Below are 139,288 nucleotides of genomic sequence, written 5' to 3'. Positions count from 1 at the left end.
GAAGAGGGCTTCCAGGATGGGGCCCGGCGCCGCCCGCCCTCCTCCCCCGGAGCCACGGGGCCCAGCCGCCTCGATCCCGAGCGGCGTCAGAACCTGCAGGCGGCACGTGGCCCGGGTCACTGCGCCCCTGCCCGCCTCTCGCCCGCCCCCGTTACCAGCAGGGCCCTGAGGAGGGGGCCTGCTTGCTGGGTGTGAGCACTGGCTGGCGTGGGGGAGGGAGGGGGGTCACCCGACGTGGCCCTGGGGGAGGGTTGAGCTGCCCTGGGTGCGTTCGCACGGCCGTCCCCGGCCCCTCTCCGACCCCCGCTTCCCGTCCACGGCCGCGCTCTGATCTCGCCTCACCTGACGCGCCTTGTCAAACCCAGCTCTTCACTCGCCACTGTCGGAAAATTCATCTAAGGCAGAGCCCTGACCCTTGAAGTCAAAAGTTGGCATCTACCTCCTGTTCCTAACACCAGCGACCTGGGACGAGCAGACTTCACTGGGATGAAAGATGAGAGCCTCGTATTTCTGTGAAGTGGAGGAGAGCAACGGACCATAAAGTTACTTTTGGTGAAAACATCTCCATCCTTCACACCAGAACTATCAATTACAAAATGAGTGTTTAGGCAAGTTTCAACAGCGGGAACTTATGAATCTTGTGCCTCTTCCATAACTTTAACGTATTATAGATGGTAGAGAAGTAAAAAGAATTCCAACATAAAAGCAGAAGTTGGGTGAATTCACATCCAAGTATCTACTCAATGGTGAGTACGTAGATAGGAAAACTGTTAAAAATTCGTGTTTTTGCATCAAAAGAAACATTCACCAAAAAAATAGCCATGGCACATAAGAAGTGGTTGTTTTCAAATTATAATATCTTGGTTACTTTGTTTTGAGAATAGATGTTTGCTTTCCTGTGTGAACGCGAATTAGCGCTCTTGCACGGAGCAATGTTGGCTTATTCTCGGGCGTCTCCCTGGGCCCGCAGCTCCTTCTCCCAGCACGTGTGCACAGAGCACAAAGCACAAAGCAGAAGCTACAGCTGGGATACCAGCAGCAGGGCTGTCCGGGGCCCCCGTGTGAAGCAGGCACAGGCAGGGTGTCTCGTGGAGCTTTCTCGTGTTGTTGACGCTACCACGTCCTTCAAGACTGCAGAAACTAAGCAGAACGCCGTCACTCCAGAGGCTCGACTGACAAGAGCCCCGCCTCTCCTCTTCGTGGCGTTTGCTGTGGGCTCCTCCCACCTGGCAACAGCGTGGACGGCCCTGGGCCCCGTCGGGGTTCTGCGGCTCATCGGAGGGGATGGTGCTGGGCGTCCTGCGTCCGCCAATGAGCACCCGTGTCCGTCAGGCGACCGTGCGTCGTCGTCCCCGCAACATTTTGCCATTAATTTTTAGTGATTGGACCCCTGGAAAACACTTCCCGGGTTTTTTACAATGTGCTTAAACACAGACCCGGGTGCACGCAGACCCGGGGTTTCCCTGCACTTTCCTGGGCCTCGGTGTCCATGGGCCTACCAGGCTACTTCGTCCCACTTCCGACCACAGTCTCCAGGGATGGCTGTCCTAGGATCGACCACCTGTCGGGTTCTCACACGGCTCTTCGCCCGCAAGGATTAGAACAGCCATTAACCCTGGGAACAGAGGTCGGCCTGGGGGCACGTCCCCTGTGGTGGCAGGACCGAGGGGCACGGGAGGTGGGCTCACGGGTACAGCTCTGCCAGCGGCCTCGAGGCCCCGACGCCCAGGGTCGCCTGTCCTCAGGACGACGAAGAGGAGCCCGGACGGTCTGAGCCGGCCCCAGGCTGCGTTGCGAGGTTGTGCCTCAGGACTGAGCCCGTGGGCCGTGCAGCGCCTGCCCTGCACAGCTGGGGCTTCGTGTCTCCTGTTAGAGGAGCCCCTGCCCCTGGTGTGCAGGGAAGGCAGGGCTGTAACCCAGACCCTGAGGCTCCACCAGGCCCACCTCTGCGGTGCCCTGGGCGCCTCTGACACCTGTTCCTGGGTTTCTCTCCCACAGATGTTGCCTTTATCACGACTGTGACCTTCGTGTGGAAAGTGTCAGCCATCACGGTGGTCAGCTGTCTTCCTCTCTACGTCCTGAAGTACTTGAAGCGGAAGCTGTCCCCTCCCAGCTACTCCAAGCTCTCCTCCTAGGGCCACGCACCTGCCACGGAAGGTTCCAGTGCCTTCGGGCCCGTTTCCGTGATGCAGGGTGCGCGGCGGCGGCTGCCGAGAGAGGGCGTGAGGCAGGAAGGGCCTGGGAGGTGGCCAGGGTGGGGCTCTGCAGACAGTCGCGCTGTATCCGTGCCGGGGCCGGATTTCCTTTCCTTCCCTTTTTATTGTTTCTCCAAGTTTAATTTCCATGTCGAACCAGCTTGACTTTCTATTGAAAATGAGCCCTAATGATTTCACTGCTACTGTAAAGCATCCATCTTTGCTGTTCTGAGAATTGAAATGAAAGGCCATTTAATGTTCTGCAGTTTCCTAACATTCAAATTCTTTCTTTGATGTTACAATATGGAAAGTCGTCCCCACTTAACCAGAATAAAGTCTCAATGCTGTAAAGGCCCGTGTCTGTGCCGCTCCCTCCCCGCCCGCCCCTCCTGCGGTCCACGCTGGTCCCGGCGGCGCCCACGCGCCCACGGCAGCCACGTGGCGCAGGGCGGGGCATTTACCCCTTAAGTCCACGGCAGCAACTCAGGTACGTCCCGAGGCTCTGCTGTTAGTCAAGCCCGTTTCTGAGTTCCCATCCTTTCCACGTTTGAGAAATCACACAACTGCACGCCTCGTTGGCGCCTGGCTCCGGCCGCCTGGGCCCCCCGGCTGTGGGCGCAGCGCCTCGCCGATGCTGGGCTGGAAAACCCCTTCCCTGAGCAGCCGAGTCCTTTAGTTCAAGGGGCCCTTCTGGGCGGGGAGCGGCTCCAGCGCTGGGAGCTGCTCGGGGTCTGAGCGCTGTGCCGGGACCCTCGGTGTGCCCGAGGCCCCCAGGGCTGGGTCCCACAGGAGGAAGGGTGATGCCCAGAGCTGCTCAGACTGTTCCCACCAGCACCTCCCAGGTGGCCGGGGTCCTCCCCTGCCCACCGGGCGTCGCTGTTTCAGCTGCTCGCAGAGCAGAGCTGCGGGTTTGCAGGGATCTGGGGCCAAGGGAGGAACTTGTGCTCAGGACCCAGGGGGGACCTGGGGGAGGCCGGTGGGCCTGAGAGGGGACAGGCGAGGCGGGCTCACGGCTGTGCCGGCCACGTGCCCTGAGAAATCCCGGACGTCTCACCAGGGGTTGGGCGCTCACCCACGAGGCCTGACGGGGGCAGGTGGACGGGCTCCCCGCCTTGGAGGGGCCAGGAGGAGGCGCCTGGGGGTGGAAGGGGCTGGAAGGCCTGTGTGCAGAGTGAACACGGCCGCGGCGGGGAGGGAAGGGGTGACAGGACGCAGGCCACCAGGAGGGGGGCTGTTTGCAGGCCTGTAGGTGCGCCCTCTAGAGGATGTGAAGCAGACGCAGCGGCTGGGGCGGGCGGGCAGGCGTTCCCCCTGAGAGCCCAGGTCCGTAGTTTGACTGTAGCTGGGCGTGAAGAGCGCTGGTGACGGAGGGAGGGGGACGGTGGGTGTGAGGGGGGCCCAGTCTCCACCACCGTGTCCCCGAGAGCCTGGACATCACTGGCCCCCATTACCGTGTGAAGTAGACGGATGGGCGGGGGGTCAGATGGGCGAGTGGAGGGAGGGGGGGCAGGTGGATGACGAGTGGAGGGGCGGACAGGCGGGTGGATGGACAGGCGGGTGGATGGATGACAGGCGGGTGGAGAGATGAGGGGGTGGGTGAACGGCTCTTCCGCAACCCCTGGAGGTGGCCCCGTCCTATTCCAGACTCGTGACCGTCATCAGTGTCTCTGAGTCAGGGCTGCACTGTGTCCGCCGAGCCTGTGAACTCGCCCGGCGGCGCCCCGGGGGACGGGGGTGCGGGCTGCGGAAGTGGCCTCTGCTCCTTCCAGCTGGGACGGCCTGCGTCGCCTGCCCGGGCCCCTGCTGGGCCTCCTGCTGTGGGAGGGCTCAGGGACCCCGCCAGGGAGTGCCCACCCCCCGCCCCGTGGTAGGGTGGCCGGAGCTCCCTGCACCTCAAGCCCGTCCCCTGAGCCACGTGGGTGCGGGCGTGTCCCCACGTCCTGTCCGGGGGCCCCTGGGAGCCCTCCGACTGGGCCCCCTCCCTCGCTCCACTGAGAGGCCCTGGAAAGGCCCCTGTGCTCTGCAGACCAGGGACTTGGGTCAGGGCCTGCTGCCCTGTCACCCCGTCCCACCGGAACCCCAGATGGTCCAAGGGCGGGACCCCGAACAGAGCTGGGGCCCCTCCACCCCCTCAGGCTCCGAGTACACCGGAACACGCGAGAGGCCCAGCCCGGGCCCTGGGACGGGGTCACCCGCTCGAACCCAGCGTCGTCCCCCCTGATGCGGCCTCGGTCTGTCCACTCGGCCTACCAGGCCACGCCTTGGGGGGGGTCACTGCCCCGGTGACTCGGTGCCCTGGCGCCCCCGGCCTTGGCCCCATCCCAGGACAGCGCCGGACAGACAATGAGGGATGGGGAGACTGAGGCTTGGGGAGGTTTAAGGGATTCCCCACCTGGCCCATGGCAGCATCCCCAGCCCGTGCAGGTAAGGGCTGGGCGGGGACCCCGGGGCCCTCGGGCACAGGGTCAGGCTCTGTTCCCCTGGAGCCACAGCGACCACACCCCCCCCCCTTCCTGCACGCGGGCCGCCTGGGGACACCGTGGCCAGAGGACGGGCCTGGCATGTCCTCGATCCCAGACACGCCTCGGCCTCGGGTGGGGAGGGTCCTTCACTGACACCACCTGGTCCCCACAGTCAAGGCCGGCAGCCCCAAGCCCCTCAACACAGCCCAGCCCCTCGCTCAGGAAACATCCTGTGTCCTCCGAACAGGCGGGACCCTGGGGCGCTGCTGGGCAGGTCCACACCTGGGCGGGACCTTCCTGCATGTTCTCTCCTGAAAGCTCTTTATCTTGGAATGATTTAGACTTGGGAAGCTGGCTGTCCACGCGAGGAGGACCGTGCTGGGCTCCCCGACTTCCCACTAAATCCTGGTCTGAGCCCTCCAGTTGGGGAGGTTCCTCGTGTCCCTCTGTCCCGGCCACGGGGAGCTGGGCGGGGAGCCCGTGCCCCGAGCTTCTGGGCAGGGCTGGGACGGGCCCGGGGCACGGCGGGCAGGTCGTATCAGTTTGTGTCCTCAGGAAGGTGGTACGGTGGCTGCTCCCCTGCGATCCCGCAGTCGCCGGGCACTTTGGGGCCCGCCTGGCTGGGCTCCGATAAACAGGAAACGCCTCGGCCACCGCGCCCCCGGGAGCGGCTGTAATTCCGGGAGATTCCCGCAGGTGGCGCTGGAAGCTAAGAAATGCCGCCCACGGCCCGCAGGGTCCAGGCTGATGTCTGGGCTCTTAGGATGAGGGCGTCTCCTTGGGCTGCAACAGACGAGCCCAGAAAGTGTGATTCCCTGAGGGGCTGGGGTTCGTCGCCTTGAAGAACCTGCCTTCACCCGGGCGTTTGTGTCCAGGCGGCGTCCACTCTGCCTGCATGGCCCGGGGTACTTCCTCATAATAAAGCCCAGGCGGCACCTCCCCCTGTCCTCCCGGGGAGACCCCGCCAGCGGCCCCGCGGCTCCTGCCCCCGTCCCAGTGGAGGGGGGCTCCTGGTGGGCCCGGAAGGCTCTCGGGCCTTGGGCCTTGGAGACGACGGCTGAGCGGAACCACAGGGCCCAGAAGGACCGAGGTCTGGAAACAGTCCTCCCTGAGCTGCAGGATTTTCCGAATTTTTAAAACCAGAGAACAGCCCCTCTCCACCCCACCCCCGGTGCTCTTTTCCAAGGCTGTTCCCGGAACTGGCCGCCTGGGCTCCGCAGCTGCAGCCGCAGCCCTTCCCCGCGCTGCTTTCGGGGTCCCGGGGCCCTCATGGCTCAGGGAGGCCAGGAGGCCGCAGACGCCAGGCCTAGCGCGTGGCAGGGGCACCTTGAGGGCACTTGTGGATGTGGACGGCCCCCGCCTGCCTCTCCCGTCCCCTCTGCCGGCCACGGGGGGGGGGGGGGGCGGGAGGGACACCGTGGACGGCTCTGAGCCCCGGGGGACAGGCGTCACGTGGCTGCTGCCCGGCCCCCAGGGTCGCAGGAGGCTCTGCCCACCGCGGGCCGCCCCGGGACATGTGGCGGCCGGCGCCCTCATCGGTCATCCATCTGGCCCCCTCCTCGGGCCGCCTGGAGCTCCACGTCTGTCCACCTGGCGGGGTGGCCAGTCAGTTCCGGAGGCAGAGGCGGGTTCGCGGCCAGAAGGGGCCGGACTGAGGCCTGGGCAGAACTTTGGACCTTCTGGGCCGACGAGCAGACACGACCTGAGCAAAGGATGAAGAAAAGGCCAGAACCGGCAGGGGAGCGGCGCCGGGGACGCCAGGCCACCACTACACAGGGCCCTGCGGGAGGGGCTCCCGGTTCCCGGGCGCGGACGGGCCCCCTCGCCCCCCGCGGCCCAGCTGAGCCCCTTCCGTGTTCACTCAACACGATGCCCTCAGCAGAACCCGAGGGGCCGTCGTCCCAGCCGCGACCCCCAACGTCCTGGGAAGGGGCCCCCAGGCCCTGGATCCGAGCTGGGCCCCCAAAGCACCGCCAACCAGGTGGAAGGACAGAGGTTCACCCCCTCGGGTCTGGAGGCCGGGAGTCGGAGTGAGGCGGTGTCCAGGGCCGCCCTCCCTCCCAGGCTCAGGCGCCCCACCTGCCTCTTCCCGCCTGGCCTGCCGCGCTCCTGGCTGTGGCCACAGTGCTCCGACCTCTGCCCGCGCCCTCACCCCCGCCACTCCCTGCGCGTCTGTGTCCAAAGCCCCGGGTTCTCTGAGGACGCCGGCCAGTGGGTGGGGCCTCGCTCCGGGACAGCCTCACCGTGACCGAGCCCATCTGCAAAGATTCCTCCCAAGTCCTGCGATCCCGGGCGACCTGCAGGGGGTGCAGGACACCTCAGCACTGTTGATTCGGAGTGACTTGATATCACTTCAAGGGTTCCAGTCTCTTCCTGACCCGAAGGTGCAGAGAAATCGCCAGCCAAGCACTGAGACGGTTTTAAGTCTGTGATGGAATCAGGTGCCAGGGTATGGGCTGCGCCCTCGCGGCCACACTGTGCCGGGGACCCTGTCCCCTGCCTGGCACCCGGCCCTGCCACCCGACCCCGAGGAGCTGGATCTTGAGAAAAGTCAGACGCCTGGGTGGCTGAGTGGAGCCTCGGCGTTTAACCTGTTGGCTCCCAGGAGCCGCCGGGGGTTTCTGTAAAGCTGGAGGCTTCTGGGCACAACTGCAGGGGTACCGTCCACACACAGGTGAGCTGCACTGTGGGATGTCCCCTCAGCCCCGACGTCCTCCCGTCCTGAGTGGCCCTGACTGTCGCTCCGAGGGGAGTGGGCTTATCTGAAGACACCGGGGAGCGGGGGTCCTCTGGGCGTCTGGAGGCTGTTGCCGTGACGACGACTTTGGGTCTTGCCCCAGGACAAGGGGTGCCATCCTTCTTACTGTTTTCCTCGAATGGGAGAGGAAGGCAGCTGCATCCCTAGACCCACAGCCCTAACTGGGGCGACATCTCACAGCCCGGCGTGCAGCCTCCTGGCCCATGAGCCTGGGTGAGGCCCCCGCGCCAGCTGGTGAGTTCCACCCTCATCCAAAACCACGGAGCAGAGTAACCAGCAAATGTCGAGTTTACCTGCCCCCCCCCGGCCCCCCCGGCCTGAGCACCTGCTCTGCGGCAGGTCCTGAGGAAGTCCTGGAGGTGGGAGGAGGTCTGGAGGAGGTCCTAGAGAAGGTCCTGGAGGAGGTCCTGGAGAAGGGAGGAGGTCTGGAGGAGATTCTGGAGAAGGTTCTAGAGAAGGTCCTGGAGGAGGTCCTGGAGGAGGGAGGAGATTCTGGAGAAGGTTCTAGAGAAGGTTCTAGAGAAGGTCCTGGAGGAGGGAGGAGGTCTGGAGGAGGTCCTAGAGAAGGGGAGGTCTTGGAGGAGGTCCTGGAGGAGGGAGGAGTTCTGGAGGAGGTCCTAGAGAAGGGGAGGTCTTGGAGGAGGTCCTGGAGGAGGGAGGAGGTCTGGAGGAGGTCCTAGAGAAGGTTCTAGAGAAGGTCCTGGAGGAGGGAGGAGGTCTGGAGGAGATTCTGGAGAAGGTTCTAGAGAAGGTCCTGGAGGAGGTCCTGGAGGAGGGAGGAGGTCTGGAGGAGGTCCTAGAGAAGGTTCTAGAGAAGGTCCTGGAGGAGGGAGGAGGTCTGGAGAAGGTTCTAGAGAAGGGGAGGTCTTGGAGGAGGTCCTGGAGGAGGGAAGAGGTCTGGAGAAGGTTCTAGAGAAGGGGAGGTCCTGGAGGAGGTCCTGGAGGAGGGAGGAGGTCTGGAGAAGGTTCTAGAGAAGGTCCTGGAGGAGGTCCTGGAGGAGGGAGGAGGTCTGGAGGAGGTCCTAGAGAAGGTCCTGGAGGAGGTCCTGGAGAAGGGAGGAGGTCTGGAGGAGATTCTGGAGAAGGTTCTAGAGAAGGTCCTGGAGGAGGTCCTGGAGGAGGGAGGAGATTCTGGAGAAGGTTCTAGAGAAGGTTCTAGAGAAGGTCCTGGAGGAGGGAGGAGGTCTGGAGGAGGTCCTAGAGAAGGGGAGGTCTTGGAGGAGGTCCTGGAGGAGGGAGGAGTTCTGGAGGAGGTCCTAGAGAAGGGGAGGTCTTGGAGGAGGTCCTGGAGGAGGGAGGAGGTCTGGAGGAGGTCCTAGAGAAGGTTCTAGAGAAGGTCCTGGAGGAGGGAGGAGGTCTGGAGGAGATTCTGGAGAAGGTTCTAGAGAAGGTCCTGGAGGAGGTCCTGGAGGAGGGAGGAGGTCTGGAGGAGGTCCTAGAGAAGGTTCTAGAGAAGGTCCTGGAGGAGGGAGGAGGTCTGGAGAAGGTTCTAGAGAAGGGGAGGTCTTGGAGGAGGTCCTGGAGGAGGGAAGAGGTCTGGAGAAGGTTCTAGAGAAGGGGAGGTCCTGGAGGAGGTCCTGGAGGAGGGAGGAGGTCTGGAGAAGGTTCTAGAGAAGGTCCTGGAGGAGTTTCTGGAGGAGGTCAGCCCAGGACACCGTCATCGCCCTCCAGCCACACGTCTCACTGATGTCCTTGGAGTGGCTCCTGTTTTTCTCTAAGGATCCGTGGTTTTCAGTCCCCGAAGGTCGTGAGGCTGCGTCACTGTCACGGTGCCGAGGCCACTCGGGAAGAGCCACCAGCTTCCTGAGGGAGGTGACGGCCCACAGGTTGTGGGTGCGTCCCGCGCGGCCACCAGCTCGAGCTCAGCGCGCCCACTTCCAGGCCCCACTTGGCGGGATGTGAGGCGCTCGTGCCCAGCAGACTGGATGGGCCCCTTGGTTCAGGCGCCACCACCCCAATGCCGAGGACCCTGGGAGCCTGGCGGGGGCTCTGGGGGCGACCCTCCCACTCCTCCCCGGCCAACCTGTGTCCTTGGCCCGGCCCTGAGATCCCACTGCCCGGCCACCTGGAGCCCGTGACGATGGCGGGGCTGTGAGGTCCCCAGCTGGCTGTCCCACACCCCGCCGCCTCTGGGCGTGAAGCCTGTAGCAGGAGCCTCTCGGCAGGGGTGAGGGGCTCCCCCCGCGACCTCAGGGCGGCCACCTCCGGCCAACAGGGCGTCCCGGGGGTGCTGGGGATGCCTCCTGCCCACCGCCTGGCACCCCACGTGGGCACACATGCCAGGCTGTGGATTCCACACCCCCTGAAATCGCTGGAACATTCTGACTGATGCCACCCCTGCCCCTCGGGAGTTCTCACTGCCCCCTGACCATCCCCCCCAATTTGTGACAAAATGAAAAGCTGAAATGGCAGCAAGAAGGAGGCAGGTGACCCGGGCAAGCTGAGCTCCGTCTGCCATGCGGGTCAGGGTTCGGGGAGATGGCGGCCGAGCCGGGTCTCTGGGTGCAGGCTGGAGGGGTGGGCCCAGGGGTGGGGCCCACGGGGGGCGGGGCAGGTGACGGGGTGGGGGGGCAGCTGCCGGGTGCTGGGACCTGGGGCCGGGCTCAGGCTGGTTGGATCTGGACACAGCGCTCGCAGGGTGACAGGCCTCCACAATGCGTTGCTAACCCTCCCTGGGGGCCACTTGCCTGGACAACCCCCCCCCAGCTCCCCACCCTCCCACCCCAGCACGTGGCCCTAGCGGTCTGCAGGACGTGCTGCCCTCGGCCCAGGGACCCTGTTCCCAGAGCCTCCAGCTCGGGGCACCCACATGGGTCCTCAGGAGGAAACCGGGGAAGGTGGACAGCAGGTGGACACCCAGCTGGTGAGCTTGGTGGGAACCTGCAGCCATTTCAGTAACCACATCCCCCAGGCTGGTGGGTGAGCCACTCAGCTGCAGACCCCCCACCCCAGGACACCGGGGCCATCGAGGGCCCCTGTCACACTGCCCAGTAGGGGCAACCAAGGCCCAGTCCACCTGGCAGCTCGGTGCCCAGTGTGACCAGATCAGCAGGACAGCCCATGAGGACCACAGTTGAGAGCATGGCTACATTCATCATTAAAGAGCGGTGATGGGGCTTCCCTGGTGGCGCAGTGGGTACGAATCTGCCTGCCAATGCAGGGGACACGGGTTCGAGCCCTGATCCGGGAAGATCCCACATGCCACGGAGCAACTAGGCCCGTGAGCCACAACTACTGAGCCCGCATGCCACAACTACTGAAGCCCACACGCCTAGAGCCTGTGCTGCCAACAAGAGAAGCCACCGCAACGAGAAGCCCACACACCACAACAAAGAGTAGCCCCCGCTCGCCGCAACTAGAGAAAGCCCGCGTGCAGCAACAAAGACCCAACACAGCCAAAAATAAAAATAATATAAATAAAAAATAAATTAAAAAAAAACAAAAAACAACGATGACGAGGGAGGGACAAAGGAGAGACAGAGCGGGGCCCAGCCACAGAGTCACTCCTGACGGGGACGAGAGAACCCCCGGGTTATTTCTTCGCTCCCCCAGGCCCAGAGCCCACGAGGCTGTGGCCGTGCCCTTTGTCCTTGGGCCCCAGAGGCCTTGGTTCTCCGCCTGCGCTGGGACGGGCGCCGTGTCTTCTCTGGAGCGCCTCCAGCCTGGAGCTGACTGCACCCCAGGTGCCGGGCCTGAAGGCCCCACGCCGCCCCTCTCCGCTGCCCCGGGCCCTGCCGAGGTCCAGCCACCAGCCTGGAGGTCTCACCAGAGCGCGGATCCCCGGAGGGGAAGTTGTTGAGAACCTGTCCAGAGCGGCCACCGCGACGCCACCTACAAACCAAGCACAAGCCGCTGGTCCCTCGAAGAGCCCAACTCAGAAGCACCGTGGGGTCCAGAAACCCCACGTCTGGGTGTGTCGCCCAGAGACTGAAGGCCGGGTCTCAGGGGGGAGTCCGCACCCACGGTCAGGGCAGCACCGCTCCCACAGCTGAAAGGTGGACATGACCCAAACACCCGTCCACGGACGAGTATGGAGGACAACGTGGTCCTTGCGCACGACAGAATCTGATTCAGCCTCGAAGGGGAGGAAACTCTGACCCGGGTACAACCCGCTTGGACCTTGAGGACATGATGCTGAGTGAAATAAGCCATCCCGAAAGGACAAATCCTGTGTGATTCCACTTACACGAGGGGCCTGGGCTAAGCAGGCGAATTCACAGACAGAGTGACGGTGGGGAAGGGGAGGGGAGCTGGCGTCGCTCGGGGACCGAGTGTCAGTTTGGGAAGATGAGGAAGCTCTGGAGACGGATGCTGGTGACAATGTGAAGGTACTTAACGCCAGTGAACTATACACTTAAAAATGGTTAAGATGGTAAATTTTTGTTATGTGTATTGACACAAGTTTTAAAGAGACAAGCACAGTACAGGCTCTCTTGCTGTCTGGGTACCTGAGGCCCAAATGAGGGAGAGCCAGAGGGCTGTGCTGGGGTGTCGGTCCCATTCCCCCACCCGCCTGGGGACCCAGCAGCCCAGGGCCCAGCGACAGCCCCAGGCTCTAGGGTGTGGGTTTGAAACAGCATCGTCACTGAGGGATCACGTCCATTTACACTCTGGCAAGATGCCACTTCCTGTTTCCAAGAAGGAAAAAAGGCCAAGCAGGCTTGTAGAAAGCTGCCTTCTGCTTCAACATCAAACAGTTCAACACGGCATCTCAATGAGTTAAGTGTAAATGCATCAGAAGCACACGGATTAAATTTCCCTTGAAATTCACTCCGGTTTAAAAGTTAATGGAAAAAGTGCCTGGCAAAACTTGTTTAGAGCTTTATTGAACCAAAAACACTTTAAAAATAGTTTGGGAAGCCCGGCAGCCCCAAGCCATGGGCAGATTCCACCTCCCCGCGGGGTCGGAGCCCTGGGCCCGGGAGGGGCGGCTGGCCTGTGCCCCCCTCCCGAAAACTGCCACATGTAAAACGAAAGCCAGTCAGAACAGAGACAGGGACTCAGCAGCCTCCCCGTCTAAGGCCGGGGGTGAAAGCGGCACGCCTTGGGTTGCTGCTTAATTTAACAAATTTGCCGCCAGAAAACTGTTACTATTATTCCCCTTACTCTCTCACAAAAGGAAAGCGTTGTGAGCTCACGGGTGCAAACCCCGACACTCGCCAGAAACAAGAGGTGGAACCTAGTGCCCTCCGGCCGGGTCGGTGGCCAGAGCAGACGCCGCGACGGCCAAACGGGGGAGCTGAGTGCCCTTCTCTTCCGCACCCCTCTGACTTCTCAGAAATAAAGGACAGGGCTCACCAAGCCCGCAGCTGGCCTGAGGCGGGCAGGGAGGGCGCGAGGCAGCCGCCCCGGGCTCAGGGCAGGGGGAGCTCGAGCAGGATTCCCCAGGAGAAGCGAGGTGAAGCTCGAGGCCTCTGCTCAGCGCGGGGCTCGCAGCCTCCGCCTTCACCCGTCCTTCCGCCTCCGCCTCCTCTCGGGCCTTGCGGAGCAGGGGCAGCGCCCGGGTGCCAGCGGCGGCTCCTGTGTGACCTGGGGTTCTAGCTGAGGCCGAATCCCACAGCAAAATAGACGGAGGCAGCGAGACAGGGAAGGGGTCTCCTCCCCGCGTGAGGAACTCAGAGTTGGGCTTTCAGGTGCCTCTGGATCCAGATGATCAAACCGCCCAGGAATCCGCCTCTGGCCGCGCCTTCCTCGTGGGCCCAGTGGGCACGGCTTCCCGGGGGGGCCTCAGAGCCGCGGGCTCACGCCCCCACGGCCCCCAGGAGCTGCAGGAGCACCAGGCCTGAGTCCCAAGGGGAGCAGGGCAGCCCACGACCCACATGGAGGGGTCCCTGGGCGAAGTTGCTTGACGGGGGTACCGTGGGGAGAAGAGGGGCCTGGGGTGGCACCATGGCCACCGGCCCGGCAGTGGTGGCCTCAGTGGGTCAGGAGTGCCCCCAGCGGGCTGTCAGCCAGGCTCCACGGCGGGTCCTTTGGAGGGAGCGCTGGGTGGGCGCTTCCCGGGCACCCGAGGGAGGGAGACAGCAGGACATGACGTGGCCTGGGCTCCCGGAAGGAAATACACACCACTCGGCCTTTGACTTGGTTCCCTGGAGCCACCGAGCAAAGTACCACAAACTGGGGCCTTAAACGGACAGAACGATACTCTCTCACAGCCCCAGAAGTGCAGGGTCAGGGCACCGGCCGGGCTGGGCTCCCTCCAAGGCTCCAGGGGAGGATCCTCCTGCCTCTCCCAGGGACCGGTGGTGCTGCTGTCCTCAGGGTCACTCCCGTGTCGCTGCCCCGTCACCTTGTCTTCTCATGAGGACGACGGCCACGTTGGGTCAGGCCACCTAATGACCTCCTCTTCACCGATCCCATCCGCAAGGACCCTATTTCCACGTACGGTCCACTCACGGGTACCAGGGGTCAGGGCTCCAGCGCCTCCTTGGACGACACAATCCAGCCCAGGACAGTTTGACTCTGAGATGATCATCACATTCATTGAGCGGCCGGGGGGTGGTCACCGAGGTAAGCGGTCAGGGCCTCTTTTAACCCTCACAACAGCCCACGAGGTGAAGACCCTGGTGAGGGCTCCCATGGGTGCCGCGCGGAACTGGAACGCAGACGCCACATCAGCTTCTGCGCTGTGAGCACGGGAGCCCAGCTGACCTGCTTCACAGTGAAAACGGAGGAAATCGTGTAGAAGAAAACAACCATGTAAAGCCTCTGCAAATGCTCCTAAGGACGATGGTGAATGAAACATCTATTCAAGAAAATCTATGGAAACTGGTTTAAAAAGGAGAGTCTTTGGTATTTGAACCAAGACTCCCGCAGCGTCCCAGCTCAGTGAGGAGGGGGCTCTGCTCCAGAGGCTGCAGCCACCAACGTGGGGCTCCCTGTCCCTGTGGGCTGAGTCCCCGGGGAGTGCGGCTGGGAAGAGGGGCACCTGCTCCCACGCAGCCCCTACTCCTGCAGTGGAATGGAGGATGTACCCTGAGAACGCCGGGACCCCCAGAGCCCTCGCCCCAGCTTGTGAGGGTGGTTCCATGCCAGGAGAGGCCTGCATCACAGTGAAGGTGCTGAGAATCAAAGGCAAGGAGAACATCCTGAAAGCAGCAAGAGGAGAATGATGTCCCTTTCAAGGGGCCCCCAGTAGGACTGACCCCAAATGAGACTGGCCTTCCGCACAGACACCACAGGCCAGAAGGCAGTGAGTGGGTAACACATCCGAAGTGCTCAAAGGAAAAAAACTGTCAACCAAGAATCCCATACTCAGCAAACCTATCTTTCAAAAATGAGGGTGAAATGAAGATCTTCCCAGATACACAAAAACTGAGAAGTGGCTGCTGGCAGATCCACCTTACGAGAAGTAAAGGAAGTTCTTCAGGCTGAAAGCACATGACCCCAGACAGAAACTGAATCCACACGAAGAAAACAGAGTGCTGTTAAAGGTAAGGAGGTAATTTTATAAAGCAGTACAAATGTATATTTTCCTCCTTTGTTCTAATAACTGATTTAAAAAGCAATTGTATAAAAGAATATAGATATAATGTAATGTCAGGCCTATAATTAGTGGAAATGTAATACATGTGTAATATTTTCATCAATAACAGTACCAAGGAAGTGGGTGGAGCAGAGCCAGGATGGAGGGATTGACTACAGGTGGTAAAGGAAGCACGATTCCAGAGTACCGCTGAGTTTGCAGCATTACTATTTGTCATTTAAGTAACATAATGCCATAAAAGGGGGAAAAAGGAATAAACCCACATAAGATTAATGTTTATATATATCACTGGAATTAAGCTAGTATAAATCTGAACCTGATCGTGATGTTAAAATGTAAGTGGTAAACCCTAGAACAACCACTAAGGAAATAACTTTAAAAAGGGTAAAAATCATTAAAGAATTCATAATGCTACATTAGACAACATTCACTTAACATAAAGAAAGCAATAAAGGAAGAATAGAGGAACAAAACAGACGTGAGAAAAATAGGAAACAGGAAAAATGAAATGGCAGATATAAATCCAATGATATCAATGATAACATTAAGTGTGGATGAATTTAACAAGCTGATAAAAAGGCAGAGATTGTCAAACTGGACAAAAAAAAGGTGATCCAACTTGCAGCTGGCTATAAGAGGCACACTTTAGATTCAAAGGCACGAATGGACCAAAGGGGTGGAAAAATATACTATGCAAAGAACAAGTACGGGAAAGCTGGAATGGCTGCACCGATGTCAGACAAAATAGGTTTTAACACAACAAGTGTTATTACAAATAAAGAGGGATGTTTTGTAATGATAACAGGGCCAATCCATCAGGAAGACATAACAATTAGAAACATATGTGCATCTAACAACCGAGCTCCAAAATATATGAAGCAAAAGCTGATGGAAGGAAGGGAGAAATAGTTGTTCCTACAGCAATAGGGGGAGACGTCAATACCCCACTTTCGATAATGGATGTAACAACCAGACAGAAGACCAACCAGGAAACAGAAGGCTTGAGCCACACCGTAAACCAACACGGCCTACCAAACGTGCTTAGGACGTGCCACCCCGCCACAGCGGAACACACGTTCCTCTCAAGGTCACCTGGAACATCCTCCAGGTAGGATGTTCCAGGCTATAAAGCAGACTCGGGCTGTCCAAGGCCACCACACTGGACGGCAGTGCGAGGGGCTACGGCGGTGGGCAAAGACGTATCAGACGGGTGATAAGGACCCGGGGGGGGGGGCAGGTGGACTGGAGGAGGGCTCTGGGCGTTGGTGGGGGTGATGCTGAGACTCAGGGTGGGGGGCAGTGAGGTGGGGGAGGGACTGCTCCGGTGGGGGGAGGGTGCAGGACATCAGGGGCCACGCTGAGAGCTGTGCTTAGGGGAGCTGACTGACGGACGACTGAGGCTTTAGCCCTGGCGGTGGTGCTTGGGGTGCGTGCTCGGGAGACGAAGAAGGCCCCTGCCCTGTTCCAGGAGGAGGGGTGGATTAAAGAGCGATTTCACAAGTGAAAGCACAGTGTACACCTCCAAACCCTAAATCCATGGACCTCTAAGGACACCTCAGACCGAAGAGGGACGTCTGGAGGGGCTGACACAGGTGTGCAGCCCCATCTTTCTCAACTTCAGCCACGACCTGGAGATGTACTGCCATTGGCTTTTTAAAAACAACCTCAGCTAAGTTTACTTAGAAGTAAATACCCTCTTCATAATTCTGATTTTCAACTTCATGCCAGTCTCCACCCTCTGGCTAACTGCCCCTGTACCCAAGCATACCTGCCAGCACCTCTGTTCAGTCCACGTGCTTCTTGCTGGCTGCCCAGAAGCTGCTGCAGGGAGAACGCACACCTGCCCCTTATAGAGGATTCAGACGCCCAAAGTGTTTCCAAATGGGAGAACGTTAAGCTGGCCACTGCCGGGCTCACCATGTGGACCTGGCCAGCACAAAGCATTCACGCTCAACCCGCAGACGTTTGAGGTGATTTTCACCAGCAAGAAGTGGCACCTGGGTGTGCGACTGAGGAACAGGAAAAAAGGGTGGGCCGTGGCCCAGCACCTGCCCCAGAGCCCCTGCCAGTGAAGTGTGTGCACGGAAGCTGCCGCCCTGGAGGCTGGAAAGCCCCAGGCCAGGTGGGCCAGACGGTCCCCAGCGGGGCTCCCAGGGCGGGGGACAGAGCCTCCCCTTCAGGGCAGCTCCAGCCAGGCCAGGGCTTCCCAGGTCCTCCTGACCAGGTCCCGGACCGCCCACGTCCCTGAGGGTGGTGTCTCCATAGCAGTTGTGCTTAAACACAAAAACCCGAGCAACGGCGACTGCAGAGTCTATAGAAAATATTGGGCAGGGTGGATGAATTACCCAAGTTTGCTCCAAGAGAGAGGATTTGGCATCCAAAGGGACTTTGAAAATGGTAAGCTTCTTTGGGTGTATTTGCCCCAATAATCCACAGAAACAACAGTAATCTAAAAATAGTCTTGTTTTCTGTCCTAAGCTCCTTTTAACTTCGTTAGTCATCACCCATCCTTAAAATAAAATCCGTGTAACGTCTCTCCTAGTAGCAGCTATAAACACACTTCGAGAGGAGGCCGGAGGACCCGGAGAGGCGGAAGGGGAGCGCGGGGGGCCGCGGCCGCGGGGACGGAGGCCCGTGGTCCCGCGGTGGCCGCAGGACCGGCCTGAGGCGGACACGGGGGCGCGCTGGCCACAGAGCTGCGCCGCCGCCCCCGGAACTCCCTGCGCCCTGGCGCGCGGCCACCGTGGTCCCGGCAACGGAATTAAACAGAGGGAAACAGACGGGGATTCCGTCACCCGGGCGGGGGAATAAGGGGCGCGTTGAGAGCAGACAGGAAAAGAGCTTTTCTGGATGGAGTGAAAATTATTTATTGGAGGAAGAGGAGGAGGAGGAGGAGCAGTGGCGGCCCACGGCCCCTAGCTCGGCCCCTCTGCAGCCCAGGGGCGCCCCCGGCCCCAGGGGGTCCCGCGGGCTCCAGGATCGGGAGACGGTCCCGCGCGCCTGTGAAAGCGCGAGAGGGGCGGACGGGAAAGGGTGAGAGTCAGTCTTTATTTTAATACAACTTCCACACCCCCCTTCGCCCCCCGCAAGGACTCGGCCCCCCTCCTCCTGGCCCGTCCCGGTAGTGGGGCGGGACCTCTCCACGCCAACTCTCCTGGCAGAACCCTGGCACCCAGGTCTGGGGACACCAGAACGTACCGCGGCCAGATCATTTTAAAGGGCGGGGCGAGGGAGGGGCGTGGGCGGCCCGACCCTAGCGCCCCCTGGCGGCTTCCGGCTCTGTTGCACGCCCCGGCCCCCCCCCGCCCCGCCCCCGCCCCGCGTCCAGCATCCTTGCGGGGTCCCCCCCAGCCTCGTCGTCCTCGCGGGGTCCCCCCAGCCTCGGTGTCCTGGCGACTACCCCGAGCCTCAGCATCCTCGCGAGGTCCCCCTCTTAGGCCTCCAGCCTCCTCGTGGGGTCTCCCACCCCCAGCCCCGGTGTCCACGCGGGGTCCCCGCTCCCTTTGCCTGGGGCACAAGGCGCGTGCCAGGCCCTGCTCTCGCGGTGGGAGCAGATCCACAGGTAGTGGCACCCGAAAAGTGTCCTGACACCCACCAGACACCCGAGGGGAGACCTGCGCCGGAAGAAGGGATTTCAGTCCTGTCCGGTCGACGCCGCTGGGATGAACCGATAATCGGCGGCGGTGACGCGGGTATCGCCCCCGCCGGGCACCTTCTTACTGTTTAATATCGCGCCCGAGGGGCAGCGAAACACACAGATGGGGTCAAATGTCGCACCCCACTTTCCCCAGGTCCCGGGCGTGGAGTCGTTTAGGGTGCCCACCCGCGCGACCTGCAGGCCTCCTGGTCCCCGCGGCAGACAAGTCTTTTGCTCTGGGTTTATTTTAAACCACATAGGGTGTCGTGCAATAGATTTATGATTTTTATACACCAGACATTTTAACCGCCCGAACACACACTCCAGGCCCTTCCATCCAAGGCCAACACGAAACTACGGTCCCGTTTTGGCCGCTGAGCCGCGCCGAGGAGAAGCAACAGGGTCTGAAAGAGGAAAGTGTAAAGTGAAACGGGCCGGTTGAAGAGGTTTCCCCGAGCGCCGGCTCTCGGTTCTCAGACCAGCCCCCGTCGGTTAGAAACCCCGAAGTCGCGCCCGTAAACCGCCCCTAGCCTTCTGCGGCGGGCCGGGGGCCGGCGGCTGGGAGCCCGGGGAGGGGCTCGCGGTTCTCCAAGACCCCCCTCCCCCCCGCCAGCCGTGCAACAGGCAATCTGGGTCGCTCAGATATTTACAGAAGAAAAATGACAATAACTCCACGTCCCGGGACTGCCGTGCAATCTGTTAGTAATTTAGCGGGATGGGAATTTCCTTTCTCGGGCCTGCCAGTGGAAGCGCTTTTCCAAATTTCCACAGCAGGGAAAGCCTGCGATTTTACATAATGACTTCAGCATGCAGGGCCCTCTTGGCACCCCCCTCGTCTCCGGCCCCCCTCCCCGCCCCCTCATTAAAGCGGAGTGTGGCTCCCTCAGGACACCCGCGTGGACCCAGGCGTCCGGGCTGGGCCGTGCGCCGGGTGCGCCCCTGCCCGCCCCCCTTGCGCCCCGCGGGCCGGGCGAGCGGCGGCCCGGAGCGGGGAGGGGCGGGCGCTCGGCCGCTGGTCCCCCGGGCCCAGCGCCGGCTCGGGCGGGCGGGGGCGTGATGTCACGGCAGGGAGGGGGCGCGGGAGCGGCCGGGCCGGCGGGGAGGCGGGGGAGGTGTTTTCCAGCTTTAAAAAGGCAGGAGGCAGAGCGCGGCCCTGCGTCAGAGCGAGACTCAGAGGCTCCGAACTCGCCGGCACAGTCAGTCACCGCGCCGGGGAGGGCGGCCGGGCGCGGGGAGCGGGCGCGGGCGCACACCTCCGAGCCCCCGCCGCCCGTCACCCTGCCGGGCTCCCGGGGCCGCCGCAGCCCGACCCCGCCACGCGCGCACACGCCCCTCACGACGTTTCTCCGGGGCGCGCGGCGCTGAGCCCGGGCCGGCGCGCGTCCGCCGGGGGAGAGGCGTCCTTCCTCGGGAGACCCGGCCCCGCGCGGCGGCGCAAGACGCCCGCGCCCCCCGCTCCCCCTCCTGCTCCTCCCGCCGCCGCCGCCGCCGCGTGGATGCCAAGTACCAGTTTTCCAGTCCCTTCCAAGTTTCCACTCGGCCCTCCGGCTGCAGTCTGCGGGAGCGGAGAAACTTTGGGGCCCTCTGCGCCCGCCGGCGGCACCATGAAGTCGGCAGAGGAAGGTAAGCCGGAGCGGCCGCAGCCCCCCGCCGCGGCCCCCGGGGGCCCCCGGCCCCGCGCCCTGAGCCCGGCGCCCGTGCGGCCCGCGCCCGTCCGACCCGCGTCCGGCGGGGTCCCGGCCTGCGGAGGGGCGAGCAGGCCGGTCCAGGGTCCGCGCGCAGGGAGGGGCGCGGGCGGCCGGGCGCGCGGCGGGCGCGCTGCACAGATTGGGAAGCGGTGTCCCCCTGGTGTTTCCCCAGAGCAGCCCTGATTTCGAGCGCGCCTTCTTGCCAATAGGTGTCTCCTCTTCTCTAGCGCTGGGTGCGCGCACTTGGCCTTCGCTGGTGCAGCCTCGCGGCTGCTCCGGCTGTAGAAACTCAGTTCAAATGCAGGCGGCTGGAGGACGGGGCGAGGTTAGGGCCGTCAGAACCACGAAGGAAGGACACTTTGGAAAGCAGCGAGGTTTCTCTGGGAAAGAGGGACGGCCGGTTTCTTCCCCCGTGGGGCAAGGCCCCAGGAAGACCAGCCGTACAGTGAGGTTCCGGGGGGGGGGGGTGGCGGTGTTCTGCGCCCCTCCACGAGCTGAGTCGGTGGCAGATTCTTTCCAGGCGCTGGGCCCCGCGAACCGCTCCGTGTGGCGGTGCCCCTCCGGTGGCTCGACCCGCAGGACTAAAAGCCACCAAAGGAGCGGTCGGGCACAGCCCCTGATTCAAGACAGTTTGCAATCTTAGAGACTTCAGAGTTCCAACCGTAGATGTTCCGGGACAGTTTGAAAAGAGTTTCAAGCTACTTGTTCATAGCCACGAAGATGGCATAAGTGTCTGCCTTGCCCTGAAGGCTGGTGATGGCGAGGCCGCCACTACTGACGGTGCGCTTGCGACCCTCCCGCGTGCGGTCTTAGGTCCACAGTCCCCTCACCCGCACCCTCTCAACACCCCTCCCACCCCTGACCAAAGCAGCCCGGAGTGCCTACGGCGTTCCTGAAGGTGTCTGAAGATAGCCTCCGAAAGGGGTGACTAGCATCCTAGTTAGGGGCCACGATGGAAACTGGGAGACACCTTCCCAAATGCCGTATCAACCCTGAAGTACTTTGTCTAAATTATTTTAAGAAAACTGCCTAGCCTGCCAATGCATGATGAGTACTCATATTTTGTAGGGCAGACACCCTTATGGGGAGCGCTAGGAAGTAAATGCTACTGTCTCCTGCACGATTCTAATAAACATGACGGCCCCTCTTGCATTACAACTGCAGTTTTCAAAGACTGCCAGCTTGGGAGAACTTCCTTATCTTTAGCAAACGTGAGCTCAAGACCATACATTCAATATAAGAACATCAGTATGGGGTCAGTGTCTTGATGTCTTATGTTATTTCTAAGTATTTTTATCAAGGGAGGAAGATGTATCTTGTTTCTCACCATTTCATCCCAATTTAGAAAATGTTTAAATGTAAACAGCAGGTAATGTTTACAGGACAAGCTCTTACTGTTAGAAAAGTTTTTAAAGTTGTCGAGATTTTGATTTTACATCCTTGACACTAATTTCAGTTTCTTATCACTGCTTTTTAAAAATGTGGGTCTTTCAAAGTTTAGGTTTCTTTACTTCAACAGTCGGTGGTCTGTCTGCAATAAAGAATCTTTTTTCTCTTACAAGAGGAAAAGGCATCTATGGGGGTGGTGGTTATTTGTCATGTTTCCAGCTTAAGAAAATATATTTGAAGGTGTCCCTGCTAAGAGGCAGCACGCCAGACGTGATGATGTCCTTTGACTAAACAAATATTGGTGTATTTATAAGGACTACAGAATTAGGCTAAACAGAAAGTATGATCTAATCCTTCATATAGCCAGGCACAGGGTATGAGAGGCAGAGCCGTGCCTGCAGGTCCACGCCTGCCTTGCCGAGGGCTGGCGGAATGGATCTGGCCTTCCCCCGCAGGCCCGATTGGGCTTTAGTTGCCCATCTGAGAATCTCAGGGATTCCCCAGCGCTTTCCTCCAGTTTAATGAGCATCTGGTAAAAGCTCATTAGGCACTGCTGTTTGGGAAGGCCCTGTGCTTGTTCTTCTGCGTGGGGAATGCAGAGAAATGCAGGCCTTATAGGTACACCCACCCACCCATTCAGAGGTTGTTCCACACAGAATGCCCGGGGCTCTCCAGAACGGAACAAAGCCTGCGCTGTTCTCCTGCCACTTAACTTCGTGGCGTTGTTTCCTAATCCAGATTAGAAAAGGCCCTGCTGCTCTATCACACCCAGGGCTGGAGTTCTGGGCCCGGTGCACACCGGCAGCCTCTGACAGGAAGCGCCAGCTAAACATTTCCATCAAGACGGGAGTGTCTGCTGAATTGGCAAATAGCTGCAAACCATTTACAAGACGAAAGGCACAACAGGGGGTGCTGGTAAGAGGAGCAGGTAAAAAACGGCCACCCTCTTCGGTTACCTTGGCTGGGGATCTGAAACTAGGTGGGGATCAGCTCGGCCTTAGGATAAAGCAGACCCAAGTCCTGACCCAGGGGGGCTCGGGTGCACCCGGAAGGGTAAACCCACTTTCTCCTGGACAGAACAGTTGAGCGAGAAGTTTTAGTCTAAACAGACGGTAGAGGCTGTTGTTTGTGTGTAAATTTTTGGTGGGGGTGAGAAGGTGGCTGAACTTAAAAGAATCCCCAAAAAGAGAGAAAATGAAATGTTGCGGCTTCTGAACGGAAAACAGAACTTCCATTTGCCTGAAGGTCAGCAAAAAAAGCAAACTAAAACAAAACAGCCCTCCAACATACATCTCAAAGATAGAACTATTATTAGAAACTAAATCAGGCCAAAGTGAACTATAGTTTATCACTGGAGAAAACCAGCGATTTGTAAAGGGTCATGAGAGGGAAAAGGTTTGGGGGAGGGGTCACGTGATTCCCAGGTTATCTGCTTCCGGACAAAGCAATCCCCACGGGGCCAGAGGGCCTGCAGGGCAGAGAGCAGGACTCGTTTGATTAGCAGCGGGAGTTGCAGAAACGGACACTTGTGCACCCCCCTCCTTTCCCACTCGACTCCCCCCCACGTGGCTGATCCTCTCACACCGCCGTCTTGGCCACCATTCTCTTGCTCTTCCAGATGCTGGTGTCACAGGGTGCCAAGATTTTCGGGAAGTTAGAACAAACACCTGGGAGAAAGTCCTGGGGAGAGTTGGTGCTCAGGCGGGCCTAGCTTTTTTATACTGATGTTGTGCGGACGGGCTGCTCTGTGTCCAGGCCTTGGGTTTCACCCCACCCCCCCACCCCGCGAGCTCTCCCTCAACCTGGGAAAGCTTTGGAGTCACTCACGGGTGGCTGGCAGGCTACTTGTGCGCGCACAGGCATTTGCACGCGTGTTTCAGGAATCTGAGGGACTAAAGTGAACGGGGTCCCAAAGAGGAAGGGTTGCCAGTTGGGCATCAGTCTGCGAGTGGAAGGCCGCGCGTAAGTAAGGCGGCAGGCGTGAGCAGCAGCCCGGCCTCAAGGTGCGAAGGAGAGCGCGCTCCCAGCCCCGACCAACCTCCCACCTTCCTCTTTCGGGCTCGGGGGGCTGGAAAACGGTGTTCCCTGTGTTCGTTGCTCTTCCGCAGCGGGTTGGGGAAGAAGCTGCTCCTTTGAAAGCGAGCCCTGCGGTCCAGGGAATTCTACTGCGGGCCCAGGCTGCGGGGCTTCGGCTGGACGTGCGCGTTGTAGACTCGGCAGCAACCGAGACGGGCTGATCCTCGTCCTACGAGGGGCCCGGCAGCTGGGAGGCCCCTCTAGGCACGTTCAGTAGGTTGGTGCGGCGTCAGCAGCAATTCGGGACGCAGGTATTGATCTTCGCGACCCTCTGTCTCCGGGTGCAGCCAGCCGGCACCGCTCGCTGTGCCCGCCTCCCCGGAGTGAGGCTGCAGGCGGGCGGGGGTCCACCGCCGGCTCCCGTCCTCGCCCGCCCACAGCCCCTGCCCACCCGGCTCCGGCCGCAGGGGCGCTCGGGCGGCGGGGCGGACGGAGGTGGCTGGACTCTGTGTCCCCTCCCCCCAGTCCCCGGCGCACGCGTATCCCCCCGAGTGCGGACCCGGGGGGCACTTGGGGGTCTCGCTCGCGCGGGGGACGGCCCCCGAGAACCTCCTGGGGGCCCCGGGCGTGGGTGTGGGCGCCGGGAGCCGGGACACCAGTGAAAGGCGTGCGCTCCAGCTCGCGGGGAGAGTTTATTTAAAACTCGGAAGCCGGCGGCCGGCAAGCTGCTTGTTTATGTAAACCCGGAAACAGCGGGGGGAGGGGCGCGGCGGGGGAGGGCCGGGGGGAGGGGCGCGAGCGGGAGTCACGTTACCCGAGGACGCGCGGCCGAGCGCAGGGCGCAGCCGAGCCCCGGGCGCCTCGACCACAGGTGCCCGCGGCCGGGGCCCCGACCCCGGACGCCGACCGGACCCCCTCCAGGCCCCTAACCCCGACCCCGACCCCAACCCGGCATCCCGACCCCGACCCAGGACCCCAGCCTGACTCCAGTCCAGGACCCCGACCCAGGCCTTGACTCCTGACACCGGACCCCGCCCGACTCCAGCCCAGATCCCGGCCCCGGACCCCGACCCGGGACCCCACCCAGGTCCCCGACCCCCGACCAGACCCCGAACCCCGAATCCGATCCCGCCCCTGACCTCGGACCCCGACCCTGACCCTCTGATCTCTGACCCCCGACCCAACATGACGGGGCTGGAGGAGGACCAGGAGTTCGATTTTGATTTCCTCTTCGAGTTTAACCAGAGCGACGAGGGCGCCGCCGCGGCCACCGCAGGTGGGTCCGCGCGGGCCCGGGGCGCAGGGCGGGGGCGCGGGGCCGGGCGGGCCGGATCCGCGGCGGGAGGGGCGGGCCCGGAGGCGCGCCGCGGCTCCCGCCCCTCTGACCCGGGGCGCCCCCCAGTCGCCCGTCCCCGACCCCCCGCGGCGCCAGGGGCGGGCGCAGCGCCTATAGCCTCCCCAGCGGGTCAAGTTGAGGGGCGAGCGCGGGTAGCGAGGGAGGCCCCTTTGGAGTCGGTAGATCCCCCGGCCAAGTGTGCTAGGCTCGGGGCCGCACTCCAGCTGAGCCCTGAGCGCATTCCCGCTGGAGGGGCCTCCTCTTTAGGGCGGGGCGCCGCTCCCGCCAGGGGACAGTGTGCCAGACCCTGGACTTGGACGTCCCGGCGGAGCGGGGGCCACGAGCCCCCCAAGTCTGCCCGCCCGCTCCCTGTGCCCTCAGCGCTGAAGCCTCCCTCCTCCCCCCGCCCCCCCCCCCCGGAAAAGTTCCAATGGAACTAGCCTCCGGTACCTCGGACCACCAAGTTCCCCGGGCCTTTCCTTTTTTTTCGTTTTCTCTTCTCGGTCAAAAATAAAGGTTCTACTTAAACAGAAGATAAAGGAATCCTCTAGCCCCCCAGGGTGTGTGCTCTTGGATAAGAGTAAGCCCTTGAGTGATCACGCCCCCTTTTACTGGAAGACCCAGTCTGTGCCTAGGGCCGCCTTGCGTGGAGGGAACCAAGAGCCCCCTCCTTGCAGCCTGGCTCTCCCCGACCTGTCTTTCTGCCCCCTGTCGGCCCCCTTTCTGTGTCTGTCTTCAAGATGTTCTCTCTGTCCCTGCCCACGTGGCGGTGAAGTGGTGAAGCTGAGCCCAGCGCACTTGGCACCGGCGGGCGCCCATCTCTGCAGTGACTGTCTAATATTTTCCGTATCATTCACTGCCCCTCTTTTAAAAGGGCAACGTCCTGCTCGTTTTTTTAAAAAAATAAATGTTCCAACCAGGCCAAGGCTGCTTGGATCTGTCCTCCCTAAACGTCTTCTCTTTTCCTCTTCCTCGGCTGTGCCGCCTCCAGGCCTTTGGGTCAGGGGAGCCAAGGCAGACGAGGGTGGGAGAGCGAGGCAGTTGTCTGAACAGATCTGGGGCCGGAAGTGGAGAAACAGGCCCTGAAGGCCTTCTGCTCTTGCTGGGGTTCGGCTGTCTGTGCGCAGGTCCTGGCTGGGCTTCCTGGGTTGTTTCCACCGGAAGACTTTCTTCCTTGGTATCCATCCCCCTTTTCAGTCTATTTAGCAAATATCTTTGATGAGAGGCTTGGTGACCTGTGGACCGCACTCCTGACCTCTTCAGGGTGTGAAATCCAGTCCAGGACAGGGACTGCCACGCACGTCCTGTGTCCTCAGGGGCTCTGCTGCCCCGTTGGTGCTTGGGAAGCTCCCAGGGTTGGGGAAGGCCTCACGGCCTCCCTCTGTCTCTTTGCACGTCTGCTCCCCCGACAGCAGGCTGAGTAACACTCTCAAGGTGCGTTTTCAGCCTCACTGCCAAGCATACAGCCCCCACCCCAACCTCCAGGGACCACAGTCCCATTAAAGCCTCCTGCAGGAAGGCCTCCGGGGTGCTGGCAGCTGGGACCCAGCATTCACCAGGCTTTGGGGGAAGGGCAGCTGGAGAGAGCTCTGGGCAGAGATGGAAAGGGCTCCTTCCTCTTGTCATGGTGTTAGGAAGAAGTTGATAGAAAACATTCCTTCTTATCTATTTATGTGAGAAACACACATACTTTTTTCTTTTTTATTAAGACTTTTTGAGAACAGTGTTAGCTTCACAGCAGAACTGGGTGGAAGGTATAGAGATTTCCCTCTCCTCACACAGGGACGGTCTCCCCCACTATCAGCATCCCCACCAGATGGTACCTTTGTTACAGTCGATGAACCTACACTGACACATCATCACCTAAAGTCTGTAGTTTACATAGGGTTCACTCTGGGTGTTGTACATTCTGTGGGTTTGGACAGATGTGTAATGACACGTACCCACCATCATGGGGTCATACAGAGTGTTTTCACTGCCCTAAACATCCTCTGTGCTCCCCCCGTTCCTCCCTCCCTCCCCCAGCCCCTGGCACCACTGATCTGCTCACCGGGTCCACAGTTTTGTCTTTTCCAGAATGTCCTGTAGTTGGACACACAGTGCTCAGCCTTTTCAGATGGGCTTCTTTCACGTAGCAACATGCGTTTACATCTCCTCCATGTCTTTTCGTGACTTGATGGCTCTAGTGCTAAATAATATTCCCTTGTCTGGATGGACCCCAGTTTATTTATCCATTTAACTTACCAAAGGACAAGCTTGCAGCTATTTCTTGTTCTTATTAGTTACTAACATTACATTGTAACTATTAATTATTAAGTTCATGATTACATTGTTATATTAAATTCTTCAGCTCTTAATGGGTGACAGGAGTGACTTCACATTATTTCTGGAATGAACCTGGATAGAAATAAATGAATGAATGACTAATTCTGAGATCAATTGTGAAGCGAGCTGACGCAGAGCCTTAGAGATGATACTGAACCAAAAGTGGGCACTTTCTCAAAAGGACACGGCCAGCCCTGACCTTGGGGTCCCTTGTCCCTGTCACGATTTTCTCTGAGTTGAGAGTGGCATCTTCTCACCTGTCACCCTGTCACTCCCGCCACCTCTTGCGCTGGGACGCGTGGCACCCAGGTGTTCGAGGGGCCGTGGGTCCCGGGGTTCTTTATTTCCAGAGCACTTGGCAGGTGAGGATAGACAGCCACCATTTGTTGGGAGAAAGAAAAGAGAATTTTAAAAATAATCTGCCCTGGGCTGGGCTGGGCGTTGTTTGCCCTCCCGGGGCCACTCCCAGCCGCTCTAGGGAGGAGGCTGGGCGGTGGGCTTCCCTCTCTGGGGAGCAGGCAGAGGGCCTCCTGCTTCTCTCTGGGTCTCAGGAAATAGCTGCTCTGCTGTCAGCCGGGCGGCGGGCGTGGCCCTGCTTCCCGCCCGCCCGGGGCTCCTGTTTTCTAAGTTATTTTGGCCGCCCGGCTGGGGACTGTCGCCCTGGCAACTCAGGAGGAAATGGGCCGGGCCTCGGCCTCCCGGCGGCCTCGAGGGCAGGTCCCTCGCCGCCAACTTCACTGTGCAGGATGGCGTTTCACGGCTCACGTGTGAAAGGGGGCATCTTCTGATGACGTGAAGATTTGGGGGCGTTTTTATTCTCAGTTCCCTCCTCAGCGGTGGTGATGGTGATGGCGAGGGGGCCCCAGAGGCCCGCGTGTCTGCACAGGAGGGCGCGGGGCCCGGGCGCAGGCGGGGAGGGCCCGGGCCCAGCACCCAGAGCGCAGGCGGCCCCTTGGACTCTTAGCAAGGTGACTGCCCTCGCACCTTCAGCTCAGCAGCCCCAAAGTTCCAGAGATGTTTCCACCAGCGGGGGGCTTCGTCCCAGAGGACGTTTTAATTCTCTATGATGTTTGTCAGAGGAAGGCCACAGCGACTCATGGCCACGGGGTGTTTCTAATTCCTTAAACAAGGGGCCTGGAAGGTGACGACCTAAGGCAGTGAGGCTGGGGTGTCGGAGCCCGTCCCCGTCGGGGCGCAGGGGGCCCCTGTGAGGACGGCTGCTTGTTGCCTTTGGAAATCATCTCCCTGGCAGGCAGTGGGGTGACCGGTGCCCTCAGAGCTGCGTCTGTCTGTCACCCACGGGCCTGGCCACCCTCGGTGGTGCCCTCCTGCCCTGCCCAGTAAACAGCTCCCGACAGAAAGGTCCTGGCGTGGAGCGTCTTTTTTGTTTTGTTTTGTTTCCACTACCTGCGTAGTATAATCTTGCCGCGGGGGCAGCGCGCACGGCTGGGGAGAGGAGGCCTGGCGGGGCGTTTGGAGGCCTGGCTGCCAGGCTGCTTCCAGTTCTATTTCTAGCTTCGTGTCCTACGGTTCAACCCCAGCAAATGCTGAAGGGGATGTTCCGTACAATGAAAAACAAAAGTCGCCGTGACGGGCTCCCTCTCAGGGTCTGTGACAGTCGGGGGACGCGGGCAGGGGCGAGGTGGCTCCCACTGTCTCTGGTGAGACGGCCGCTGTGTGCGGGGTGAGAGCGCAGCCAGCAGTGTGCTCCGCGTCCCCGTTGCTGCCCAGGACGGGCAGAGGGTCCCCATGTCGCTGGGCAGGGGTCTGAGCGGTCGGGAGCCTGCTGAGATGCAGTCGGCCATGGTGGAAGGACACGGATCGACCTTCTTGGTGGTTGTGCAGAGATGATACAATTGTGTGGTTCTGAAATAAATGAGTTTTCAGAATGAGAGGAAATACTTCTGCCAGCTCTGGCTTGTTGAATGAGCTGAGGATGGAGCTCACAGTGGGCGCTGGATCCACTGGGAGATGATGCGCGGTCCGCGGGCTCCAGGCACCCCTACTCCCCACGCTGGCGTCCATCTCTGCGCCCGCCCCCGCCGGGGACCTGGAGGAGGCATGGCTTCAGAGATGAGCCACGCTTTCATGAATGTCCACTATATTAAGCCATTTTGAATAAGCTCTCCCCAATATTTGCTTAGACTCCTGCGCTGTAAGTTGATGAATCTCCTGGGCAGGCAGCCAGGCTCTGGAGGCAGCAGCAGCAACTGGGGGTGACGGGTGCGGCGCTCTCCAGTGGCCGCCGGTGTGACCCGCATCAGCCTGAGCGTCTCAGGGCTGTCAGGAAAGTGACTGGAAATGTCTTCATCCCAGGTAAATGTAATCGCTTTGAATAGTTAAAGAATTCAGATTTGAATACGGTTTAGGTAGGAAATTGAGTGGAAGCTGGGAGGGATGAGGGGAGGGGAGAGATGCCCCCCGCCGGCAGGAAGGCAGGCCCTGGGCAGGCTGGGACCTACCTGTACGCATTTTGTCCGAAAAGGGAGAACTTCCATCACTGGACTCTGGCTGAGCTCAGAATCAAGTTCAGGCACTTAAGGCTTTTGCTTTGTAATTTATTTAATTAAGGAAAACTCATGCTTAGGGGGTCTTTTTTGTGTTTTAATAAAGGCTTATAAAGGCTTATGTTTTTCTCTTCCTCGTTGCATCACGATTATTGACAGACTTTGGTTAAATAAAGGCCCCCCCTTGGAATGCCCTGGGAGTCAGCGGACCCCCTGCTCTCCATCTCCCTCTGGGGGCCGGGGGCAGGGGTGGGCACGCTCTCAGATCCCCTCCACGACTCGGGCTCGGGACCACGAATGTGGCTGAGTCCTGTGGGCAGGTGGTGGGGAGGCCCCAAGCTGATTGCTAGAATTTTTTTTAATTCTTGGAATTACCTTCCTGCCAACAAGTGGTAGTTCAGCGGTGGGATCAGCTATATCTCTTAAAATAAATGACAGATTTGCATAGTATTCTTTAGCTGGGCAGGAAGTATGGGGATCTGTCCACTAAACCCCCTTCAAGGCCCCCCAAGGCCTCCGGGTGCCGGGGGAGAGGCCTGGCAGGCCCGTTGAGGGCGCCTACGGACTCCCCGGGCCTGGGCTTTGTGCAGTTTGTATGTTTCCCATCAGTGTCCTGCCTGGGCTTCCCTCCTGGAGTCGATGACGTGTCTTTAAAATGAAGTCCGTTCTTCATCGAATGCTGGATGGTCTGTGCACTTCATGTGGAGGAAAGGGCTCAAAGCGCACAGTGGCCACAGAAGCGAGGGTGCAGGCCTGGGGCACCTTCACTCCTCCCAGGAGCGGCCGGGTCTGGGGCCCTCTTTCAGCTGGGGGGCTGGCGCATTGTCCCTGCCATCTGGACGTTGCCCCCTTGCGGACAGAACGTCAAGGCGGCGTGGAGCTCGTGCCGCATCATAGCTGCTGCCCCGGGGTGCGGGTGGAGGGGTGCCTGCCAGAAGTCGGGGCCCCCCGGAGGCTGCTGCCCCGGGCTCTTCGTCCGCAGGAGCTGGGACGGGCCTCCTCCGTGGGCTGGGGAAGGTGCGCGTCCAGGCTGGTTCAGGCCGGCGAGTACCCTCTGGTGTCAGGGTGCAGGCAGAGGCGGGGCGCATGTGTCGGGCTGCGGGCCTGGGGGGGAGCCAGGGTGGGCGGGGTGAAGACCCCACTCACTGAGGTGGAGCTGGAGAGCCGGCACCAACGGTTATGAGAAGCCTCCTGAGAAATGCCGGTTCCGACGCTTCAGCTCACGTGGCGCCTGGATGGTCGGGGGGAGGGCGGGGCGGGGAGCCAGGGTCTCTGTAACTCACACTTGACCTGGGAACACGTCAAACGTAATATAGCTACTTGCTGAAGTGTCATTACTAAAATCCCCGCCCTGGGTGTGTGTAATACGATTTATTAATGTCCTACTTACCGATCACGCAGTCCTCATCGTAATCACACAGCAGGAGATGCTGCTGGACACACCGCCCCGTCCAGCCTGCTTTTGGTTGACATCTGACTTCTTACCTGAAGCCACACAGGTACTGGGAACAGCTTTTTGTCTCTTAAACTGGCAGTTCTGGTTAGAATGGTTTGGAAAGTGTTGGGCCAGCAGTGAAGGGAGACCCTCTTAGTGGGAGGTCTGTGGATGTGGCTATATTGTCCGTGTAGTGTACCACCACGCTGTGGCCGGAAGGGGACCTTGGTTCTGCCCGGCGCGTCGGCCAGATGCCTCTGGGAAGAAACACAGAGCAGCGTTTAGGCTCCCACGGTAACTCAGAGAAGACTGATTCCGTGTTGACACCACTGCCGCCCCTGATGGGTCGTGCCCTGAGAGACGGACCCTCGCAGAGACCCCGGGGCCTCCTGTGGGATCCACACCCGCCCGCTGCCGGGGTCCCTCTGGACAGCACTGGCCCGGCCTCCTCTACGTCCAGGGCCTCCGCTCACCCAGCCACAGGGTGGGGCTGAGGCAGGGGTGTCCGCACCTGTCCCGAGGGGTCACCGCGTGGCGGGCGTGGCCTCAGCGGCCTGGCCTGCAGCCCCCGTGCCCCCTCCTTCTGAGCAGCCTTGACTGTCTCCTCTGGACTTGCCTTTCCAGGGTTATTAACTTTCTGTGTGCTTTTTGCAGAGACTGTCCTCCGATTTTTAACATTCTATTACGGTTTTTGTCTTAAATGTGTCCGTGGGCCTGCGAGGGTGTTGGTGTGACCAGGGGACCCGGCAGTTGAGGGGAGCTTTGCCCAGCAGCCCCAGGTGGGCTGGGCGCTGGCGTCGGGGTCCAGCCCCTGGTCGCGCCGCCCGTCCTTCCCTCTCGGGATGAGGGGGTGACGAGGCTTGCGGGGGGACGTATCCGCAGACCCGCCTAGCCCCCCTCCGCCCAGGCGCCGCCTCCCGCTCGGAGCTTCTGGTTCCCTCCGCTGCAGTTTCGCTTCTCTCCTCCTCACGGCTCAGTCTCTCCCTGGGGCCGTTTACAATCCGGCACCGATTCTGAGCATCTGGACACTGATGCTTTCTCCCCAAAAGACAGCCCGCCCTTGACCCCCGGGGCGGGGGGCGGGGAGGGCAGGGCCTGCGTGCTCTCTCTGGGCCGCTCTTTTGGGGAGCAGCAGAGAACAGTGTTTTATGGGGCAGGGGATTCAGAGTGTAAAAGCCAGAGCTTCTCGATAGCAAGGATATAAGGGTCTGGGTTACCAGAGGGAGGTTGTATGCTCCTTCTGAAATAAGCCATAATGGAAATAGATTTCCCCCTATTTGGGGAGCTGGACCCATTTCTGTGAATAAATCCAATGGGATGTGAACCTGTACTTTGAGGCCCTTGATTCTCTGGGGTCCACCCAGGTGGGTTTCTGAAGCCCAGCAGAAGGGCGGCACTGTCATTGGATGAAGCGTCTCCAGGCTGGTGCGCTTGGCCCGGGAGGTGGTGTAGGGTTTCCAGGAGCAGCTCCATTATTCAGAGACCTTGGGAGCCTCAGCTCTAGGCACACGATAATGAGATACCCACATGTTATAAAGGGTCTGTTCAAATTGGAAATCCAGCCGTGTGGCTTTGCTGCTAAAAATGACTAATTACACTAGTAGTGATTTTTTTAAAACTTATTTTACTGAGGCTGTAATCAATATATAATGATTTAATATATGGCTGAACTTCAATATCCTCTGCTTCGCTTTTCCTATAAAAGAAGGATTCTTAGGCCATGAGCCACCATCCAAAGTTACATGAGAGATCCCGGAACTTATGCGTTCGTCCAACCCTTGGGGTGTTTTCTCTGTCGCTGGCGATCAGTCTATCACAGCGTCTTTAAACGTCCAGGCCCCCACGTCTAAAACCCGCCCGCCCGTCTGTTGCTTGGACAGATCAAGCACCGTTTTGGACCAGGCACAGGCCTGGGCCCTGGAGGGTGGGGTGAACCAGGGTGGACCTGGGTGGGCCCGGTGCTGCCCTCAGAGGCGTGGGTTCTGCTGGTGCAGGATGTGATGGGTGAGGTGGTGAACGTTAGGAGAAGAAAGAAAGTGGGGGAGGGTGGCACGCCTGTTGGGCTGGGGGCTGCGACTCGGGTAGGGCAGGTGGGGGACGCAGTTTTTGAGAAAAAGCAGAAAGAAGTAAGGGGACCAGCGGTGCGGCTCTGCGGGAAGGATGTTTGCGCAGAGGGAAGCCCCGGTGGGCGCGTGTCCAAGTGAGAGGGCGGTGGCTGGAGCGGAGAGAGGAGGGGCCCGGGAGGGACGCAGGGACCCTGCTGGCCAGGCCGGGGCTCGGGCTGCTGCTCCGCTGGAGCGGAGCCCATCTCGGAGGCCAGGCCTGCGGGGTGGAGGGGTGAGGCCGGTCCCGGATCGCGGGGTCCCTGAGCTCGTGGGTTGCGGTTCCTGGCCAGCGCCTCACCCGTCTCCCCCTCCCTTCCAGAGCACTACAGTTACGTCACCTCCGGCATCGGCTCTGGCCTGCCCCTCTCCTCCGCCCACCCCTCGCTGCCGGCCCCGTGCCACGACCTGCAGACCTCGGCCCCGGGCATCGCCACCGCAGGCTACGGGGCTGCCCTGGACGGTGGGCCCTCGAGCTACTTCCTCTCCTCCGGCGGAGTCAGGCCCAACGGGGCCCCAGCCCTGGAGAGCCCGCGCATCGAGATCACCTCCTACCTGGGGCTGCACCACGGCAACGGCCAGTTCTTCCATGACGTGGACGTGGAAGACGTCCTTCCCAGCTCCAAGCGGTCGCCGTCCACGGCCACCCTGAACCTGCCCAACCTGGAGGCCTACCGCGACCCCTCGTGCCTGAGCCCGGCCAGCAGCCTGTCGTCCCGCAGCTGCAACTCCGAGGCCTCATCCTACGAGTCCAGCTTCTCGTACCCGTACGCGTCCCCGCAGACGTCCCCGTGGCAGTCCCCCTGCGTGTCCCCCAAGACCACAGACCCCGAGGAGGGCTTCCCCCGTGGCCTGGGGGCCTGCGGCCTGCTCGGGTCCCCGAGGCACTCGCCCTCCACCTCGCCGCGCGCCAGTGTCACCGAGGAGAGCTGGCTGGGGGCCCGCACGTCCAGGCCCTCATCCCCCTGCAACAAGCGGAAGTACGGCCTCAACGGCCGGCAGCTGTCCTGCTCCCCCCACCCCTCGCCCACGCCGTCCCCGCAAGGATCGCCACGGGTCAGCGTCACCGACGACACCTGGCTGGGCAACACCACGCAGTACACCAGCTCGGCCATCGTGGCCGCCATCAACGCCCTGAGCACCGACGGCAGCCTGGACCTGGGCGATGGCGTCCCCGTCAAGGCCCGCAAGACCGCCCTGGACCACTCGCCCTCAGTGGCGCTCAAGGTGGAGCCGGCGGGGGAGGACCTGGGGGCCACGCCGCCCACGTCTGATTTCCCACCCGAGGAGTTCCCGTCCTTCCAGCACATCCGCAAGGGCGCCTTCTGCGACCAGTACCTGTCGGTGCCGCAGCACCTGTACCCGTGGGCCCGGCCGCGGTCCCCGACGTCCTACACCAGGTAAGCGGGTCCAGGCGGGTGTGGGCCGCGGCAGCGGGTTCCCGAGGCCCGGAAGCGGGAGCCGAGGCCCGGGTGCCGGCAGGGCTGGTTCCTTCCGAGGCTCAGGGAAGATCTCCCGCTCTCCAGCGCCGGGTCTGCTGCCATCCTGGCTTCCCTCTGCCTTCACACCCCTCGGCCTTCTCCCGGCCTGTGTCTGTGTCCGAATCTCCCTCTGTCAGGACCCAGTCGTGTTGGCCGAGGGCCCACCCCAAAGACCTCACCTTCACGATTTCTTTCCTTTTTAAAGGCCTGTCTCCAGGGGAGGTCATATCTGAGGTGCTGGGGGGGCGCGGGGACAGACCTTCGGGGACAGGAGTCAGCTCATCACAAGGGTTCACCGACACGTGGGCTCAGTTTTTGTTTTCTTTCCTATAAAAGTAAGTGACGCTCGTGTCTGTGTTTTTGGCTTCCCTGCTCGCACCTAATTGCCTTCATTGCACTGTCGGTGCAGATGGGGCCTCGGCTCGGCAGTTCCCCGGAGTAGCACGCCCGCTCCTGCACCAGCCCCGCCGGTGTTTGGAAACCACGCAGCCTCCTTCTCCCAGGAGACGGGCTGCCTGGCGGGGGCCTCAGCTCCTCCGAGCCCCGCGTTTCTCTTTAACGGCGTCGGGGCTGCTGGTGCTCTGTTGGGTCCACTTACTCAGCCCAGGGTTTTTATTTTTAACTAAACAGCTTTCCCAACAGGTGGGCCACTAATGACCCCTGGCAGAGTGCTTTCTGCTCGAGGATTTTTATCAGGTGTAGACCGTGCACACGGGCCCTCCCAGGAGGTGCACGGCCTTTGCCGTGAGGCTGCGGAGGCCTCTCCAGGAAGAGGCGTGTGTGACAGGCATGCAGGCTTCTGCCTGTAGATTCGGGTATTCGAGGCTTAGCATTTTCTTGTTCCTGCTCCCTTCATTGTTCTGGCGGCAAGACTGCATGGTAGGGCCTAGTGCCTTCCAGCCGTCGTGCCCATAAGATGAGGAGAGTGAATCAGTAGGGTTTTATTTGTTTCAGAATTTTCTCTGTTGTGCTCAGACCCTCATTTTTTCCACAACTAAAGCACACATGAGGTAGTTAGAGCTGCCAGCAGATAATGTAGTTCTAGGCACCGAATGAACACAGCTAAACCTTTTTGGAAGTTTGTGGCAAAGAAACAGTATGAGAGATGACAGTTTCTAAAGCATCGGACGGTGAATACTTCCTTTCTGCTGGCACATTTAGGAGTCGAGAGGTAGAGGAGCAAGGATTACCATGGTCTGGTAATCAGAACCTGGATTTAATTCCTAAATGTGGGAATTTAAAAAATCCATTTGGAGGCATTTTAAAATACAAAAACTGTTTATGCAAGCTGTCCTCTCTTTATAATTCTTCCTTAAGAAGAAGAATGTTTTGAAGCTAACCTGCTCAAGCACACAGGCCCACAGACAGTTTAGGACCTTCTCATTTTCGTGGACCATGATGAGGCATCAGTGAACCCACATCATCACGGCAGGTGCAAAGGTAGCTACCGTGTCTTCAGGAGCTGCTGTGACCAAACCCCACAGACGGGGTGGCTTAAACAGCAGGCCTTTATCCCTCAGGGTTCTGGGGCTTGGAGTCTATGATCCAGGCACCGGCGTTGAAGTCCTTGGGCCAGGACCACCCAGGGGCCTCGCCCTACCTTGACGGCCCCTGTAAAGACCCAGCATCCAAGCGCGGTGGCCTTCTGAGGTCCTGGGGTTAGGACTCCAACCTGGGACTTTTGGAGGGCCCAGCTCAGCCTGTGACCCCCGGTGGCAGATGGGGTGGCTTCCTCAGGACCTCAGCAGCGGGGAGCCTGCGGGAACGTGGGTGTTTCTGGCGGGTCGTCCTGCATCAGGATGCAGAGCTGCTGCCTGCTGTCTGCTCCGGGGTCTCGGTGATGATTCCCTGGTTGAGTGACCTGCTCCATTTATCTCTTGGTCCCAGAGCTCCGGGCGAGGTGTGATGCTCCCGGCGTTCCTGTGAGTTCACGCCAGCAAACCCTGTGAAGGCACCACACTTCCCCCTGAGGGTTTGAAGTCAGCTTTTCCCACTGTTTTGGTTCCACATCAAAATATGTTTCCTGGTCCCTGGCGATGTGTTTCCGTGTGATCCCACCAGCTGGTGCAGGGGGGGTGGGGTGGGCGGCTGGAGGCCAGGGGAGGAGAGAGGTCGGGGCACTCACCTGCGGGGAAGGTGGCCAGACTTCCTGCCCACGGGGTCTCGGGCTGCCCAGCTGGGGTGCCCGGTGCTGACAGGCTCCGAAGTCTGGGGTGGAGGGCTTATCGGGACAGATCCACTTCCCAGCCTGCGGTGCAGCACCTCTGGGCACTTCTACTTCTGTCTTGCCAGTAAAAGGAACTTTTTAATGAGAAGTGTGCAGCGTTATTCTCTTCCCAAGGAATTTGGGGGCCATGGGATCACTGCCCTTTTGGGGTCTTTTTGTCTGTACAGCATGCGTGGCTCGCCCCTGTGCACAGAGCCTTCTGATAGGCCCACGGGGTCACAGAATGATGCTAAATTCTTGCCACAGAAGGTGTGTGAAACCAACAGCAGTGTTGGAAAGAAGAAGTTCATAGGTTTTAAATAAGAGCTTAGACTTATCTTAGAGCCTCGGAGAATGACGCTTCTGCTCCTAAAGCTTGGGAAACGCAGGTGACTTGTTTCAAGTGCTCCCTGTCCTCACGCCCAACAGGCCACGAGCCTCTTCAGAAAGGAGAGGGTCTTCCCACCTCGCTTCTTTCTGCGGATGAGAAAGCAATTCCGCCAAGGATGGTGCCAAGCGGCGCCCACGATCGGCCGTGGCGGTGAGGGTGGAGATGACCAGCCGATTCCCGGTCCCGGTGGATTGTTTCTCGGTGGTGGTTTTCAGATGGAGGACGTCATATTGTCCCAAAGGAGCTAAAGTTTAAACGTCCGTTGGTTCAAGCAAACGTACTTGAGCATCTGCCCTGGGCGAGGGTCCTTATGCAGGGTCCTCACTGTGTGTGTCCAGTGAACTTGTGTTTCCTTTAGAGTAGGCTCGGGGAAAGTCCCAACTTTTGAGGTCTTAATGTCTCTGTCTGTGCCCGGCACAATCTCTGAATTTGCCTTTAAAGGGGCAAAGTTACACGAGGAATGTATAATACTTAAAAGGAAACTAGTTTTGGGAATGCAGAGCATTTTAAGGTGAGTCTTTTGTAACAGCAACAGCACACGTGTGGAATTAACTTCCTGTAGGCAAACTTGCTTTTGTGATTTGCGTAGTTAAAGAGCAGACTTTCTTAAGGGGCGAGGGCCCATAACGAACAGGGTTACTTGGAGCTACTGGGTTCAGTGACCCGAGGGGCTGCATGTCCAAATCAGTATTTCAGACGTGGTTTCTTTTAGGTTTTTGGGTCCGATCGATGATTGTAATAATATCCATAACCTTTATGCTGTATCTAAGTGTTAGTTTCCAAAAGTCTGATGAAACTACTGCTGACTCTGATTGCATTTTATAAGTTGTTTGAATATTTCAGAGTTTATCCTAATTTGGAATAAGATTAAATGAAGCTGGAGGCTGGTAACAAATCCAACTACACGTTATTCCGCTGGGGCACCCCTGGCCCCAGCCCGTCTGCACTCGGGTGGTCTCCATCGGGCCAGCCCACTCGGGCTTTTGGACCGGTCAGTCACTTTTGGGTTATTTTCCCTTTTCTGACCTGGCAAAGGATCTTCAGCCACGTCATTTGAAGATCACAAAAGGAAGCTCACTGGGGACTCCCATGGCGGTCCAGTGGTTAAGATTCTGTGCTTCCACTGCAGGGGGCTCAGGTTCGATTCCTGGTTGGGGAGCTAAGATCCCACATGTGGCACGGCCGAAAAGTTAAAAAAATTTTTAAAAGATTACCAAAAAAAAAAAGGAAGCTCACTGATAGTGAGCTTTAAAAAGAAGACAGTTTGGGGGGAGGTCTCTGCACGGTCCCCCTGAGCACTTGCTTACAAGACCCAGTGCCAGGGTCACATGTTCAGGCCCCACTAATAAGAGGTAGAGCTGGACTCACGCCGTGATTAGCTCACCCCGGAGGCACCCCCTGGCTGGGCCCCTGCTCCCCGGAGCCCTGACGAGTTTTCCCTCTAATCGGGGGGCCTCGGGGAGCCTGGGACCTTTCTCTGACGTCTGCATCCTGCTCCCAGGATGCTGGTGGCTGCTCGGGGAGGGTGGGAGCCCAGCAGACAGAGGTCCTCACGAGGCCAGAGGCTGACCTTGGCCACAGGCCTGCAGAGGCTCCTGCAGGTGAATTCGGAGTCTGAGTGCAGGACCCGGGCTGTGTGTTTCCGCAGTTTTGCTTTCTTGCTGCAGGAGCATGTGGTCTCGGAGGCCCAAACCCTCATCCCCGCGGGGCAGGCTCTTTCTGGTTTCCCAGAGTTCACAGCTGACGCCAGAAAAGGTGCTCTGTGTACTGACTTCCAACTGGAAAAATTAGCCTTGCAGATTCAGCTGTGATCTGTGGATTTGTGGTGGAGGGAGAGGCTTCTGCCCCACCTTTACGGCCCTTTCCCCAAGGTGTACGTGGAGGATGTAGGCCCCGATTTCTCTTTTTGATGTTGTTCTATGAATGTCTATTTTTAGCCACGAAAAGGAGAAAGAGGATCGCAAGTACTTTTGCGTTCCTGGAGAGGATAAAATAATTTGAATCTTTGTGGCTTTACACACAGATGTTTAAGTCTAGCCGTTGAGATCTGCCATGTTGGCTGATTTTGTAGATAATCCAAATGCCCCCAGAGTTTCGGCTACGAAACCGGTCAGCTCCTGGCCTGGTCCTGCTCCCGCCGGGCCGTCCATCCGTGTGCGTGTGAAGGCGGGGCTGCTGCGCTCAGGGGTCTCCCATCCCGGGGCCCCTTCCCGGGTCTCCAATCTTGAGATTTCCCAAACCGTGAGGAGACCCGACCAGGAGCAAGTGTCCAGTGACGACACGCACGAGTGACCACAGACACAACAGAATTGCTTTCTGCTCAGACATTCTCCTCCGAGGAGAGAGTGGGGTGCTTGTCGGGGACCCCGCGCACCTGCAACACACCTGGGCTGGGCCTCCGGGGAAACAAGGGAACGGTCCTGCCGGAGACCGAAATGTAATCGTGAGGCAGCAATTGTCCACCTTTAAAACTCGGCCTTCCGTGAAAATTAACAAGCAAAATTGTATTTATATGTCATGATGGGCTTTGCCTTTTAAATAAATGCTTCTAAAATACCTTCTGGAAGCTGGGGCTTGACCCACAGCATTGAGCTGGTTTTCGGTAAAGAAAGCGACCCGCATGTTGTTTTTCCCCCTGAGGTGCCCGTCCAGGTTGGTCTGTGCTCTGAGCGCCCAACAGGCATGGGCTGCGCCAGCCCACGCGACTGGGACACGGAAGCGGTGCATTAATGACGCGCTGCGTTCCACTGCTCTCAGCGACGGTGCCTTTGTCGCTCCGGCCACGTTGTTTTAAAGGCTTGTTGAGGTGGACGGTTCTGTCCTCTCCCTGCTCAGGCTTCATGTAGATTTAAACGGGCTGTTTCCGGGATCTGACCATTCCGCTCAAGCACTGGTCGTGCCTTGGAAGCCCCGGGGCCCCTGGGAACGCCTGATTTTCTCCCGAGAGTCACTTCCCACAGGTGAGTGTAGCCACCTGCAGGGCAGTCACACCGTGATGATGCCTGTTTCCCCTGATCCCAGAGCTCTGCAGGGCTGTCGGGACGTGCGTGCACCGTGGCCTCAGCATCCCTCCCCGGGGACCTGGGCTCGGAGCCAGCGAGCTCGCGGGAGGCGTGGATGAGTCTCACTTTACAGATGGGGAAACTGAGGCACTTGGAAATTGCTAGACACAAAACGAAAGACAAAAGGCCGTAAGGCTCCAGTTGCCCAGTCTGGGGGTGGGGGGGCGAGTGTGGTCACTGCAGGACTCGAGGTTGGGAGGATCCAGTGAGGGCCATGAGTCCCCCACTGCAGGGGCACGTCTCGGGGCTGGACACGCACCTGTAGGTGGTACTGGCGTCCCACTGTTTTATTTCAAGTCATATGTTACGGGAGGTGGGGGGAGGCGGAGTCCGGGGGTGCTGCGGTCACTCGCTCTTGGTGTCCAGAGACCACGGCAACGGGGGTAACGCCCAGCGGGCTGTGCCTCTCGGGCACGGGGTCTCCTCTGGCCTGACCACAGGCTGAGCTCTGTTTCAGCGAGACCCTCGCTGGGGCTGTGAGCTTCTCTAGTCCTCAGGGAGCAATGTGCCTGATGCAGGTACTTTCCTGTAGATGATCTGAGAACAGCTTATTTATTACATCCTGAGCCACTGAAGTCTGTTTTAAACTTAGAGTTTGGAAATGGAATGGTTACTATTTCATGACTGTCCAGGTTTTTCTGTGGGTCCCCCATTAAAACAGATTAAGGGTGAACTCTGGGAGTTGCCCCCTGACTGTCCTGGCATCTCTGGGTAGAAATCAAATCTGAGTGTCAGTTTCATGGCTTATTTATGCCCCATCCTACATTAGCTCGGTGATTCTGTTTTTTGGTTTTTATAAGCAGTGTGGCAGGTATCATCTGAGCTTTCTTAAGCTCTGTAATGACTGGTTAGCAGCAGGCTCTGGCGGCATCTGAAAAGGCATTTGGGGCCTAGTAACAGTCACAAACACGCTGGCATCTGCCCCCTGTAACAAACATGAGGGTCAGTGGAGCACAGAGGGACCATCCAGAGCTCAACTTCCCATGGGGGTCCTCACCAAGTAAACACTCCTCCACCCATCCACCCACCCAGCCATCCACCCAGCCATCCTTCCTTCCATCCACCCACCCATCCATCCACCCATCCACCCACCCATCCATCCACCCATCCACCCACCCATCCATCCACCCATCCATCCACCCATCCACCCACCCATCCATCCACCCATCCATCCATCCACCCATCCATCCATCCATCCATCCACCCATCCATCCATCCACCCATCCATCCATCCACCCACCCACCCACCCACCCTTCTTTCCATCCACCCGGCCATCCATCCACCTGCCCATCCATCCAGACATCCATCCACCCATCCAGCCACTCACCCATCCATCCATCCACCCGCCCATCCACCCAGACATCCATCCACCTGCCCAGACATCCATCCACCCGCCCAGACATCCATCCACCCATCCAAGGCATGGGCCCTCCCTGTGCCCTTTGTTCCACTCCCAAGAGTGGACGTGAGGGAAAGGCAGCGTCCTCCCTTGTCTAGACAGTTCTGGTCCCCGGGGACGGAGGAACTGGGTGCAAATGCAGTTGTCTAGTCTTGGGTCAGGAGGAGAAACCCCAGTAGTTTGAGAAATTCCTCCAAAGTAGCTTATTTTCCACCTCAGCTGGATTTCTGGACAAGAGCTCTTTCTGTCCCACTGGGCTGCCCCCACGTTGAGTTGTAGGAGCACCTGATGTCCTTAGACGTGTCTTCTCTCAGGAGAGGTTTTAGGAGTTGGAGGGCTTGTTTTCCTGGAGAGCAGAGGGCCGGCTCTGTAGGAGGAGGGCCCTGCAGCGATGCTGCCCTCTTGCGAGCCGAGGAGGAGACCCCAGGTAGCTGTCCACCCTGGGGAGAGGGGCCGGGTCCAGTCTGCCTGGGGGTCCTGGAGGCTGCCTGGCTCCCCCCATGCAGGTGCAGGGTGGTGGGAACGGTCGGGATGCACGTCTGGATGGCAGGGCCTGAGAGGCTTATGTGAAACTGGCCTGTTTTTTGGGGGGGCGGGGGTTGATGAGTGGTGCAGAGTAAGGATGACGGCAATCTTCCAGAAAGCTGGAAGGAAGTCTTAGCTCCTTGGAGTTCTCCACACCCTGTTCGGTGGAGCCACTAAAAGCAAAGAATTCTTATGAAATTCCTTAATCGATCATTAAGAAAAAAAAAGAATCTCTCCACGGTGGCCTTGCTGTTCTTGTTCTGAAAGTTCCAGGTCCATGACTGAGTTTGAATTGGATTCCTGAGCAGACCTGGGCCTGGCAGAGCCTCCGAGAGTGTGGAGAACAAGCAGGTGGCACTTTCTGGGCTGCCCACCTCCCGAACACACACCAGGCACTAGACCCCATCCGTGCCCCCCCCAAGTCCCCAGGGCATGGGGACAAGTTGGGGACCAGTCGGGGACAAGTCGGGGCCGAGGTGGCAGCAAGGAGGGGTCTGGCACTGGTGTGACCCAGACAGGGCCTCTTGGGGGGGGAATCCTGGGCCTCACGACAGGTCACTGGCCGCAGAATCTCGGGGTGCGGGTGCCCTGCCTACAGCACCCCGAGGGTGGGCAGGCCGATGTGGGGCTCTCTCCTCTCACCTCACTGGCCGCCTTGCATTTTACTGCCGGGCTCCGTCCCTCGGCCCCCTGTTCACCCACCAACGTCTCCGTAAAAGCACTTTTCCAGCCTCCGGGAGTGGTCAGGGCACCTCCTCCAGGCCACCGTCCTCCTCGTGGCCAGCCCTGTCCCCGAGTCCCCTCAGCGCCACCTGAGTGACAGTGCAGAGGAAGCCGGTCCCAACAGCTGGGGGTGACCACCCGAGACCCCCAGGCATGAGTTTCTGTCTGAGGCCCGCCCCTCGCTCCCATCCCTCCCAGACCCATCAGACATGCAAGGCCAGCCCCGAAGGACTTTGGCCTTTCGTGGATCACAGCCAGCCCCTCCCCGAGGGCTGTTCCCTGGGAGGGTGGGCGGGTGGGTGAGGACGCCACCCACCGCCCGCGACCTCGGGGGGGTCATCAGCGGAGAGGCCAGCTGCGCCAGGGCGCCCTCCAGGCAGGCCGACCTTTCTGGTGTGGGAGGAGCTTTCTCACCCATGCCTGGTGGGGGCCCCAGGGGGAGCTGGGTGGACCTTGGGGCGAGGTGTGTGGTCCCGGCCAAGCCTTGGCCCACGGGAGCCTTTGGGGGCCCGGAGACCCTGCTTGATTAAATAGCCGAGAACTGAGCTGATAACCCTTTTTAAATTTAGAGGGAGAAAGACAAAACAAAGCAAGTAAGTTAGGCGGCCATGGGCTCCCGACCCTGGGAAAACGTGTTACTTTAAAGTTGGGGTGACGTCCTTCCCCTTCTGCTCTGGTTTTCTCTCTCATTCGGGCGGACTTCAGTCCTGCCAAGTTCAGAGTTTGTAGCTTCAGCTCTTTTAGAAACAGAAGAGTCCTGAAAGCCTTTACAGTTTTCTTCTAAGTGATAAGTCCATATGAGCCTTAGGTATCAGAAAATTCAGAATTGAAAGGATGCTACCCAAACCATCTGAACAAAAGAGCAGCCACCCTCCCCGGGTGTCTACACGGAAGGAGAACTTCACAGCACAGGGGCTTTGCTGAGACTCTCATACATGGCACCTGGCAGTGGGACGTCCGGTGCACGTTGGTTCTCTGACGTTGAGTGGACAAGGCCTTTTTTCAGGGAGAAGGTTCCAGAAGGGCTCCAGGCTCGGGTGCAGCCAGTTTAGGGAAGTCACTGCCTCTGACTCAGAACAGTCACCAAGCTCTCCAGGGCAAGAACAGGAGGGTGAGAAAGTAGACGATTTGGGGGGTTTACAATTCATATCCTTCACTGTGGGATACTTTTTAATGCCGATAAACAAAAAGGAAAGTGAATCCCTGACAGTTCCCGACCCTGGAATATCACCGTGGTAACTTGAGTGCCTGTTTCTCAGCTTCGCTCTTTCACTCTGTATCACAGAAAACCAAACTTGTACACGAGTCAGAGACTAGTCATGGCTCCCCACGCCCACACCTAACTGACTGATGACTTGTGGTCCGCTTGCCTCACCTCCTCACCCACACCCATTATTTTGCGGTAAATCCCAGACCTCATGAAGTCTTACCCATCGATATTCAGCGTGTCTTTCAGAGATGGGGGCTCAGTTTTAGAAACAAATCATGACACCTGTAGATACCGTACCCGACACTGATACGTGATTTAAGAGAATCCCTTGGTATCACCGAGCAAGTGTCCAGACGCCCCTGACCTACTTTCTCCGAGGTGGTCGGATTCCAGCTCCAGGCCTCGCGGTCGGCTCAGGTGCAGAAATCTCTGTTTTCCCCGCACGCAGCTGTAGGGGGCTCGGCGGGTCCCAGTCCGGGTCACCTGGCACACTCCTCTGTCCCTGGCGTTCGCGGTGTTTCCTCGAACTGGTGCAGAATCGGGGCCTTGCTGGGATCTGGCTCTGAGTTCTGGTGAAGTGGTGCGTGCCGTTCCCTCGGAGGCGGGTTCTGGCGTCTCCGTGGTGGTAGCGGTGGCCGATGAAGTGGTTTAAATGGAGAGACCTGGGGTGAGCAGGTCCGGCCCGAGCCCCGCCCCGCTGGCCATCGGGAGCACAGAGGTGTGGTGGGGACTGAGTGAGGCTCTCCGGAGCCCTGAGCCCTGCGATGACCTTGGTTTCCAATCAGTGCGAATGGCCTCCATCCGTCTGTGTCCCCGCGGTCAGCCGCGCTCCGAGCTGGGTCTCCTGTGCTGGAGAAACATGTCCCTGTCAGGCTGCACCCGCGGAGACTGGCGGGTCAGCTGGTGTCCCTGGGTCCTGCTCAGGGGTGGGTTTGGTTGGTATCGAGACGGGTGCAGGCGGTCGGTGGTGCCGAGGTCAGAGCTGCAGTCTCATAAACACCTGCTCCGGGGTGGCACAGCTTTTGCTGAAGTGCGGGAGGCTGTCTGTGAAATCCTTTGTGTGCTGGAAAGACTGCCCTGGCCTCGCGGGTACCCAGGGAAGCCCCGAGCGGGCGACCACAGTGGCCGGGCAGGGAGGAGGGGCCCCGGGCAGCTGGGGCAGGGCCTGGATGGCGGTGGGAGACACGGGCTGAGAGAAGTTCAGGTTCGTCTGGGGCTCTGCATGCCCGTGGGGAGGTGGGCTCCAGGCTCCAGGCTGTGAACTAAGCGTCAGAAAAGATCCGTCACCCTTTTCCTGCATGAAGGAAGCACAGAGATTCGATAGGACACGAAAGGCTTTCCGGTGGGAAGTGGATGGTGGCAGCAGCTCCAAGAGCAGGGAATTCAGACTGGGGCCCCGGGGGGCTCCCCAATGGAGGCCGTGTGACTCCCTTCCTTGTGTCACACGAGCCGGCGTCCCCAGCCTGGAGGCCAGTGCCGGCCAGGCCAAGCCAGGCTGCGTAACACCCACTCACAGCAGGGCTCCTGGTGGCTCGGGGAGGCCGTGGGCCTGGTCCACCCCTCGGCCCGGGGGGCGGGGTGATGGTGCCAGTGGTAACGGGTGGAAACCGCAGGCACTCAGCGCCGGCGGGGCACCAGCGTCGCTCCTCGGGGTGGGGGTTGTGAGACACGGCCTCCAGCCTCTTCTTTAAACGGGAGCAAAAGGAACGTGATTCAGGTCCTTACATACCGAGTGCACAACAGCCATTTAGAAAAACCTTCTATTTGCCAGAATTCCAGACTCGCAGAGAGTTGCAGAGAGATCTGTGTCCCCTTCAGCTGGTGTCCCCAACAATGACAAGCTGATACTAAGGACAGTGACCGTCATCGCGGAGCGGCCTTTGGAGACCCCGAAGGAGCAGGAGTTGGGGCGTGGGGGGCCTGGAGTCCCACGTTGCCGTTAGTCAAATGCGTGTAAGAGGTCAGGGGACACTTGAGAGGCCTGGAGACTTTCAGAGATGTTACCATTGGGGCTTCAGAGTGTTTCAGTTTATTGTTACCATGTGATGGGCGCATGTTACAGGAAGACGCAGCCTCAGAGTGCCCTTCCCTGTGTGGTTTGGCAAAGATTAAAGCCATCGGGCCCCCGTGTTGGCGAGGCCGTGCAGGGGACCTGAGCCCTGGGAGGTGTCAGGAGCCCCAAGTGTTCACGCTCTTTGACGGAGGCTGTGGATCTGTGCTGAGGAAATGACCAGAAAGGCCACCAGGATCTCACGCTGGATGTTCGCATCTCTGGTATTGATAAGAGCAACAGATTGGGAGCAACCCACAAGTCCATCCACAGAGCATCAGTCATCTACAGGACAAGATGTGACGCTGAGATCAAACCATTTTTTGAACAATATGCTAAAATGCTCAACATGTGATCTTTACATTAAAAAAGCCAGGGTATCACACTATATATTTTATTTTGTTAACATCGATCCCTTTTGTGTAAAAATACTTACAGATATGTGCCCAGCTGTGGAGGTAGTTTCTCTGGTTGATTATGAGATACATACGTGTGTGGGTGTAGAGAATGTAAAATAGCTTCTGTTTGTACAGGTCAGCTGGATCTTAGATTCGAATTTAACCGTGTGTTGTCTTGGCTGCATTGAGTGTGACTTTTTAAAAAATCAAATTTAAGTTGGAGGTGAGTTTGAAGTTTTTCAGCAGCCCTGGGCTGAGGCCATGAGAGAATTCTCCTGATGTGGTCCCCGTGGTGGCTCCTCTCCGGGTCGTTGGTGACCCCCAGGAATGACGCTCTGGCTGCAGGGCCCGTGAGGGGGTTGGGTTGGGACAGCGCAGCCGTGAATCACCGTCCTCGCAGCCGGGGCCGCTGCGTCTTGGAACATTCCTTCCAGTCTTAGGCCTTTTCTCTGAATCAGAGATACATTTACATTTTTTGTGGAGCTGCCAAATTCATGCTGAAAATTTCCAACCCAAAACAATAATTTTCATTGTCTAGATTACAATATTTATTTTGTGGACCATTCTAACTTGAAACTGTGCGCACACTGTGTTGCTGGCTTTGTCCGTGATTCAAGAGCCAATTATTTCCCCAGATCTATTCTATCGTGTTCAAGTGCAGAACGGCTCAGAAGATGCTTCCCCTGCGCGGACGGCGAGGGCTTGCACTTTCCATCCTTCCTTTGCTTCTCTTTCTGTCGCACACTCTCGTTTTTTAACTTCCTGGGAGTCAGATGAACCTAACTTTTATTTTGTTTTTCATTTGTTTCTTTTCTATTTACAGCAAAGGACAGTCTTTTCACTTAGATCAACAGTATGTATAAGATAACAGAACAGATTAGTATGTTGGATATCCTAAACGGAGACGTGGTCCCCCCCGGGCGGGGTGTGCTGAGCTGGGCAGTTTGTCTGGGGGTTGGGGAGCAGCTCCCGTAAGATGCTAGTTACCGAGGGCCGACCTCGCGCTCGAAGCCCGTGGCTCACGGGTCCTTCGTCCTGGCGATGTGGCCGCATGTGTCGCTGATCACCACGTCAAGAAAGTGCCTCTGAGCACCACAGCCCGGGAGACTGCTAAACGCATCACAGAGCTTCGCCCACCAGGAAAACTCCCATTCGATTGCTGTTTAGCGTTTCTCAGAAGCCACCTGGCATTTGGGGGGGGCGGCGGGGGGCTCCTGCGCTCAGCCCGTGACTTGGGCGTTTCTCTTGTCTGGGCATCTCAGAGTCTCCGCGCACACACGTGTCCGTCCCATTCTTCTTGGTCACATCGTCTTGAGTTTTCCGAGGCTGTACTTAGTGAGAACCGGGGGGCGGGGGGTATCTTGTTGACATGGAATCAAAATGTAGACAGCAGACAGGGGCCCGGGGTGTGGGCGATGAGCAGTCCCACCGCCTGCGGTCTCGCTTCCTGAAGAAATCTGGGTTTAGGTTGGCCGTTGAATAGAGGGTTTTCAAGTGCAAGTTGGTCCTGGAATCTGACACGTAGTCTGGAGGAGGGGCTTCCGAGGGTTGGAAGGCCTCCCATGCAGACGGTGATTTTAGGGCCCAGCAGGGTGGACACGGGCTGAGGGACACACTCCAAAGAGGCCTCCATGCCTCCATGGAGGTCCTGGCCCCTGGGGGGCGCTGGTCTGCCCCACCTCCGCCGGCGTCTGACTGTTGGACAGGCCCACTTCACTGTATCTGCGGCGGATTCCAGTTAGCATTTTAAATTTCTCTCCGCATTGACACAGATGCAGCCTCTTCTCACGTTAGAGCCTTTGATTTGCTGCTCGAAGGTCGAGCTCAGGCCCACTGGGAGGCCCGTCCGCCCGGGTGGCATCAGGGCTGGCGGTGTCCCTGGGACCCACTGAAGACTTATAGCGGGATGTGGTGTGCGCGGCCTGCGTCCCGCCAGGCTCGCGGCACCGCCACGTGCTCTCAGAGGAGCCCAGCGGGCGGGGCTGCAGAACCCGAGGGCAGACAGGGTGCCCGCCAAGCTGACTCAGCAGGAACTGCACGTGCGTGGCGAGATGATTCCATTTCTACCGTCACTAGAAAACCACGAATGCCCCGAAATATACTGTCCTTTCCAGGAGTATTTTGCACGTTTTTTAGAAATTACACGTTTGATTCCAATTCAAGCTGATTTCTGAGCTTTTTCTCCTTTCAGAAAGTACCTTTATTCTATCTATTGTTTTGTGTTTTAAAACTCACCCCTGATTCATAGTCTGAGATGAGGCGGAGCAGCTGGGGGACGTCTCAGGGAAGCAGTGGACCAACTCCTTCCAGGCTGAGACGCCACGAGCACCGCATCCGTGTGTCTGGGCCTCTAAACAAAACCCACCCTTCCCAGCCACCTGTCCCAAACGAGCCTCCAGCACGCACGGTGTCTCTGCTGCGTGCGCGGAAACGGACACACCAGCGACAGGCGGAGCGGGGTGAGGGGACAGTGGCGCCCGGACGGTGGAGACGCCGGGAGCGAAGGCACCTTCAGGGCTGTGTGTGGAGGGCGAGACCTGGGCGCCTCCCGTCCACCTCTGCGGGAGCAGGGTGTCCCCACACTGCTCCCACCCTGCACCCCTCCTGGCCGGCCCGGGGTTGGGTTCCAGACACCTCTGAGGTCTGACGAGCAGCGTCTCTGTTGGGTCAGGTTCTGCATCCGAGAGGGGAGGGGGAGGGGCTGTCACCGTGGGGACCAAGAGCCACCGCCCCCCACTGGGCTCTCGTAGGAAGGCAGTGGGTGGACCGGGCCCCAGCTCCTGTGAGGACCTGGCGGCCTCTGCTTGCGGACTGTGGCTTTTTGGGGTCAGCCTTTTGTCTTTTTACAGGGCAGGACCCTGAAGCACGTTCTGTAGGGAGAGCAGGACCTTTGGCCTCACGTGGACCTGGTTTCAGGTGGCAAATGGCCTCCGTCTCCTGTCTGTACAGTGAGGCTGTCAGTGCCCCAGAGATCTGAGGTTGCCGTGGGCCTCGTGGACCCCTCAGGCAGGGCCCGGCTCACTCCCCTCTCCCCTCTTCAGCCTCCAAGTGACAAACCCGTCTTGCAAATCCGCCTTGGGCCCCAGGGCCGCCCCCTTGGTTCTGTGGATCTTTGGCTGCAGCCCACTCGTGCCCTGGGTGGGCGGCTGCCCAGGTGTCGTGCACGGATCACGGGATGCAGGGGGCTGGGCGAGATTGCCGCAAACCCGCCGTTTTATCAGGGGCCCGGCGGCATCCCCGACGGTTCACTTCTGCCCGCAGCCAGCACGTGGGACAGAGGGCATCGGGACCAGGCGGCCCAGTTCTCAGGCCAGGCTGATAGAACCGTGATTCTAAAAAGGTCTTTAATTCTGGAACCTGTCTTATTAGGGAGGTTAAATAATTTATAGGCCTATCGTGAAGGAAGGAAAATATTTTAAGGTCGTGTGGGAAAATGTTTCCATCTTATTCAAGAACCTTGTCATGAAGACCTGACAAGGCTCTGGGTGTCCATCACAACTGGGTTGCCATTGGCTGTGTCAGGCCATTATCCTTATTGATGGGAATTTCAGATGCAAGCCTGGCAGGATGTGCTGCCCCTCAGGGCCCCAGAGTCTTAGGTGGGTCTGTGGTCTGCGGGAGGCCGTGGCATGAATGTTTAATGCTCTGTGTTCCATTTCAGCCCGTCTCTCCCTGCCCTCGACTGGCAGCTGCCGTCACACTCAGGACCGTACGAGCTGAGGATCGAGGTGCAGCCCAAGTCCCACCACAGAGCTCATTACGAGACGGAGGGGAGCCGGGGGGCCGTGAAGGCATTGGCCGGAGGACATCCCAGTGTGCAGGTATCCACTCTGCTCTGACCCCAAGTCCTGTCCCTGCTGCAGGGGCAGCAGCTGGGGCTGGTTTCATCCAAAGGCTACTTTGCGGTAACAGCTAACAGCGCCTTTCATTTTCTGTCTTTTTTTTAAAAACAATTCTCATCTCCCAACCAGTTTAGCTAAATATTTTATACACAGTCAAGTCCCAGTTTTCTCCCCAGTACATATAATGGTGCAATGAGAGTACCTGCTCTACCGTACTTGCTTCTGGAGCACATAGGTCAGCTGTAATTGTTACACCTGAGGTTCCTCTTCGGTGGAACTGCTTTGGGGGAGCAGGCGATACCCTGAAGATTGTGGGGGGGGGTGACCAGCCCGGCGGGGTTGGGAGGACTCCCCTGGATGGGGTTGCCAGCAGGTCTTTATTCAACTAGGAGGCAGAACGGCTGTAGCTTTTGCTTGTGTTTCCTGGTGGGTAACTGAGATGACCTCGGTACAGCCTGGCTATTGCTTTGTCCCGATGGACAATGCCCTTTATCCCCATGTGTCCCTGAGCAGTCATGTTTGACTCACAAAAGATGGGAAAGAGAGAAAAGAGAAGCCAAGGGGAGACAGTGTGTCCAAGAAGATGCCCTGGGCCACCTTGAGGGTCCATCTCGCTGCCTGGATGGTGGCCAGTGGGCAGTGTGGGCTGGGGGCTGCGGGGAATGGAGCCCACCTCTGCCCAGCCCTCTGCTCAGAATTAACCCCATCCCCCAGCTCACAGATGGGGACAGATGGGAAGAGCGTGCAGCCCTGCTCTGCCCGCGGCCGCTGTTCCCCTCCTGCGTTGGCCGTGGCCGCCCACCTCCTGGGGCTGCTTCCCCAAACGTGGCCACCATCCTTGTGGCACGTCTCCCCGCGGCCGTCAACAGAGCCTCGACCAAGGTCTCCGTGGGCCACGTTAAGATTTGTCCGAAGCCAAGTCCGTCTGCACGGCTGCTGCCTCTGGTTTGGGGTTTTCAGAGGCTACTTTTAAAGACTCCATCCTTTCCTCTCTGAAGCCTTGGACCCTTTGAGGCGGTGGTTCCCAAAGTAAGCCTCCCCAGGGTCCCTTAGAGATGCGATTCTCTGGCCCACGCGCCCCACGGGGCCCCGGGTCTGCTCACCAGCCCCATCACTGGAGCGCCAGCTGGGACCCACCACTCTGCTTCTCAGCTGGGAACCCGAGGAGCGGGGACCTGCCGTGGGGGTCGGGGCCGGGGCGGCATCGGGGAGGGGCTGCTCCGGCCTCGCGGGGAGCCGGCGGGGCTCTGTCGGTGTGGCTCCGGGCGCCGCTCCCCAGCCTCACACACCCCGGGGGAGATGGGTGTACTTGGCGTCAAGAGTCAGCGTGTTCAGAGCTGGTGTCCAGGCCGTGCCCACCATCCCAAACCTGTCGTCCTCCTCCAGCCCGGGAGATACACGTGAACTCGCAGACAGGCTGTCCTGCAGGTGTTAGCATTTGGTCGTACGTGTCACCTCATCAGCCCAATGTCTCCCACCAAACCCCTCTGATATGACCTGTGACCGTCCCCTTGGACGTGAGTTTGCCCTCTTGTCCCGGAACTGCAGCCGTACGACGTTGATGGAGACGGTTCTCCCCCGTCTATCTACGCCCCCGCCTGTCCAACCCGCTCCCCAACCCTGTCATTTAGGGAATGGTGCAAGCTGGAAGGGTAAGCAGCAGGGCACCCCGTGTTTGTATTTGATTCCATTTAGATAAATAAAAATAAAGCTTGCGAGGGCAGGAGGGTGCAGAGACAAGTGCTGGTCCGCCAACGCGGCAGTCAGGGCCTGGAGTTTGCAGGGTGACGTTAGGGCGACATCGGAGGCTGTGCGCTCGACACCCATTAATACCCACTTGGTTGGCGGCTTGACTTGGGAAACGCAGAGCGGGCTCAGCAGCGCCCAGCGGCCGGCGGCCCTTTCAGGTCCCCTCCCGGGCGGAGGCAGGTCGGATAGTGCCTGCACTTAGCCAAGTCCATAAATGGTGTTTAAGTCCCTTCCTGCTGCGGTTTCCACTGGAAGAAAGTGCGTTGCTGCTGAATGGAAAAGACATTACAAAGGTGAGGAAATAGGCTGTTCAATAAGGAGAAATGAAAATAAAGCAGCAGAGGAATAATGGCCAAAAGCCCCTGTTTCTTGTAAATTATATTGGCGAGGGGCGCTGGTCCTGGAGGGCAGGGAGCCTCGTGCCACGTGGACACTTCTGTCGTGAGACGCAAAGCGCAGGACTGAGGCCCTGAGTGAGGGCCGTCCCTGTCCTTGGCCTGGTGGCTGTGGTCCTGGGGACGAGGGCTTGCCCTGCCTCTTCTGGGAGCACGAGGAGCCCACCCCCTGCAGGGTCGCAGCGCCGCGCTCCCGTGCCCACCGGGCAGGTGTCTTGGGCACAGGGTGGTGGTGGTCTCTCAGTGTAGACGAGATGGAGAGGATTGAGACTTGTGGAAGAATTCTGAAACTTGAAACCGCATTGAAAATATCTTAAGAGTGAATCCTCCAAAATTATTTCGAGTTCAGTGATGGCAGGATGGGAGAGGCTGCTTCTGGGTTTAAGCAGAATGAAGGCCCCTCCCCCTGCCACACAGCTGAACCGCGAGAGGAAACCAGGCCCAACAGAAATGTCAGCCTCTGTCAGCATTCCTCCTGCAAGAAGGTTAGTACTGGAGAGTTCTCTGATCTCTCTGCAGTAGAGGGAGTCTGTGTGCAAGGTGAGGTAAGCAGGTAAAAAGAGGGGCCTTGGGGTTTGTTTTCTTTTTCAGTTAGTGGAGCACAGGCTGGATAAAAATAGAATTTGCACGTAATTATAAAACAGATGAAAACAGAAAACTCTCTCAGTTGCTGTGAAAGCCCAGTAACCACAGAGTTTTATTCTGCGCCGTGAGCTATTTTAGCTCATCCTCCGACACCAGCGGCTTCTCGGGGCCTCGGCCGCAGGCCGATCCACATGTTGGGGAGACAGCCGCTCACACTGGCCGTTCTGCGGTCGCTGGTCAGAGGGAAGCCAGGCTTCGGTTCCGGGGCATCCAGGCCGTCCCTCGGAGCCGCTGTCACATGGAGCTCAGAGGAGGCCAGCGGTCGTGGGGACTGCGCCAGGGGCTTTTGCTGCCCTCCTAGGACAGCCAGTTCATCGACTTGCTTCTGCGTCCCCAAGCTTGTCGTGAAGTCAGGAGCAGTGGCCTTGTGTAGGACAGAGGCCCTGCCAGGCCCAGGGAGGACTCCTGCATTTCCCGAGCATCCAAGACGCAGGGGGAGCTGCCTCCACCTCCGCGGCCCCCTCCTCTGAGTCTAGGAGACGCGACGAAATGCAGAACCTTCTTTCCAGGCAGAATCAGACTGAAATTTCAGAATAGGAAAGGACTTTGCATCCACGTGGTCTTGTCCCCCGTTTTCATTTGGGGACACAGATGCGTACGGGGCTTGCCCAGCATCGTTCGGGGGCTGGTGCCGGGAGTGAGCGTTCCAGACCGTCCACCACCCAGACTCTCCAGAGTCCTTGACAGCCCTGGCGGGTGTGCCCGGCGGGTGCGTCTGGACCCCCGAGGCTGCTGTGACGGCCCTGTCAGGTGCTGGCTCCCCTCCCCTGCAGGCTGGAGCTGGGTGGGTGCGGCCGTCCTCCATGAGGCCTCCGGCTCCAGCGGCGGGTGTGCGTGTGATGTGGCCACAGCGAGCGCCAGAGGCCCCGGGGTCTGCGCTGGCCTTTGCTGACTTTGTAATGATGGGACCAGGGAGGAAGGGAGTGTGGGTTTCCCTGAACTTTAAAATCGTGCCTTTTCCCCTACTGCCAAAGGATTCAGACACACGTAGAACCCTCCTGGGCGGGAGGCGTCCAGCTGGGGCAGGGTGGGGTGTCCTGGCTCCCAGCGCCCAGGGCCCCTCGTGTCCTCAGTCCAGACCTTCTGCCACTAGCGCCCCGGGTGTGTGTGTAAATCCATGGGCCGCTGGTTTAAGATGCAGGAGCCCCGGGAGCTTCCGACGGAGATGCAAAGTCCTTTTCCAGTGGTGCCAGCAGGACAGATCGACCCGGAGCAATCAGAGCTGGTGCTTCACACCGTTGTTCTGTGTCTCCTGAGCTGCAGGGCTCATACCGACTGTCCGGCGGGATGACTGCTGGGCCCCTCCCGGCCTCCTCGGCCCGTTAGTCTGCTCATGGGCGAGGGTCTCTGGGTGCGGCGGCCCCTCCACCCCGGGGGCCAGGTGTTTGGGGTGCATCTGGGGGCCCTCCCTTCTGTCCAGTCTCCCAGCCCGTCCTGCTCACACCCCGCCCCGCGTCTGCGCTCAGTGCCTGGACAGCCCGGACAGCAGCCGCAGCTGGTTCCCTGCCGTTGCCGTCAGTGGGTCTGGGCTGAGGAGGGAGATTCCCCCGCCTTCTCCCTGGGGAGGGGAGCAGAGGGCGTCGTCGGGCTGCGTGGAGTTTGCCTTTCCAGTGTCCTTGCTGATAACTCAGAGTACGCGTTCCCAGAGGGGTCCCTGGGTCCCTGTGTTCCCTCTCCCTCCGACGAGAAAACTGCAGCTCCAGGAGGCCGATTCTGTTCACTTCGCTTTTCTTTCCTGCTGTGTCCCCGTCTCCCTTCTACCCTCCTGGGCTGTTGTCCAGGCCTGGCCGTCCCTCTTCCCTGCCTGCTGCGCTGCATCCCTGATGCCTGGTCCCCATCCCGAGAGCAGAGGTCCCTTCCGGGAAGGTCCCCGGTTCCTGCCGCCCCGTGGGGGCTGGGGGAGTGAGCTGGGGGTCGTCACGATCTCTGACCCAGGGGTCAAAAGATGAAGCTCTGTTTACCCAGTTACCAAAATAACCTGCTCGATAGCATCTAGCCCGTCACACAGGAGGCCAGGCCTGTGTGAATAATTAATAGGTTGCAGAAACGTGAGACTCGGTGGAGGCCTGTCAATTCCTAAACAGCACTTTAGGTTTGTAATTTGTGTTCCTTTCAGTTATGAGTGACCAGTGTAACCCCTGTCTGGCCGGGTGGCTGGCGGGGGGATGCGGGGACCACCCTGGCCCAGGCAGTGGGGACCGGGAGGCCGGGCTGGCCCAAGGCAGGGTCCCGGCCCCGGCCTCATGCCCTGCGTGGTGCAGGGGCCTCTCTTTAGGGTGGTCGGCTTTGAGGCTCAGGTTTGCCCCCATAGACCAGGACAGGTATTTTTCTATTATGTACGACGTTTGAGCTGACACCGAGGAAGGAACACACCAGGAACCAGTCATTCTTTCCAGATCGTTACAATCAGCCAGTCGACTGTTATCACTTTTCATTTCCTGTAGCACCCCGCACCCCTGGGTCCAGAAGCATCAGCATTTCAAGAAACAGGCTTCCTGGGAGTGTCTGAATACTGCGGACAAACAACAGTGCTTTCTTTTATCTGGTGTCCACGGCATGCTCTGTTTTACCCAAAGCTTCGCTCCATTTTTTCTTATGGAAACCGGATTGAGACAGGATCATTAACCTGGAAGCCAAGGTTTTCACAAAAGCCAGCGAAACCGATGCTAGTGGAAGAAATTCCTTGGGCCCAGGGAGGAGCTGAGGGTCAGGACTGCCCGATAGCAGCAGCCCAGACCCCACCCACCACTCCGGGAGCTGAGACAGCGCTCGGACGCAGGTCTGGCCCTAGCCCGGACCCCAGTCGTCTGGCAGCCAAACGCCGCTGACCTGCCTGTGGGGCGGATTAATCTTTTACGGGGCAGCTGGGCAGCGGGCAGCTGCCCTCTGCTCTTCCAGCAGCATCTGGGCAGGTGGCCGTTTCCTTCTGGGCCGGCCGCGCACACAGGCCTGGACAGTCTCACTCTTTGTAGACACACCTGTGTCGCGGGAGCTGCTGCCATTGTTCCCGCGACACAGTGGGCTCTGCGGAAGCTCAGGGCACCGAGCGGGGGGGTTGCCATTTATGTTCCTCCCAAAGCAAAGAGGTGCCTGTGCCTGCGTGGTCTTGGTAAGGGTGTTCAGTGGAGTCGCACTGTGTCAGCACGAGAATGCAGTGAAGTTGCCAGTAATAATAATAGGAAAGATAGCTGGGATTTTGTTGCTGTCTGCTGACACATGGCACAGACACTCGATCTCAGGTACGGCACATTGGTTTTTAAACACCTGTTTTAGAGTTTCATTGGCCAGCAGAACTGAGGACAGCGCAGTTCAAGTTTTCCTGCAGCCGATACAGTCACTGGGGGATAAAGTCCGCGAGTAGCTCGGCAGTGGAAACCTTTTTAGAGCAATAAACAACATCGTCAGCCTCCAAAAGTCTTCTAATTCAAAAGCTTTGGCTTCTGTGTTCCAGGCTGTGGAAATTTTAGAATAAAAGTCGCCTCGGGCACAGAACCTCTGATGATTGTCCATAATTCTGCTATGGTTTCTGCATTATCCCAGGAGGTTTTCCTGGTGTCTTTTGAGGACAGAGCCGTGTGCCGGACCGTTCCAGTTCAGAGCTATGCGTCTGCGCCCCGGCCCCATCGCAGCTGTCAGAACACTCACACGCGGTGCAGGTGGGAGGGGGGTGGGTGCCAGACGGTGGAACGGAGATAATGGTGAGAAACCACCGTCTTCGATAAAAATAACAAAACAGGGAAATCTGTGGCCCTGGCCGGCCCTCCCCTGTGACCGGGGCTCCATGGTCTCCTGGGGGCCACACCACGGGCGGCTGAGTCGCGGATGCCCAGTACCCTCGGCTGGGGGGGTGGCCCGGTGGGAGATCCCCACTCCGTTTGCCTCGGGGCCGGGTCTCCCTCCCGCTGGCAGCCCCCAGCCTGCTGCGCCGTGCAGAGCCCTGTCCTTCGTCTTCGGGCCAAGCTCTCCGCAGGGAGGGTCTTCTGGGTGTCGTCCTCCTGGGGCACCGCCCAGCACAGGGACGTAGGGAGGTGCACCCGCCGCGCAGCCTGCCCTCCGTGGGCAGGAAGAGGACGAGAGCCACGGAGGCCACGCCGGCCCGAGCTCTGGGGCCCAGTGTCTGCGCCCGGTTGGCAGGTGGATGACTCCGAGCAGCGACCCCGTGTCCAGGTCCTCCTGGCCACCCCTTCTCCTGCTGTGCTTTGCAGACGGCTCTGTCTCTGGGGGGCGCTCTGGATTGGGGGGGTGCTGGCTCCCTGAGCGCTGCCCCTGCCCAGCACGCAGCTGGGGAGCCGCGAGCACCCCGCCTGCACACTCGAGGGTGGGGCGGCGCCGTCTCGCCGAGCCGGGCTTCCAGTCTCCTTCTCTTCCACGGGTCCACGGGACGCTGGGCTCTGGTCAGCACAGGTGGCCAGCTCGGCCCTGCTGTGGGCCGGGCCCTGCCCAGCGGGACTCATGATCGTGCCGTGGCTGGCCGTGGTGGCCGTCCCCTCAGCAGCAGCAGGTGCCCGGGCAGGGCTGTCCCGACGGCAGGCCGGTGACCGTCGCGTGGACGTGTGGGTGTCTGGCAGGCAGTGCCCTCGGCCCACACAGCGCCTCCGTCAGCCCTCGTCCGGACCCTGCCCGAGGCCGCCCTTTGGGCGCTGGTGATAAACACCAAGGGCCAGGCCCTCTGCCCGCCCCGTATGCCTGGGGGGTGGCCACTGCCCCCGTCCGTCGTGCAGTGTTTCCAGTGAGTTCAGAGAGGCCGTCCCAGGGAAGGAGGGCTCGGGAGCACAGCCTTGGCCCTGCCCGCCTGAGGTCTGGTCTGCTGTGAGCTGACCGCATGCCCTGGGCCCGTCCTCCCTCCTGGGCCGTGGGGGGCAGGGGGCGCCCTGTTGGGGAAAGCTCTCCTGTGGTTTTGGAGACCGAAAGCTCACACGACGCAGTCTCTTAAGTTAATCCAGTACTGGGAAAATTGGGGTTGAAAAAAGTGGAACCAGCTTGTGAGCTGGATTTTTTCCTTCCTGCAGAGTTCCTTTGGGTATTGTGTAAAGATGCAAATTTTACATCTGGGTTAAATGCATGATTTCCCTTTAAATTGCCTGCTGCGTTGTGCACAAGGATCTCTTGCTCGGTGTATGTTTGTACCATCTCGAAACTTAGTGGAAAGTAATTTCCCTCAATTAACTGGTCCTTTGTACGACGCTCCTGCCACTGTGGGCTTGCGCTGTGGGAATTTCAGCACCGAGTAAATTTGGCCTCAGTCATTCCCTCCGCCCGTCATCCTGCCGTGCAAGTGTGAAGGTGAGCATAGCAGCTAAAACCAAACATTTTTATGTGTAGGAAACTCACCAGGCCTTACACCTTGAAAATGGAATAGCACATTTTGTTTAGTTTAGGTTGAAGCAAAGAGAGGTCATTGTTATGACAGGTAATTTTATAAATATTATTTTGACAGATAGTAGAACATGCCAGGGGCAGAAAACCCATGCAGTGGAACATGTGAAGTATTTAAATTACTTCTCTTAAAATGAACTTCATGTTTTAAATAATAGATGTTTACCTTCCGGGTTAAACCTTAAATATTCCCATTTTCACTGAAATGGCATGTTTTTAAAAAGGCAAAGTTATTCCCACAGTCCGCTGCATCCTACGTGCCGTCAGAGCAGGGCCCCAGTGTGAGTCCCGTGGGATTTGAAATTGTCATTTTCAAATCGTCTGACCCCGGCCAGGCCATGTGCCGGCCTGGGTGCTGGGAGGAATATACGCCTTGGCCACGCAAGAGACAGTCTTAGCCAAAGACTCATTTACATATTCTTGTATTAAATGTCACAAAATGGAATACTAAGAGGCAAAATTTGTTCCTTCATCAGTCTCTGATTTTATTTTTACATTTCCTGTTTTAAAAATGTAGGTCAAGTCCAGCACAGAGTACAGGTTTCTTAGGAGGTTCGTTAAATTGTCAAAAGACTGGACTCATGCTCCCCAGCAGGGAGAAGTTGGGTGGACCCGGCAAGCTGGTCCTGGTCCCCCCCCCCCAACTGAACTCTGTGTGTGTAGAGATGCTCATGTGTCCACACAGGAAAAAAGCTCTTCAGTTCAAACAGGAGAGGCATCTTGTTTCTGCAGAATTAAGCCACGTTAGCAGGACCCACCTTGAAATGAGCATCGGGAGCTGGGTGGCTCCTGGCGGGTTCTCTGTGTGACGGCCTTAGAGCAGGAAAGGCTCTGCACTGGCCTTGAGGGAGGCACAGCAGGCCAGGACGACAGCGAGTGGACGGGCGGGTCTCTCAGTAAACTAGATGCTTCCGCCAGTTCTCTGCTCGCCATGGCCACTCGGGTTCAGCCGCAGGCCTGAGACCGACTCCCCTCCTCTGTGCACATGCCCGTCAGACACTCATCTGGTCCATATGGGCCAGACACCTGTGGGTCAGGATGATGAAAGCTCGATTATTTTAATAGGAAAGAACCACTTTGAATTTGAGCACATCCATGGGTGCTTGGAACCACGTCACAGATGAAAACGATAAAAATAGGGAGCCTGACGCATGAAACTCCTGCTGCCAGCCAGGAAATAAGATCTTCCCAACCAGCTAGAGAATTCCAGAGCAAGTCTGGAGAGCGTGTGTGTGTGTGTGTGTGCGCATGTGTGCGTGTGTCTGAGTGTGAATGTGCATGTGTGTCGGTGTGTGCCGCGTGTGCGTCCGTGCACACCTGTCCTACATGGAGCTCCTCCTCGTCTCCAGAAAATCTCAAGGGTGACGTTCAGAACCCCTGGAGCCACTCCACAGCCTGCGACAAACACGGGCTGTTAACTATTAATCGGGTGCTACAGAATGCTCCGGAGATGTCCACAGACACCGGACACCCGTGGTGAGCTCGTGTGGGAGCCTCAGCGCTGCTGGACGTTCACCTGAAGCTGTAAATTCATTCATCGGGGGCTGCTGTCTCCTGTCCACAGCTGCGACACCATGCAGACCCCGTTGGCCGGGAGATGGGGCGGGGTGGAAGGAGCCGCTGACCCTGCGGGGGCCCCGCCCTAATAAGGCGCCACCAGCGGCCTGGCGCCCAGGCACATCCTTCCCGGGGGCCCCAAGTGGGTGGCGCGTGGGCCCTGGCACCCTGCTTGCTGAGTGCCTGTGAGTCTCCCGTGAACGGCCTGGCATTGTTTGGGACTGTCTTCTGAGCTCTGAAAATTTACACGTGGCTTCATCTCGTAATTAAGTGAAGTCGGCGCAGTGCTGGGTCTTGGTGAGCGCGGCCTTGATGAACGGTTCGCTGCTGACTTGAGCCACACTGGAAACAGCAGGCGCTCGCTTCTCTGGGTTGAAGAGACATTTGTTCCCAAATGCAGGGATGGAGGAGAGCTCGGGGAGGCCGCAGTGGGGGGGACAGGGCGGACACTGCTAACTGGATGTCGTAGAAAGAAATGGAGAAGCAGCCAGGGCAGCATATAGTGAGTTCTCCGCAAGGAAGACAGAGAGCGGGACACCCAGGCCAGAGAAAGCGCTCAGCGCCCAGCACTGGACCTTCCAGCGAAATTCCGACTTATTCGTCTGGACGGAGCTTCAGCTTCCATTCTAACATCCCAACTTGGAAAAATGACCCATAGAGACGGAAGCAGGATCTCGGTCACCGCGGTCAGCTGCAGCCCGACCGGAGGTTTCCCGTTTCTTCAGGTCACTGACGCATGCCCCTCTTGTGCTCCCTCGGTCACCTGGCAGTCTGGCCCTTTGCGCTGTGCCCCGTCCCCCTCCGTGTCCTGAGCCAGTGCGGCTTGGAAGGTCTTGGTCATCCAGCCTGAGCTTCTTCCCTGTGGGCTGTGACGTGACCGTCAGGGCGCCTTCCCACAGGGCAGAGACGGAGCCCGGACGGGGCTCACGGGGCGCGTGGACCCGACCACAACCCCACTGCGGGGCTGGTTCTTCCGTGGCTTCCGCTCGGCCGCAGGGCTGGGAGGGGCTCCCGACCCCTGAGAATCCCGCGGGGGAGCAGGCGGGTCCGGGGCCTGCAGGTGGCCTCGTTGGCACTGACGTTCCAGGGTCTCTGCTGCTGTGGAAGCAGTGACAGCGCTCTGGGGGACGGCACTAGTTTGGCCCATCAGACTGTGTTACAGTTGCTACCTGTTGTCAGAGCGGCTAAAATTAGTCCAGGGAGAACGTGACCACAACGCAAGAAGCAGCACGGCTGTGCTGACTGAGCCTTTCTGCTCGTGGGGCTGCCCCTCCCGCGGGGCTCCTGCATCGGGACCCATGGGGGCTCTGGCTGGACGCAGGTCGCCTGCCTCTGCAGGAGGAGGGGGTGAGCCCCAGGGGTCCTGTGGAAGCTGCCTGCTTGCTTCAGGATTTGCATCTTGAGTACAGTCAGCTGTGACCTGGACAGAAAAGGCGAGTCAAGTTCAGTTCTGAAAAGGACTCACCCTGAGGGAGGCAGCAGCTGGAGGTGCAGGGGCACGAGGAGGGCTCTGACCTGCGCCCATGGTGGTCGGCCCAGCTGCGGCCAGTGTAGGTCCTGAAATGCGGGAGCAGCGCTCTCCTGTGGGCTCCTCGTGCACGATGGGCTCATTCCGGTTCTGGGGCCCGAGTCTCACTGGGTTTCGTGCCCACACACAGTGTCTTCAAGACTGTGCGCCCAGCTGGCCCGCCCACACGATCGGAACGGCCACGCGCGGCCCCCCGCCACCCCCCGTGTTGGGTCTGATGCTGGTGGCAGACGGGCCACGACCTGGGGCTCCCCGCAGCCGGGCCAGGGGCGCCTGCAACGGGCACCAGGGCAGCACGTAGCCACCACCTGCCAAGCCAGGCAAAAAAGGGCCGATGCTGTTTGTGTCTTGTTTGCAAGCATCCTGTTTGCTGCTTCGGACTGGACTGAGCAGGGGAAAGTGGATGGTGTCCTCTTGGGCGAGTGTCTGAATTCATCAGGGGAGGCTTGTGCGGAGGGCTTGGCACTGGCCCAGCTTCGGGTGGGGCCCCACGAGCTGCCGTGTCGCCCGCGCGTGGGCAGAGGGGTGGCCTGAGGAGGAGGCAGTGGCCCGGAGGGACCGGCTCTGCTTCCCATCTGCCCCTCCTGCGGGCCCCCGTCGCTGCCCCGGACACGGGGCACGTGTGCTCCTGGGATGCAGGTACACGCGTGCGGGTGTGCACTGCACGTCTGTGTGCGTGTGTTCCAGCGTGGGCAGCCAAGTGTTCAGAACCGACTGCGGAGCAGAGGCCCCAGACTTTGGGGCACGAGGCGCAGGAGGGGCGGGGGGACCAGCCTCGGCCCGCGCACGCTCCCCTCTGCACCAGCCTCTGCGCGAGGAGCACGGTGGGTCCGGGCGTCGGCGCGGCGCTCACAGGCCTGTCCCCCTCTCTCCCCAGCTGCACGGCTACATGGAGAGCGAGCCGCTCACCCTGCAGCTGTTCATCGGGACAGCGGATGACCGGCTGCTGAGGCCCCATGCCTTCTACCAGGTGCACCGGATCACGGGCAAGACCGTCTCCACCACCAGCCACGAGGCCATCCTCTCCAACACCAAGGTCCTGGAAATCCCGCTGCTGCCGGAGAACAACATGCGTGCGATGTAAGCCGCGGCCTCGGGGGCTCAGGGGGGCGCTTGCATGCCTGCATCTCTCCCCACATTTCCACAGCTCAGGGGCCCTGGGTGCCCTGGGCTTAACACCTCGGTAAACTTTACAAATATTTATGACAACGGATTTGTTTCTTCCTAGGGTTTCAGCCCCTGTGCATGTTGCCACTAAAACTAAGTATCTCAGTTCACAGCTGTCAGTACTTCCTCCATGTGTGAACGTGGCACCCATTTATTTCTGTGAATGCACTGTGGAAGTTAGGGCCATGGTTAAAAGGCAAACATTGAAACATTAAAGAGACCAGTATGTCTGGGTCGTATTTTCACCGAGGGTTTCTGCATCTCCGATGTGACCAGCTGTGCAGGTCAGATCTGACTCAGTAGTTTAGAGGTGAATTGGTTAACAAGCTGCAGGGTAATCTTCTCGTGTCCAAGAAGGGCCTGTGTTCGTGGCTTCCTGAACTGAGTGACTGTGCATTTCACTCCTGAGCTGTGAATGCAGCAGAGAGAGGGGACATGGTTGTCCCACAGGACTTACCTTCTCCTGGGGGCCTCTGGGACGGGGGGGCGTAAGGCAGGAATTCATTAGCATGGGGGGCCTGTTGGAGAGTTCAGGGGCGAGTGTCTGCGGGGGGCGGCACGGAAGCCGAGAGCTGACCCTGCAGGAAGGCAGCAAGTGCAAAGGCCCCAAGGCAGGAGTGAGTTTGGGGCGTCCGTGGGGTAGCGAGGAGCCCAGGGCTGTGGCTGGTGAGGGAGAGGGTGCGGAAGCCACATCGTGTAGAGCTTTGTGTGGGATTTTGATAAGTTATTTGTAACTCATAAACCCTCTAAGTCAAAAACAAAGCGAGAGACTTCCCTGGTGGCGCAGCGGTTAAGAATCCGCCTGCCAATGCAGGGGACACGGGTTCAAGCCCTGGTCCGGGAAGATCCCACATGCCATGGAGCAACTAAGCCTGTGAGCCACAACTACTGAGCCCATGAGCCACAACTACTGAGCCCACGCATGGCAACTACTGAAGCCCACACGCCTAGAGCCCGTGCTCACAAAAAAAAAAAAAAAAAAAGAAAGGGAAGGTCTTCTGTCCATGTTGGCTTTTCATGGATTTGGGGGAATTCTTTCTAAATCCTTGGGTTTGCTTCAAGAGCTGTAATCACAGTTCCCTCGGACCAGGGCAGATGATTTGAGAGAACTGCTGGTTCCTTCAGTGGCAGCTGTTCCTTCGGTGGCTGCATTTACCAAAATACCATCCAACCCAGAGACGGTGTAGACACCACGGGACTGGGACTGGCCCGGGCTCCAGGGCCAGGGCTTCCCTGCTGCTGCTCTGGGCTGGGCTGTGGTCCTGACCTAGAGGCATCATGCAGCCTCATTTCCTTAGCTTCTGACAGAGGGAAAGGGCTGGTTTCCATCTGATGAATGACGCCTGGATTGTTCTGCTGGAGTCTGGTGTTGAATGGAACTGTTAAGTTAAATGAAATTAAGTGAAATCATATGAGGCCCTAGAAGACTCAGGATCCTGAATTAAGGGGGACGCTGCCAGAATCTTAAGTGGAAGGAGGTTTTCGGAGCCGCCGGGGGAGCCTTCCTTTGGACGCCGCGTCCTGCACTGGGGCGTCCACGCGAGCCCAGGGCAGTGGGGCTGGGGCTTCTGGAGCCCTGAGCGTGTGGCAGCTCTGCCTGCTTGGGACCTGGGCGCCTGAGGCCGGGGCTGGCTCGTCTCCCGCTGCCTCGGCCCCAGCTCACTTGACGGGTGGGTGTCTGGCCGCCCCGGCCCCTGGGCAGGGCCGCAAAGACCCTTCGGTGAGTGGTCGCCTGGGATGGGGCGGGGGTCCGGGGCTGAGCGTAGACTCTTGTTTCCGGCAGCATCGACTGCGCCGGGATCCTGAAGCTCAGAAACTCTGACATCGAGCTCCGCAAGGGGGAGACGGACATCGGGAGGAAGAACACGCGGGTGAGGCTGGTCTTCCGCGTCCACGTCCCGCAGCCCAACGGCCGGACGCTGTCGCTGCAGGTCGCCTCCAACCCCATCGAGTGCTGTGAGTGCCGCCCCTCCCTGCCTCCAGCCCCTGCCGCAGGCTTCCTTGCCAGTAGCACCTTGGTTCTCGTGCGCACAGCCTCTGAGCTGTGCTCGCCCCACCCGACATCCGCGCCTTCCTGCGCAGTCACGGACACACCTGCACCCTGGCCAGGGCGCCCGCAGCTCCTGTGCGTGCGTGGTGTGAGGACTACCGCCGACTCCCGGCACCTGCAGGAGGGCGTGAGAGGGAAAGGAAGTTTGTCCCGAAGTACCGAGATGTTTGCGGTGACCGAATTTGGCTTAATCCCCGCACGTTTCAGGGAACTTGAGAAAGTGGCATTTTGGCCTTGAAATCTGTTGGATTGAAGGGACCTAAATTTGCAAGCCTGCCCGTAACTCAGGCCTCTGTCCCCGGTGGCGCTGGGTTCACTGCCCTCGGTGTGCGTGGACAGGCCCAGGTGGTGAGATGCTTCTGGCTTGGATGCTCCTGACCACTCAGCTCCTCCGGGAGCTGGGACAGCCGAGGCCTGGGGTCAGCTACCTCTTGCAGTGACTTTGCTCGTTTTTGTTAGCAAGTTGGGCGACCAGTTCAGCTCCGTACGGAAACCCCCCAGTGCCCGCCCCCGACCCGGCATCCGGACCCGAGGGGGACCAGACTCTCCACTGGCCACTGCCCCAGCGAGAGCCTTTCCACCCACCCTCCTCCTCTCATCTCTGAAGCACCGCCCCTCCCCACCGGTGTGGGCTGTCTCAGGATACCCCCGACCTCGCGGCTCAGCCGCCCACCCGTCTCGGTGGGAACGTCCTGGTTTGGTTCCTTGGCCTCCGACCTGAGCGTCGGCCAGACCTCGGCGACGGGGCATCCTCCCACCGCAGCCCCTTCTCTGCCGTGTGGTCTTCGCCTCCTTCCCACCCCTGCCCCCTGCTCCTGTGGACCCTCACGTCCAGTCTCTAGAAGTCCATCCCCAGGCCCTGGGGTCTGCCACAGATGGCTCTGCCTTCCTGCCCTGTGGTCCCCTCCCCGTGAGATGGAGCGGGACCCTCCCTCTCGGGTCCCCTGGTTGTTGGGTGACCGTGTCAGGACGCCTGGCTCGGCCTCACCCCCTGCTCCTGCCAGACTTCTGCCGCCTCCTGCGTCTGGTCCTCTGCCCGTCCCACCCTCCCCGACAGCCTGAGCTCGGCCGCCTGTGGCCCACCAGCCCCTAAGCCAGAGCCCGCTTCGGATGGGTCCCCACGTCCCACCCCCTAGCTGGGGGCGCCTGCCCTGGTGTCTCCCTGCTGCTCCCGGCGGGCGGGCCGTGTCCTCTCCATCAGCAGCAGGACTCCCCGCGGCTTCCGCAGGCCCCTGCCACGGGCAGTCAGTCACCCTAGCGGAGCGCGTTCACTGGCTCACACACGCGCGTGTGCACGCTCTCCGCCGAGAGGCGAGCTTCTGCACGTGGACAAGTCAGAGGCGCGGCTGCCTTCCGTGTCCCTCCACCCCGGAGTAAGGCTGTGAAGACACGGACCCCGAGTGGCCACTCTCTGTTCTGTGAACCAGGGACGGGCCGCACTGCTCACCCAGGAACCCTGTGAAAGCAGGGCCGCCCCCAGGAGGGCCTAGCACAGGGGCCTGGGCGTCTCACTCCCGTTGCTCTCCTGCCCCACACAGCCCAGCGCTCGGCCCAGGAGCTGCCCCTCGTGGAGAAGCAGAGCGCGGCCAGCGGCCCCGTCCTCGGCGGGAAGAGGATGGTCCTGTCCGGCCACAACTTTCTGCAGGACTCCAAGGTCATTTTCGTGGAGAAAGCACCAGGTATCTTCTTTTAAAACCGACATCGAGCCCTTGCTGTTTGGGCGCCGGCGGAGGTTGGCTGGCAGGAGGTGGGCGCGGGCGGCCACGGGTGCAGCGCACAGTCCTGGGCCACTGCACGCGGTGCCGGCCGTAGAGGGGCTGCAGGTGCGGGGCCTCCAGGAGGCTGTGCTCTGCTGAGGGGCGGCCCCGCGTCTGCCTGGCTAGCGGGCGCCTCCCTCGTGGGCTCAGACCAGCTCCTGCTGCCGGGCCTGCCCGTGCGGACGCGTCTTCTCGTTTCTCAGAACCACAGACCGTCCGAGGGAGGCGCCCGGGCACGGAGCGGCCACGGTAGCCGAGCGGAACCCCACTGGGGCCCGGAGACCTTGCTGCACCCCCGTGGCACCCTTCAGGCCCTCGCCCTTGTCAGCACAGAACCCCAGGGTGCAAAGGCAGATGCTATTGTTCTCTTAGTGACGGTGGCCTCTGGGCCGCTGCGTGCGTGTGTGCACGCCTGTGTGGGCCTCTGCACGTGTGCTCGGGAACGGGGGCTGCAGGTTTGAAGGGGAGGGTCTCCTCCCTCTGGTGTCTGGGGAACCAGGCAACGAGTCTCTCGCTGTGCTGCAGGGGAGACGCAGGGGCGGCACGGCTCCTGCCCCGGGATGCCGGCCCGACCACGTGGCCACGTGGCAATAAGGGGAGCGTGTGGACCTTCTGTCTCTCTCAGACTCCGGAGTTTGTTTTTGGGGTGGGTTCCTTGCAGGGGGCTGGCCCCCAGGCTGGGGAGGGGGCTCCTGTGGGGTCCGGGCCTGCTGCCTTGTTCCTCTCCTTCCCTTTCCCAGTCACGGTTCCCCCCCACGAGCACCGGAGCAGGGCTCATGCTGATTACCGCAAACCGCGGAGGCACTCAGCCTCCGTAATGGGGTTGATTTTGTACAGTTTGCCAGAAACTTAAGTACTTCAGTCAAAATGGGCTTAAAAGTCTCTCACGTTTAACTTGTTCTGCCTGTACGATCATGCGTGTGATTGGAAACTGTTTTAGACAATGGAGCAAACCCGACCAAGTACAATGGTAGGGGAGGAATTTGTGTTCCCCGAAAGCCCCTCTTTGGAGGAGGTGAATTCTGAAATAATTTAAGCTTCTGTGCTTTAGATGTGTGCACATGCGCAGTGCGTGTGGGGGGGGTGGGGGGGGAGCCCAGGCCCGGTGCTGGGCCTTCACCGCATCCTCACCGCGCACAGAGACGTCTGTGGTGGGAACCAGCCAGCGCCCCTCGCTGTTTCCTCGGCCCGTGAGCTCCGACTTTGACCTTGGTGCCAGGATGGGACTGTGAGACGTCTCCTGACCCCCTCGGCTTGTCGTGGGTGCCCGTGGGGCTCCTAGGTTGGCGTGGCTTACCGCGGCCCGGTCACGGGGCCTTCACAGCGGCCACCCATCTGCAGGTGGGAGCCGAGTCCTCGGATGTCTGGCCGTCGTCCTCACGTGGCCTCCCGGGCCGCCCCGGCCCCCGTGCCGGCTGAGTGGCGCCGTCGCTCGCTGTCACGTCGGGGCCCGTCCCCAGCCCGCTCGCCCCTGCAGCGGCTCTGCGTCTGGCAGGCAGAAGGCGAGAAAGCAGCAAGTGGGTGGAGACCAGACATCCCGTGAGCACGGTGTGACAAGGGAGACGTAAAGAGGCGGCTGTGCGTCCTGTCACGTCGTGCTCGTGTCCAAACAGGGCTGTTGGCACGTTGGCGCGCATACTCGTGCCCGTTCTGTGTCTGCAGGAGGGGGCAGGTGTCCACACGCTCTCCGCCTCTGCCGTCATCCTCAGTAGAGTGCACACCGATGCTGCCTGGCCGGCTGAAGTGTCACTGGGCTTCTCTTGGTTGATTTGTGGGGGGAGAAACCACTTAAGTCCATTTAGATTCAAAGCCTAATCGTCCTCTAGGCTTGCGAGGAGGCCGCCTGGTCTGCTCGAAGGTTCTTTCACTCCCTGGTTGGTGGCAGCGAGGCCGGCGCGCACAGTGAGCCTGGTCTCTGGCGCCGCTGGACGTGGGCAGGGGGCCCCGTGGCAGCCGCTGCAGGAGCAAGACTGTAGCTGCCGTGAACGTCGCCACGTCAGGCGCCAGGGGAGCCGAGCTCCGCGTCACCATGTCCCCTCGGCTGCACCAGGCCGCACTCGGAGCGTCCTCAGTGTTTCGGGGTTCCTCCTGGCTGAGGCCCCGCCGTCACCTGTGTCCTCATCGTGGTGACCGAGCAGGGTCCCCGAAGGAGGACGGCCCTCGGGATGTAGGAGCAAAGCCGCTTCTGTGGACGAGGGGCCTGTCACAAAGAGCCGTGGACCAGCCACGCTCAGCTCTGGCTGCATCAGTGACAGAACCTTCCGGAACGTCCTGTGATTCTTCTGAGGTCTTTGTGTCCAGCAAGAGGCTGCAGGGCCTGGCCTTCAAGGTGGACAGCTGTGGCCTCCGCGTCAGATGACACCTCCCACGGTGGCCATGTGTGTGCGTGGACACCGGCACAGGCTCACATAGGGGGTGCGGCAGGTGCAGGACGCCATGGCAGGGCCACTTGCAGGAAGTGAGATGCTGTGCCCCGTCTCCCACTGAAGATCTGGGTGTCTCTCTTCAGACCTGTGCATGGGGGACAAATCTGTACACATGCGTGAATATTTGAAGCAGCCTGACAAATATATGAGAACACAGAGAGAGCGCCCATGTGGAGGTGAACTGCCTCTTCTGGAGACAGGAGAGAGGAAGGCTTCAGAGGTTTCGTTGCCATGAACGTTACCAGGTTCTTGATGCCGATGCTGAAAGTCCCCGCTGTGTGCAGCCCCGGCCTGTTCTCTGCAATTCCTGGAAACTGTGTGAAGCCCGTTTTGGCTTCTTCTGCTGCACGACAGACCTCACCAGAACGTGGCGGCTTCAACAAACAACAGTGTTTGCCGGCCCTCGCGTGTGGCCGGATGCAGCCGCGGCCCCCGGGTCTCCTCCGCAAGGCGCCGGCCACCCTCCATGGGCGCCAGGCCTCCTCAAGGCCCAGACTCAGAGGGGCCGCACCGCACTGGGGCTCACCAGGTCCCAGCCTGCCCAGACTCGGGAGTAGGACACCCAGGGTGTAGACGTGGAGGGTCATCGGGCACAGCGTGACCGCCTGCCACACGACTAGACCACCTCCTTGTCAAACCTCCTACTAAGGCCCCAAAGCCAACACAGCCAGACCCCAGCCCCAAACCCAACAGAGACAGACCCCAGAAGAAAAGATCGCGTCCAGGGTTTCCTAAGACCTCCAAACGGAAGCAGGACTTGCTTCCTGCGGGGAAGCGTCTGGAGCCGGAGTCCACACTGAACCAGACACAGACCTTGCCCGTTTTACGGAAGAGGATCAGAGTTGAGTCGTCACGGGGCCACCCCGGCTGGGTGGTGCCCGGCGGCCCTTTGGCTTTTGGGGTCTGGCCTCTGTGGTCGGCCTTTGCCGGGGGGAGGTCTGGGGTAGGGCCTTGCGGGTCGGGTGTCACGCGCGGGTCGTCCAGCTGGCACTCAGGCTGCAGCCCCGCTGCCCCGGGTGTTGGTCCCAGGGGTTCTGGAACTTGCACAGAACGGACCCCGCTGGCTGGTGCGCCCCTCACACCCAGAAGCCAAGACTTGGTGCGGGGGAGACGCTGTGTTCAGATGTTTCTGGCGCTGACCCGGGGAAGGCAGGCGGGGAAGGTGCCGCGCGTCCGCGAGGATGGCTGTGGTCATGGGCAGCTGACCTCGGCGGGTGGGGTCTTAGGGTAGCCCTGGGCCGAGACGCCTCCGGGTGTGGGCTTGTGGGGTGGCGGGGGCGTGGGAGCTGCTGCCCCCTGGTAGCCCCAGCCTGCGACCTGCCCAGGACTGACCCCCAGTGAGTGGACTAGAGCAGCGGCTGGGCCCCTCTTGTCCTAAGGAGGCTCTTTCTCACTTTTTGGCCTCGGAATTGAGTGATCCTCCCACGCTTCTAAACTATACAACATCTTGAACAGGCTTGGGAGGGATCACGCTACCCCTGCACCCCTCTGCGGAGATGGGCAGACGGGCAGGGCCCTGTTAGGTGCGCAGGCTCTGTTGGCGTCAGGGGCCCGAGGGCCCTTCTCCTCTCGACTCCGAGCTCTCCCCTTTATCAGTGTCCCAGGACGCGCCCTCGCCCCGTCCCCGGGGACCTCCCCTCCCTGCAGGGCTCTCCTCGTGGGTCCGCATGCGAGAGGCTGGGGAGGGGAGCGGGCTGCAGCTGCTGGACCGGGCGGTGGGCTCAGCGTGACCCCTGCCCTCCCTGGCCTTCACGGGCTCCGGCTGCATCTCTCCCTCCAGGGCACGGCCGCCTGCAGTGGAGGGTGCGGGGGTGTGCAGGCCGGTTGTGAGCCTTGCAGGGGCTGCAGTAGCCAGAGTGGAGGCATCCTGTGCACGGGTGGGAAGTCACCAGAGTGCCCCCTCGTCTTGGCCCGGCTCACTTGTCTCTTCCTCCGGGCGCCTCCCCAGGAGGGCTCCAGAGAGTGGGCCCGGGTCCCTCCCGGGGAGGGGCAGCAAGCAGCAGGGTGGGAGTGGGCACAGCTGGAGCAGCGGCTCCAGGCTCAGGCCCAGCGAAGGCGCCGCTCTGGCCTCTTCCGCGTGTTTCAGGACCTCGTGTGGCGATGCCGCGTGCGGCCGTGTGGGAGGATTCATTTTCCGTGTCAGCCACGTTGAGATGTAACTCACAGGCCGCACGACTCACCCGTTTAAAGTTCAAGGGCTTGGGTTTATTCAGAGCCCAGCACGTGTGTCCCAGGACATTCTCGTCACCCCAAAAGAAGCCTCGCCCGTTAGCCATCACCTGTGTCGTCCCCCAGCCTGGCAGCCAAGGACCGCTTTCTGTCTCCACGGATTTGCCCGCTCAGGGTGTCCTGTGGGCCCAGCTGCCCGGCCCAGCTGCCCCACCCAGCGGGGTCCTCGAGGTCCATCCCACGGGAGCGTCAGGACGTCACCCTCTGAGGGCCGGAGGGAGAGCGTCCTGGTCATCAGTCACCGTGGACGGCCGTCGGTGTCACGTGTGACGCCACAGTGGCCCATGCACGGGCCCCCGAGAGCACACGCGTGTCGCTCCCCTGGGCGCTCCTGGCGGGGGTGTCGGGCCTCAGAGGTGCCGCAGCGGCTGGACCTTCCCTCACTCTGGAGGCGCATCTGCTGGTCCGCGGGGCCCCGACGGCCCGAGTGTTTCACGGCGCGTGGGTCGGAGGCCGCACCTCCGCCCAGCCCTGCGGAGGGCCAGAAACGAGCGAGGCTGCTGGGGACCCTCGGGCCTCCGTCGGCAGCCCCCGCTCAGCCCTGTCCCACGAAGTGTGTGCGCCGGCCCCGAGGCAGCTCCTCCCAGGCGGCTGTGGAAGCCTCCTGGCCGTGGGTGGAGTGGGGAAGCCTTTCTGGTGACTCACGCCGCAGGGAATTCCCTCATGATTCGGAATATTTTTACTTCTGGGCTTGCGCGCAGTTTCCTACTGAGAAAGCCAGCGAGCTCCTGATAAGGCTGGAACACAAAGGGCCATTCAGGGCCGATCGCTTCCCTTCCCGGTAGAGGCTGGACTTGCGCACGACGCCCAGCCGGGCCTGTGCAGAAGAGGCCGCCCAGAGGCCGCATGGCCTCCCATCCGAGGGAGGCTGGGGCAGCTCTGGGGAGTCAGCAGCCAGCGGGGCTGCGGGTGCTGGTGGGGAGGGTCCCCGTGAGATGACAGAGCAGGCCATTACCAGCCCTTGGCGGCTCCTCCCGTCTTGTCCCCGAGCAGGGCTGCGTGTGCACTTCTGACCAAGGGGACGCTGGCCTCTAAGAGCTCACGCTGCGCTTGGGATCCCCAAGGCCGGCCCCTCGGCTGTGACTCAGCCACAGAATAGGGACCTCGGGGCCAGAGTCCCCCAGGGCCAGGGTGACGGGGACACAGGGAGCCCTGGGCCTGTGAGTCGGGCTTTAGGGGTGTGGTTCGAAGGGTCTGCACTTTCAGAAACCGTGCAGGTGGCCAGGCCCGGCTGGCTCGCAGACCTGGTGAGCACAGTGGGACCGCCGGCCCCCAGGTGGGTGCTGTGACAAGGACGGTGTCCCAAAGGCCCGGGAGGCCCTGGAGGGAAGAGACCCCTCCCACCCTGCGTGTCCTCAGCGTGCACACCCCATCGCCCGCTCCACTCCACGCCTGTATTTCCCTTAATTTTTGTTCCACGGATGAACGTGCAACAGCGTTCCCGGGAGGCTGGTCTGGTCTCGGGCCCCTCCTGGAGGGCGGGTGGTGCTAAGGTGGACGCCGGGTAATGCTGGGCATCCCTGGCCCCCAGCGGCCTCAGTCTCCCCTCTCCTTCTGTCGGGAGGCCCGTCAGCCTCTGTCGACAAAAGACTAAGCAGCTGCCAACTGTTCAGGTTTTAGCGCTTAAAGCTGTTTTGGGGGAGAGGGACAAAGATGGGCTTTGTCATGAGAAAACTTGTTGATCTCAAAAGGCACCAAGGACATGGGAGGCTTGGTTACAGGAAGAGTAACTTCGATTTCCTCAAAGCGGTGGGGGGTCCCGACGGTGCGTCCGCGTCTGCGGCAGGTCTGGGCTGCGCCACGCAGGAGCCCGCGTCCCGGAGCGCTTTGCACAGGCACTGGGATCTTCCCTCGTTTATCGGCCCGGAGTCAGGGCACTTCGTTCACCGAGTCCTGTGCTCACAGGACTCTGGAGCGTTTGCTGCTTTGCAGCACTCCTGATGCCTTTAAGGGCGGTGGGTGTTCTTTCCGTTTCCTGTTATTTTTTCCTAGAGGAGAGATGGATGCGGGTCCCTCGGGCCTCCGGCCTGTGTCTTATCACCGAGTGGGTCCATCTGGTGGATACTCAGTACGGGCACCTCCGCGTCCCGAGGGGCTGGTGTGGTCCTGGCACGTCCCAGCCTCTCTGTGACTCACATTTCCTCTCTGCTCCACCCTCCGCCCCTGCCCGGCCAGCACTGCCAGGGAGAAGAAGGAGATTTTGTCTAATTTATTTATACTTTAAGATTTGGAACACACACACATTTCTTCTTGGAAAACAGAGAATAAGCAACAGCTCAGACCATCCAGCTGTAATGGTTTGTTTGGGGAGCCGACTTTATACAAGATGCAGAGGAAGGAGGCCCCTGTAGAAGATTGACATCTATTAATTCAAAATAACGGCCAGACGTAGTCCACAAACAGCATGCCTGCCAGAAGGGCTTCCCAGCTCCCAGAGCATGGCTCGGCTCCGTCACCCCAGAGGGCGGGCTTCCAGGCTTCGGCTCCCTCGAGGGCCTGGTCCGGGGACAATAAACCCTTTCTTTCACGGCACTGGAGCCTTTTCAGTTTTTTCAAACATGCAAACGCCACAGGGTAAGGTTAAAAATACCTTGTGTTTTGCATTTCTGTATCCTGATGCGGCAAAGCACAGTCACAGAGAGGATTTTCTTGCTCACCCGGCAGCTCCCCTGAGCAGGGGCAGGACCCGAGGCTCCCGGGCCCCTGATCATTAGAATAACTCTGCTCCCGAGACACGCGAGGGCTCTGTGGCCCCGGTAGCGAGGCCCTGCTCCCACCCTGTACACCGCAGGCCAGACTCAAACCGGGCCCGAGTCCCCAGGCGGCGCCCTTCTTACCGGGGTCAGCCGCGCTCCCCCCGGGCTCGCTCCCCTCGGAGACCCAAGCTTGGACCCCTCCCAGGGCTGGCGCTGGGGATGCTCGCTGGCACGTGGCTCCTTCCTGCACAGCGGGGGTCTCCAGGCCCCACCAGGTCCCTGCTCTCGGGTTTGGGTTTGAGCTTCTCCCCAGGGCCTCGTGGCCTCTCTCCAGGCGGTCAGTCACGTGGGGCTTCCCACTCGCACCGGCTGCTGGTGGGCCGGCCAGGCCAGGGTGGACCCTCTCATCAGAGCGTTCCCGCCCCGGGTCCCGTCTGCCTGCATCCAGGTGTGATTTCGGGGCGGTGCCCGGTCAGGACAGAGTAATGGACTTCTCGCGCCCTTTCTTGCAGACGGCCACCACATCTGGGAGATGGAGGCGAAAATCGACGGAGCCCTGTGCAAGCCGGTGAGTGCGACGGGGCGGCCATGGGGCGGCGCTCTCTGGGCAGGGCTTTTTACCGGCGGGGGCTCCGGGCCCGAGGCACATGGCTTCTGCTTTGTTAAAACGAACCACCGATGAACATAACAGAGAGAGCGAGGAATAGAAATGGTTGGGAAACGCCTCCCGACATAAGCGCTCTCGGGACTCGCAGCGCGGGGACGACTCGGACGCGGGGCCACCAAGGAGGACAGGGCGCCTCGTGGGCTGCAGGCCCCCCACCAGGAAGACCAGGATGCACTCACACCCCCGGGGCCTGCTGTCCCCTCTGGCTGCCATTATCACCAGGGCCCCAGGGGGCCCGCTGCCCCCCCGGCAGGACCTGCTGTCCGGAGCCTGAGCGCACCTTCCCCCGCCCGGGCAGGTGGGCCTCGGGGTTCCGCCAGCACCCTTGACAGTGAGTCCTCACTGCTGTCCTCCCAGGGAAGAGCCAGGTCACGGACGCGAGGTCAGACCTCCGTGCTGCTCCACTGGCTTGTGCATTGGCCGGCAGCCGGGGCCCCTGCGGGGACAGACGCCCGCCGCACACGCCTGACCTCTGAGGGGTTGCTGCGCTGGCCCAGGGCCCGCCTGAGCCCGTCCTTACGCTCGGCCTCCCATGGCCTTCGTGGTTGTTCACGCACAGAGGGCCCTAAGGGAGAATGATTGTTTCTTGAGTTGTCGACGGAGGATGTGTTCTGTCTGAAGTTACGTAGCTGCTCCAGCTTTCTCTGGATGAGTGTTCATACGGCACGCCTTTCAGTCTGTCTGTGTATTTTGAGTGGGCCCTTGCAGACAACGAAGAGCTGGCCCTTGTGTTCTTACCTGCCCTGACAGTCTCTGTCTTCTCGTCGGGGTGTTGAGACCGCTGTGTGTGAAGTGATTATCGGCGGCGTTGGGTGACTGCGCCGCTGAGCGCGTGTGTGCCCTGCTTAGTCCCAGAAGAGCAGGATGAACCTTCAGGCAACATAACGTGCAGGCTAGCAGGTGACTTTCTGGAGACGTTCACAGTTCTTCCAGGCGCTCTGCCTCGTCCCACCAGCCACTCCTGATGCAGGTGTGTGGATGGTCCTCCTGAAAGCGCAGGGAATGGGGGTCATTGTTCAGAATCTCATCCAGGTCAAGGACTGAATTTTTTCCTCAGGCTTCCCCGTGTGAACAGGGGACCTCGGGCTGTGGGGTTTGCCGAAGCGATCTAGGTGCCCTCTGCGCTGTGGCCGGGAGGACACGTGTTGGGAAGGAGGGCCTGGGGCCTGCGCTTCCCTCCGCGTGGGTGGCGCCATCAGGAAGAAGCATCTTTCACCTGCGACTTAAGCTTTCTTTTCCAAGCACCGACCCTTCTACCAGAAGGCTTTTCAAATGGTATCAGAGGGAGATGCTTCCTCCCTGGCCCAGAGGCGACACCTGTGTCCACGACCTCGCTCCCCCCAGGGTGTCCAGGCCTCTAACCTCACACGCCCTCTTGGGCTCCTCCTGGTCCCCCCAAGGAAGTGCTCCGTCTCAGGCAGCTCCCCTTTCCGACGGGGACTCTGGGTCCCGCAGGCCCAGCAGCTGCAGAGCCGGCCCTCAGGTTTGCTGTGACAGACACTGGCCACCGGCCGTCACCCCGAAACGGGGGCTCTCGGCTCCCAGTTCCAGCCCCACCGCAGGCCCGAGTCCTCTGCCCCCAGGCCACAGTGCCGCCCACCCCTTCTCCCTGGGCAGGAAGGAGAGGCCTGCAGAAGCTATGCATCTTTTGGCATCGAAATAATTCCGCCAAGTTTGCATGTTCAGATTTTCCGTTGTTGAGTTTCCTTTTCCACTGTGAACAGTGCATATATTAAAGAAAACTTAACAGTTGTCAGTCATGTGTTCTAAAGGAAACGTAGGGCATGTGAATAATGATGTGCTTTATGTTTACCATTTCATCTTTCTTATCTCTTAAATGAAGTTTACTTTCATATTTTTTTTCTAATTATAAAAGAGTGTCATATTCACTGTGGAAAATTGGAAGCTATAACAAAGTATAAAAAAAGAAAACGGCTAGTGTAATTTCACCACTTGGATGTAGCCGCCATTAACATTTGGGCGTATTTCCTTCCATCCTTTTCCTGTCGTGGGTGTGTATCTACACGTGCACACACATATATACATATACCTTATGTTGTGTGCATATTTAAAACAAGGTCGGATTGTGCTGTATATATAGTTTATGTACTATCGTGAGCAGTTTAGACAATGGGTTTTCTTTTTTTTTATTAATTAATTAATTTTATTTATTTATTTTTGGCTGCGTTGGGTCTTCGTTGCTGCATGCAGGCTTTTCTCTAGTTGTGGCGAGCGGGGGCTACTCTTGGTTGCGGTGCGCGGGCTTCTCATTGCGGTGGCTTCTCTTGTTGTGGCTCCCGGGCTCTAGGCGCGTGGGCTTCAGTAGCTGTGGCTCGCGGGCTTAGTTGCTCTGCGGCCTGTGGGATCTTCCCGGACCAGGGATCGAACCCATGTCCCCTGCACTGGCAGGTGGATTCTTAACCACTGCGCCACCAGGGAAGCCCCCAGACAATGGGTGTTCTTAAAGCAGGTGACATGGATGTACTGAGTGCTGTTTGTAACCCTTACTCTGTTCCTGTCGTGACAGGTTTTCTTGTCACTGCATTTTCCTTCCCACCTCTACCTTACTGTGTATTTAGCATTAGTGCTCCCACGAGGACAGAACTTTGTCACAAAATTTCATAGTCTGTCTAGCATATCAGTCTGTGCCCACATCAAAACACGACCCTCCAGCCTCTTAGAACTAACAGAAGCCGACCGCGCAACGTGGAACCTGCTCGAGGCGCCTTGCCGTGCCAGACATCCCAGGACTTCCTGCAGCCGCTCCTGTTGACGCCTCCCAGCTTTGCTTCTGGTCTCGGCTTAGGCAAACCCTCTTCCTTTCTGTCTCTTGTCCTGGTTTCTTCTGTAGAGATCGGGCTCCGGTCACTGTGGACCGCCGTGTCTGCCATCATGGAGCACCAGCTGTGTGCCGGGCGCCAGCCTCACCTGCAGGGTCTCCTCATATCATTGAATCCTCAGAAAACAGCCCCCGAGGAGTGTCTTTCTCTTCCGGTTCCCTGTGCAGGTGGTGGAGCTGAGACTCAGAGATGGCAGAGCCAGGGCAGAAACCCAGACCCGTCGGGCCCCAGCCAGGCTCCCGAACACGGGCTGCATAGCTCGGGTGCAGACCCTCAGCGGGGGTCTGGCCGAGCGCACACCCTCGGCTCCACTGGCTCCGTCTCCTTGGGGTTACTTTGCTCAGGCAGGAGACCTGCGTGCTTGTGGCTTCTTCCAAATGGAATGAAGCTGTTAGAACAACAGGGACACATTGCCTGACCCAAGTGTGGTCCCAGGAGACGGAGCCCAGAGGGGGCTGCAGCCCGGGTCCTGGACCCTCCGGCCCTGCCACTCGTGTGCTCTTAGCAGCAATCTTCTGAGCCCCATTTCTTCGCCTGGAAAGGGAAGAGGTTGCCCTGAAGTTCTCCTCAGTTTCGGTTAAATAGTCTTCAGATTTCATTATTAACAGGATTCAATCAATTTTGCTGTTAAATTGGGTAACAGGCTACAGTTACTCTAAGAAAAAAAAAAGTGATGCCATGGATTTTTCTTATACATTTTCCTACTTGTTAACCGAAATCATATGACAAAAAACCTTGAAGAAACCTTTTGGATGTGAACTCTCCCTCCCCCTGCCTAAATCAAGGGCACCTCTTTGGCGCCAAGGACGGGCCCTCATGTGGACGCCCGGGCATCTCAGCACACGGACCCCAGCCTGCTTCCTTCTCCCACACGCATGCTGCCCCACGGCGACCTGTGTTTATATCTGTACTTGAAAGGGCACAGTTTTGTAAACATGTTGCTGACTTTTCATTTAAAACATGGAAAGGTAACAGCAGCTTCCACAAGCCACCCTGATGCATCCGTGCCTGACTGTCCACCCCTCCCAAGTTCGCTGAGTCCGACTCTCCCGTCCCCTTCAATTTGAGAGGATCATGGCTTGGGCTTTGGGCCGTTGGCACGGAACGTCTCCGGCGAGCGCTTCCCCTGGGTCTTTGTTGCCAGTTACCTGAACTGGTGCTCCCGGCTTCACCAGGAGCACCAAGTCGGCGAATGTGGGCTTAGTTTTCTGAAGGTCATGCCTTGGTTTGGGGGCAGAGGGGCGTGGGGTCTTGTGAAGACTTTCCTGCCGGATAGCTGGTCCCCTCTTAGCATCTGTGCTCGTGGCTTCTCTCCTGGGCCAAGTCGGTGGCATCTTAGGGGAAGCCCCCCACCTCCCCACCTCACACACCCCCTCAGCCCACCTTTCGGCTCCGGTGGGAGGAATCAAGGTCCCTGCAGGCCCTCAGGGGGGCCTCTCTGAAGGGAGAACCTGCCGTGTGTGTCACACTCCGGGAGGGTCTGGGTGTGGCTCTGCGTTTGCGAGATGCTCAGTGCCCCCTCCTTCTGCCACTTTCTCACTAGAATTCGCTGGTGGTCGAGATCCCGCCTTTTCGCAACCAGAGGATCACCAGCCCCGTCCAAGTCAACTTCTACGTCTGCAACGGGAAGAGAAAGAGGAGCCAGTACCAGCACTTCACCTACCTGCCCGCCAATGGTAACGCTCTCTTTCTAACCTTAAACGCTGCGAACGAACCCATGGGGTGCTTTTCCTAAAAGAAAATCAGGAACCCTGACCTGTGGTGGCTGCAAACAGTGTGGTCGCGCTGTACGCCCGAGCTGTTACCATCCTGTTAGCAAGATCACGTCATCGGTTCCTTCCAGAGAAAAGTGAAGCTTTCAGTGTACTTTCCTTTATTACTCTTGGGGCTGGGGGCTGCTTTTGGGGATAATTACCGATCATTTTGCTGGCTGCTTGCAGATATACAACCGCCAAGGGGGAGAGAAGGTGCAGCTCTTCTGTATGCAGAAGCGAGGTGGCCTTGGTGGGAGTTTAAATTCTAGAGATGTTTAAGGTGGAGAAGCAAATAGTTACAATGATTTTGCAGGTGCCTTTAGAAATAAACCCTTGTATGAAGCCTGAAGGCTGGTGGTTGGTGTGATCATTAACTAACAGTAATGATTTCTGTCCTCGAGCTAACGTCCCACAGAAAACTCTTGGTTGGATAATTGCATCTCCAGTGACCAGGAGGCTTTCACTCCCAAACACCCTTTACTCGACCAAAAAGCACCTCGTTCAGATTGTCCGCTCACACACTTTGAGGATGGTTTCTTGGCCTGAAAAAGGCCTGTTTACCTTCTCCACCTTTCAGGCTGTTTTCTGAAGGAGAACAGCATCGTGTGTTGTTTCGCTCCTGAACTAGTAGAAAGTTGTTTCCCGGCGCTGCTCAGACCCGAGGCCTGGTGCCCGGGGCCCACACCACCCTCCTCCAGGCCGGCAGGGTGTGTGTCCAGAGAGGGCCGTGTCCTGATTCGGTTGTGTCATGTAAGCACAGCTGTGCCAAGAATCTTGTTATCCTGTGACTTCTGTTTCAAAAACTTGAGATTCGTATAACCTAGGCGGGAAACCACGCACTAGGACTAGTTGCAAAAGCAGCCGTGTCATCTTCTCAGTAAAATCAAGATGTTTTTGAAGGCTTCGCTCTTCTCCTAGTGTGAAGTGTCACGTACGATAGGCGAGGTAATACAAAGCCCTGGAAAACCCGGGGGATAGCAAACAGTTAGCATCACCTGCTTTTCGGGCAAACACTAGCCACGCCTCTCCAGGCTTGAATAACGTGGTCTTGCGGTCATCACGTCACGAGCGTGTACGTGAACAGGCCTGCAGGAGTGCGCGTTGCCGTTGGGCCGTTTGTGGGGAGCGTCTTTGCCCTCCTGCTCTGGGGCCCCTCTGGGGCTTCTGTGATGGGCCCTGCGCACTCCTCACTAATCCTGCCTGTTCTTGGATATGGCGCTGCATTCGTTACAGCAGAAAATTCTCAGTCTTTGTTTGAAAATGTAATGATCGTGTCCTAATTAAAATTCAAGCATGGTTGACTAAAAATTGAATGCGTTAAAGAAAACCTGGGCTTATAAAGAAAAATTACTTTCTAAAGCAGTTTAGAAATCAGCTCGAACGTCGTTTCCTGCAGTTCCTGCTCCAAGTTCACCTCCCGCTTAACACAGACGCCCCCAGTCAGAGGGAGGGGGTCTGCACGCAAACCGGGCCCCCCTCTCAGGTGGGGTAGCGAGGCCGCCAAAGACACGTCACTGAGATGCTGGGCCAGGGCTGCCGAGGGGCCACCGTCTCCCCCTAACCCTACAGCTGCCGTTCAGTCCTACAGGCTCCCTCCCACCAGGGGCTGACCTGCCCCCTGCTCCGCACCCCGTCACCCCCATGTCGGCCCAGCACACCCATCACTCATGCTCCGTGGACCGTCAGCCGGACCCCCCGGTCCCTCGAGCTGGTGACCCAGCCCCACCCACAGACCCGTCTGTCCATCCACCCATCCATCCGGAGCATGGCTGGCTGGCTCTCTGTGGCCTATGCTGCTTTCATCAGGCCCTGGTCTCCCTTCACTTCTCTTCTGGAAATTTGTCCCATCCCCAGGGGGTCGAGGGGTCCGTGGAACCCACGCCCGAGAGCCCCAGCCCTGCCCTGCCTTCCTGGGTGGCCGTGCCCCGTGGGGCTGTGAGCTCCCTGGGAGCAGGGACCCCAGCCGGCCCTGACTCCGTGCCTGGATCGTGGGGACCGTCCTTCTGTGCTTTTCTTTTTTAAAAAATAAATGGACCAGTGAAAGACCGGAACTCGAGCTTCCAGTTTTAGGTTTGGTGTTTTTTCTCGCGGTCGCTTCTGCCCCCTGCAGCTTCGGGCTGAGTCTTCACATGGCTGAGCAGGAGGTGTCGGTTAGGGGCCAGGTGGGCCGGGCCACCTCTGTCACCTCCTTCCCACGCCTGGTCTCAGCCTGTCCTTACCCCCCGGAGCCTCCGCCGCAGAGAAGCCTACCACCCCGTCGCCTGCCGTCTGACGCATCAAGTTAGTGTGTGTTGTTCAAACTGGAAGGAAGCCCGGCTGTGGGTCTGCGCGGGTCTGCGCGGGTCTGCGCGGGGCCTGGGCAGCTTGGGCCCCTCCCCGTCTCTGGGGGCCGTGTTTGGGGGAGAGCCTCCAGGTGCGTGTAGGACACCCTGAGCGAGCAGAGTGTGTAGAGCGGGGGTCCCTGGCGGGAAGGTCAAGGGCAGAGCAGAGCGGACACCCGGGCAGTTGCGGGAAAGGCCACGGACCCACCCACGTGCAGCCAGGGAGGCTTTCCTCAGTTTCTTGTTTGTCGCTGTCTGGGTTTAACCGCAGTCTCCTGAAAGAAAGCGTCCGCTCTCTCCAGCGCTGTGAGCTGAGGGGCCCTGGTACCTGTCACGAGGCCGAGACTCCGGGGAAACAGCCCCAGTTAAAGACGGAAAGCAGCCTGCTCTGTGGGGAGCGGCCCCTGGGTTCGGGGGGAAGGCGGCGTCCACCTCGGCCGTGTCCCCAGGGCTCCCGTTTCCGACGCTGCCCAGTGACCCCAGGACGAGCAGGCAGGGGTGGCAGCTCACACACTAGGGGGGAATCCCAGCTAATGACTTCAGAGTCATGGGCCAAAGTCAGCCTGTTCCTAAAATGAGGAAGTCAGTCATGACAGATCCTTGGGTCTGGAGGGTCCGTCTCTTCCCCTGAGATGTTTCTAGCTGGTTCCCAGGAGTGCCTGCGGTGGCACCGGGGCCCCTGCCCACCTGTTGCTCGGGGTGACGGTCCTGGAGCTTCGCCAGGGTCAGCCAAGGAGGCCCTGGGGACACGCGGGCGCCCGCGTGGCCTCTGCCGATGGCGGAGGGGCTGGGCCCGAGGGCCCCCCGCGTGCTGGGTCCAGCTCAGCGGGGCGGCCGGGCCTGGCGGCCGGACTCACAGACAGGCGGCCACTCAGCTCAGCTGGTCAGCCCTGCGGCCATGGCCTCACTGCGAGCTCTGGGTTGACCTTTTCCACTGAGCGTCTGGCTCTTTCTTCCCGAGCTCGTGGAATTGACATCGCGTCCTGAAGTACTGACCTTCCCGACGTCAGTGTGCGCGCCGGGCAGTGACCGTGGAAGGCGCCCCAGCTCCTTCCCGAGCCTCCGCGGCCGAGGGGGTCTGGAAGGCGGAGCAGCGAAGCCGGGAGCAGCCGCCAAGAGCGGAGCGGCCGCGAGCGCACCCAGGCGGCTCCTCCCCAGGGCCCGGGCCCCCAGGTTCCCCGCCCCGTCCTGCGCTTCAGAAGGAAATGGGCCACGTCCCCATCTCGCCACGTGCCACAGCTGCATCTCTGTGGCTTTGACCGCAGGGAGCCGTGCCTCTGATCCTCAGACGCACACGCGTGTGTGTGCGCGTTTGCGTGTGTGCCTGGCACGTGGCGCCTGCTCGGAGCAGCTGTGTTCAGAGCCCGCTGAGGCCAGGCTTCTGAGGATAGCGTCCCCCACGCGGTCCCTGTCCTGCCCCCTAAAGGGCCCTGTGCGGCCGAGTTTTCTCATCTCCTTCTCCTGGCAGGAACGGGGGAGGCGCAGGTGAGGGTGCAGACCAGCCGCTGCCCGCACCTGGGCCCCGGGCTAAGCCTCACCTCGTCTCAGAGGACCTGCCAGCCTCCCCGCAGAGCAGGCTGTGCTGACGTTGCCACCCATGCGTGTGGAGGGCTGGAACGTTCCAGGTGGCCCGGGGGTTTCAAGCCTGGGCCTGAAGCCCACCCGAAACTCCCACCTGAAGGCTGAGGGGAGCTGGGTGGGGCCCGGTGCAGGCTGGCGGGAGCCGGGACGGGGCGCCCGCTGTGGCTGGTGGCACGACCGCTGCCCGTGGGCCTTCTGGAACCTTCCTGAGTCGGCTCAGTTGCGTGGCGGCCGCGTGGCGGTGAGCGTGCGTTGGCGGGGGACGGTGCACGGCTGTGCACGTCGGGCTCGTGCAGGTGCTGTGACGCGCCTTCTCCTGGGAACTCCCACGTCCCGGAGGCTGCTGTTAGTAAATTCCCAGTTTTACGGGCGCTCTCGCTGTTCCAGCAGGAGAACGAGGGACCGATGTTTTCATTTCTTTCCACGTTAAACCTGCCGCCGCAGAGAGGCAGGGAAGTGGCTGCCCCCCACCGGGCCCCCCTGGAGGGACGAGTCAGGGCCGGGCCGTGGCCCGTGGGGAGGGTTTGGAAGCTGCCCTTCCCTGCAGCGCTCTCCGCGGGCCTGAACTCCTCACGGTGTGTCTGGTCGGCACGCTGCTGGCCTCGCCGTGAGTTGTCCAGACCCGGTGGCAGGAGAGCCCCGGCGTGTGAAGGGGAGGGGGCTTCCCCTCTAAAGGCCGCCATGGGGTCAACGCCGTCGACCGTCTTGGCTGACACCGGCCTGAGACCCCCGATCCGGCCTTGAATCCGCAGGGAGGGGGTTGAGCTTGGAACAGAGGAGGATGAGGGGGGTGAATCGTGGGGCCTGAACTGCTGGGAAAGAAGGCGGGTGCCCTTTCCGCGGGGGGTCCGGGGCCAGGAGGCCAGCGTGGCCACACCCAAGGCTCCCCCACTGAAACCGTCACACGCGGCGGTACGGCGAGGGGGAGGGTGGTTTTGTTCAGATACCTGAGGGCCACGGGCCACCGACTGCAAAGGCAACGTGAGTCGGGAGTGAGGCCGGACCCCCAAGATGTCTGAGCACAGCCTTGCGAAGGGAAGACCTGGTGACCCCTTCCCCCGGGGACCGGGGCTTGCCCACGACAGCGCTCGGCGCGGGGGTTACCCCAGCACGGCCCCCCACCAAGTCACAGCCCTCGGTGCGCGGCTGCTTGGGTCAAACCACAGGAGGGTGAATCACGTTCCCTTCAGGCGCAGTGCTGGCAACAGTGGGTGAAGTCCGAGTGACGCGTTCGTTGGCGCGTGTGCTCTGTTTTGCCTGAAGGCCGTTGTCAGCCTAACTGCGGGAGTCGGAGCCCCGGCTGAGGGCCCTGGAGCCGCGGGGCTGGCGCCACAGACGGCAAGGCCAGCTCACCCGCTCACACCCCGACTGCCCGCGACAGAGCTGTGAAGCCGGCCCATCGCTCGCCGTCCGGGAGCCCTGGGTCACTGTCTCTCGGTGTCCACTCGACGCTCCCGCACAGGCCGCCAGGCAGCACCCCCAGAAAGGCTGGGAGGACCCAAGAGAGGACAGGCCACCCCGTTGGGCTTGGCGGGCACTGCCGCCACCGCGGAGCTGGCGTCTCGGCAGAGTCTGTGGTGTCTCGGTCGGGAGGTTCCTGCCACGAGCCCAGCCTTGTCCTCTGGGAACCCGAGGACCTGGCGCGAGTGCTGGCTGTGCCGTGCAGGGGAGACGGAGCTTGTCCCCAAAGGGAGAAACGCGGTCCCTGCCGCCACGCAGCGGTGGGGTCTGTGAGTCCCCTCGTCCACTGGTCCATCCGCCCCCCAGTCCCCTCTCGGCCCTGGACGCGCACGTAGGGGCCCGCTTGCTGAGGGCCGGCGGTGCAGGTGGCTCCTGTCACCACGTTTCCTGCCTCAGAAAAGTCGTGCCCTGAAGCTACCCTCCTGGTGTTTGTGTCAAACACAAACAAACAATTCGAGTAACAAATTTGTTACTCGAATGCCGCTAACAAACGGAAGACAGTCTGAGCTTCGTTCTCCGGGGCTCAGAACCTCTTCTGCACAGGGCGGTGGCCGGAGCCGAACCGCTGAGGCCCTGGTGGGAGGGGCGGGGGGCGGTCACAGGAGGCGTCCTCTCCTGCGGGGGGTGCTCAGCACCCGTGATGTCACCAGACGTCTCTGCAGGTCAGGGGCACCTCCAATCAGAGATGCGCACTCACAACCTGGAGGCTGCTGGAAGCAGCGCCGGGTCCGGGGGCCCCTTCCTGGCTCACAGACACCCACTTCTCGCCATGTCCCCCACGTACAGCGAGACCCTCTCTCCCCCTCTTAAGACCACAGCCCTACGGCATCAGGGCCCCTCCAACCTCGCTGAACCCGACTCCTTTCCTAATGGCCCATTTCCAAACACAGTCACCCTGGAGTCAGGGCTTCAGCCCCCGCGTCTGGGGGACAGTTCAGTCGGCAGCAGCATCCCTGGCCTGTCCGAGGCCAAAGAGCTGGGCTGTGGCCCCAGGCCTGACCCCTGGCCCCGCTGCTCCCTGTGCCAGCGGGATGGGAAGAGGGAGGGCCCTGCACCGCTGTCCCCGTGCGGGGGAGGCTCGGTGCCGCCGCCCTTACGGCTCATGCCACGTCGGGTCCCTCACCACCTCTTAGGTGGCCGTCACGTCTGTGTTACGGCTGGAAAACCGAGGCCTGGGGGTCACGGGATCAGCCCCAGCGCCGCGCAGCCGGCGGGTGCCTGCCGGGGCTCTGAGTCCATCCACCTGGGAGCAGTGCCGACGTTCGCCCTCGTCCCAGGTGTGGCCACGTCTGTGTGTCCGTCCGTGTGTGCAGGAGACTAGCTGTGCGTGTAGGAGTGCCTGCTTTTCTCTTGGTGCAGCTTCGGGTTGGCCTGCTTTTCTGCGTCCGTTTTGCCTTTATTCTTCATTCGTCTGCGTCTGGACGCCGTGCGAAGCGCCGGGGATACGAATGTCTGTAAAACCCTGAGCTCCGGGGACTCACAGAGGAGCTTGGTCTGTCACAGGCGCGTAAAGTTTTCTGAATAAAACAGTTGGGTTCCCGTGGTGCTGGTACTCAAGAGGGCCGAGGCCCAAATGTCTCCCCAACAGCTGCCAAGCAGCCGGCCTCGGCCTCCCCTGGGTCAGAGCACGGGCGTCCTGTGGTTGGACCACTGGGCCTTGCTCTTCAGCTGGTGGGGGACACCCAGCTCCTCCTTCGTTGTGTGAGGGCCCTGGTCTGGGCATGAGCCCCAGGCACACAGGTGTGAGGGGAGCCCGAGACGGCTGCTGTGCTCCACCTGTCTGCCCGGGGACGGTGGGAAGGTGATCACGCGATTCAAGAGAGACAGCGTCGTTCTGTGTAACGGCCGGCAGGCCAGGGTGTGAGCCCCGCTCCCCAGCAGGGGTCGTGTCACACTGCCCACTGGCTTCTCCATCCACCTGGGATCCTGGGGGTCAGGCCAAGTCGAGGACCCCAGGCCTCAGTTCTGCCCCAGGTCCTGGTGCTGGCCCAGGGCCGAGTGGCCGTGAGCCGAGGGCCTCTGCTGCCTTTGTCTGATCTTCCAGTGAATCAGTCATGGGTAGCCATTTGCAAAATCCACTGAACTCCCGGGTGAAGGGCAGGGTATGGACGTGGGCACCGATTTCCACCGATGGATGCGATCTGAGAGGCGTCGGGAGGGCGTGCGGATGGGGTGGGGCAGCTGTGCCTGGGGGGCCATGTGTCCGCCCCGCGCCCTGCGGACAGAGCAAGGCTCACACTTGCTGCTTGGCCACGTGAGTGACACGGCAGTGCGGCCGCCTCTGTGAACCGCGAGGACCTGGAGAGCGTCCACCCCGAGGAGGCGCGGGTCTGGCGGGGGATCCGGAAAGGCGGCCGGACCTGCCTGGGCCTCCCCGATCCCACTGGGTGGCCAGCAGGCGGGCCCACGGCCGGGCAGGTCCCCTTCTTCCCCAGAGGAGGCGGGAGGCACCCTCTGCTTTCGGTGCGTTTAGACTCTGTAGGTGCCCTGGGGGTAGCGGGTGCGCATGCCCCGGGCCCCGCGTCTGCTCCATGTCTGCCTGGAACTGCCCCTACCTGGCGCTGAGGCGCTGGGGTCTCTGTCCTGGTCACCGTCTCTGGGCTGTGCGCTGCCCCCAGGGCAGGCAGGGTGGGGATTGTCTCCGTTAAGTGCACAGGAGTCTGTGCCCAAAGGGAGCCCATAGTGGTGGCCTCGTGCTGGGGCCTCCAGAGGTGGGATCGGCCCACCGCCCGGGTGCGGAGAGGCTGCAAATGCAGGGAAGGGCGTCTGAGCTGAGCAAAGAGGCCCAGCTCAGCCAGGTCACCAAGGACTCGTGCGCCCGCAAAGGCCCGGAGGCTGGGGTGGGGAGGGGTCCCGCCTGGGTCACGTCTCCACCCTACCGTGGGAAGAATCCGGTGGGTCCCGATGCCATGGGAAGGTGATGCATTTCCTGAACCTCACCTCGCGCCCTCGGCCGGGTTGGGCCCACAGAGGCCCCTCAAGATCGTCTTGCTGAGACTTTCCCAGAAAGCCCCCCAGGGTGAAGAGGGAGTTAACGCGGGTGCCACCGGGCAGCTTTAAACAGGTCGTAAACCACAGACACTGAAGCGGCCAGCAGCACAGACGCCAGATCGCTCCTGCCCTCCGCCAGCCCCCGGGATCGCAGGGCCTGGGCTGGCTGCGTGGCACGTAAATCAGGCCCGCGGCCTTTTCCCGGCTGCACCTCCAAAGCCGGCAGAGCAGACAGGGTGAGGGTTTTTAAAGAGCTCGGGGGACCCTGGACGAAAGGGGCGAGCTGGCCCTCGTGCCTGCCTGAAAATCCAGGGCAGGAGAGAGGCGCCCAGCAGGGCTTTAACTTAACCTGCTAGACACGTATTTCCTTAAGGTCGAGAACTCTGAGCCTCAGCGCGCTGATGCAGAATTTAACCCTTGCCATTCTGGACGCCACAGGCCCCACGAGCAGCTTTCGAATCCACCCCCTGCCCCCCCCCGGGGTCATATGGGTTTGTCGGGGCTGTTTTTAGTGACAGCTGTGCCCACTGGCCGTTTCTGGATGATTCTGGTTGGAGGCTGCCCCCAGCCCCGCAGTGCCGTCTGCAGAGCCCGTCCTGGAGCCTGAGGCTGTAGGACCAGAGGCAGGGCCGCTTGCTCCTGGGAGAGGCCGTCTTGCCTGTGCTGGAGCTGACGGCCACCTTCACACCCTGGGCACTGTAGCGGGAAGCGGGCGCGGCACATCACATGTTCTCTTACATGCGAGGACGTGCATCTGTGTCAAGGCTGCCCCAGGCCACTCCCCTACCCCCGCCCGCCTCCCTGGGATGCCCAGCTCGGGGCAGGAGCCCGTGTCGGGCTGCACACAGAGCTTGGACCCAGCAGAGGCCCCTCCTTGAGGTGGGCTTCCACGCGGGGACCCCAGCCGGTAGGTGCTCGCGGCAGAAACCCCGGGCTGGGACTTCCCTGGTGGCGCAGTGGTTAAGAATCCGCCTGCCAATGCAGGGGACACGGGTTCCTGGTCCTGGAAGATCCCACATGCCTCGGAGCAACTAAGCCCATGAGCCACAATTACTGAGCCTGCGTTCTAGAACCCGTGAGCCACAACTACTGAGCCCACGTGCCACAACTACTGAAGCCCACGTGCCTAGAGCCTGTGCTCCGCAACAAGAGAAGCCACCACAATGAGAAGCCCACGTGCTGCAAGGGAGCGTAGCCCCTGCTCGCCGCAACTAGAGAAAGCCCGCACGCAGCAACGAAGACCCAACGCAGCCAAAAATAAATAAATAAATAAATAAATAAATTTTAAAAAAAGAAACCCCGGGCTGCAGAAGCTGCTGCCACGGGCATGCGGATTGGGAGGGGAGAGACCCTTAGGTCCTGAGGGGCCCCCTGACGAAGCCACAGGTGCTTCTGCACTTGCGCTGGGACACGGGGCCACAGGCACATCGAATCTGGGGGCCCGGCCTAGACTGTGAGCAGCCCCTGTACCAAGTGCCGACGCCTCCGCTGGGGCCTGCGGCCCCTGCATCAGGGCACGTTCACGTGGGGAATCTTCACCCCCTCGCTGCAGAGGAACCCCTCGGAGCCACGGGAGACGCACACGGCTGCTGCCGGGACCTGCGGGCGTTTCCCCAGTGTGTGAGCCACACGGAGATCAGTGCCACCTGAGGATGGCGGACAGCGGCCCTTCTCGGTGTCCTGCCGGCAGCCAGTGACGCTTTCCCTGTAATCCAGTCCTGCGGGGATTCGAGCCCCTCACACAGAGCCCTAGCTGGCTGTGACAGAGAGAGGGAGAGAGGTCCCTTCCCCAGCAAAGGACCGTGAGTGTGGGCACCGGGGCAGGCCAGGCCCTGTGGGTGGTCGGCCTGGCTGATGAAAACCAACCCACACCCCCGACGGAGCACCCGGGGTGAGGACGCCCCGTGCGCCCTCCGCGGGCTCGCCTGCCCCCGCCTGCGCTGCCCACACCCGCCGTGCTGGCTGCGTCCTGTCCAAGAATGCTGGGCACACCGGGCTCTGGGCGTCTGAGGCACCGCGTCCTACGGCGCAGGCCTAGGGCCTCGCAGCTCTCAGCCTGACGTGACTTCAGGGACAACGAGGGGCCGACCGTGGCTCGCCCTGCGGGTGGCAGGGATACTTCCCGCGGCAGCCCCGCGATGACCATCACCCACGTGTTTCCTCCCCGCCTTCCAGCTGTCAGCACCACCCGGGGACCAGGCGCCTCCCTGCCCAGTGTGCAGACACGTCAGAGACGGGAAGAATGGGAGCAGGGGCTGGGAAGTTGGCACAATGAGGGTAAAACTAAAGGAAACAGCTTCTCTGGGAATCCTGAGTTGAAAGCCCAGGGCCTGGAGATGCTAAGCGGAGTTACGTGCTCCTGCATCAGTGGGTCTGGAGTGTCACCTGGATCCCAGCCACGTGGCTACCGTGCTGCCCAGGTGCCCCTGCGGACGGGCTTCGCAAGAGGCCGTCTTCCTCGTCACGGCTGCTGTGGATTTGCAGGGGCCCGGCTGTTACAGAAGAGATGTGCATCCTTGCTGGCTTGAGACCTTTGTTAAAGCAAAGCTATGTTCGGGAGAGAATCTTTATTTACTTAAGGAGGAGGCTGGGATGGCGAGGGGCGTTCCCTCCGTGTGGCTGCCCCTGCCGCCAGGAATCCAGCAGCACACACACGAAGAGGTGAAAATACGATTAGGAGGGGTCTGATGACAGCTCATCATCCATCCTGCGTTTGCTGCGGCAGCGCTGGGCATCTGTTATGCATTTAAGTGCGCCCTTACCAGTCACTCTCAGGATAATTTGACCACCGGGATGTCTCCTGTAAACTGGTGTAAGAGGCAGGAACCAACGAGAAAATGGGTCACAGGAAGTAAGCAAGGGCGGGATTGGGGCTGTGGTCGAGGTGGAGCCCAAGCCCCTGTGCAGGCCCCGCGGCACATCTGCTCACCTTCTCCCCGACCCTCTCGGCGCCTGGTCTGGCCCACGGCCTGGAGGGGAGTGAAAGGGACCCTCCCGTCCCCATCATGCCCTCCTCCCAGCCTGGTTCTCTGCACCACCGGCTTCCTGTCGAGGGGTGGACAGGGGAGTGGTCTGGAAGCAGTCTGGGGGCTTCCAGCTCTGCCCCAGGAGCTGCGTGATCGCTGGTTGTGTGTTGTTTCCAGTGGAAACGAAGCAGCAGGAGGGAGGGATGGCGTATTTGCTCGTGTGGAACTGTTTTCTTTGTTGAGTGGCTGAAGGATTCTCTCCTACAGCAAATGGACACTTATCTTTTCTGTCAGATTTTTACTGACTTCCAAACGCCATCTTACTGTTCAAGTTCACCAAGTGTCAGACATTTATCAGATAGGGCGTCAGTAGCAGCAGAAATGCAGTAGTACGTCCAAGTTAAAAATTTCCCTTTGATTACTACAAATCCACGGGCCCTTGGGTCCAAGGCTTCTCCTGCAGTTTGCGAATGGATTTTTATAGCACATTAGTGCTGGGGGAGATTCCAAGGAAAACAGCGCTCTCGGTATGAGAACCAGCTGCAGCTTTCTGGAGCCGATGACTCACACCCGCTTTTTAATTGGGTGGGAGAGCCAGGCAGGAGACACACAGGGACTCAGTCAAAGCGCTGTTTGTTTTCCGAGGGTATCCTAGCCACAGGCCCGCCCCACGGCTCCCATCTGCAGCTCGTGTTTACTTAACTTTTTTTTCCTCCTCACAGTTCCAATCATAAAAACGGAGCCCAGTGATGATTACGAGCCTGCCCTCACCTGTGGACCAATGAGCCAGGGCCTGAGCCCGCTCCCCAAGCCCTGCTACGGCCAGCCACTCGCCCTGCCGCCTGACCCGGGCTCCTGCCTCGTGCCCGGCTTCCCGCCCCGTCCACAGAGCAGCGCCAGCCCCGAGCTCCACGACCTCTCCTGCGCCCCCTACGGCCCGGCCACGGCCGGCCCAGGCCACGGCCCCCTCGGACTTCCGCGGCCAGTCGGTGGGGTCCTCGCCGGCCAGGAGGCGCCGAGACCCGCGGGTGTGCCTCCCGGGCCCCCCCAGCCGCCACCCCCCGCCCCGCTGCAGCCACAGGTGAGTCCGCCGTCAAGTGGTAGCTGCTCCCCGGGGTGCCGGCCAGCGCTCTGTCCCCACAGTCCCTCCTCTCCGCTGCCGCCCGGGACCCAAGAGCCGACCCGCCTGCAGCCCTGCAGCCCCGCGCGCCCCCCCGGGACGGGCCACCAGCAGCGCCAGCCGTCCGAGGTTCCGAGCAGCGAGCCTGCAGCCGCCCGGCCCCTGCCAGCGCCCGAGGTGCGTGAGGACAGTAATCATAGTCTGGCCCCCCTTCCCGTAACGGTCAAGCGAGAGCCTCAGGAGCTGGACCCGCTGGACCTGGACGACGGTAAGTGCTCGCGGGCGGGCGCGCGGCCAGCCCGGCGCCGTGGGTCCGCTGCGGCAGGAGGGGCGCGTGCACCGCCGCCCAGCTGGGACGCGCCTCGTGTGTGTCCTGCGGGACGCTCCTGCCACCCTCGGTGGCCCCTGGCGGCCAGCAGTGTTGCCGCCAGCCAGCGGGCTCGCACAGCTCTGCCCGGTGGGGGCCCGTGGCTGTCGACCCTCGGGTCCACTGTCCGCGGGGCGGCACAGGGAGAGCTCGGGGCGCCCGGGTGTGCCGGCCCTGGCCGCGTGGAGCACGGCGCCCCCGGGAGCTGACGTGTCCTGTGAGGAGGGGAGGCCGCCCTGGGCTCGGCCGTGGCTCCAGCTTCTTGATTCCTAGCGTCCGAACTGCTTCTCTAGTCGCATAAACCGCTTTTACGTATTCGCGCAGCTAAAAGCGAGCGACTTGCACCTGTTCAGCTCGTGAGAACACTTTAAGCACGTGACAGGCTTGTTGGAAGCTCGGTGATCACACGATGAGGAGCCGGTGGCTCCCTGGACCGGGGCTTAGGTCCCAGCACGGCACCCGGACTCCACGGAGACGCGTTCAGGGTGATTTGGAAACGAAGCGTCCTCGAGACACCCGCAGTCAGGCTAATTCGTGTGGAAATCTGAGCCCCAAGGTCTTCCTATAAAATGAGAGCGGAAGGCACCTCGTCGAAAGATTTTTTTCTCTTTCCTTTGGGAAAAGGTGCCAGGGGCCCCGTGATCTGGTGGGTGAGAGGTCATCCAGTGCTCTCGTGGGCCCTGCGTGGATTGTCCGTCCGTGTGGGCGCCCAAAGCCAGCCTGGAACAAGGCAGAGAGAACCCGTCCCCCAGAGGAAGCCGCACTGGGCTGGTCTCAGAACCTCTGCCTGAGGGGCCCCGGGACCACACGTGTGCCCTGAAAACAGTGGGCAGACAAGTGTCGTCGGCGGGTGGAGGGCCGGGAGAGCCCGTGGGGGACGGGGGCCCAAGGCTCTCACCCGAAAGCTGTGAGGCTGAGCAGGGCCTGGAGGAGGGAGGCGGGCGCCTTTTGCGACCCCCGCCCAGACTCCAGCAGGACCACGGCGGAACTTGCTGACGCAAAGCAGACGTGAGGGCCAGCGTCCAGCCTCAGACGCAGGGGCCCGCCTCGGCCGGACCCTGGGCTCAAAGGCGGCGTCTCCTCACGCTGCAGGCGCCGGGGTGAGCGGGGTGGGGAGCAGGGCCTCCTTCCGTCCTGACCGCCATCCCGGTCCCATCGTGAGCGCAGGGGTCTGGTTAGGTGAACCCGGCACCTCCTGGGCCGTGACCAACCCCCTAAAGTTGCCGAGGGCCCAGAACATGGTCGTCAGGGGAAGAGCCCCTGAACTCCGGCGGTGCCTCTGAAAGCACTTCTGAGGGTGGGAGGGAGGGACCCCGGCCTCTCTAGGATCCCACCAGCACACCCTGCAAAGGGGTCGCCTGCTTTGAGGGTGGGCACTTACAGAAGAAGAACGCTTGAAAGCACGTAGCCTTGCGTCAGAAAAGAGCAGGGGAGGCACTGGGAGGGGCCCCACTGCCCCCCGAGCAGACAGGGACCTGGGAGACCCTGAGGCCTGGGTGGCCAAGCTGACGGGGTCCAGCCCTGTTGCTGGGCTGGGTGCTGCAGCCGGGGTTTCACCAGCAGGAAGGCCCCCGTGCTCCCGGCCCGCCTGCACTTGAGCGTCAGGTGGGGCGGCGAGCCGGGGGGGGGCCCGGGGGCGCCTGCGGCCACTCCTGGGACAGCAGCTCCAGGGACTCTGTCCTGAAAGGATCCCTGTGGGCCCTGGTTTCTACTCTGTGTCCATCCCCCGGGCCAGCTGTCAACGCAGCCTTTCGGTTTTGGCCACGAGAGCAAAGTGACGTCGGTTTCCTTGGTCAGGATTGGGGTCACGGTGTGAGGCTTCCCCAGAAAGCGGTGAACGCGTGTCCGCGAATGTGCGTGTATCTTCACACCACCCCCATGCGTGGTGTTTCGGTGCCACCCTGCTCTTCCCCAGTTAAAGCCACACCAGGGTAGAGCCCTGAGCGGCAAAGAGTAAATGCTGCCCTGGCCCCGTGCAGAGTGGCCCCGACACGTCCCTGTGGGTGGACATCCCCTGCGTGGACGCTGCACCCAGCATCCCCCCCGAGCGGTCTTTCCCAGAGGGAGACCCCCGAGGTGGAGGGGGTCCTCGGGTGCACACGCCGCGTGGCTGGGGGGCGGCCTCGCACGAGCCCGGCTTCCCTGCGGTGGGGCTCTCGGGCCCGTGGGGTCGGTCTGAGCACACAGGCTGGAGGAACCGCCCTGGAAGTGGCCACCGAAAACTAAGGCTGTGGGGCTTCTCTCCTGGAGTTGGAACCACACACATTCCGGTCAGGCGTCCGTCCCCGCTCAGGAAAGCAGCTCAAGTGTTTGTTGCTCTGTCTGAGCGGCTGAAGACTCCCCGCGTCCACAGGCGTTCAGCATAGAGAAGGGGCCCAGCTCTTGCTGGAAGTCTTGTAGTGGAAGCAGCAGAAAGCACGTCTGTCCTCGTGAGAGGGGGCCAGGACTGTCAGCTGCGTGTCGGGGGCTCTTGGAGGGACCTTGAGGCCACATGTCCGTGTTCACCTTGGTTCCTCCACCCGGAACCCGCTCGCTCGCTCGCTCACAGGAGCTGTGATATAGACACAGGTCAGTCCCTCGTGAGTCCTCGAAAGACCACCTAGTGCAGAATGAAGGCCCACATCGTGGGCGTGGGGACCTGAATCCCCAGCCTCCCCGACCCAGATGCTGAGGGGCTCTGGGGCGGGTTCTTACTGGTCCCTCCTGATGGGGGTGGTGGGAGGGGTACGCCGGTGTCGTGGGGCGGGTGTGGGCCTCCGAGGTTCCTGTACAGCTTGGACGCCTTGAGTTGGCACCAGTGACCTGATCCTTGGCCGGTCCCACCGGTAAACGTTTGTGGTTGAGGGGTTTGAAAGTTAGTTTGTTAAGAGGGACGATGTCCACACTCCCGCTTGTTCTGGGGCGGAGGATGGCGTGCCTCGAGGGGGTGTGTACAGAGCGCGGCCCCCGAGGCCTGGGTGGGAGAGGGAGCCGGTCGGCCGGGGCCGATCCCTGATTTAGAAAACAGGCCCCTGTGAAAGGTTTGGAAGGGGGCCTGGGGAGGGGGTCATCGGCCTCATTCTAAGGCACGCGCGACTTCCCTTGTATGTCTTGGTTTTAATTGGCAGCCCAGCCCAGGAAGGTGCAGAGAAGAGAAAACGGAGACGAGGGCGAAAAACTAAATCAGAAAACTAGACGCTGATTTTAAGTGACCTTGACGTTAAAAGGCAAAGACTTCATCGTTGTCATTTACACCCAGGGAGAGGCGAGTAGTTGGGGTGGCTGGCTGACGACAGGCACCAGGGAACAAGGACCAGCAGGAGGGCGCAGGGGGAGGAGGGAGGGGGCGGTTCAGGCTGTGCACGGCGGCCCCTCCCCAGGCCTTGTCTCAGCAGGACGCGGTTGCTGGTCCTGTGGGGCGCTGGCGGGTATGACCTGCTGTCGCCTGGGCTTTGCCCCGAGAGCCGTGGCACCGTTCTGCCAGGGCAGGAGGGACCAGCCGTGCACCACGGCTCACACAGCGAACTCAGCCCCATGTCACTTCCAGGCACGCAGAGCCATTGCACGTCCAGACCCCAAGCTGACAGGTTAGGTAACATCCCGCCTGGCCTCGCCCCTCACCACTCCCGCCCTCAGGGCTCTCAGAGGCTGATAGGAGCCGAGGCTGCAGTGACTCTGGCCCTTACTTGCTTCGTGGGTGCAACCACTCTGAGTCAGGGGGCGATTGGGGCTCCTCGGGCTTGTTTGTGATGCTAATGGCGCCGGGTCTGTGAGGAATGAGAGCTTATTTCACATGTGTTCTGGTTTTTTATTTGGGTTTTTTGCTTTCCAGGAACGTAGAATGAAAAAGGCAATAATAGGATATTATGTCCAGCTCCAGAGAGCCTGGGGCATTTGGGACACGTAAATGAATCATTTAGAGATCGCAAAGGTAGCCGCGCCTTACGCGGGAAGCCACCCGCTGAGTCTGCGGAGTGACTCCCCAGATGTGGAGGGTTCACGCACGTCCCAAGTCTCCATTTACCTCGAGGAACAATTCAAGTGCACGAGGACTCGCCTCGAACCCCAACTTGTTAATAGGGTTTCTTTTTTTTTTAGTTGTTTCTACTCTTCGGTTTTGTTTCAAAAGTGTCTGGCCCATAAATAGTTCCAATTATAATTTATTCTTTGGTTCAACAATATTCGTGAAATTTAGGCTCTCCATTCGGACTTCTCAATCATGGCAGTACCACGGAGTACCTTTTCTTTTAAAAATTAGCTTTATGGGCCTCATTTATTTTGAATGTAGATTAAATGTGTCATAGAAGCCACACGTGAGCCATTTCCCTGGTGTGATTTTTGGGACCTGCCCCTCGCAGAGCTGAGCTACACGACCACACAGCAGCACCCCTCTGCGGCTGATGCGTTGTCCTTGACTGACACACGTGTAAACGTGGGCAGCTCACACACACGCGCACGGTAGTCTGTGTGCCGTTTGCGTACATCCGCTGGAAAGTCATCGTGAGCGTCCCTGAAGCTCGCAGAGTTTATCCAGCCAGCGTTAACGTGAAGGGGCCCTGTTTTGCTGACATGAGGATCCCGCTTTGCGACCCAAGCGACGGCTCCCGGGGTGTCGGTTTGCCTGCCACCGTAGCAGCCCCTCCGCGTCGCCCCCCGCCCGCCCCGCGGCCTCGGCCACCGTCGGCCCTCTCGGGCCCCTGCAGGGGCTCTCGGGTTTCCACGAGTCTAGATGTCATTAGAACAGCAAGCAGGTGGAGCAGGCGGCCGGGGCCGTGTCTGCCCCGCGTCTGGCTGCGCGCCCCGCGCGTCCCCCCTTCTTTCCTGCGCCTGGGCTGCTCTGGGGGAGAACACGGAGCTTTCCTCATGGAAAGTTTTACTAACCTGGCCCAGGGCCCGGCTCTGAGGCCTTCCCCGCTCCTAGTGATGATGGAAAGAGCCTGCCTTGCAGGTCAAACGCACGGGCTTGTTAACATTGCAGACGTGGGCTGCTACCCGGTGGGCGGGAGGACGCACTCAGCCGTGCACGCGGCTCCTGAGGGGCAGTCCTTAAGGCCCGGGCCCCTGGGGTGCCACCGGAGGCGGCGGATGCTGGTGGCGTGGCGACCTGCCGGCTATATCTCCCGAGGTGGAGTCCACCGGGGCCCGGGCCGAAGCCGCCACCCGGAGGAGCGGAGCCCCCGCCCACTCACTTCCGCTTCGCCCACCCGGCGGTGCGTGCCTCCCGGGCGCCAGAGTCCGTGTGCACGGGGACTCGGGGCTGAGCCTCCAGGGGTGCCGTGCCTCCAAGTGGGTCAGACCGGTGTGCAGGCTTGGGCGCAAGTCTCCTCCTCGTCCCTGACCAGGTGGGCCCGAGCGACAACCCGTGAGTGGCGGGAGCGGTCGACCACTGTCAACCCGCCACGGGCAGCGCTCGAGCACTGCGCGTCTGCCGCGCCCTGGGAGGTGTGTGCTTGCCGCTGCGGCCGCGCTGCAGGGCAGCAGCCGTTAGGATCTGCCCCTCGCGGAGGAGGAGGGGAAGGCCGGGACTGCGCTGAGGTGTCCGCTGAGTAAGGGCCTCTATAAATAGGGCACTGCATTTGGCCCCGGGGACACAGCTTGCTAGGCTAGGACGTTTGAGAGTCTCCTGCAGCTCGTATGACACTGCAGCTTAGGTGTCCGAGGTTCGGGGCGCCTCTCAGTTGCAGGATGTAGACGCTAGCTAGAAGCGTGGACTGCTTTGACTTTCTAATCAGGTCTTCTCCAGCCCAATTATTTTCTGTGCACTTGGAGGGGAATTTGGTGGTTTGCTTTCAGCTAATATTCACCTTCTCCCTTAATCCTAGGTCTTAGCTGATTTCCTTCTGTAGATGGGAGAGCTGTTTGACGTTCTTAATTTGAGGGAAAGAAAGAGGGGAGAAAGCAGAGGGAAGAGCTAGAAAGGTCTTGTGGAACTAGAACCACTTAGGTCTACTTGGTCCCGGACACACTGGCGACGGAAGCTGGTGCTCGGACCTGGCTGCGTGCAGGCCACTCGGGCGCCTCGTGGCGCGTTGTCGCCAGTCTCGGGCAGGCTCTGAGGGTGGGAGGGTGTTGGCAAGTGAGCACGTCAGGACTGTGACGCAGTTTTCCGGTGTGGCAATACTTCTGCAGAGGCGAGCATCTTTCCAGGGGGATTTGATGAGCTCCGTCTCCGTTTCAGACCAGGTTGCACAACCTTGGCCTGGTCTCTGCATTTTCTCTCTCTGATGCCATACATTTCAAAGCGCTTTCTCGCTGAAGAATGAGCACACCTGACAGATCCTCTCAGATCTGCGAGCCAGCACAGAGCACATGGCTGTACTGTGTTCACCAGAGCGTGAAGCCAGAAGGAAAGGTGTCCAGAAGCACAGTAGCCACATTCAAAAGCCCAGGTGATGATGGACCATCAGGGCTTGGCGTCTCTTTGGGGAGAGTGGTGACCAGGGCCACAGAGGGCTCCGACTCCCTCTGCTGGACGCCCGTGTTTTCACGAGGGCAGCCAGGCACGTGGCGGCCCTGCCCTGGAGTGCCACGCACAGGGTCAGTGGCGTGGCACTTCTAAGTGACCCCTGATACAAGAGTGCCCTCTTCATGTGGATTCCTGAGGGACAGAGAGCGCCTGGCACAGCCGTCCATCACGTCCAGGCAGAGAAGAACGTGGATAATTGGTATTGGAGTAACCGTCTTCCCGTCAGAGCTGAGAAGGTCGTTCCCAGTCCAACCTGACACATCATCGCCAGCACACAGAAAACCCAAATGGCGAAAATAGTACCTGTGTGTGGCCTTTGGCTCTTTCCAGAGTGACTTTTATATATAGTCTCTATTGACCTATTCAGCCTCACAACAATCCTATGAGTGGGCAAAACTGCCGATTCAGCCCCAGCTGACAAAGACGGAGGCTGAAGCTTAGAGAGAAATGTCACTCGACCTGCTCAGGACACAGCTGGTGAGTGACGGGACCAGGGACACCACCTTGATCCGCCAGCCCTGATTTCAACACAGTCTCTCTACTCTCAAGGTTGAGCTGTGTTATTGAGCTTTTTTTTTTTTTAACCCACTAGAGATGTAGTGAGCAAAGACTCCTGCTCAGAAGTCTAGCTTTCAAGTATGAATTGGCCTTGCAAGCCAAAGAGAAGTGTGGTATATTTTTTTCTTCATCCGAGAATCTCTGGTTATTAACTGAGGCACTTTTGATGACCCAAGAAGGACTGGAAGAGAGGCAGGCCTTCCAAACTGGTGGAGAGAGGAGCTCAGTGAGAGAGCACCCCTAAAAGCAGTAAAAACACTGACGAAACTTTCAGATCAATTATCCCAGAGTCTGAACATTAACCAGAGGCAGAAAAAACTGAAAAGCATTTATTCAAGGGAAACTGGACCTTGGTAACGAACGCGGGATCTGTGGTGGTGTAATTTGGGGCTACTCCCGTCCCCCCTCCCCAGCTCCATGGAGTGTAGCCGTGAAAAGCCAGCAGCTTCACTGACAGTGAAGGAGACTGGCCTCTTTGGGGCTCTGTTAAAAAACCCCATCCCCACAGCACAGTCAGTCCTTTGGTCGTGAAGCTCCCTGGAAAAGCCTCGTTCCCAGGGCAGCATAAAAAATAGCAGATGGCTGGGATCATGCTCATTGGAGCTGCCCAAGGCTGCGATCTCAATTAGGGCAAAGGAGCCTGGCCAAACTAGGTGACCACAGGGGATTCTGAAAAGCCCTGACATGCTCCTGGGGGTCTGGAAGACTGCACACGTGCACAGGGATATGTACACACTCAGGAAGACCGCACACAGGCGTATGGGTGTGTGCACGCTCAGGAAGACCTGGGCAAGGAGAGGGCCCAGCCGTTCACCTGTGGCTCCTTCACCTCGCGACTGTACGAGCAGGAGTGAAGCCCAGGCTGACTGTGAACTGAGGGCATGTCAGAGGCGGCCTTTGCACACATATCTCCTCGACAAAACGGGGAGGCCTAATGGTTCAAGGCATTCAGAGAAACCTGACTGATCCTTGAAGGATGCTAACCTGAGGGTGACCCCTAGGAAGCCAGGCTTAAAAATAAAAGCAAGACTCTTTTAAAAAAGTGGAACAGAGAACTTAGCAGCTACACACTGCAGAGATACAGAATCTATGGAATTAGTCCAGGAAAGTCACTAATCAAATAAGCAACAACTAAGGGAAAAAAAGAATCCAGCAATAACAACAAATCCTGGATGAGGGAGGTGGGGGAGGGAGCTGATTCCAGAGTTGCTACAGTGTACTATCTCTAATGTTTTCAACCAAAAAGTTATGAGACATGCAAAGAAACATGAAAATATGTCCCATACACAGGGGAAGAAGCAACCCACATGCAGTGGACAATGTCCCTGAGAGGGCTCAGGTATTGGACTTAGTAGCAAAGTAAATCAGCCACCATAGAGATGCTCAAGGATCTAAAGGGAACTGTGTTTAGAGAATTAAAGGAAAGTAGGACAACTATGTCTGACCAAATGGGGATACATTTTCTAAAAGAGCCAAGTAGAAATTCTAGAGTTGAAACGTACAATAACTAAAATGAAAAATCATTAGAAGGGCTGAACAACATTTTGGAGCTGACAGAATAAAAGAATCAACAGACTTGAAGAAAAGTCAATAGGTTATCCAGTCTGAGGGATAGAAAGTAAAAAGATTAAAGAAAATTGAAGAAGCGAAACACCATCAAGCATACAAATGTGTGCATAATGAGAATCCAGAAAGAGAGAAGAAAGGGGTAGAAAAAGTATTTGAAGAAATGATGGTCAAAATCTTCCCAGATTGGAAGAAAAACATTGTAGACATCCCAAAAGGTCAACAAATTCCAAGTAGGATAAATTCAGAGATTCACATCATAGCCAAACTGTCAAAAGTCAGAGAAAAAGAGACAGTTCTAAAAGCCACAAGAAAAAACCAAGTCATCAGGTACAGTACGTGGAATCTTCAAAAAGATCAACAGCTGACTTCTCATTAGCAATCATGGAAGCTGGAAAGCAGTGGGACAGCATCCTCGAAAGTGCTCAAAGAAAAAGACTGGTGACCAAGAAGTTTCTATCTAGCAAAACTAGCCTTAAAAATAGAGGAGAAATAAGCAAAGATGCCATAAGAGAATGTATTGCCATCAGACCTGGCCTACAGAAAGTACCAAAGGGAGTCCTTCAGGTTGACAGTAACTCAGATCCACATGAAGAAGTAAAAAGCACTGGTAAAAATAATTACATCATTAAAAAAACAACATAAGCATTCTAAGAAAACTTTTCTTCTCCTAACTTATTTAAAAGAAAATACATAAGACAGTAATTACAAAACTGTGCTGATGGGCTTATATAAAAATGTCATTTGTGTGACAATAATAGTAGAAAGGAAGGAGTAGGGAAGGAAGCTACATTGGAACAGAGTTTCTATATATTATTAGAAATAAGTATTAATCTGAAATAGATATTAAGTATATTGTAATCTCTAGAGGAACCACTAAGAAAATGTTAAGAATATATGTAGTAAACAAAACAAAACAAGACCAAAAAAAGCATTTAAATGATACACTGGAAGAAGTAAACTTAGACCCTTACCTCTCACCTTACACAAAAAAGTTAACTCAAAATTGATCATGGACTTAAATGTAAGAGCTAAAACAATAAAACTTTTAGGAGATAACATATGAGAAAATCTTTGAGACCTTGGATTAGGCGAAGATTTTTCTAGATATGACACCAAGAACACAGTCCATAACATTTAAAAATTGATAAATTAGACCTCATCAAAATTCAAAATTTTTGTGCTTCAAGAGATACCATTAAGAAAAAGAAAGACAAGGGAATTCCCTGGCAGTCCAGTCGTTAGGATTCAGCGCTTTCACTGCCAGGGCCTGGGTTCTACCCCTGGTCAGGGAACTAAGATCCCACAAGCCATGCAGCATGCCCAAAAAAAGACAAGCAACATACAAGATGAACGTATGATAAAGTGCTTACATTTAGAAAATGCAAAGAACACATATCTCAGTAATAAAACAAAAAGCCTAGTCAAAAACTGGGTAAAAGATTGAAATAGACATTTCTCCAAAGAAGGTATATGAATGGCTAATAAATACATGAAAATATACTCAACATCATTAGTCATAGGGAATGCCAATGAGATACCATTTCATACCCATTAGAGTGGCTGTAAAAAATAACAGAGACAATAGCAAATTTTGGAGAGGATGTGGAGAAATTGGAACCCTCACACATTACTGGTGGGGATACAAAACAGTGCAGCCACTTTGGCAGTGTCTTAAAAGTTGAACATACGTTTGCCCTAAGACCCAACAAGTCTGTGCTTAGGCATCTACCCAAGAGAAATGAACACATATGTATGTGCACACAAAGACTTGGGCACAGATGTTCTTAGCAGCATTATGTATAATATCCAAACATTTGAAACAACCTAAACGTCCAGCAACTAGGGAATAGAAAAAGTGTGATATATCCATACACTGGAGTATTATTCAGCCAGAAGGAGGAATGAAGTACTGAGTCATGCTAGGACATGGATGAACCTTGAAAACATTACACTGAGTCAAAAAGCCAGACACAAAAGACCATGTATTATGGTTCCATTTGTATGAAGATGTCCAGAAAGGCAACTCTCCAGAAGCAGCAAGCAGCCTGGCTTGGGGATGTTTCTAGGTCTGATCTCTTATGCAGGTTCATTAAGTACAGTTTTGTTAAAACACAGAAGGAGAAAAGTGCTTTTGAAGCGAAGGCTTGTGTGTGTCGTGCATGTTTCCCTCTGTATGTGGAACACGCGCAGCCCTCTTTCAGGAGTGTTGGGAGAAAATTCTAATTCTGTTTTTATATGACACGAACATAATGCTCATGGCAGAGCTTCTCTCAGGGAATAAAAATGTGTGTGCTTCTCCGTTACTTACTGTTTAGTTAAATTAAGGATTCTCTTTATCAAAACGTGGGCCGCATGCAGGACCAACCCCCGGACGTTTGCCGACCGTGGGTGACGTGGGTTCTTCACGTAGGCTGGGCACACAAAATCTTGAGTCCCTTTACCTTTTTCAGTTTGAATTCTGACACAGCGTTCTTCCTTCCTTCCAGATTATAATGTGGACTCTTCCACACGGTAAAGAACAAAGGAAGTCTATTCCCCCTTTTAAAACATCCGCCTTTATCAGGCCCGGGGGACCCGACTAATCACGGCCTGGTCCTGGGACAATAAGCCAAGCTGGCGGGCCAGGCCCACCCGCCCCCCCCCCCCGCCCCCCCCCGGCAAGGACGCGGATGCTTATCGCTCCCAGAACCCGGTGGCCAGTTTTCTTTTGTTCCGAAGCAGGGGTACACAGTGCTGGAGGCAGTCCTCAGCCGGGGCCTGGGGGGCTTTATCGGCCCCAGCCTGCCCTCCCTCCCCACAAGGTGAAGGCTGCCCCAACTCGGCCCTATCAGGCCCCACAGCTGCTGTTATTTCAGATACGCAGGAAGGGTGCCTGGAAGAGCCCTGGGCGACAGCTAGAAACGTCTGTGATTCCCCCAGGCTCGTCAGAGCCCTGGCAGGAGGGAAGAGGGGGAGATGCCGCCCGGGCGCGTCGGCAGCAGACGCGGGGGCCTCGGCTGTGAACCGCTGGCCCGACGGCTCCCTCTGCTGCCCTGCCGAGGGTAGGGGCTCCGGGGACAGCCCCGTTTTAAGGCCTGCCCTGCGTTTGAGGCCGGAGCGTCCTGTGCAGACACGCGCGGCGTCTCCTCAGCTCGGGGACCAAAGTCTAGGGAATGAGAAAGTCACCCGGTGAGGGGCGGGGGGAGCGCCCTCCTTCCCCCTCAAGGGTTTTCTCTGGAATCGGTTTTTAGGGAGGAGCCCAGGTAAGACAGCTGGCATCTTCGAGTGTTTAGGGAGAGAAATGAGACTTTAGGGCATTTCCTCTTACTTACTGTCCCTGGGCGAGATTGGTCAGGGAGGGACACGGACCGTGGCCACGTGTCGGGGCCGCTGTCCGGAGGGGAAGGCCTGCCGTCTGCTGCTGTTGGCACGGCTCCTTGCTTTCACGGCGTCAAACTGAGAATCGCCTTTATATGCACTTTCCTTCTTTTTCCACAGTAGCTGTTGCCAGCAAGCTGTAAACTACCCTATATCACTCAGATTTAAGAACCTAAACTTTAAAACAAATTAAACTCTTGTTGACATTGTAATAAAAATCAGAATGGAACCGGGCGGCTCAGGAGAAGCGAAGTTCAGTTATTTTTGTGGATTTAAGGTTGTTTTCTGGGATTCGCAGGCTCCCAGTGCAGCGGAGTGATTTCCTCTTGGCAGACGGTCGGAGGAGAAGAGGCGGTGGACGTGGCTGGAGCGAGGTGGCCACGCAGGGCGTCACCTGGGTGTCTGCTCTGGCGTCAGCAGGGGCGCTTGCAGCCGCCCTGGAAAAGCCGCGGCCGGGCGGCTGGTCCGCCTTGGAGGCGGGGTGCCGTGCAGGCGGTTTTAATGCGTTTTAGTTTGAGAAAAGAGCTCAGATCCTGTTGTCAGAGTCTGTCTGTTAACTCGGCCTCGTGCTGGACAGAAGCAGCGCTGGGAGCACAGGTCATCGTGCTTCAGAGCTCGTGCGCCGTCCAGGCCGCGAAACGCAGAGCAGCCGCCGCCCCCAGCTGCAACCTGCGATGTTCTTGTGACAGCGTCCTTCCCTCGCTGGAAACGGTGGTTTCCACTGGATCACACGCCAGCTTTCCATCCTGCGAGCAGTTTCCTGCCGTGATGCTGCGGAATCACAGAGCTGCAGGGAGACATGCGGATGGAAACTCCGCGATGGATGAATGTGACGAGCTGGGTGGGCTCCCTGCGGATGGGCTTTGACCTGGGCTCGCGGGCAACCTCTCCCCAGCATCGCACCCCTGCCCTCACCTGCCGTGCCCTCTTCTGCATGGCGTCCTGTTTCTCTCTGCTTTCAAGGCCAGGTCGGCTCACGACCTCTGACTCATAAACAGGCCGACATCCACCGGCCACCACAGTCGGCTGGAGCTGTCCGATCGCCACCGTCGCTAAGTCTTCAGAGCCGGCATTGGGGTCACCCAGACCCCCTGGCTCCTACCTGCCCCGCCGGGACACGGCGACACAGCGGGCAGGAGCTGGGCCATGGGGCACGAGCCTCGCTCCTCAGGCGGCGTCCAGCACTTACTAAGTGGTAGGAAGATGAGGAGGAGACTTAAAAATGCAGGATGACATTCCTTCACGGAGCCCTTCACTGTCACTGGCTGGTTAGAGGACCCCCTGGATTTAGAAACATGTCCTGCTCACCATGGGGATTTTTACAGACACTTGTGGGATTTTTTAAGCAGTTTTCATCACTTTGCTTGCATCAGTGATCTCTGCTGGACCAGGGCTTGCTAAATACGCAGAGTGTTTTGATAAAACGTCTTGCCTGTGCCCTTGCATAGGAAGCTTGTCCGACAGCTCATGGAGCAGGGGACAGTGGCCAGCAGGGAAGGCGCGGAGCTCAGAGCCCCAGCTCCTGGCCTGAGACTCCTGTCACTTCATCTCGGATCTCTTCATGCCCTGTGACGGAAATGGGCCCCTGATTCATCCTTAAGCTCACTCTGAATCCCACGTGAAAGTCCAGCGCAGGTCAGGCGTAGAGATGACCCCTCAAGGTGCCACCATAACGCCTCACTGATCTTCAGTCTGAGTTAACATTTACTGTGAACTAATGTTCTACATAGTTTGTTCTCTACGTACTGTTTTCTTTCTTTCTTTTTTTTTTAAGGACATATTTCAAGGCTTCTTCAGAAATCAAATTTAGATAAACAGAGAAGGAATTAACGCTAAATTTCCAAACATACAGCTCCGCCCCAGGGAAAGGAAGATGATGTGCAGGGTACTGTGGTTGTAACTTCACAGCTGGGCAACAAGTGCTCTGAGGCCTGCGGGGCAGACCTTGCCCAGACGCAGCCTTGGTGAGGCTCCTGGAAGGGATTAATTCAACCTTCAAAGACGACAGAACCCAACCAGTATTTGCAGATTGCTTGCTGTGCTCTGGCATCGCAGGGCTGTCGAGACACGTGATTGGATCAGACTCCTGACCCCTGGGAAGTTAGAGTGGGGTCGGGGAGAGCAGCTTAAACAGCTAAACGGTATTTAAAATATAAACAACAATTCAAGATGACAAAGCAGGGCCCCAGACAGTACCCGATTAGCTGCCAAGTAAATTACGGAGGCCAGTGATTCCAGCGCTCTTGCTTTTAGGTTTGAGGGACTTAGAGATCATTTCAGGAAGGACTTTTCAGAGGAGTAGAGATGGGAGCTAAGCCTCAGAGGCTGTCTTCTCTACCTCAACTGGCATCTCTGTTTCACGTGGGAAATGCAGTGTCATCGGGCGTGAGGCCTCTGCAGGACACATTTCCAGCCCTGGGTTCCACGTCTGTCGAGTTCGGGAGCGGTCGATCGATAGAACTTCCTCCAGAAACCAGCCTGTAAGACCCTTCCCATGGGGATGTGCCCCTGGTGCCCCCCACCCCGCGGTGGTCCCCGGTCCACAGGCCTGTGCGTCCTTTCCAGGTTCAGGAGGGAGACACAGGTGACTCTCCTGCTTGTTCTTGCAAGTATTGTTAGAAACGGCTGTGCCATTCCTCAGGCTGAGAAGTGGACTTGGGGCAGGGTAACTCTGCAGGGCTGCTCATTTTGGTAACCACCAGGGGCACAGCGTCATTACATAAAGTCGATTAGAGTGCGTGCACGCCGGTCCTGTTGATTTGATTTAGAGCTAACGAAAGCTCCAGTAATGTGCAATTACAAGAAACTTAATGGCCCTTTATACTGAAGGCAACTTCCATGGCACCTAATATACTTTGATGAATTACTCATTATGTGCAGTGTTGGAATAGCTTCTATAAAGATTAATAATTGGATAATCAACACAAAAATGCAGTCTTGGTTTTTCCCTTTCTCCTACTCCAAAGTCAGTATGTCCTGAAGATTATGGGACCTGTCTCATTTGCCCAAATTTTCTGATTCCTTGCCTCCCTCTCTATCGGCCTGTTTTCCAAATTAGGAGTTTTGAGTCCCTTGCCAGCTTGGTATTGCACACTTTTTCTTCACGCCGTCTGTGGTTTTTCTGTTCAGATCTTTACGGAGTGAGCAAACAGGTTCTGCTGTCGGTTGCTTTTGTCAGCACTCAGAGGTACAGTGTAACCCTCAAGGCGGCCCGGGGCCATGGGGAGGGGCAGACTGGCCGCACGGAGGCGGCGGCGGGGAGTGGGCTGGCGTCTAGTATGGGGGAGCGGTCGGCACGGGCTGGGGGCTGGGGCCTGGGGCAGGGGCGCGGCCGAGGAGGGCGCTGCCCGGGGGGCAGGTGGGCTGCAGGCGCGGGCCCTGCGCGCCCTCCGTGACGTCCATCCTGGGCCCACTCGCGCCGGCTGCGGGTGGGGCGCTGGGCGCTTGGCCGGCAGCGGTGCTTGGTGCGCAGGCAACCCATGCGAGCGGGCGGACGGGGCGGCCGCTGTGTTCAGGACCCGCGCGGGGCTCGGCAAGATTCGGGCCGGACGGTGGAGCCCAGGAGAAGGCCGGGGCCCTGCTGCCGCGTGGCGGCCGTCCCTGAGTCCGCGGGGACGGCGTGGGAGCCGGGAGCGTGCACCCGCACCCCGCGACGGCGCGGGGCTCCCGAAGCCACGGTTTGGACCTTTTGCTGAAATTGAACTGCAGGCGCCGCCCTGTGAACAGCCGAGGTGTCCACGCCGCGCCCCCGCTGCCGGCCTCGCCCCGAGCCACCAGGCCCCGAAGTTCTTAGTTGTCCTTCCAGAGCCGCCCCGACGATGCCGGGCCCGGACGACACCCACGCCCGGACTGTCCTCCGCAGCCGCGGAGGGCGAGCGCTGCCCTGGGCAGGGACGGGGGACGGGGCCAGGGCGGCGTCTGCTCCCCACAGCCGAGGCCTTGCGGTCCCAGCGCTCGCAGAGCCGGAGCCCTGCCGGACGCGCGGCCCTGGAGGGCCGGAGACCCCGCGCATGCGGGGAGGACGGCGGAGGGTGGCGCGCTCGCGCGACCCCGCAGGAAACAGTGCGGCGCGGTCGTCGGATCGCGGCCCTCTCCCCTCCCCCCGCGGCCTGTGCACCCTAAGTGGAGGTGGTCTCGCAGGAATTCAGTCTAGGAAACGGGGAGTTGCACCAATAATAATTTAAAATACTACTTTAAAAGCAGTATCGCTTGCAAACTATACCGATAAAAGTGAAAATCTCTGCGTGTTACTTTAATTCCTTTCTCAACGCCCCGGAGGAGCCGGGCTGCTCCCAGTGGCCGAGCGCAGCTGCGCCCTCCCTGGGCTGCCCAGGGCCTGTGGTGCAGCATCTCTTCTCAACGATCTGAACGATAGTTTAGAATATTCTGAAGGTGAGAAAAGTGTGCTTTCCTGTCTGCAGGGGTGTAGGCGTGGGCTTTAGGGCAGCAGCTCTGGAGAATTCTCTTTAAGGGAAATTTCTTCTGTGGTGCCGAAGGGTTCCTGTCTGCCCCCTGTCCATCCCCCAACTAGCCCAGGGCCCCCCAGACTCTTGTGGGCTTGAATCCAGTCGCTGGGGATCTAGTTAGAATGTTCAGTGGGTCTGGGTGGGCCTAAGCGTTGGCATCCTTCCAGCTCAGGCGGCACAAGGACCCAGGCGGCACGAGGACCCGGCCTGGGCAGCGGGGCCTGGCCGGGGGGCGGGGGGGGGGGGGGATGCCCGGGCTGAGCGCTGGGCCCTCGGGTCCCCCGTCGCCGCGGGACCGTGGGTGCTGGGCCAGCCCATCCCCAGCTTCTCTCTGATCCTGGTGCTGTTGCTGAATTATGAAAATTCCAAATGTCCACTGGGGCAGAATAGATAGCATAAAGGGTCCCCCAGCCCCTCACCCCAATTCAAGGCCGCGGGCGGGGGGGGTAGTATGGCACTGTCACTGCATCTGCCACCTCGTGCCCAGATGTTTAAAAATCAGTCCCGAACTCACATCTTTCACCCTGTGTCCCTCAGACACAGGCATCCTTTTTTTTTTTCATTTGTTTTGTCTGCATTGGGTCTTCGTTGCTGCACGCGGGCTTTCTCTAGTTGTGGCGAGCGGGGGCTACTCTTCGTTGCGGTGCACGGGCTTCTCATTGCGGTGGTTTCTCTCGTTGCAGAGCACGGGCTCTAGGCATGAGGGCTTCAGTAGTTGTGGCACGCGGGCTCAGTAGTTGTGGCGTGCAGGCTCAGTAGTTGTGTTGCACGGGCTTAGTTGCTCCGCGGCATGTGGGATCTTCCCAGACCAGGGCTCGAACCCGTGTCCGCTGCATTGGCAGGCGGATTCTTAACCACGGCGCCACCAGGGAAGTCCTACAGGCGTCCTTTTAAACGGCCGTTTTTTTACACGATCACACCTAACAGAACTACTGAAGATGCTCGGGTGAGGTGAGGGTTTAGTTCAAGGTCACATTTATCTTTGAGGTGTGGTTTCTCTTCCTGCAAACCCAGGGTCTTCCTGTGCTTCCTTCATGAGCAGCATCTTCTGACCAAAACTGGCACCAGGGTGGGGGTCGGGTCCCAGGTGGGCCCAAGTGCCCCAGACTTGGCGTGGGCGTGTTTGACCTCACTGTCCCTTCTGACGTCCCACAAAGTAAGACCAGCCACATGGTGTGTGTCTTGGGCCTTAGGGTGCCCTAACGTCATGTGCCCGCCGCCAGAGCAGGACCTGTGTTCCCATAGCCGGGTGACAGGGAGCAATCCTGCCAACCCACGGTGGCTCCTTGTCCGCGTCCATTTATTCTATTTTATTTTTTAATTAAAGAGAGCTTTTAAATTTTTTATTTAGCCAACTCTGTTAATTGTTGGAATAGGAATTTCATCACTGGGGCAGTGTGTTTTCTAGCGGCATATAGCAGGCCCTGGAAAAATGCTTGTTGGTGATTTAATGACCCCAGCGAGTAAAGCAGAGTGAGTTTGGCACAGATAAAATAATGGCCCCGGTCACGTGGAAAGCATTCACTGGCACACACCAGTGGGAGGCCCGGGGACGAGCCAGGGGACCCTCCCCGTCAGGTGGCCGCCCCCTCCCCACCGGCCCTGGAGTTTCCACCAGGGCGTTTGCATTATTTGGCGTATTCAGGCTAAATAAGGGAGCAGCCACGGAGGTAGGACAATTATTCTGTTTTAATGGCTGGCAGCTCCACATAACAATGGTGTCCATCAGAGCCAAGCCCGCATCCAGCTGGGAGGGTCATATTTTATTAAAACCGTGACTTGTTGTCATCCAGTCCCTCCGCTGTCCCATTCTCTCCTTCCAAAAATAGCAGGCCCCGTGGCGGTGGCTTATTATGATTAAAAAGATAAAAATAAGTGAAGGCTGAAATAGGTCCAGGACACCCGAGGTAACACGAGAACTTACTTTTTAATGAAACTTGAGAAACTGTTTTATTTTCCACTGCTTCACAAAGCATCTCTGGAAAAAAAAAAAAACAGAAAAGCAGAAAAGGATTTTAGTGATGTTGCAACTCTGCATTTTCAGAATTACAGCAGTTGTGATGCGCTCGTGGCAAAATTACCGTTTTCAGCCCAGAGTCTCATGGAGGCGGCGCCTCCCGAGGGGGGTGGGCAGGGGCTGCTGGTGGACCAGATGCGGCCACACTGTGGACACAGAGGCCACCGGACCTGGGAGATGACTGACCCGGGCCTACCTGTGGGGAGGCGGACTTGCCAGGAGGCCGCCCCGTCTCAAGAAACTAAACACCCACACGGGAGCCACCACCTCATGTTTCCTGCACCTGAGCTGACGCCCCCCCAGTGGCACCGGAGCACATGCTTCCCTGGCTGTGCCCTGATCTCTGAATTGCGGCTTTAATCATGTTGAATCTCGGCTTAGCTCACGTCCACTTTGCTGCCCTAAGTGAGAACTGAGTGTAAATGCACGTGTCCAGTGCACACGGGGACGGTGTGTGTCCATCACCTGGGGGCACATGTGTCCCAGCCGTGACAAAGTCACAGCAGTGACAATCCTTACATCCATTAGGATTCTCAGCCACCATCAAAGGGCTTCCTTATCCAAGAATCATTAGATTTGCAGGCTTAGCACAGCAAATAGGATCTGGAGACTTCCTAGAAGTTAGTTCTTTAAGAAGAGATTTGGCCTGAGACATCTTTACTTCTGTCTACCTAAATTATCATCCTCTTAGGTTACACTACTAACTTTAGCCAAAGGTATATTTTCTGGGAAAGTTAGCAAATACTTTTTTAAATTATCTTTTAGTTATAGGAATGGGAAAGAATGTCCTTCCTGTTTTGTTTTGCTCTTCAAAAAGCTATTTTGGCTTTCCCTTAAAAATAAAAATGTATTTGATGACTTGTCCTCTGGAAGAATACGCATTTTTCTGTCCCTCGGAGGAAAATGGAGTGGGCAAGTAACAGTTGCTTTTGTGCCATGCATTTATTTATGTGCAGCGTTTAATTTGATGGTGAGCTTTGATGGAAAGAATCGTGGTGCCTCCTGCAGCATGTGGTGGTGTGTTGGAACGGGGATGGGGACAGAGCTCTACGGGGCCCGCAGTGGAATCGCCAAGACCTTCTTTGTTCCCTATATTGCTCTTGTTTAAAGGACATTGATGCTTTAAAGAAATAGTTCTCTCCATAAAAAAGCAGCATCACAGAACGTTGTAAAGCCAGAGATGGAAAAAATGACAGTATTCCTGCTGGGCTGGCTAGTTTACTAAGTAGCAGTAGATAAATACTGTTAGTTTTTAAAAATTCATAGGACAATTCATTTCCTTATTGGAACTAACATAACTATTGAAAAAGAGAAAGATGCTTTAAAGTGTGTTGTATGTAGTTAAGTATGTAATCATGGAATTTGGCTAATGTGATAAGCTATATCAACAAATATGGTTTTTTTTGAATTCACACAAAGGTATTATTTGTAAAGTATGGTCCTTATCCGAGTTAATTCAGCTTTTTTTTTAAGCGAGGATTAAACAGTGTGGCTAGGTTAACACTGCTGAACTAGATTTCTTATTCTCTAATCCCAAGCCCAGGCCTGAGAGACTAGGATGATGTCTGTGTGAAGGCCCGCTGGAACATTCTAGCACCTGCTTCTCCTGGCCCCTCCTTCCCCAAGCCCGGCAGGCAGGGCCACGTCTCCGCTGGGGTCCCGACAAGGGAAGGGGACAGAGCCCACTGCCCGCTCCCAGCCTGGGGCCAGGCACAGGCGGCTTTCCCGTTGTTTTTCCCGGTCGTCACTCACAGCTGCGTCCGATGAGAGACTAGCGACACTGCCGGTTCTCTGTGACCAACGAAGGGACACGGCTGATGTTCTCATTAACCTGAAAAACCTACGCAGATCCTGGTTCTGATAATAAAGGGATCCACACACACGTTGTCAGAAATAAGGAAACTAAAAGAGTTGAGGTGGCCCTGTCCCTCATCCCGCTTTGTGTCTTGTGGCTGAACCCAGACTTTGCATTAACTTCAGACCAGGGCGGCTGCCACTCACACGCCCCGTCGTTCTCTCTTTCTCCGACAGTCGGTAAACAGAGTTCACCAGAAGGTGCTAGAGCACGTCTCTTCCCTTCACCGAGGCAGGACGGCGAGCCGCTGACGGAGCCTTCTCAGCAGCCATCCTGCCACGTGGAGGCAGAGCCGGGCTGCCCCCCAGGGAGGCCCCTGCCGTCCCCGCTGTGTGAGCACTGGTGCGTCTCCTGCCCTCTCTGGTCCCATCCAAAATAAGAATCAGCGTAGTAGCTGCCGCCCAGAGCTGGGCAGATGCGGGGGCCGTGCCTTTCGCAGCACACAGAGCTCTAACCCAGAAGGATTCTGTTTCTCCCGCTGACATGACTGAGGAGCTCCCTGATTCCTGGGGCGGAAAGGGGCCTCAGTCAAGCCTCCTGTTTCCACAGAGAACACCTCCAGGCCCCCCAGGGGTAGGACAGTCTCACGGGGGCTTCAGAGGCAGATGAGGACAGGGCCCGGGTGGCCTTTGTCCAGCACTTTCCCCACAGCGTGTTCAGGGCGAAGGCCTTGTATCAGGTTTTCTAAAGGAAGGTCACAGGCTGCTCACACGTCTCTGAGTGTTGGTTTGAATGATACAGCGTGGACATGGCAAGAACTTAGGTCTGAGAGAAGGTGAAAAAGTAAAGGATGCTTGGCTTCGAGGTTGCCCACCGGCGTCGGAGGAGCCGGGGCCCAGGCGCTGCCCAGGGAAACCGGGCCAGGCCGTCTTTAAAAACAGCTGCACCTTGAAGCCCTCCTGTGGCTTCTGTCACTCCGTAGGGATTGCTTTATATTTTGACTCTGACCACGTGCTGTCCTATATTTCCTGGGGTGTCAGGGACCTGCTGGGTGTCAGGACCCTGGGTTTTCCATCGTAGTCATTCTTTCCTCTCGCAGAGCAAAGTGATATTATTATCACTGTGTTCAAAGTCCTGATTATTTAGAGTCAAACACAGAAGCATATGTATCGCTTCTTCACTTAGAGCAGGGGAAGCGGGACGGTTGGTGATAAAGTCTTGGGACTGATAAGGCCGTGACCCTGGCTGTGAGGAGCCACCTCGGGGCTGGGAGGGTGAGAGGTCCCCGCAAGCCAGGGCAGCGCTTTGACAGCGGGCGGGCGGGCGGGCAGCTGCTGCTCGGATGTCGAATCTTAGAAACAAGTCAAGTCGGGTAGAAGAGTGAGAATAGAAGAGGGAGAAGCTCGCCAGGTCCGTCAGAGCCTCCCCAGGCTGCTCATGTGACAAGCAGGCGCTGCTGCGGGGTTGGGGTGACGTTTCTGAGACAGCGGCCAGTGTGCCCCCTCCTGGCGCCGGTACCTGCGCCAGCAGGCTGGTACCGACCAGCTCACCTGCCGTCGGTTTTAGAGCCGGGGCCGTGCTGCTGGCGTGTGGCTCCTCCAGGGCGGGGGAAATCGTCCTCGGTCGCCTGCAACGTGTCCTCCTTTTCTAAAAAAAAAGTTTCTGAAGCACGTAAAAGCTATACAGGAAAAATGACTGAAAGAAAAGGTCTTTTTAGCTGGAACAGAACACTGTGTGTGTGGTGGTTGGTGGGCGTGTTGGTATTTTGTTTCGTTGAAAGAGAAACGTGCACAGAAAAGGAAAGCAGCGACTGTGCCCTCGCCGCCCCTCGCGTCTGTGTTCTGAGTGGCCTCGCAGCGGAGGACGTGAGGACCAGGGACAGAAGGGACCCGGGGGGAGGGGACTGGCAGGCACGGGTCCCGAGGGCTGGGCTGTCGGGGTCATCGAGGCCCTGTGCCCGTCCGCCTTTCCCCTGCGCCTTTCCGACTTTAGCAGTAAGCGCTGAGAAAGAGCAGTTCACGCCGGCCCTGTGGATCTGCCCGTGGAGCCGGGAGGGAGCAGCCCGGAAGCTCCCAGACCCGCGGCGTGTGCAGGTGGGGAGGAGGCCGGCCCCAAGTCCTGGTCTCAGCTGCTCCCCTGTCGCTCAAGGGCAGTGGCCCCGTTCCCACTGGCCAAGCCTCCATGGTCACACTGCCTGCCTTGACTTTCTCGAGGGGTTGTCGCAGAGGTACATGCAAAGGGCTTAGAAAGTAACCCTGAAGGCTGCGTAGGTGTTGGGTAAATACGTGGTTTGTTCGTTCCTTAAGATTTGCCTTGAGATCCTTAGTTGCATTCAGAAACCAAGCATTCAGAAACGTGGGAGCACTTTGCTTAAAGGTTAGGCGTTGAGAGGGGAGAAATACATAAAAACTGTTTGGACTCACAGCTCCTTTTAGGTTTGCACTGTTCTCAAGATAGTCACACAAAACCCATGCGTGAAACCTAAGAGATGAACCATGGATGTTTCACTACAACATGAAGCTCTGACGTCAGCTGTTCTCAAAGTGGGGGTCAAAAGAAGAAACTCAGATATGAAAGGACAAATATTTTACTTTAAAAAGGACATTTCACCGTATTAATTTACATGCTCATTTATGAATAGCAGAGACATCTTTCTATAGTGTCAGGAAGGATATTTACAAATGTCATGCAAGTACAGGTGAAAAGCTATGCCTGTACTTTGTACATGTTAGTTTTGGTATTTTAAAAAATGCTAACTTCCTTTTCTCTCAATTCCAGCTTTATATATAGAGGTGGATTTGTGTGTGTGTATCAGATATACACATACACCCTGTGTACATACCCCAGATTAAAACAACAATTCAAACTGCCACATGAGTTTTAGAAAAAAAACAAGTTTCCACCTTAGGAGCATTTTAGAGAAAAATTAAATATAAGGGAAAAAACCCTTCTTATTAAATTGTGGTATTACAGCTCACCGCATCCTGTTGCAAGGACATCTGACGTGAAGCAGAGCAAAGGTTCCTCTTTCAGGTTCCTGACGATCCGTGAGGGTCACATGTTACCTGCAGTTCAAAATACTTCTGTAAAGAAAAAAAACCTCTGTGTCGGTGGAAAAGCTGAATAAGAAGGTGGAAATTATCAGTAGAGAGAAGACATTGTGGGAAATCGTAGGTGTCATCGGCACAACCATATCAAAGAGAGAAAGCCACCCCCAAAATAACCCACACAGAGCCCCGCGCCCGGGACTGATACGGGCTCGGACCCATGACCTCACGGAGGGAAGATAGGATGTGGCTGGGAGGCGGCGGGGCCCCAGGACCCTGTGCTGCGCTCCCTCACCCGCCGTCAAAGGCCCCTCCACCTCAGCAGCCCTTCCCTGATGTCGTCTTTTTTTATCCATCTGTGAAATGGGACCGTCATGGCTTCCCTACAGGGTTCCTGCCCAGATTGTGTCTGTGGAAGAGAGTGAGGTCTGGGCGTCCACCCTCAGCCGTGTGGACGCTTGTGTGAAGCATCATCTGCCATGGGGTTCCTGGCCGTCCAGCTTCACTTTGGGCAGCGGCCCGGCTCAGGCCCCGCGGCGCTCAGGGAAGATGCTGGAGGGTGTTTGTGCGTGTGGGGTGGTTCTTGAGTCTGTTCCTAAAAGGGACGAAACGCTGTGACTCCAGCCTGACCTTGCCAGGTGTGGACCGCAGTGGGTCCAGCTGACAGGTTGTCCTCAGGGAGGCTCGTCAGACGCCACTGGCCCCCCGTGATGAGCAGGAGCTTCGGCTCCCCTGGTGCGGTCCGTGCCGCTCTCCTGAGGGCTCCCGACAGGGCCAGGCCTCACTCACAGAGTAGCCATGCCACGGCCTCCGTCTGGGCCCAGACTGTCCAGGACACACCGAGTGATTGCGCCGCCTCCTACCACCCCGGGCGCCCCCTCCGAGGTTCAGGTGCCCCAGTGGGTAGTAGGGGGAAGCCCACTTCTGAGGCTCCTTCCCCTTTTATCTTGTCAAACAGATGTTAATTTTCCTGTGGTCTGCATAACCCTGAGTAACTAAAAGAGTCTCAGCTACTCTGCTACTGCCTCACTGCCCCTGAGGCCGCACTCCCAATCCCCATCGTTATTACCCCTCAGGACTCCCTCTCAACCCCCATCATTATTACCCCTCAGGCCTCCCTCCCAATTCCTGTCATTATTACCCCTCAGGACTCCCTCCCAATCCCCTTCATTATTACCCCTCAGGCCTTCCTCCCAATTCCTGTCATTATTACCCCTCAGGCCTCCCTCCCAATCCCCTTCATTATTACCCCTCAGGCCTTCCTCCCAATCCCCTTCATTATTATCCCTCAGGCCTCCCTCCCAATTCCTGTCATTATTACCCCTCAGGCCTCCCTCCCAATCCCCTTCATTATTACCCCTCAGGCCTTCCTCCCAATTCCTGTCATTATTACCCCTCAGGCCTCCCTCCCAATCCCCTTCATTATTACCCCTCAGGCCTTCCTCCCAATCCCCTTCATTATTACCCCTCAGGACTTCCTCCCAATTCCTGTCATTATTATCCCTCAGGCCTCCCTCCCAATCCCCTTCATTATTACCCCTCAGGCCTTCCTCCCAATCCCCTTCATTATTACCCCTCAGGCCTTCCTCCCAATTCCTGTCATTATTACCCCTCAGGCCTTCCTCCCAATCCCCTTCATTATTACCCCTCAGGCCTTCCTCCCAATTCCTGTCATTATTACCCCTCAGGCCTTCCTTCCAATCCCCTTCATTATTACCCCTCAGGCCTTCCTCCCAATTCCTGTCATTATTACCCCTCAGGCCTCCCTCCCAATCCCCTTCATTATTACCCCTCAGGCCTTCCTCCCAATCCCCTTCATTATTATCCCTCAGGCCTCCCTCCCAATTCCTGTCATTATTACCCCTCAGGCCTTCCTCCCAATCCCCTTCATTATTACCCCTCAGGCCTTCCTCCCAATTCCTGTCATTATTACCCCTCAGGCCTTCCTCCCAATCCCCTTCATTATTACCCCTCAGGCCTTCCTCCCAATCCCCTTCATTATTACCCCTCAGGCCTTCCTCCCAATTCCTGTCATTATTATCCCTCAGGCCTCCCTCCCAATCCCCTTCATTATTACCCCTCAGGCCTTCCTCCCAATCCCCTTCATTATTACCCCTCAGGCCTCCCTCCCAATTCCTGTCATTATTACCCCTCAGGCCTCCCTCCCAATCCCCTTCATTATTACCCCTCAGGCCTTCCTCCCAATTCCTGTCATTATTACCCCTCAGGCCTCCCTCCCAATCCCCTTCATTATTACCCCTCAGGCCTTCCTCCCAATCCCCTTCATTATTATCCCTCAGGCCTCCCTCCCAATTCCTGTCATTATTACCCCTCAGGCCTCCCTCCCAATCCCCTTCATTATTACCCCTCAGGCCTTCCTCCCAATTCCTGTCATTATTACCCCTCAGGCCTCCCTCCCAATCCCCTTCATTATTACCCCTCAGGCCTTCCTCCCAATCCCCTTCATTATTATCCCTCAGGCCTCCCTCCCAATTCCTGTCATTATTACCCCTCAGGCCTCCCTCCCAATCCCCTTCATTATTACCCCTCAGGCCTTCCTCCCAATCCCCTTCATTATTAACCCCCAGGCCTTCCTCCCAATTCCTGTCATTATTACCCCTCAGGCCTCCCTCCCAATCCCCTTCATTATTACCCTTCAAGACTCTCCCCCAATCCACTTCATTATTACCCCTCAGGCCTTCCTCCCAATTCCTGTCATTATTACCCCTCAGGCCTCCCTCCCAATCCCCTTCATTATTACCCCTCAGGCCTCCCTCCCAATTCCTGTCATTATTACCCCTCAGGCCTTCCTCCCAATCCCCTTCCCCTTCAGGACTCTCCCCCAATCCCCTTCATTATTACCCCTCAGGCCTTCCTCCCAATTCCTGTCATTATTACCCCTCAGGCCTTCCTCCCAATCCCCTTCATTATTACCCCTCAGGACTCTCTCCCAATTCCTGTCATTATTACCCCTCAGGCTTCCTTCCCAATCCCCTTCATTATTACCCCTCAGGCCTTCCTCCCAATCCCCTTCATTATTACCCCTCAGGCCTTCCTCCCAGTCCCCTTCATTATTACCCCTCAGGCCTTCCTCCCAATCCCCTTCATTATTACCCCTCAGGACTCTCTCCCAATTCCCTTCATTATTACCCCTCAGGACTCTCTCCCAATTCCCTTCTTTATTACCCCCCAGGCCTTCCTCCCAATCCCCTTCATTATTACCCCTCAGGCCTTCCTCCCAATCCCCTTCATTATTACCCCTCGGGCCTTCCTCCCAATTCCTGTCATTATTACCCCTCAGGCCTTCCTCCCAATCCCCTTCATTATTACCCCTCAGGCCTTCCTCCCAATTCCTGTCATTATTACCCCTCAGAACTCTATCCCAATTCCTCTCATTATTACCCCTCAGGCCTCCCTCCCAATTCCTGTCATTATTACCCCTCAGGCCTTCCTCCCAATCCCCTTCATTATTACCCCTCAGGACTCTCTCCCAATTCCTGTCATTATTACCCCTCAGGCTTCCTTCCCAATCCCCTTCATTATTACCCCTCAGGCCTCCCTCCCAATCCCCTTCATTATTACCCCTCAGGCCTCCCTCCCAATTCCTGTCATTATTACCCCTCAGGCCTTCCTCCCAATCCCCTTCATTATTACCCCTCAGGCCTTCCTCCCAATTCCTGTCATTATTACCCCTCAGGCTTCCCTCCCAATTCCTGTCATTATTACCCCTCAGGCCTTCCTCCCAATTCCTGTCATTATTACCCCTCAGGCCTTCCTCCCAATCCCCTTCATTATTACCCTTCAGGCCTTCCTCCCAATCCCCTTCATTATTACCCCTCAGGCCTCCCTCCCAATTCCTGTCATTATTACCCCTCAGGCCTTCCTCCCAATCCCCTTCATTATTACCCTTCAAGACTCTCCCCCAATCCCCTTCATTATTACCCCTCAGGCCTTCCTCCCAATTCCTGTCATTATTACCCCTCAGGCCTTCCTCCCAATCCCCTTCATTATTACCCCTCAGGACTCTCTCCCAATTCCTGTCATTATTACCCCTCAGGCTTCCTTCCCAGTCCCCTTCATTATTACCCCTCAGGCCTTCCTCCCAATCCCCTTCATTATTACCCCTCAGGCCTTCCTCCCAGTCCCCTTCATTATTACCCCTCAGGCCTTCCTCCCAATCCCCTTCATTATTACCCCTCAGGACTCTCTCCCAATTCCCTTCATTATTACCCCTCAGGACTCTCTCCCAATTCCCTTCATTATTACCCCCCAGGCCTTCCTCCCAATCCCCTTCATTATTACCCCTCAGGCCTTCCTCCCAATCCCCTTCATTATTACCCCTCAGGACTCTCTCCCAATTCCCTTCATTATTACCCTTCAGGACTCTCTCCCAATTCCTCTCATTATTACCCCTCAGGCCTTCCTCCCAATTCCTGTCATTTTTACCCCTCAGGCCTCCTTCCCAATCCCCATCATTATTACTTCTCAGGTTTCCCTCTCAATCCCCATCATTAGACATTTTTCTACCACCCCTTGCTGGTCTCACTAGAATCAGGTTTCTGCTCTGGGACTTCATTGTCCTAAAACCTGAGTGGGAGGACAAGCCCCAGTTCTGTGTGGTATGATTGAACTTTCACCCCTGCTCTTCATGTGGGACCTTGTTTACCGCTGTTCCCACCGTGAAGTCCCTGCTTTGAGGTTTTGACTGCTAATTTCTCTTCCTGGGTGGAGGTGGCCCCGCCGCCTCCCTTCCCCCTCCCAGCAGCACCTGCCACCCGGTGGGAGGGACTCTGGCCCATGTGTGGCCCCAAACCTTTCGCTTTTCTCAGAACAGGTTAGGAAGCCCCACTGGGCCCACGGCCTAGGGCTGCTTTAGGACAAATGAGATGGTGGCCGCGAAAGCACCTTGTAACCCGTCGGTTGCTGAGTGAATACAGGGCGAAGGGCTCTGTGGTGCCCGTGCTGTCACACCTCGTGTGTGGATTCCCCGCACACACGCCCTGTATCTTTCTAGTACGTTCCACACACTTGGCCTGAGACAGAGACACCCTGCGTGCAGGTGCGGGCTGTCCCGACCCAGGCCAAACCCCCAAGGGACGGGGACGTGTGAGTGTTCTTTGTCAGAATGCTCTTTCATGGCGACGTTCTGCGAGGTGTGGACGGGGCCTGTGCCTCTTAGGGACACAGAGGCTGGACCCATGACGTGGAGGAAACGGAGAGGAGCTCTGGTCCTGGTGGCCCGAGTCCCGCCACCCTGCGCCCCGGGCCCCGTCCTGGCCTCCTTGGTGGCCGGGGAGCCTCCTGGCCAGGTGAGCACAGTCTCTCCGGTGTTTACCGTGCGAGGCCAGGGCCGGCCGCAGAGGACGTGTGGTGCACGTCGGGCGGCCGTGTCGGTGCAGGCGTGTCCCCTGCAGGCCGCTGCCCGGCGCCCCCCTGCCCGCGTGCTGGCGGCCCCTCGGGAGGAGCCCGGGTCTGGGGTCCGCAGGGCGGGCTCCTGACTGTGAACCAGGGCCAGCGCGTTCTGTTATCAGTTCCCGTGACACAATTCCTGGTTCCCCCGCTGGGCCTTATTATTGTTATTCTTAAAAATAGTTGGGGGGGTGTTGAAAGGCAGTTTAGGGAAGGGAGTGGGCTCGGGAAACGCACTCCACTGATTGCTCCAGGAAGCCGCCCTCGGCTGGGCGGGGGCCCCTGCAGGAACACACGGTTTATCTGGCAGCAGAGGGAGCCCAGGCGGTTCCGTGACGCAAGCACGTCGCCACCTCTGAGCCCTGCGCGCGGTGGTGACAGCCTCTGGGCAGCATTTCCCCATCTGGTGCCGTGATGGGGGGCAGATGTTGTGCAGGTCACTCCCGTGGCCTTTGCCAGCTCCGCTCACTTCCCCTCCGACTGCCAAAAATCACAGGCCGATCGTGGACACGAACAACGGGACAGACGTGAAGGAAGAGCCCCGAACAAAGGGAGGCCCGGGCCCGGGCGGCCAGCCCTCCTCCCCGAGCTGCCCTGGCCTGCCTGACCACGAGGCCACGGAGAGGGGCCCGTGGGGCGTGGACTTCACCGGGGTGCTTCCACTGCGGGGTTTACCTTGTGGTTTTGCAAACCTGCGGGAGCACAGGCTGCTCACTGGCGCCTGGGTCAGTCGTCAGGACCTGAGGCCGAGGCCTGACTGGTCTCTGGGCCTGAGCAGCGGCTCTGGAGTCACAGCGCCGGGTCCCGGGCAGCTGTGTCCTGCCGGCTCAGGGCACCTCATCCTCTGGGGACACCTTTTCACAGGCTGAACGTACTGACTGATGGAATTTCTGGTGATGTATGTAAGCTCGTGTGCAGAGTCCTGTCTCTCTAATGCTCTCTCTTTTTGTTCTCTTGCAGTAAACGAGATAATACGAAACGACCTCTCCAGTACCAACATCCACTCGTAGTCGGCAATTTGGACTCTCAGAAGCTGCGTGGTGTTGATTCGACGGTGACAACTGAGTCAACAGACTGAACTCACACCTGGTACCACTCGGAACTTCCACCTTAGTGAAGGCTTAGATCATTCGTACAAAGAAGTAGCTCAAGGAAGGAAGGAAGGACCACTCCATCTTCTGAAGGAAAGTCATCTCAAGAAGGAAGCGAAGGTGGGTGGGTAGGGGGAGCACAGAAAACAGACCGTGTGATGCTCCCCCGTGACCGCACCCCGACGTGGCAGCCTGACCCCACGCGTACCCTTCAGGCACCCCTGCATTTCATACTGGAAGTGCCTTATTTAAGCAGACCGCAGCAGCAGGGCATCATGGAATTGAGCATTGAACTGGCTACCAGGAGAGTATTTGTAGGAGCAAAAGCTGTAAAGACATTTCGTCATGAGGCTTTATCCTATGTATAAATTAAGAGAATACTGGCGAGCCGGGCATGGTGAGGAAAACCTAACACGTTTCCTACTTTCTTCACCTTTTCCTGGGCTGTAATATACAATTCTGTTGCCTTACTTGGTGCATTTCAGAACTCTTCCAAGGTGTCATCTCAGCTCTTTCGTGACTGCCTTCCCTCCCCTGTGTTACTCAAGCCTTAGGGCTGTTCATTATAGCATGTTAGGATTTTGTTTTTAATCTGGCTTCGAACATAGCACAGGTAAGTTGAATAGCACAAGGTAGGTTACTGGACAAAAAAAGAAATCTATCTGTCTCGGGATAGATCTTGCATTTGCATGTGTGTACATATATAGCCATATATTTATGTATGAACATAACGGAGGTGGTGATACTCACTCTTCGCCCAGCAAGGGCGTCCATGTCAGCAATAACCAGTATCCATTCTGGAAAATTCACCTGAGGCTCCAAACCCAGCTTCCCAGCCATTTCCAAGGGGGCGTCACCCAACCCCGGGGAGGTCTGTGTGTTGTCATCTCCGCAGTTAACCAAGCACTTTAGAAGCCGGGAGAGGTGCGTCCACAATACCGTCTGTTACCAAACGGCAAAATTGGAAAGAAACTATAAATAACGTTACAGAAGGAGTGTAATATATTTGTTCAGCTGTAAGATTATTATTTCACAGAAGCCTTATAACTCTGCTTCATCTAAGGAAACGATAACCAAAAACAGCGTTTAATATGTGGTGACTGTAGTGTGTTTCCAGACTAGTTACTGTTACCAGATAGGTTAGTGTGAGCTTTACTACTGCATTTTGTACCCTTAACAGCTTATTACGCGTTATTGCTAGCAGTGACCTGTCGTTTCACGTAACCAAAAAGCATGGTTTAACGAAAACATGTTTAACCTGATAACTGTGCCTTAGGAACTCACGCCCCCCCTCCTGGAACTCAGCCGAATCGCTCCCTCGGGGGAGGTGACAAGTCTTGTCACCAGACTCGGCGTTTTGGTGGGGAAAGCGCTCTCCCACAGAAAGAATTATTTTAAAAATGTTCTTCTGTACGATCATGTCTTACTTTTTTTTTAAGTCACAGAACCGAAAATCTGAAAGCCATATTTGTAACATTTGCACATTACTGTGAAGAGCTGAAGATATATGGCTTCGTGTACATATGACCCTGCCTTCCCGCCTGAAGCCCTGCCCTGCATTTAGCCTCCTAGGAGTTGCATGAGACATTTCTCGGGAGACTGTCCTATGGAAAGGAAGTGTTTGATACTGTGTTAGCTCTCTTTGTAGTTAGAAAATCGATCCAATAAAGCAATATTTTTTTGCTGGACAATCTTAGTTTGAGAGTGATTTCATTCTGCGCGTGGAAAATCCTTCTCTGTTCTTAAGCGCGTTCTCTGCTATAGGTCCGTGTACTTCTGTGTCTGTAAGAGGGGCTTCCCGCTGAGCAGTGTGAGGGGTGTCTCTTTCCTCCTTACACGTCGGGGAGGCCGTCAACATCTCTGCCCAGAGATGGCCGAGCCTGGCGAGGCCTCCCACGCTCACAGGAGACCCGCCATCGCCGTACAGGACGAGGCAAGTGGCCGCCTGGCTTTGCAGTCTCCTTCCGCTTCTTGCAGCACCCTCCCTGCCCCTACCCCCAACGCCTGCCTCAGGCTTGGGTGGGAGAATAGCATCTAGTGGTTGATAAAGCAAGGGTGACACCTGGAGCTTCTCCAGGGATGAGTGCCCTGAGTTGTGGAAACAATATTTTGCATTCAGGACTTTCAACAGGCAAGAATTCCTGTTTCTCTGGCCAGAAGGTTTACAGATTGAGGGTAAAATCCTAGAAGAATCTCATCAACGCAGCTAGCAACCGACTGTCCCAGCCCGTTTCTGTGCCGACGTATTTGAAGGGAACCCGATGATAATGTCCAAGGGAGCTTGGGGAATCGGGGACACACGCAGAGGGCCTGGTGGGGATTGTGGACAAGGTGCCCTCAACCCCCAGATCCGGCTGGAGAGCTGGGCCCCAAAGGGAATCCCGGAGCCTATGGGGCGCAAGGAGGGCAGAACTCCCGTCCGCCTCACTGAAGAATGTGCTGGAGGCTGTTAGCTTCAAAGTGAGTTTTTATAAGCCCACCCCCATTCCCAACAACAGCATTTTATATTCCAGAAATAAAAATATACATTTATAAAATGATGGTTTCTGCAGAGGAGGCTGGGCTCCTGCGGATACCCAGTTACTTAGTTTTTGTTTCTTTTATGTTGCCCTTGAATAATAAGGAAAGCATAGCCACCAGCTTGTTTCCGGCAGGCAGCTACTATGTTTTGCTCAGGCGTGTAGACCCGGAGCGTCGGGTCACCTCCCGCCCGCGACGTCCGGGGTGACCTCGGCCCTGCGGGAGCCCGGGCAGGTGCGGCCCCAGAGCCGCTGACGCGGGACAAGCGGGGCAGCCTCGAGGGGCTGCCCTGCTGACCTCCCCTCTCTCCCCGTCCCGCGCTGCCTGCGGTTCCAGCCCGGCCCCAGCCCAAGACGGGGCCGTGGGAAGAAAATCTGCTAAACGTCAGACCAAGTGCAGCCCGAGCGGAACTTGCCGTGGGAGGACCCCTCTCTGTCCGAGGGCGCCCCTGACCTCAGGAGGCGGGTCCCCGGCTGGTTGGAAGACTTCCTGCGGCCCCCCGACCCTGTCACCCAGACAGGCCGCTCCCTCCCCGCCACCCGGGATGCGTGGGCCCCGCCCTGGCTTCAAGGAGGGACCCGCGGGCCCAGCTGCTTCTGCTGGCCCCGTGACTCCCCGGCCAACGACACTGCGACGAGGGGGTCTCCGCGCCACCCTCATTACATCTTCCTTCAGAAATACGTTCCGCGTTGCAATAAATAAACTGCATTTGAGTTGATGTGTTTGGGGAGAAGAAATTGAAAGAAGAAAGACCGGAGTGGCTGAAGCGGAGAGAAAAGGGCCAGATGTGGGAGAAGTCCTTGCTCCACTGTTTTTTTTTTTTAATTAAGGTAAAAGTCACAGAAGATGAAATGAGCCGATTTAAAGTGCACAACTCGGGGCATTTGGTACATTCCCGGTGTTGTGTGACCACCACCTCTGTCCCCCGGAAGGAAACCCTGTGCCTGTGAGCCGTCACTCCCCACCCCCTCTCCCAGCCCCTGGGAACCACGTTAATTCTGTGCGTGGATTTGGACGTGCTGGATGCTTCGTGGCCTCTTCCACGGGGCAGAGTGATTTCAAGGTTCATCCACATCACGGCATTTATCAGAACTTCATTCCTTATGGCCAGATACTACCCACTGGGTGGATGGACCACACTTCGTGTGTCCCTCATCAGCCGATGAACATCTGGGCTGTTTCCACCTTTTGGCTACTGTGAGTAACACTGCTGTGAACATTCGAGTATGAGTTTTTGTTCCAGCCCCTGTTTTCAGTTCTCCGGGGTACACACCTAGGAGTGGAATTCCTGGTAATATTGTAATTGTGTGTTTTACTTTTTGAAGAACTGCTTTCCCTTGTTCAATTTTTAGATTATCCGTCCCTGAGACAGACTCTGGATCACTAACCTAATTTGGAATCACATATGTGAAGCACATTGTATTTATAATTCTTTGTGCCAAAAAAATTACGCTAACTATAAGATGACTAAGTGTTTGTTGATGCCCAAGCAGAAGGCAGCTCTCACCCGTGCCCACCACAGCCTCTTGGGTGGAATCAACCTGCCCTGGTTCCTGCCAGGAAACTGGGGCCTCTGCTTGTGAGTCTGAGTTGTTCAGGTGGTGCCAACCAGGCCCCAGATGACACGTGTGTCTTTTACTTCACACGTCCAAATTCCAAGAGCGGAGAAAAGGGCCTCACGGGGGCCACCGGCGCCGCACTCTGTTTTCTTAAAGAACGGAGCTGCTGCAGGCGTTTCACACGACCTCCCTGCTGACGGTGGGATCTGCCACAGGGCCCTTCTGCAAACAGAGCTGCAGACACACACACACACACACACACCCCCCCCGTAGAATCTTCCATCCTCTAGCAGCTGCTGTTTTTTGGAGGCTGTGACCACAGGTCTTCAAGCATCGCGGCCTCCGCCCGGCTGCAGGACTGCAGCTCGTGGTCATGACCTTAATTACCAGGGCACATTTGTCCTCAGCAGCCACTCCTCGTTTTTCCCAAAAAGGAGGAGGAAGAACGCTAATGGGCATCTGTCGGGGGCGGGGGGAGCTGGGGCGTGGGAGCCCCCATCCTCAGCCACCTCTGCCCTCACATGTGTGTCGTTTGTGCTCGGGGTTCGTTGAGCTTCAAGGATCTGTGGCTTTATGGTTTTCATCAAAAGTGGAACATGGCAGCCACGATCTCATCCAGTGTTTCTGCCCCTCCTTCCGCGGCTGTAATCACACACACAAGGCTGCGGGAAGTCGGTTCACAGTCCACCAATGCTCAGTTCTGCAGACTTTTTCTGTTTTACTTTCCTTAGTTTCTCGTGCTGCGTCCCCTTCCGCAGCATCCAATCCCCTGTGGCTCTAGAGTGTTTCAGGCCCGACACTGCAGCCTTTAATGCGAGAAGCTTGGTTTGTTAACATGTTAACTCTTTCCTCTGACTTCTTGAACATGTAGGAGATAATTATAATACCTGTTTTAATATCCTTGTTGGCTAACTCCATGATTGGTGTGATATTTAGTTGATTTTCATTGACTGATTTTTCGTCTCATTTGGATTGTATTTTCCTGCCTCTTTGCATGATCAGAGGTCAGACGTGAATTTTGCCTCACTGAGGGCTGGATATGTTCTGTGTTCTTAATGAATGCTTGTTCTGGGATGCAGTTTAAGTCACTTGGAAAGTTTTGATCCTTTTGGGTCTTTTTAGCTTTTAAACTTTGTTTGATGGGACCATAAGAACGCTTAGCCTGAGGCTAATTCCTCCCACTCTCAGGGCAAAACCCTTCTGAGGACACTCCCCGATGCCCCGTGAAGTATGCTCCCCCGTGTGTCAGGCTTGTGTGGGGACCAAGCATCGCTCCCTTTAATCCTTTAGGACCACCACTCTTTACTAGAACTTGAGGGGACTCCCTCCCATGCCTGTGTGGGTCAGGACTCATCCACAGCCCAAAGACGAACCCTCTGCAGGTCTCCAAGCCCCCTTCTGGGCAACCCGCTCCTCTGCGGTAACGCCCCTAAGCTTTGAGCAGCCTTGGCAGCCCTGCCCCGCCCTCTCATCTCCTCAACTCTGGGAGGCTCTGCTGGGGTCCATCTCCCCACACCGGGGGCTGGAAAACCCTCTGCAGGCCGCAGGCTGGGCCGTCGCTGGGTCCCCCTCTCAGGGATCACTGTTGTTTGTTGCCTGATGGCTAACATCTAACACATGTTTCATATATTTTTTCCATTTTTCACTTTTTTGGGTAGGAGGGTAAATCTGGGCCCTGTTAGTCCATCTTGGCTGAAAGCAGAAGTTCTGACGCTTGATTTTTCAAAGCTTCTTTGGTAGGCCAAATTTTAGTCAGAGAAGTAGTCAATCTTCCATTTTCCCTGCGTTTTATATCATATAACAATAATGCTATTCACATAAAAACTACATGTCTAGCCAAGAGAGTGGCTCATGATCACCAGACATGCCTTGGGGCCTCATATAATTTTAACCGGAAGGGAAAGCGTCAAACAGAGGCTGAAAAACGGCCTTTGCTGCCAAATATGCTTTTTACTTGGAGGAAGAACAAAAGAATCCTGGGGAAGAGACAGAGGTTTCATGGCTTTTCAAAATGCAACAGAGAAGAAAAAAACGTATCTGTGTTCAGGTGGCGTGAGACCCTTCTCACATGGCCCTGGTGTCCTGCTGTCCCTGTGACAGGAAGACAGGAAGCTCGCAGCCGCGGCCTCTCCCAGGTCAAAGCCGCTATCAGGCTCATCCCAGACGACACGGACCAATACTAACACAGTGGGCTGTCGGTGAATCTAGCTTCACACCCAGAAATGAGGGGCTGAACTTCATGGGCGCAGCTACCTTTTGTGTTTTCATGTACTGTGCCTGGAAAACATATTAGCTGAGACTACCTTAATTTGGAATTTGGAACAATTAGGCGTTAATGATATTTGGCTGGTTCAAGTTCACTTTTAGACTTTCTAGTGAGAAAGGGGTTTGCGAGCAATTTAATCACTTAAAATAAGAATGGAAGTAGTGTTAAGGTCTTTGGGAGCATTCGTTGTTTGCATACAGATAAGCCTGCTAATTATGATTTTTTTTCCTATTCATTGTAGTAGGCCCAGCAGGACTTTGACTTGAAAATATACCATTAGCAATTAGTTCCTGTAACTACATATACTTGAAAGGAATAAAGTAAATTTTTAAAAAGTATACCCTCTAATCCAAACCTCTCACTAATTTCTACTCACTCCACTTAATCTAGATAATAACAGTGCATGGTGAATTCCCTGGCGGTCCAGTGGTTAGGACTCTGGGCTTCCACTTCAGGGGGCACGGGTTCGATCCCAGGTCGGGGAATTAATATCCCACAAGCCTCACGGCGCAGCCTAAATAAATAAACAAATAAATACTTAAAATTTTAAATTAAAAATAAAAAGAAACGGTACATGGCTCATGTACGTGATTCAATGACACTTTCCAAAGTTATTTTCAAATGCGCTCTACGTCATTTGCTACTCAAAGCCATCCTGTGAGGGAGGTGAGACAAATCAAACCCCCAGTCGACAGGTGAAGTTACTGAGGCCTCGGGGGGAGGAAATTGTCTCTGTTAACTTGTGGGGCAACAGGGCTTTCTCCCTGTGCTCGTGTTTGAGGAGAGAGAACTGACATCCATCCACACATCCACCCACCCATCCAGCCATCCATCCACCTGCCCATCCACCTATCCTTCCATCCATCCACTCACCCATCCATCCACCCATCCACCCATCCACCCATCCATCCACCCATCCACCCATCCATCCACCCATCCACACATCTATCCACCTATCCATCCACCCACCCACCCATCCACCATCCATCCACCCATCCACCCACCCATCCATCCACCTGCCCATCCACCTATCCTTCCATCCATCCACCCATTCAGCCACCTTTCCATCCATCCATCCACCCATTCAGCCAACTTTCCATCCATCCATCCACCCATTCAGCCACCTTTCCATCCACCCATCCATCCATCCACCCACCCATCCATCCATCCATCCATCCACCCATCCATCCACCATCCATCCACCCTTCCATCCATCCATCCATCCATCCATCCATCCATCCATCCACCCACCCATCCACCTTTCCATCCATCCATCCACCCATTCATCCATCCATCCATCCATCCACCCGTCCATCCACCTTTCCATCCATCCATCCACCCATTCAGCCACCTTTCCATCCACCCATCCATCCATCCACCCATCCACCCGTCCATCCACCTTTCCATCCATCCACCTTTCCATCCACCCATCCATCCATCCACCTTTCCATCCATCCATCCATCCATCCACCCATTCTCCCATCCATCCACCCACCCATCCTCCCATCCATCCACCCATCCACCCAACCATCCACTATCCATCCACCCATCCATCCATCCACCCATCCATCCATCCACCCATTCATCCCCTGTGCCCCACTGCCCCCCATGTTTGGTGACCCTCGTCTGCTGGGGGTCATGGACCCCTCCTGCTGCCCCCCACCGTTGTGCTTAGATTTGGGTTTCTTTGCGTCTGTTGGTTGCAGTTTCCTGGCAGATATGCATCCTGGCTAGGGCAGCTGGCCCAGCAGGTAGGTTTCCTTCTGCCCCTGTGTCCTTCAGCCATGCTCCTGTCGTCAGGTCCCCTTGGCCAGGCCATCTCCTCCCATCCTGGATGTTGGTGACAGATGGCCTGGTATTCCCCTCACATGGATTTCCTAATTATTCTTGGAGCCAGATCCAAGCGGAAGATGGAGGCAACGCCTGTGGCCCCCGCTGGCCTAGCCACCCCTGCCTGGAACGTCCTTGTGGCCAGAAATCTGGAAGGTGGGGCCTGCGGGGGAGAGGCCTCGGGGGAGGGGTGTGCTTGTATCCATCAAGCTGCACATGTGGGACCCGTGTGCTGTTGTGATGGGGCCGTGGCTGCCAGGCTGAGGGGACTGTGGTGTTGGGGGTTGAGAAGGGAGGGGACTGAGTAACTCAAGGCCCCATATTTGTAACACTTGGGGGCTTTTAGCCTGAGTTACCAGCGATGGCACTTTAACAGCTTTCTAAGTTTTCTGCGTTGTCGTACTTGACATTCACAATGACCTGGAAGCAGTCTGCAGGCATCCCAAACCTGATATGCAGCGGTGAGGCATGTTCGGGGATGGTCCTGGAGAGACCCAGGTGCGGCCAGGACAGGTCCACACGCACTCAGTGCTCTGCCGTCCGCGCTGCCGTGTGCTGGGTGCTTCTCCCTCCCAGCCCCCGGCCCGACCCGAGGTCTCCCAGGTCAGCTCTGCTCTAGGCCTGTCGTCCCCAGGGCTGGGGTGGGGGTGGGTGGCCAGGCCAGCCAAGGGGCGGCGGGTAAGCAGCTGCTGTATCGACACGGGTTCTGCAGGTGAGCAGATCCGGACCTGCGCTTCGTCCTGCGGCCCGGGATCCGCGCAGCCCAGGTTCCTGCACGCGCCGGCGGTGTGGGCGCCCGGGGGTGCAGCTGCCCCCTCCACGGAACCTTCTCCTGGGACTGAGCTGAGCTGCCATCCTCCCTCCCACGGAGGTAGGAGCGCCAGGCTGCTCTGGGGAACAAAAACGGCCGTGTCTGGTGAAAGGCCTGCCTTTTTCCTTAGGGTTCCATGGGAGTTAAGGGTTTAAGACCGAGTCATATGGCAGCAGGCACTGGAGGTGGTGGTCTAGTGATACATCTGAGGAAAACCTCCGACAAAAGAGGTTTTAAACCCCATTAACCAGGAAGCCCATTAACCAGATCATTTAGTTCCTGATTATTCCATTAAGCAAAAATTTCTGGATTATGTTTTGATGGGCTTGTGATGAAATCCCAGGCAGTGTTTCTTTAATGAGGAGGCGTTGGGGGCCGCTCCCCCTAAACGGTGGAGCTGCCTGCCTCGCTGGCTCAGCTGGGAGGTTAGCCAAGGCCCCAGCCGGGGCAGCAAGGAGATACAGAAAGATGCTCGAGCACAGAGCTAATTAGGGGGACCCAGGGCAGAACGTTTGGCTCCAGAGGGTGAGTGGAGATGGGCGTGTTGAGGACGGGAAGCCGCTCAGCGGAGGGGCGAGATGGGAGACGGGGTCTGGATCCCAAAGCAGGAGGCGCCCGGGTTGTGGACAGAAGTCAGCACAGGCCTCGGACACTCCCAGGTCACAGGGCATTTCATCGCAGGCCGCGTCCTCATTAGAAGCATTTGTGTTCGTGCCAGGACCCCTCTGGGCTCTGGGAGAGTAGTCTGGTTTTGTTCAACCCATGGGACGTCTCGTCCCTGCTCTCAGTAAAGAAGTCATCGCCCACAACTGGGGGGCTGGCCCTTGGCGACTGCACGCGGGGACTGGAAGGGACCCCAAGGCCTGAGCTCAGCAGACAGAGTCATCATACCTGCTGTCCCAGCTCGACAGGTTGAGTCCCGGGGGTGGGTGTGTCCAAGCACCCAACGAGGGCCGGGCTGGGAAGGCGTTATTACAAAAGAAAATGTACCCAGGCCCTGGCCTCCAGGAGCCCCCGAGAAGGGGAGGAGAGCCTGGCGCCCGAGGGAATGGTGGACCCTCGCTCCTGACCACAACCTGACAGCTGGGTCTGCGCACACGCGCGGGGGGTCACCAGCCGCGCCCGAGGGACGGGGGCTCCGTGCTCGCGCCCTTTTGCTCTCTTGGCCCACACCCCCGACGCTGCGAAGAAGCACGGATATTTGGGACTGCAGTTCTCACAGGTTGCTACGACCTAACGGTTTTATTTCTGTCTGTACGTAGAAGACTTACCCTCTCCGTAGCCCTTTCCCTCGCTGGCCGGGCACTCTGCGGGGCCACGCCAGCCTCAGCCCCCCCAGGGGCCTAAAGCTGAGCTCGTGCTCCTTCCAGGTGCCTCGAGTTTGTCCAAGTGCCGTTTCCCTGTCACCCAAACTCGACGCCCTCCCGTGGCCCCAGAATCACACTCTCCTGGCCGCCGGACCCCACCTTGTTCTCCATGCTCACGAGGCCTGTGCCAGGGACACCCCTGGACCCGTGTGGGTGGTGAGCCCGGCCAGGCGGGTGGGACCCAGACGTACCAGAAGCCGTGGGGAGAAAGGGGGGACCTGGGCTTAGGGTGCTTTGGGCCGAACCGCGGGAGGCGAGTGTGGGGGGACCACGCCGCGCCGATTCCTGGGGGCTGGGGGCTCCAGGGAAACACGTCGACGGCGCGTGCCTGCTCACTGCTGACGGCCCGGCGTTGACCGGGCAGTGGCGGCCTCTCCCGGACCAGACCCGTCAGTGCCTTTGCTCCCGAAATCTGGGTGTGTTGTCTCCTGTCTTTGGTCTTGGTGGGTGAGGAGCATTACTTTTGGTACTAAAGTGGCGGTTTGCAAAGCAAATTTGCCGTCGCGTTTAGCAGGGCTTCGGCTGAGGTGTGTTCTGTGTCTCCACCTTCTGGGGCCGAATCTCAGCTTTGCTTCAAGTGTGGGTTTAGGACATTGAGGTCCTGTGAGGCCCTGTTTAAACTGTAAGCTCTACACAAGCCTCCAGGAGGCCCGTGAGCCTGGACGTGGCGACAGGACGGAAAGAGTTGGAAGAAGAAAACGCTGCCCTCCCGGACCCTGTCTGGCTGTCGTCCCCCCAACCCCCGACCGCAGCCCCTCCTCGCGAGATGCACACGATGGCCACGCGTGTGGCTCGTCCCCTCTCCGGCAAGGGCGTGCGGCCGAGGCGGGCAGTGACGCTCCGTCCCCACAGACGCAAAGGGACCCGTCCACCCTCTTTACAGCGGCGGGAACTCGGCCCCGCAGAGCCAGCAACTGGCAGGGCCGCCTGGCGGGGAAAGGCTGCGCTGGGTGGCGTGGGTGTCTCCGTGGTGGGGCCCTGCTCTGTTCCGGAAGCTTCCGTGACGAGGCCCTGTCCTCGGTCATGGGTCACTGCGGCGTGAAGCCTGGGGCATGTGGCCTCCGCAGAGTCCGCTGCCCGGGAGCGAGGCGCCGGGAGCCTTGCGTTCAGCACACCGTCAGCCGAGGCCAGCTGACGGGAGAGGAGACAGGGGACAGACGATGCCCGGTGTCCGAGAGGCGGCAGCTTAGCACCTGCCCTTGAACTTGATAAAACGCAGATCCGTGCTGACTCAGACATCTACACCTCCTTCTCTGCATCTGAGAAAACAGGTGCTGGCCACAAGGGCCACTCAGACCATGCTCTGTCGCCACGAAGCAAAGCTTACAGTGGCCTGGGGGGTGACAGAGTCTCAGGGCCCCCTCTCATGTGGCTGACAGTGGAGCTGACACCACATCTGCTGGGCTCTGTGCTGTGGTTTGTGCCCCGTGGACGGAAAGGCCAGCGGGCAGGTGACCCTGTGACAGGAAGTGCCCGAGGCCACCGTGTCCTGTCTTCCTCTTTGTTTGAGAGAAAAAGCCAAAGCTCCGGGGCTGCTGCTCACACCGTCATGCCCTCCCCTGGGCAGTCAGTGGCCTGTCCTCCGTCAGCAGGACCCCCCGTGGGACTCTGGCGCGGCAGTAGCGGGAACTCCGCAGCCGGCTGAGGCCTGCGGGGCTGCTGGCCGTGGTGCCCGAGCGTGAGGAAGGGATTTTCCTGACAACCCGGGGAAAGGGAAGGTCAGGCCCTGAGGAGGGCATGACAGCACGGAAGCCACCTGCAGAGGTTGTTTTAGAGGCTAAGGGGCGGGGGCGGGGTCACAGGTGCCCAGGGCCAGTGGGGAACAAAGGAAGGAGAGGTCGGGGGTCCTTACAGCACGTGGTCCAGCTCAGACCCGGGACAAGACCTGCTACAAGACCTGCGGCTGTGGCCACATCCGACCAGGGCCTCCAGGGCCCCTCAGGTCCTAACGCCGCAGCTCGGGCCTCCCGTTCCTCCACCCTGAGCCTCGAAACCACCCATGGGCCCCGCACCGGGGGACCCACCTGGTCCCCTTGCCCAGATGCCCTGGTCAGACACCTGTCTCCGCCTGGGTCCTCCCTCCACCTGGGCCTGGCTGGCCCTCCCTGCCTTCTGACGGGAGCCCCCCCGGTGCCAGCCAACCACCCACCTGGATTTGTTTTTTCAAGAAGGCATTGTTTATTTTATCTGCTTTTGGTTCTGCCTTGCCTGTTCCTTGTCACCTGAATTTCCTGCCAATCCTTTCAGCACCTCCTGTTGGGACCTGCCCAGTGAGTCTGGCAAATTGGTTCCAATTAGCATGACTGTAAACCCAGTGGGCACACAGGGCCTCACACCCAGGTGCCTGGTTGGGCGGGAGAAAAAGCAGGAACGTGGCAGGAAAACAAGGAGGGAGTCACTGGAGGCTGTCACTTCCCTGGGCTGCCTGCACCAAGTCCCACAGCCGGCGGCCTAAGTGCCTCACGGGACTGGGGGCTGGACGCCAAGACCAAGCTGTGGGCAGGCTGGTGCCTTCCGAGCCGTGAGGGGGCATCTCATCCCAGCCTCTCCCCAGCTTCTGGTGGCCGCCCGAAATCTCTGGGGTTCCCGATCTCTGTCTGTGTGGTCATGTGGCCTCTCCCTAGGTGTGTCTGTGTCCAAATGTCCCCTTTTCACAATGACACCACTCATGTTGGGCGAGGGCCACCCTGCTCCAGCCCGAGCTCATCCTAACCAGTCACGCGCAAAGAGGGGCACCTTCAGGGGCCCCGGGGTCAGACTCCTGCGCGTGCATCTGGGGAGACACACTCGGCCCCTGGCGGAGGTCTGAAGGCAGCTGCCGGGCTCTCTCCTACTTGCTGTCCGGTCGCCAGCGGGGCTTCCTGCGCCGCTCCTTCCCTCCCCCCTCCCCCCCCATCCCGCTGCCTCCGCCCAGGCCCGGTCCAGTCTCTCCAGGGTTCAGCCTCCGCTTCCCCAGGGACTGTTCTCCTACCGACTGTCCCTCCTTTCTCTCCTTTTGGTCACTGAGACAAAATGTATTTACACCTCCCTTGGTAACAGGACTTAATTCACCACAGTGCAGACTGAAACTAGCCCAGTTTACACAGAAGATAACATGAGTGTATTCTACTCCGTGATCTTTCTTTAAAACCCTCATTTAACCTAAGAAAAGTGAACAGCTGGGCAGGATTTCTCTAGAAAATTACAGAAACGAAAGCTGGCCCCCCGTGGACCGCCCAGGCACGGTCCGCACCCTGACCCTGGGGGCCTGAGCCCGTCCGCGCCCACGCCAGGGGCAGAGGTACTGCAGGCGGAGCCACGGCGGGGCTGGACGCCCCGTGTTCGCACACTGGCTGGCTCTGGGCCGGAGGCGCAGGGATCTTCTCCGAAGTTCTCGTCCCTCGGCCCTGCTCTCTGGCTCCAGGGTTGGCAGCCGGCCATCCCCGACTGCCTGCGGCTGGACAGTGTCCTGTCGCTTTTGCTTTAAATCCTCTCGTGTGCTGCGTGCGCCCTGAAGACGCGGTCCGCACCCTGCCGGGCCCCTCGCAGATCTGCCCACCCGCGTCCAGAGGTATGCCAGCTCCAGGGGGACCAGGAGCCCGCCCGACCCGCCTCCTGGGGGGCCCTCCGCCCCTGACGGGGCACTGAGCGTGTGAAGGCGAGGCCTGCAGAGCCCCGCGGCTGAGGCCTCGAGGACCCCGCGTGGACTTCCCCGGACTTTCCACGGTCACCCCCTCCGTGCGGCCGGCTGTCCTACCCCCAGAGCTCCCTGAGCCCCACAGCACAGAGCAGGAGGCTCTAGGAGCGGGCCGTGACTCAGCCGGGGAGGAATGTATTCTTTGGCATTTGCTCCGAGGAGCTGGTGTTGGCATCGCCTCTGAACACGTGGGAGTCCAGGCCGGACGGCTCTGCGTCTGTCACCTCCCCCAGGGCGGGGAGGCTTCAGAGGCCCTGGGGGCCCGCATGGGCCCGGCCCTGGGACCTGCTTCTCCGCTTCTCCAGGGCTAGCAGAGGAGCTGCTTTTATAGGATTAACAGCAGCACCTGGGAAGCTGGGGAAGCAAGAGAAATGGAAATTCAGGGTGATTTTGCCAAAGGCCATTTAGGCTTCTGTCCTGTGACTTTAAAATTAGGTTAGTGAAGCACTAAATCTACCTCCGACGTTCGGTGGACCCAGTTCCGACGGTCACACCTGGGGAGACACCTTCAGCACGGGACGGCGTCTCCGTGACTATGTGGCCGGGCGCCACCCGCTGAGTCACCGAGTCTGAGCCCCACGCCTGCCCCGCTGCGGGAAACCGGCTTCTCCCGAGGCGGACCTGGCCTGACCCCGTCTTCCCGCGGAGACGGAAGCTCGTGGAAGCTGCCTTCCGCGGTAAACAGCAATCCCAGGCTACTGATCTCTGAGCGAACGCGTAGACGAGTAAAGCAACGAGGGAATGAAGGTGTATGAGACGCTGCGCTGGGAGCTGGGAGGACTGGGAACAGAGGCTCAGGGGAGAGGCCCTGCTCCAGCAGCTCCCCTGCGTGGAGCCACGGGCCTGTGCCTCGTGCCCACGTTTTCCGTGTTAACTGGCAGTGAAGTTTCATTCCCGTAACTCTCCAACGTCAGGGTGACCCCCTGGACCCAGTGGCAGGTCTAGGCCCTACACAAGGACATGAGTTCAGGCTCACTTCCCCGAGCCGCCTCGTGTCCCCTCCTGTCCTTTCAGGCGCCGCCTGGCTCCACGCACTGTCCCCCCTCCAGCTCTGAATCCTCTCAGACCGCGCCGAGGTACAGCAGCTGACAACCTCAAAGAACCGCCGGGTCTCCACGGCATGCATGCTCCCACCCCATTCTCCGCGCCCACGGAAGACATCACTGGGTGATCCCAGCATCCTTTCCCACTGAGCCCAGACAGCCCTGAGCCTGGCACTCCAGGAACCACTGCCCAGCAGTCACGTTCAGACACTGAGAGGAGGCCTCCGCCTTCCCGCCTTAAGCGAACAGCTTGAAGAAGCTGATGGGATTTCAAGCCTCTGCTGGAGGGCTGTCCGCCTGGCCCCCTCGAACCACATCATCCGAGAGAGCTCGCTTTGCCACCGAGGACCCTTAGAAATTCCAACATCGCTCTGATCTGCTGATTCACGCAGATGACTCTCCGGGTGGAAATCCATCTCCTTATTCGAACGTGTGGCACAGCTGCCTCTAGCTTAGGATCCACTGAGCTGCCTCTAGCTTAGGAGCCGCTTGCCATTGTCAGAGGCTGATTGAAAACAGCGAGACTATCTCTTCCCCGGGGCTGTTCATCAGTTTCGTGTGTTTGTGCAGTTTGGCTTGAAAAACGAAGTAAGGAGTTAGCCCGAGTCCAAACGCAGCGCACGGCCACGTGTAACTGTGAATCCCTGGCCGGTCAGGAGGGTGTTGCCCTTTCCTGGCCCTTCGGCAGGTGTTGGGTGAACCTCAGAAGGCTGGCCGGCAGTCCCTGGACCAAGACACCCCGCCCGCGCCCCACCGAAAAGTTTCTGCCCGATGGCCTCTCCCTCAATCCCTGGCAAAATTCTGTGAGATACCCAGGAGTTTTGAACTGCTGTTTAAACCACACCTTGTTTATCTTCCTAAATGCTAAGTGGTAGATGGAAAGCACATTTCAGAACACTTGGTGTTCCTGCAAACACAGAGATGTTTCTTGATTTATTCCCAGCTCTTGAGTCAACAGTCCTTTTGAGGTTGCCGCAAGTGAGGGGGGTCACACAGTGGCTTCCACACTGGAGCCCTGCCACCGGGAGGCAAGTGACTTCTTCTCCTCCCCCCTCCTTCCTCCTCTCCTTTTTTTTTTTTTTTGCAGCCAAAAATGCTGCATTGTTTCCACTTGATGGTGGCTTGGGAGGCCCCATGGCTGGAGGGCGAGGCTGGGGCACAGGCCCCGCCCAGGGCTGGGAAGGCCCCTAGTTGGCTTGAGATACTCGCCCAGTAGGTCACGGAGTGTGGTCAGGGGGCTGCGTCTCCTTGGAGAGTCTCCACTCCTGGTTCAGAGTGGTTTCGGGAAGTCACAGAGACAGGTCTGCAGGCAGAGCCGGCCGTCCCAAGCAGCAGGGCCTGGCTCGGGGTCTCCCAGGCCAGGGCAGCTCCGTGGTTTCTAGGGTGAAGCCCCCTCACCGCGAGACAGCGCTGCACCTGCTGGAAGACGCATGTCCGGGAGACACTGTGGCCAGCTTGTGGGAAGACTGGCCGCCCCCTGCGGGGCCTGGGGAGAGGTGGTCCAGGAGGATCATTCTTGGGGATCTGGGGGCCCATGGTGGTGACAGCCAGTAGCTAACCACGAAAAGGGTGTCGGCTGGTCCTAGAAGCCAAGAGGACGGCCCAGAGGCTGCGTCTGGAGGGGAGCTGAGTGGGACACTTGGAGATGGCTGAGACCGCCGGGCGTTGGGGCCAGTGACTCTGAGAACCAGACCTGCTTTTCCTCTGCACTGGAGGCCACAGGTCCCCTGCTGCCTGGGTGCAGGGCTGCCTAAATATTGAAAAGTGTTAAATCAAGCTTGCAAATTGTATAAACTCTGCCTTCATAACCACCTGAGAGCCCAGCTTTGAACTTAGACTTCTTGGCTTTTCTAGTCAAAGTGGCGGCAGGGGAGAGACCAGCTCAGGTCCCCGTCTGCTTTCCTCAATCTCCTCCCCGCCGACTTGACCCCGGTCCACCTGTCCAGCCGACGCCGCCCTGGCTGTGTGGTCTGGCAGGGGGACGATTTGGGGAGGGACTCCGAGGGTCTGCAGGGGTCAGGGTGAGGGTTAGGGCTGGCTTGGGGCAGGCCGTTCTCCCCAGGAGGGGCCCTCCCCCCTGAGGCCACGGGAGTCCTGACGGGGAGGGGCTGCCCGCCCTGACGGGGGTGAGCGGGGCCAGGTGCCTCTTGTTTGCTGGCCGTGGTCACTGGTGTTTGGGCCCCTTCTCTCCCCAG

General features: G+C 58.5%; 2 protein-coding genes across 10 annotated transcripts in view; both read left to right on the top strand.

Annotated features, from left to right (window-relative positions):
- The window catches only part of ATP9B (ATPase phospholipid transporting 9B (putative)), a 222,553-nt gene extending 220,033 nt beyond the window's left edge, over positions 1–2,520 (top strand). For all 5 annotated transcript variants that reach the window (XM_061170374.1, XM_061170373.1, XM_061170372.1 and 2 more), the window contains one exon: positions 1,999–2,520. In XM_061170374.1, coding sequence (XP_061026357.1) covers positions 1,999–2,135 — 137 coding nt within the window. In that variant the 3' untranslated portion in view covers positions 2,136–2,520. The remainder of the gene's footprint in view (positions 1–1,998) is intronic.
- Positions 2,521–19,920: 17,400 nt separating this feature from the next.
- Positions 19,921–123,679, top strand: NFATC1 (nuclear factor of activated T cells 1). 5 transcript variants are annotated; one of them, XR_009697318.1, is made up of 11 exons: positions 19,921–20,161; positions 33,659–34,736; positions 50,444–50,603; positions 62,752–62,954; positions 64,825–64,997; positions 66,630–66,770; positions 74,712–74,767; positions 79,250–79,382; positions 91,503–92,168; positions 121,891–122,634; positions 123,461–123,679. XR_009697318.1 is itself a non-coding variant. In XM_061169090.1 (10 exons), exons 1-10 carry the CDS (start codon positions 20,035–20,037, stop codon positions 121,891–121,893), a joined length of 2,433 nt encoding a protein of 810 aa, XP_061025073.1. In that variant the 5' UTR covers positions 19,921–20,034; the 3' UTR covers positions 121,894–123,679. The 5 variants fall into 5 exon arrangements, 4 of the variants coding, with proteins under 4 accessions (XP_061025073.1, XP_061025071.1, XP_061025074.1 ...); XM_061169090.1 differs by having other exon boundaries at positions 91,503–91,861; positions 121,891–123,679; XM_061169088.1 differs by having other exon boundaries at positions 121,891–123,679.
- Positions 123,680–139,288: the final 15,609 nt, after the last annotated feature.

The sequence above is a fragment of the Eubalaena glacialis genome, chromosome 15, assembly GCF_028564815.1.
Source record: "Eubalaena glacialis isolate mEubGla1 chromosome 15, mEubGla1.1.hap2.+ XY, whole genome shotgun sequence".
Lineage (NCBI taxonomy): Eukaryota > Metazoa > Chordata > Mammalia > Artiodactyla > Balaenidae > Eubalaena > Eubalaena glacialis.
Note: the sequence above shows the minus strand (reverse complement) of the source record. Positions and strands in the feature narration are given on the sequence as shown.

Bases quoted from the DNA above. Each gene is read 5' to 3' on its own strand.
- NFATC1 (XM_061169088.1), top strand. From the start codon at position 20,035: ATGCCAAGTACCAGTTTTCCAGTCCCTTCCAAGTTTCCACTCGGCCCT. The intron at 34,737-50,443 runs GTAAGCGGGTCC...GTTCCATTTCAG, and splicing joins TCCCCGACGTCCTACACCAG to CCCGTCTCTCCCTGCCCTCG. The intron at 79,383-91,502 runs GTAACGCTCTCT...TCCTCCTCACAG, and splicing joins CACCTACCTGCCCGCCAATG to TTCCAATCATAAAAACGGAG.